Source organism: Salmo salar, chromosome ssa23 (genome assembly GCF_905237065.1).
Source record: "Salmo salar chromosome ssa23, Ssal_v3.1, whole genome shotgun sequence".
NCBI lineage: Eukaryota > Metazoa > Chordata > Actinopteri > Salmoniformes > Salmonidae > Salmo > Salmo salar.
Genome location: NC_059464.1, coordinates 3096793 through 3240971, shown reverse-complemented (window position 1 = coordinate 3240971; position 144179 = coordinate 3096793). Strand labels below are relative to the sequence as shown.

General features: G+C 43.3%; 6 protein-coding genes across 16 annotated transcripts in view; all 6 read left to right on the top strand.

Annotated features, from left to right (window-relative positions):
* LOC106583946 (serine/threonine-protein kinase TAO2) overlaps positions 1–642 on the top strand; it is a 45790-nt gene extending 45148 nt beyond the window's left edge. For all 3 annotated transcript variants that reach the window (XM_014168650.2, XM_014168648.2, XM_014168649.2), the window contains exon 20: positions 1–642. This exon is cut by the window's left edge and continues 2942 nt beyond it. The gene's annotated coding sequence lies outside the window, so the exon portion shown is untranslated.
* Positions 643–28426: 27784 nt separating this feature from the next.
* Positions 28427–38902, top strand: LOC106583945 (myc-associated zinc finger protein). The gene is made up of 7 exons (XM_014168647.2): positions 28427–29490; positions 30027–30177; positions 33991–34355; positions 34519–34787; positions 36547–36610; positions 37262–37433; positions 37629–38902. Exons 1-7 carry the CDS (start codon positions 29458–29460, stop codon positions 37958–37960), a joined length of 1386 nt encoding a protein of 461 aa, XP_014024122.1. The 5' UTR covers positions 28427–29457; the 3' UTR covers positions 37961–38902.
* Positions 38903–39113: 211 nt separating this feature from the next.
* LOC106583944 (serine/threonine-protein kinase NLK2) lies at positions 39114–56461 on the top strand. The gene is made up of 11 exons (XM_014168646.2): positions 39114–40678; positions 40861–40990; positions 41505–41560; positions 41875–41981; positions 42261–42346; positions 43602–43811; positions 49376–49477; positions 52927–53013; positions 53198–53396; positions 53545–53638; positions 53754–56461. Exons 1-11 carry the CDS (start codon positions 40368–40370, stop codon positions 53800–53802), a joined length of 1431 nt encoding a protein of 476 aa, XP_014024121.1. The 5' UTR covers positions 39114–40367; the 3' UTR covers positions 53803–56461.
* A 708-nt stretch (positions 56462–57169) lies between these two features.
* On the top strand, positions 57170–74444 carry LOC106583943 (ceramide synthase). Of its 4 annotated transcripts, XM_014168642.2 has the most exons (8): positions 57205–57443; positions 57729–57874; positions 59518–60166; positions 60397–60480; positions 64020–64245; positions 64623–64718; positions 65090–65199; positions 70365–74444. In XM_014168642.2, exons 3-8 carry the CDS (start codon positions 59892–59894, stop codon positions 70639–70641), a joined length of 1068 nt encoding a protein of 355 aa, XP_014024117.1. In that variant the 5' UTR covers positions 57205–57443; positions 57729–57874; positions 59518–59891; the 3' UTR covers positions 70642–74444. The 4 variants fall into 4 exon arrangements, with proteins under 4 accessions (XP_014024119.1, XP_014024117.1, XP_014024118.1 ...); XM_014168644.2 differs by lacking the exon at positions 57729–57874 and having other exon boundaries at positions 57170–57443; XM_014168643.2 differs by having other exon boundaries at positions 57206–57967.
* Positions 74445–81729: 7285 nt separating this feature from the next.
* Positions 81730–112607, top strand: LOC100380384 (major vault protein). Of its 4 annotated transcripts, none has more exons than XM_045705880.1 (17): positions 81730–81748; positions 85963–86132; positions 88181–88376; positions 92395–92518; positions 93323–93454; positions 93607–93701; positions 94841–95077; positions 95269–95394; positions 95615–95824; positions 99671–99906; positions 100145–100342; positions 100486–100630; positions 100832–101043; positions 101775–101891; positions 110899–111025; positions 111239–111427; positions 111796–112607. In XM_045705880.1, the coding sequence occupies exons 2-17, from the start codon at positions 85963–85965 to the stop codon at positions 111916–111918; spliced, it is 2637 nt and encodes an 878-aa protein (XP_045561836.1). In that variant the 5' UTR covers positions 81730–81748; the 3' UTR covers positions 111919–112607.
* Positions 112608–113592: 985 nt separating this feature from the next.
* Positions 113593–130258, top strand: LOC106583942 (trafficking regulator of GLUT4 1). Of its 3 annotated transcripts, none has more exons than XM_014168639.2 (5): positions 113593–113795; positions 120719–120970; positions 123303–123589; positions 124119–124251; positions 125173–130258. In XM_014168639.2, exons 2-5 carry the CDS (start codon positions 120802–120804, stop codon positions 125187–125189), a joined length of 606 nt encoding a protein of 201 aa, XP_014024114.1. In that variant the 5' UTR covers positions 113593–113795; positions 120719–120801; the 3' UTR covers positions 125190–130258. The 3 variants fall into 3 exon arrangements, with proteins under 3 accessions (XP_014024114.1, XP_014024113.1, XP_014024115.1); XM_014168638.2 differs by having other exon boundaries at positions 113593–113905; XM_014168640.2 differs by having other exon boundaries at positions 113602–113639.
* The last annotated feature ends 13921 nt before the right edge of the window (positions 130259–144179 follow it).

Below are 144179 nucleotides of genomic sequence, written 5' to 3'. Positions count from 1 at the left end.
CTGGCTCCTAAACTCACACTGCCAACTCTGAACAGCACCAACATTACAACAACATGGTGGGGTGGGAAACATTGGTTCTCCAGTGGTGCATTTCTAACCTCCAAGTTACCTCGACACGTCTGGGGTCGTTTACTTCAGTTTACACGTTGTTCACGACGGAACATGCTGGATTCGTTTTCAGAGGCTGTGATTTTTAGACTAGGGCATGGAGACAGAGCTGATGGGACAGAGAATGTGTGATGTCGCTGTCCATATGTAGTGCTGATGTACGCTTAGGGGTGGGTCTCAATAGTCAAAAGTAGTTCATTTTCCTTGTTTCATCCCCTTTACCGGCATATAGAAAACACAGCACAGGTGAAAGGACTTTGATGGAAATTCACTTTAACCTGTCCTTTCACATCATTGCAAACGGAGAAATGAGGGGGGGACTCGTAAGACTATTGAGATACAACTCAGTTGGTGGGGCAGGGATGAGCGAGAATCTGATAGAAAGAGGAGTGGATGTGTGTGGTGGGATATAGAACTGTTGTACAGAGAGGCCAAGTTACGTTCAGGTTCAATGCAAAGTGGAGCGGAGGTCTGCTACAGAATTTGTTGTACAGAAACACAAGTCATTTTGAAAAATAAAAAAAAGGAAAAGTGGCTTATTGATGCTGTCTTCATTTGTACCTACTTGGTTGGATTGTGTGTCAGTTCAAAGGAATGCCCAAAAACTACATTAGTTGGTGTAACTAACCATGAAAGATGTAAGGTAAAGATTACATTTTGTGCATCCTTTTAAAAGGAAATTCACTTGGGGAAAACCACTCCAGGGCCCTTAGGGGTGCTGATCTAGAATCAAGTCCTCCCTGTCCATGTAATCTTATTTGTTATGATCTTTGAGGTGTAACTGATCCTAGATCAGCACTCCTATAAGATATTTGAGAGTTGATAGTGGAGTTTGTTTGCTGGGATTGACGTTTGTACTCATTTGTGTGCCTTTGCATGCTAGGCTAATTACACTAAACAAAAATACAAACACAACATGTAAAGTGTTGGTTTCATGAGCTGAAATAAAAAACATCCCAGAAATGTTCCAGATGCCCAAAAAGCTTATTTCTCTCATTTTATGCACAAATTTGTTTACACCCCTATTAGTGAGCATTTCTCCTTTGCCAAGATAATCCAGCCACCTGACAGGTGTGACATGTCAAGAAGCTGATTAAACATTGATCACTACACAGGTGCACCTTGTGCTGTGGACAATAAAAGGCCACTTTAAAATGTGCAGTTTTGCCACAACACAATGCCACAGATGTCTCAAGTTGAGGGAGCGTGCAATTGGCATGCTGACTGCAGGAATGTCCACCAGAGCTGTTGCCAAAGAATTGAATGTTAATTTCTCTACCATAAACTGCCTCCAACGTCGTTTTACGGAATTTGGAAGTACGTCCAACCGGCCTCAACCATGCCAGCCCAGGACCTCCACATCCGGCTTGTTCACCTGTGGGATCATCTGAGGGTGAGCGCTGAGGAATATTTGTGTCTATAATAAAGCACTTTTATGGGGAAAAACTCATTCTGATTGGCTGGGCCTGAGTCCCCAGTGATGGACCTGGCTGCCAAGTGGGTGGGATTATGCCCATCCATGGCTGCACCCCTTCCCCACTTGTGAAATCCATAGATTCGGGCCTAATAAATGTATTTAAATTGACTGATTTCCTTATATGAACTGTAACTCAGTAAAATCTTTGAAATTGATGCATTTATAATTTTGTTCAGTATATTTGTTAGCATGGCCTGCTAAATGTTTGTAGCCCACCGCTAATGATAATGCTATGGCTACACATGGGCTGTTAAGTCTGATGCCATTGTCTCACATTAGTCCTTATTGTGCAGATAGTTCATATTTTACTGGTATAATTGTATGCAACGGTGACAGTGCCTTTCCCACATGGTAGTCATATCCAGACCCAGTGCTTTATCCTGACCTTCTAGCACACCCGACATGGCTAACGCTAGCTTCAGGTTCTACCTGGGCCTGCTTACTATTCAGCCATCCATGTGTATTGAAATGTGATTCAGGCACTGCAATATTATCCATGTTTAGCTTTATGGCATGTTTATCTTCATAGTGTGCAATTGAGAACATTTTTACTGTATTTAGCTTAACTTATGACGCAGTAGTGTGCAATTATGTATTGGCTTAATTTCCTTGTAAGCCTTCTGTGTATAACTTTGCATGGTTAATTCTACTTCCATTTCTCTTACCTCCTAGAAACCGCACACCCTGTTTTAAAGTAACCAAAGTGAACCGGAGTGTTTAGTGGTGCCTGGAGACATTTTTTTACCAGGAAAAAAATTATAATAATAAAAATAAAAACTATTCTACAGTGCATTCGGAAAGTATTTAGACCTCTTGACTTTTTCCACATTTTGTTATGTCACTGTCACATCCTTATTCTAAAATGGATTAAATAAAAATGTCCCTCATCAATCTACCCACAATACCCAGTAGCGACCCGTCATTCAGGGCAGGTGGGGCATGGGGTGTGTTTTGAACCCCACATTTTTAGTAAAAAATTATGCAGTACCAGGTAAAAGTAGTAGTAACCAAAAAAGTGTTAAACAAATCGAAATATATTTTATATTTATGCTGCCTTGATGACAGCTTTGCACACTTGGCATTCTCTCAACCAGCTTCACCTGGAATGCCTTTCCAACAGTCTTGAAGGAGTTCCCACATGTGCTGGGCACTCGTTGGCTGCTTTTCCTTCACTCTGCGATCCAACTCATCCCAGAGCATCTCAATTCAGTTGAAGTTGGGTGATTGTGGAAGCCAGGTCATTTGATGCAGCACTCTCCTCCTTGGTCAAATAGCCCTTACATAGCCTGGAGGTGTGTTGGGTCATTGTCCTGTTGAAAAACAAATGAGTCCCACTAAGCGCAAACCAGATGGGATGGTGTACGCTGAAGAATGCTGTGGTAGCCATGCAGGTTAAGTGTGCCTTGAATTCTAAATAAATAATTGACAGTGTCACCAGCAAAGCACCATCACACCTCATCCATGCTTCATGGTGGGAACTACATATGCGGAGATAATCCGTTTACCTACTCTGCGTCTCACAAAGATACAGCGGTTGGAAGCAAAAATCTCAAATTTGGACTCATCAGACTAAAGGGCAGATTTCCACTGGTCTAATGTCCATTGCTCATGTTTCTTGGCCCAAGAAAGTCTCCTTCTTATTGGTGTCCTTTAGTAGTTGTTTCTTTGCAGCAATTTGACCATGAAGGCCTGATTCACGCAGTCTCCTCTGAACAGTTGATGTTGAGATGTGTGAACTTATCCTCTGCAGCAGAGGCAACTCTGGATCTTTCAATCCTGTGGCTGTCCTCATGAGAGCCAGATTCATAATAGCACTTGATGGTTTTTGCGACTGCACTTGAAGAAACATTCAAAGTTCTTGAAATGTTCTGGATTGACTGACCATGTCTTAAAGTAATGGACTGTCATTTCTTTTTGCTTATTTGAGCTGTTCTTGCCATAATATGGACTTAGCCCTATTTGGTAAAATACCATCTCTGTACACCCCTCTACCTTGTCACAACACAACTGATTGTCTCAAACGCATTAAGAAGGAAAGAAATTTCACATTAACTTTTAACAAGGCACACCTGTTAATTGAAATGCATTCCAGGTGACTACCTCATGAAGCTGGTTGAGAGAATGCCAACAGTGTGCAGCGCTGTCAAGGCAAAGGGTGGCTACTTTGAAGAATCTCAAATATAAAATGGATTTTAACACAATTTTGGTTAATAAATGTTTGCACATTTATAAAGAAACAAAAACAGAAATACCTTATTCATACTCTTTGCTATGAGACTGAAACTGAGCTCAGGTGCATCCTGTTTCCATTGATCGTCCTTGAGATGTTTCTACAAATTGATTGGAGTCCACCTGTGGTCAATTGATTGGACATGATTTGGAAAGGCACAAATATGTAAGGTCCCACAATTGACAGTGCATGTCAGAGCAAAAAATCAAGCCATGAGGTTGAAGGAATTGTCCGTAGAGCTTCAAGACAGGATTGTGTCGAGGCACAGATCTGGGGAAGGGTTCCAAAACATTTCTGCAGCATTGAAGGTCCCCAAGAACACACTGGCCTCCATCATTCTTAAATGGAGAAATCAATGGAGAAGGCCCTTGGTCAGGGAGTTGACCAAGAACCCGATGGTCATTCTGACAGAGCTCCAGATTTCCTCTGTGGAGATGGAAGAACCTTCCAGAAGGACAACCATCTCTGTAGCACTCCACCAATCAGGCCTTTATGGTAGATTGACCAGACGGAAGCCACTCCTCAGTAAAAGGCACATGACAGCCTTCTTGGAGTTTGCCAAAAGGCACCAAAAAGACTGACCATAACAAACAAGATTGAACTATTTGGCCTGAATGCCAAGTGTCACATCTGGAGGAAACCTGGCACCATCCCTACTGAAGAATGTTGGTGGCAGCATCATGCTGTGGAGACAGGGACTGGGAGACTAGTCAGGATCTAGGGAAAAATGAATGTAGCAAAGTACAGAGAGGTACGTGATGAAAACCTGCTCCAGAGTGCTCAGGACCTCAGACTGGGGGCGAAGGTTCACCTTCCAACAGGACAACGACCCTAAGCACACAGCCAAGACAACACATGGGTGGCTTCGGGACAAGTCTCTGAATGTCCTTGAGTGGCCCAGCCAGAGCCCAGACTTGAACCCAATTGAACATCTCTGGAGATACCTGAAAATAGCTGTGCAGCGACGCTCCCCATCCAACCTGACAGAGCTTGAGAGGATCTGCAGAGAAGAATGGGTGAAACTCCCCTAATACAGCTTATAGTGTCATGCCCAACAAGACTCGAGGCTGTAATCTCTGCCAAAGGTGCTAAAACAAAGTGCTGAGTAAAGGGTCTGAATACTTATGTAAATGTGAGATTTCAATTTCTTTTACATTATTTTGTGAAAAAAAAAAAAAACGAAACCTGTTTTTGCTTTGTCTGTATGGGGTATTTTGTGTAAATTAATAGTGGGGGGAAAACAATTTAATCCATTTTAGAATAAAGCTGTAATGTAACAAATTGTGGAAAAAGTCGAGTGGGCTGAATACTTTCCCAATACACCGTTTTTTTCCAAGATGGCGTAGCAGTCGGACGTGTGTTTTGTCTTGTCCCGTGTAAATATTGTTTCTTTGTATATGTGTGTGTATATGTATGTATGTGTGTGTGTGTGTGTGTGTGTATATATATATATATATATCACTTTCAATCTACAGACTGAATATACTCTCCTGCAACCCGCCTCACCCAATGTGGTACGGATCTGCTATTTTTATACTTTAGAACCGGAACCCCCATCAGAAGCCAGCCGGCTAACTAGCTACGAGCTAGTAGTCAGTTAGCCACTGCTAGTGGTCTTCACCGTTAACTCAGACACCAGCAAGCCTCAGCTCAGTCAATACCTGCCAGTCTGCACAGCGTGATATCAACCCAGAACATATCGGACTGCTTTTTCTCTTCCACATCTCCGGATTCCTACCGCAAGCTCTAAACCTTTACACAGGATCATCGCAGCTAGCTAGCTAGCTGCAATCCGAGTGGCTACTCCTGGCTAATGTCTCCCGAAGCGAGCACCAGTTAGCCTTGAGCTAGCCTCGAGCTAGGCCCATCTCCCGGCTAGCCGAAGAGGTCCACCAGCCAATTATTCGGCTACAATACCTCTTTTGCCAATTGGCCTGGACCCTTTACTGCCGACACGGAGACCCACCGATCCATCACGACTGGTCTGCCGACGTAATCGTCCGAGGTGGTTTCAACAGGCTCTTCCGATGTGACGCGCCCAGAAACCTGCTCCTTTTCTCTCTGTTCTGAATGCACTCGACGACCAGTTCTTATAGCCTTTAGCCGTACCCTTAGCCTAGTCCTCCTCTGCTCCTCTGGTGATGTAGAGACTAACCCAGGCCCTGCAGCCCCCAGCACCACTCCCATTCCTCAGGCGCTCTCATTTGTTGACTTCTGTAACCGTAAAAACCTTGGTTTCATGCATGTTAACATTAGAATCCTCCTCCCTAAGTTTGTTTTTTTATTCACTGCTTTAGCACACTCCACCAACCCAGATGTCCTAGCCTTGTCTGAATCCTGGCTTAGGAAGGCCACCAAAAATCCTGAAATTTCCACCCCCAACTACAACATTTTCCGACAAGATAGAACTGCCAAAGAGGGCGGAATTGCAATCTACTGCAGAGATAGCCTGCAGAGTTCTGTCATACCATCCAGGTCTGTGCCCAAACAATTCGAGCTTCTACTGTTTAAAATCCACCTTTCCAGAAACAAGTCTCTCACCGTTGCCGCTGGTTATAGACCCCCCTTGGCCCCCAGCTGTGCCCTGGACACCATATGTGAATTGATTGCCCCCTTCTGTCTTCAGAGTTCGTACTGTTAGGTGACCTAAACTGGGACATGCTTAACACCCTGGCCGTCCTACAATCTAAGCTAGATGCCCTCAATCTCACACAAATTATCAAGGAACCTACCAGGTACAACCCTAAATCCATAACCATGGGCACCCTCTTAGATATCATCCTGACCAACTTGCCCTCTAAATACACCTCTGCTGTCTTCAACCAGGATCTCAGCGATCACTGCCTCATTGCCTGCGTCCGTAATGGGTCTGCGGTCAAAAGACCACCCCTCATCACTGTCAAATGCTCCCTAAAACACTTCAGCGAGCAGGCATTTCTAATCGACTTGGCCCGGGTATCCTGGAAGGATATTGACCTCATCCCGTCAGTAGAGGATGCCTGGTTGCTCTTTAAAAGGGCTTTCCTCACCGTCTTAAATAAGCATGCCCCATTCAAAAAATGTAGAACTAAGAACAGATCTAGCCCTTGGTTCACCCCAGACTTGACTGCCCTTGACCAGCACAAAACATCCTGTGGCGTTCTGCATTAGCATCGAATAGCCCCCACGATATGCAACTTTTCAGGGAAGTCAGGAACCAATATACAAAGTCAGTTAGGAAAGCTAAGGCTAGCTTTTTCAAACAGAAATTTACATCCTGTAGCACTAATTCCCAAAAGTTTTGGGACACTGTAAAGTCCATGGAAAATAAGAGCACCTACTCCCAGCTGCCCACTGCACTGACGCTAGGAAACACAGTCACCACCGATAAATCAACGATAATCGAGAATTTCAATAAGCATTTATCTATGGCTGGCCATGCTTCCACCTGGCTACCCCTTCCCCGGCCAACAACTCTCTCTCAACTTTCCAAGAGCTGCAAAATCTGGATCCCTACAAATCAGCTGGGCTAGACAATCTGAACCCTCTCTTTCTAAAATGATCTGCCGAAATTGTTGCAACCCCTATTACTAGCCTGTTCAACCTCTCTTTTCGTATCGTCTGAGATCCCCAAAGATTGGAAAGCTGCCACTGTCATCCCCCTCTTCAAAGGGGGAGACACTCTAGACCCAAACTGTTATAGACCTATATCCATCCTGCCCTGCCTTTCTAAAATATTTGAATGCCAAGTTAACAGATCACCGACCATTTCGAATCTCACCGTACCTTCTCCACTGTGCAAGCTAGTTTCCGAGCTGGTCATGGGTGCACCTCAGCCACGCTCAAGGTCCTAAACGATATCATAACCGCCATCAATAAAAGACAGTACTGTGCAGCTGTTTTCATCGACCTGGCAAAGGCTTTCAACTTGGTCAATCACCGCATTCTTATCTGCAGACTCAATAGCCTTGGTTTCTCAAATGACTTCTCAGATAGAGTTCCTTATGTCAAATCGGAGGGCCTGTTGTCAGGACCTCTGGCAGTCTCTATGGGGGTGCCACAGGGTTCAATTCTCAGGCCGACTCTTTTCTCTGAAATATCAATGATGTCACTCTTGCTGCTGGTGATTCTCTGATCCACCTCTACGCAGATGACACCATTATGTATACATCTGGCCCTTCTTTGGACACAGTGCTAACAAACCTCCAAACGAGCTTCAACGCCATACCACACTCCTTCCGTGGCCTCCAACTGCTTTTAAATGCTAGTAAAACTAAATGCATGCTCTTCAACCAATTGCTGCCCGCCCGACTAGCATCACTACTCTGGACGGTTCTGACTTAGAATATGTGGACAACTACAAATACCTAGGTGTCTGGTTAGACTGTAAACTCCCAGACTCACATTAAGCATCTCCAATCCAAAATTATATCTAGAATCGGCTTCCTATTTTGCAACAAAGCCTCCTTCACTCATGCTGCCAAACATACCCTCATAAAACTGACTATCCTACCGATCCTTGACTTCGGCGATGTCATTTACAAAATAGACTACATCCAGTTTGGGGGCTATCACAGAGCCATCTGTTTTGTCACCAAGCCCCATATACTACCCACCACTGCAATCTGTATGCTCTCTTTGGCTGGCCTTCGCTTCGTATTCGGCGCCAAACCCACAGAGCAGGTAATCTATAAGTCTTTGCTAGGTAAAGCCCCGCCTTATCTCAGCTCACTGGTCACCATAGCAACACCCACCAGCAGGTATATTTCACTGGTCATCCCCAAAGCCAACACTTCCTTTGGCTGCCTTTCCTTCCAGTTCTCTGCTGCCAATGACTGGAACGAATTGGAAAAAATCACTGAAGCTGGAGACTTATCTCCCTCCCTAACTTTAAGCATTAGCTGTAAGAGCAGCTTACCGATCACTGCACGTGTACACAGCCCATCTGTAAATAGCACACCCAACTACCTCATCCCCATATTGTTATTTATCTTCTTGATCTTTTGCATCCCAGTATCTCTACTTGCACATTATCATCTGCACATCTATCACTCCAGTGTTAATGCTAAATTGTAATTAATTCGCCTCTATGGCCAATTTATTGCCTTACCTTCTGACTCTTCTACATTTGCACACACTGTACATAGATTTTGTCGCACTGCTTTGCTTTATCTTGGCCAGGTCGCAGTTGTAAATGAGAACTTGTTCTCAACTGGCCTACCTGGTTAAATAAAGGTGAAATAAAATAAGTTGTTCTAAGTCCATAACTATGCTTAAACCACATCAGGAGACCACTTTTGAGGTCTGGGAAAAATCTAATACATTTTGTGCAAGTACTATTGCTTGACTAGAGATGTTTCTGTAGCACATGAGATGGAGTTTACAAAATAAATGGCCACTGGATTGACACCAATAATCATGATAATCAGTACTTTGTAGCTAGTTAACATTTAATAGAGAACGTTTTTTTATTTTCATCTACCAGAAGACTTATCATTATCCTCGCTATATTTTTTCTGTCCCTTAATTGTTTGAAACCTGGACGTTTTACTTCATATTATGAGGCATATCTTACCTTGCTTTAAAGTAGCCTATAACCAAAATCCCACTTTAGAAACGTGGAGGCAATTATTTTTATAAAGACTTATTCATATGCCTTCTCCTGCTCAATTTGTCTTTCAACTTTATTTAATTGTTTTAGCAGCCAAAGACATTATCCTAATCATATTAACAACCGAAGAATTTGTTGCATCTTTCAATCCTCCCTATTTCTAACAAATATTTCCTTATCTGTCCATGAAACCACTTGCCTGTGCGTTGCGCATTTTAGAACTATGTTTTCCGGCAAATTGCATTTTGGAACATTCACGGGTAACACGGAACCCTAACTGGCTGCGTGCGTGCGCCATCGTGCATACATTTATTTTGTCTCCCCCACACCAAACGCGATCACGACACGCAGGTTAAAATATCAAAACAAACTCTGAACCAATTACATTAATTTGGGGACAGGTCGGAAAGTATTAAACATTTATGGCAATTTAGCTAGCTAGCTTGCACTTGCTAGCTAATTCATCCTATTTAGCTGGCTTACTGTTGCTAGCTAATTTGTCCTGGGATGTAAACATTGAGTTGTTATTTTACCTGAAATGCACAAGGTCCTCCACTCCGACAATTAATCCACACATAAAACCGAATCGTTTCTAGTCATCTCTCCTCCTCCTAGGCTTTTTCTTCTCTTGACTTTATATTGCGATCGGCAAATTTCATAAATTAGGTGTTTTACCACCACTGACCTCGTTCGTCTTTCAGTCACCCACGTGGGTATAACCAATGAGGAGATGGCACGTGGGCACCTGCTTCTATAAACCAATGAGCAGATGGGAGAGGCAGGACTTGCAGCGCGATCTGCGTCACAAATAGAACTGACTTCTATTTTAGCCCTTGGCAACGCAGACGCTCGTTGGCCCGCGGGCAATAATTTAATAATATAGATTTCTACATTTATTTAGCAAAGCGGTGTAGTCAGGCTGTAAGCCTACAGCCATGTGTACATTGCTGCGCCTAAATTGTGAAGAAATGATCATTTATATACACTTGAAAATAAACATTCCGATCTGTTCCAGCCCTATTAATTGATATGGCATATACCTCCACTACAGTACCTCCACTACACCACTGGGAGTGTGTTTTGGTGACAATAAAACCCCTTTGCCTTGACATCCTTTGGCTTTGTTCTTGCCGGACATCCCTGTGGTCCTTCACACATCCCCGAGTCAGCATAGTGTTTAGCAGAGGTCATCCAGATCCTTTTCAGGTTTTATAACTAGTACAGTAATTGATTTCAGGCACAGGTGTACAGGCCACTGACAGACCAGGTCGTATTCTAGGCCAAGGGGATATGGCCACACATTGTAGAGATTTACAATAATTATTAAATAGCCAAGAGTGGTAATTTTCTTACTTATTTTGACTGAGAACATGGTCATTGCCAGGTGTTATTTGCAGTGCAAAGTGAGTTTGCAGTCATTTACCGTATGTACATGGATCATTCATACAGTAACAGCAAGTAGGACACTCATGCATGCATACGATGTGCCCTCATAAGCCAGATATTGCTTGATTTCTTTTCCCCTGTCCTTGATGATGGAGACCGAAAATAAACCCCAAATGGCACCTTATTCCCTGTTTAGTGCACTACTTTTGACCAAGGTCTATAGGGCTCTGGTCAAATGTAGTTCACTACACAGGGGAATAGGGTGCCATTTGGGACGACACGAATGACAATTGAAGGGGAGGTTCCTAGTTGTGCGTCTCATCAGAAGTCTGACGTCGCACAGTATTATCAGAAAAGAAATCAGTCAGAAGGGTAGCTAAAACTAGAAGAGTAGAATAAGACAAATATTGCCATTTGTCGAAAATATGTTAAACTCTATCGAAAACCCTTGAAGACCACTGCAATGGCCGAGGAAAACAGCTTCCTTTTCGTTCTGAATTTGTCAGTGAGTTTCGGTTGACATGGATGGTTCAAATCCAATGAAAACTGGCTAAAATGTACTAGAGTACGATAGCAAATTAGCAGCGTGTAAACAGCCTAGTCAATAGTATAATTGTGTTTGTTTGATTTTAGCCAGTTTTGCCATCATGAATTGGGTATTATGTTCACAATACAAGTAGCTAGAGATTAACTAGTACTGTAGTGAGGGAGCTAGTACCAGCCACCTGTATCATCATCTAAACTATGTAATGGTTGTATTGTGTGCCAGACCAGGGTTGGTTAAATATTATTTGAATTAATTTCAAATACTTTATTTGAGCTTGACTGGAAAAATGGAACCAAAAATTGGAAAAGTAAACATCTCGCTCCTGTGCCACGCCAGGCAAACAAATGCTAAAACACTATTTAAAGTCTATAATTTAATCCCAAATCGGATGGGGGCCTCTACATATCCGTCCTGTCAGTGTGTTAATAACATTTAGACTACGTTTCTCAAAATGCTGCAAAGCTGAGGCTACAAAGAAAAAGGTTCACACAGTCGAGGAGATTGAATAATTCTTTGTTGATTCTGTGGAAATATGCAATGCACCAAAAAATTGAATGATTGTGCCATTGACTGTGAATGAAACTATAATACCATTCAAGCTTGATACTGGAGCACAGGTAAACCTGTTGCGGATGACTACAAAACACTGAAAGTGAAGAGCAAATCACCCAGTGAAAATGAAGGTTAGTGGTTATACTCTGGAGAAAGTACCAGTCAAAGGAAGCTGCATAGTAACTTTACAGCACAAAGGAAAACAGTTCAAAGCACAGCTGCTGATCGTCGAAAAGAGTGTACAGCCTATTCTAGTGATCAATGCATGTGAAAAGCTCAATTTGGTGAAAAGAGTGTATGTAGTGACATCACAGACTGAAAATGACCAAGAATCACTACTGGCTGAGTATGAGGATGTGTTTGAGGGTCTTGGATGTTTACCAGGAGAACACAAAATATGTACTGATGACAAAATTACCCCAGTTGTGCATGCATGCAGAAAAGTTAAATTTGCACTGAGGAAAAAGCTCAAAGAGGAACTTGGAAGCATAGAAAAGATGGACGTCATCACAAAAATGGATGAACCTAGACTGGGTAAGCTCACTGGTTATTGTGATGAAAAAGAACGGCGATCTCAGGATATGTCTAGACCCGAGAGATCTCAACAAAGCAATCAAGAGAGAGCATTTCAAGTCTATGCACATTCAACACACCTGAAGGCAGGTACAGATTTCTTCGTCTACCATATGGGATTCTCTCGGCACCAGAGGTCTACCACAAGACAATCCACATGATCTTCAAGCACATTCCAGGAGTGGAGACCATGATAGATGACATCATCGGCTGGGGGTCCACAAAGGAGAACACGACGCGAGAGTGAGACAAGTGCTGGATCTGACAAGGAAAGTCAACCTAAAACTAAACAAGGAGTTTGGTGTGAAAACACTTACCTTCGTGGGAGACGTACTTTCAGAGGATGGAGTCAAACCAGACCCAAGGAAAACATCAGCCATCAACAACATGGAGCGCCCGAAGAACAAGGACGACGTGAGAGGTTTCATGTGCGTGATCACCTACCTTGCAAAGTTCATACCTCAACTGCCAGCACAGTCAGTTCCACTCAGATGTCTTCTGGAATAGAAAAATGAATGGGAATGGTCCCATGAACAGGAGAACTGCTTCAAAAACCTAAAGAAGACAATCACAGAAGAGCCAGTGCTCAGGTTATATGATCCAGAGAAAAGCACAAGGATTTCTGCAGACATGTCAAAGTTTGGTCTGGGAGCAGTTCTTCTGCAACAGCATGACAACACATGGCAACCCGTCGCTTATGCGTCCAGAGCCTTGACAGGTGCAGAGACAAGGTATGCACAAATAGAGAAAGAACTACTGGCGAGCACATACGCTTGCGAAAGGTTTCACCAATACGTTTACGGACGAGACTTCGAAGTAGAAACCGACCACATGATTGGTGTCAATCATGTCTAAGTCACTGAATGATTGTCCAATGAGAATCCAGAGAGTGTTGATCAGACTGAAAAAGTATGATGTGAAGATGCTCTATACCCCGGGAAAGTTCATGTTCGCCGCCGACACTCTTTCTCGAGCAGTCGACAAGAGAGCTTCGACACTCAGAAAAACACAGATTCAGGCCTACGTCGACATGATCGTAGCATTACTTCCTGTGTCTTCTGAGAGAATGGAGCAGATCAAAAGAGACCACAGCTGACCGAACAATGACAGAGTTGAAAGAAACAACACTGATAGGATGGCCCGCACAGAAAAACAACTGTCCAAGGAGAATACAGGATTACTGGATGTGCAGAGCAGAGCTCACCATTGTAGATGACATAGTGTTCAAAGGCAACAAGATTGTCATTCCCACGACACTACGCAAAGAAATGCTACAGAAAATACACGAGGACCACTTGGGTGAGGAAAAATGCAAACGACGAGCACGAGAAGTAATGTACTGGCCAGGAATGAACCAGGAAATCAGCCAGACCACTGCTTAATGTGAACTGTGTTTGACCTACAGGCCAAAGCAGCAAGCAGCGCTGCTAATGCCACATCCAGTACCCAACAGACCCTACTACAAAGTTGGAGATTACCTTTTTGACTGCAACGGCAAAAGTCACATTGTTGTTACGGACTACTACTCAAACTACCCTGAAGTAGCAACACTGCCAACTACCTCCCAGCAAAGCTGTAATCATCTACCTGAAATCAGTATTTGCAAGACATGGGGTTGGGTCTGAACTGTACTCAGAAAATGGCCCGCAGTTCTCAAGTTCCGAATTTCAATCGTTCGCTAACGACTGGGGATTCCGACACAACACCTCCAGCCCCAACTACGCAAGGTCCAACGGCTTGGCAGAGAGTTCAGTCGAAATAGTCAAAGGTCTGATGAAAAAGGCACACGATGGAAAGGAGGATTTCCTAAAAAATGTGATCTACCGCAGCGCACCGCTGCAGAACGGACTTTAACCTGCACAAATGTTGATGGGACGTCGCATCAGAACCAACCTACACATCCACGAGGACTTGCTAACACCCAGAGGTCCTCACAAAGTCAAACTCGCAAAGGAAAGACAAACAAAAACAGCGACACAACAAAAGTCCAAGACACTTAACTGAACTGAAACCTGGAGATCATGTACGACTCCGAGACATCACTACAGGTACCTGGATGCAGCAAGGGTGTGTGCAGAGAGAAGTTGCACCGCGATCCTATGAGATCCAAACGGAGCATGGATCACAACTGAGACGAAACAGAGTGGATCTAAGGCTTCAGCCATTCTGTCAAGGGACTGAGGATCATCAGGAGGATACTGCTGAAGCGTCAAATGCCTTTAGCAATGGAAAATTCAGTCAGAACACCCTGACTGACAACGAACGCTGTCCAACTGTTTCAGGAAGCACTTCAGCAGAACGACCAAAAAGGACTGTCAGAGCCCCTGAAAGGTTTATTGAGAATTGCTAAAAAAAATAAAAATATTAAAAGGGGCACCTGGACTGAATGTTTTGTTTATGTGAAAATAAATAGAGCCACAATAGAGTATTGTTGGACAGACTATATTTAGTTGGGGGAAAAAAGAATACATTAGAATATGTTTATTGCCTCTTAATAAGTGATGAGAGCAATATAAAAAAATTGGGGGAAAGAAATGTGTGTTATTGAAAATTGCGTGTTATGCAGGTTGAGTAAACAAATGTGACGTGTAGTTACATAGAAAAGTAGTTTTATTTTAAAGGAAGGAAGATGTGTTATGCGTTAATAACATTTAGACTACGTTACCCAGCAGGCTATGCGGGGGGGGCAGGTGGTTGAAGAATTCCTTGCATGGCTAAACAAGGAGTTTTCTAGCTGAAGTATATGTTCATTAAAAAAAGTACTTAAACTTATGCCCCGGTTTGTCATTATACAAGGAACAAACATAAGAGTCAGGTCTAGGGCTTCTGATGTGTGGCTTCTTATGACTCACTCTGAGTTCTGATGCTGCTTTGAAGATAACTCGAAGCATTAGCAACGTCGTCATTGTCCTCCACGATGAAATCTGGGAGGGGACTGTATCGGTTCCGTGCGTACATTTTTACGTCACACGCGATATCTGACCCCACTGGCCTGATTTTGACAACTTTGGTGAATGAGGCGGCACACAATAGAGATCCGGCATTTACAAAATTGGCCAGATGGTGGCGCTATAACAAGCAATTTGAAAACGCAAACTATGAAAGGTCACGCCCTTAAAGTCATGAAATTCGGTACATAGGTCCCTCACAAGGAACAAATTTGCCTCAGGGAGCCATAAGGTCAGTCAAGATGGATTTTCTGCCATTTGGGATTTTGTGAAAAACTCTTAAACGCTACTCCTCCGGCACCGAATGACCAATCTGTACGAAACTTGATAGATGGCATCTAATAACTAAGGTCTCTCATTTTTCCAGACTATTGACCAAATCACTTGGGTGTGGTCTGGCACATAAATATAAGCTTATAAATCATTTAAGGATATTTGTATTGTAACAAGGTTTGGTACACGTTGAAAACACTGTCAAGACTCCATATATGTAAGAAAAATCATATTGACCACAAGGTGGTGCTATAACAGGAACATGTTTATCTGTTTGACTCAGAGTGATACAATTTGGAAGACATTCTCAGGTATATGTCTAGCTAACCCACGCGATATCTGATATCACTGGCCCAATTTTGAAAGAACTTGGGTGAATGATGTCTTGACACAGAGATTCGCCATTTACTAAATTAAACATTGGCCCAAGGGGCCTATAGTAATCAACTTTACGTACGTTAGTCACATGGAAGAGGTGACTCTTTCGGTCAAAAACAATACTTGGAACATTTTTGAGTTGCTTGTAAATGTTTATTTAGTCGTTTGCGGGTACTATTTAATAAAGCTGCCAGTTGAGGACTTGTGAGGCATCTGTTTCTCAAACTAGACAATATAATGTACTTGTCCTCTTGCTCAGTTGTGCACCGGGGCCTCCCACTCTTTCTATTCTGGTTAGAGCCAGTTTGCGCTGTTCTGTGAAGGGAGTAGTACACAAAGTTGTATGAGATCTTCAGTTTCTTGCCAATTTCTCGCATTAAATAGCCTTTATTTCTTAGAACAAGAATAGACTGATGAGTTTCAGAAGGCTTTTTGGTTTCTGGCCATTTTGAGCCTGTAATCGAACCCACAAATGCTGACGCTCCAGATACTCAACTAGTCTAAAGGCGGACATTTTTATTGCTTCTTTAATCAATCAGCACAACAGTTTTCAGCTGTGCTAACATAATTGCAAAAGGGTTTTCCAATGATAAATTAGCCTTTTAAAATTATTAACTTGGATTAGCTAACACAACGTGCCATTGGAACACATCACTCCTGGTTGCTGATAATGGGCCTCTGTACGCCTATGTAGATATTCCAGCTACGACAGTCATTTACAACATTAACAATGTCTACACTGTATTTATGATCAATTTGATATTATTTTAATAGACAAAAGAAGGTATTTTAAAAAACAAGGACATTTCTAAGTGACCCCAAACTTTTGAATGATAGTGTATATAAATAAAACAGAAATACCTTATTTATATAACTTTTCAGACTCTTTGCTCTGAGATTCAAAATTTACCTCAGGTGCATCCTGTTTCCATTGATCATCCTTGATGTTTCTACAACTTGATTGAAGTCCACCTATGGTAAATTGAATTGATTGAACATGATTTGCAAAGGCACACACCTGTCTATATAAGATCCCACAGTTGAAAGTGCATGTCAGAGCAAGAACCAAGCCATGAGGTCGAAGGAATTGGCCGTAGAGCTCCGAGACAGGATTGTGTCGAGGCAAAGATCTTGGGAACCCAAAAAGTTCTGCTGCATTGAAGGACCCCAAGAACCAAATAGCCTCCATCATTCTTAAATGGAAGAAGTTTGGAACCACCAAGACTCTTCCTAGAGCTGGCCGCCCGGCCAAACTGAGCAATCGGGGGAGAAGGGCCTTGGTTAGGGAGGTGACCAAGAACCCAATGGTTACTTTGACAGAGCGCCAGAGTTCCTCTGTAGAAATGGGAGAACCTTCCTGAAGGACAACCATCTCTGCAGCACTCCACCAATCAGGCCTTTATGGTAGAGTGGCCAGACAGAAGCCCCTCAGTAAAAAGCACAAGACAGCCTGCTTGGAGTTTGACAAAAGGCACCTTAAAGACTCAAGACCATGAGAAACAAGATTCTCTGGTCTGATGAAACCAAGATTGAACTCTTTGGCCTGAATGCCAAGCGTCACGTATGGAGGAAACCTGGCACCATCCCTACCGTGAAGCATGGTGGTGGCAGCATCATGCTGTGTGGATGTTTTTCAGTGACAGGGACTGGGAGACTAGTCAGGGTTGAGGGAAAGATGAATGGAGCAAAGTACAGAGAGATCCTTGATGAAAACCTGCTCCAGAGCGCTTAGGACCTCAGACTGGGCCGAAGGTTCACCTTCCAACAGGACAACAACCCTAAGCACACAGCCAAGACAATGCAGGAGAGCTTTCGGGACAAGTCTCTGAATGTCCTTGAATGGCCCAGCCAGAACCACGACTTGAGCCCAATTGAACATCTCTGGAGAGACCTGAAAATAGCTGTGCAGCAACGCTCCTCATCCAACCTGACAGAGTTTGAGAGGATCTGCAGAGAAGAATGGGAGAAACTCCCCAAATGCAGGTGTGCCAAGCTTGTAGCTTCATACCCAAGAAGACTCTAGGCTGTAATCGCTGCTAATTGTGCTTCAACAAAGTACTGAGTAAAGGGTCTGAATACTTACGTAAATGTGATCTTTCTGTTTTTTATTTTGAATACACTTGCAAACTTTTCTAAAAACCAGTTTTTGCTTTGTTATTGTGTGTAGATTAATGAGGGGGAAAATAAAGCTGTAACAAAATGTGGAAAAAGTCAAGGAGTCTGAATACTTTCCGAATGCACTTTAAGCTGTCTCCAACATCATTTTTGAGAATTTGGTAGTACATCCAACCAGCCTCGCAACCACAGACCACATGTAACCACGCCGGCCCAGGACCTCCACCACCACCTTATTGGCTGGGCTTGGCTCCCCAGTGTGTAGGCCTGGCTGCCAAGTGGGTGGGCCTATGCCCTCTAAGGCCCACCCATGGCTGGACCCCTGCCCAGTCATGTGAAATCCATACATTAGGGCCTAATAGATTTATTTAAATTGACTGATATCCTTATATGAACTGTAACTCAGTAAAATCTTTGAAATTGTTGCATGTTGCATTTATTTTGTTCAGTAGATCGAACATCGGAAACTTTAAAGTAGCCAAGGAGTGTTGAATATAAAATGCCATTTCAAGTTTGGTCCCTATTCAGTTTGAAATGTCAAGCAGGCAATTTTTTTTACTAAACTAAATGAACTTCACCGAAATGTTGGTATCCAGCAGTGGAGGCTACTGAGGGGAGGAATGTTCATAATAATGGCTGGAATGTAATGGTATCAAACCCAAATAAAAAAAAATTGTGGGGGGAGGGGTTCATGGGTTTATCATTCCATTCACTCCATTCCTGCAATTACACTCCGTTTCAGCCATTATTATGAGCCTTCCTCCCCTCAGCAGCCTCCACTGGTATCCAGTTTAGTATATTGATCACTTCAACTAGGCTGGATGTGTTTATTCATAAAGTATTATCACAAGTTATACCAATAATTCCAGTAAATGCATTATAATTGTGTAATATAGCTTTATAATTTCATCTTTGGTCTCTGTCTAGACATGGCTACCTGCAGCAGTCTGCTGTCTGAAGAGCAGTTCCAGTGCTCTATCTATCTGGACTTGTTTACTGAGCCAGCCACCACAACTTCTGCAAGACCTGCATCAGAAAGTACTGGGATAGCAATTGCATGTGCCAGTGTCCACTGTGTAAAATTACTTTTGATAGGAGACCAGATCTGTGTTGATACTTTATTTCAGGAAATCAATTTAAGGGAAAGCTACCAGCAGCCCAGGCCAGCACCCTACTAAGCCTGGAGAAGTGGCCTGTGACGTCTGCACTGGGACGAAGCGCAAGGCACTACTTTCTTTCCTGGTGTGTCTAACCGCTTTCTGTGAGACTCACCTGCAGCCTCAGCCCCAGCCCTGAAGAGACACATGCTGATCGACCCCATGGAGAGCCTGGACGACAGGATGTGTAAGAAGCATGACAGACTCCTGGAGATGTTCTGAAGGCATATGTGAGTCAGTTCTGCACTGAGACACACTACAAGGATCAACACACCGTCTCTCTAGGAAAAGTATGGAGAAAGGAAGGCTTAGCTGGAAGCACAGGTGCAGAAGATGATCCAGGAGCGACAGCTGAAGGTTGAGGAGCTCAAACACTCTGTAGAGCTCAGCAACAGTGTCACGTCCTGACCATAGAAAGCTTTTATTTTTCTATGGTAGAGTAGGTCAGGGCGTGACGGGGTTTTGTCTAGTTTATTTATGTCTATGTTGGTTCTAGTTTCTTTTTTCTATGTTGGGGTTTTTGTCTCGTTTATGTATTTCTATGTGGGGTTCTAGTTTCTGTATTTCTATGTTGTTTTTTTGGATCTCCAATTAGAGGCAGCTGGTTATCGTTGTCTCTAATTGGGGATCATATTTAAGTTGTTTTTCCCACTAGGTTTTGTGGGAGATTATTTTGAGTTAGTGTATGTTGCACCTATTCGTCACGGTTTGTTGTTTTGTTTATTAGTATGTCTTGCATAGTTTCACAGTTAAAATAAAATGTGGAACGATACACACGCTGCCCCTTGGTCTTCATCGTACGACAAACGTGAAAGAATCTTCCACCACAAAAAGACCAAGCAGCGTGCGTTTACGGGGAAGATGAGTTGGACATGGCAGGAAATCCTGGATGGAGCAGGACCCTGGACAAGGCCCGGGAAGAATCGCCGTCCGAAGGAGGAGTTGGAGGCAGTGAGATTGGGTAGACACTGGTAGATTGGCAGAGTCAGGGTGGAGACCTGAGCCAACTCCCAGTGCTTATCGTGGGGAGCATGTGACCAGTCGGGCACCGTGTTATGCGGTGATGCGCACTGTATCTCCAGTGCGCATTCACAGCCCGGTGCGCTCGTTGCCAGCGCCCCGCATTTGCCGGGCTAGAGTGAGCATTCAGCCAGGAAGGGTGGTGCCAGCTCAGCGCTCCTGGTCTCCAGTACGCCTCCTCGGTCCAGGATATCCTGCGCCGGCTCCACGCACTGTGTCGCCAATGCGCATTTACAGCCCAGTGCGTCCTGTGCCAGCGCCCCGCATTTGCCGGGCGAAAGTAAGCATCCAGCCAGGACGGGTTGAGACCTCCGGTGCGCCTACAGGGCCCAGTATATCCTGTACCTGCCCCACGCACCCGGCCTCCAATGAGTCTATCCAGTCTGGTATGCCCTATGCCTGCTCATTGCACTTGCCCTGAGGTGCGTGTCACCAGTCTGACGCCACCTGTGCCAGCCCCACGCACTAGGCCTTCAGTGCGCCTGCCCAGTCCAGTGTGTCCTGTTCCTGCTCTCTGTACTTGCCCTGAGGTGCGTGTTACCAGTCTGGCGCCACCTGTGCCAGCCCCACGCATCAGGCCTCCAGTGCGCCTTCCCAGTCCGGAGCTTCCGGCGACAGTTCCCTGTCCGGAGCTTCCGGCGACAGTTCCCTGTCCGGAGCTTCCGGCGACAGTTCCCTGTCCGGAGCTTCCGGCGACAGTTCCCTGTCCGGAGCTTCCGGCGACAGTTCCCTGTCCGGAGCTTCCGGCGACAGTTCCCTGTCCGGAGCCTCCGGCGACGGCCCACTGTCCGGAGCCTCCTGAGATGGCCCACTGTCCGGTGACACGAAAGCGATCAGCTGGCGGAGCGGGGGCTACGCCCCGAAACGGAGCCGCCTCCTATGTTGGCGGATAAGCAGGATGTAAGGGTTCTTCGTCCCGCACCAGAACCACCTCCGATGCAGGAGGATCCGCGGGATGTGAAGGTTCTTCGTCCTGCACCAGAGCCGCCACAGACATTAGACACCCACCCTAACCCTCCCTGTTTTTTTTTGTTGTTTAAGGTTGTGCGTTCGGAGTCCGCACCTTTGGGGGGGTACTGTCACGTCCTGACCATAGAAAGCTATTATTTTTCTATGGTAGAGTAGGTCAGGGCGTGACAGGGGGTTTTGTCTAGTTTATTTATGTCTGTTGGTTCTAGTTTCTTTTTTCTATGTTGGGTTTTTATCTCGTTTATGTATTTCTATGTGGGGGTTCTAGTTTCTGTATTTCTATGTTGTTGTTTTGGGATGATCTCCAATTAGAGGCAGCTGGTCATCGTTGTCTCTAATTGGGGATCATATTTAAGTTGTTGTTTTTCCCACTAGGTTTTGTGGGAGATTATTTTGAGTTAGTGTATGTTGCACCTCTTCGTCACGGTTTGTTGTTTTGTTTATTAGTTTATTTGTATGTATTGTATAGTTTCACAGTTAAAATGTGGAACGATACACACGCTGTGCCTTGGTCCCATTCTTCAGACAAGCGTGATAAACAGAGACACAGAAATATAATGGTGCTGGAGAGGATTGCTGCCATTTTATTGGCTCTTAACCAACCGTGCTATTTTGTTCGTTTTTTTGCATTTTGTAACTTAGTTTGCACATAATGTTGCTGGTACCGTCTCTTATGACCGAAAAGAGCTTCTGGACATCAGAACAGCGATTAATCACCTTGAATTGGACTAAGAATTTTTCTGTAATGAGTCGGACGAGAGGGATTTATTCCAGACACCCGAACAGGCCCTCATACCCGTCATTCGCAGGAGAAAGAGACCGCGATTTCGCGGAAGGAGATCGGGGTGCCTTGTGAGGATCAGGCGACAAGTGGCTAATCTGCCTTTGCTATCCGTACTATTAGCCAACGTGCAATCACTGGAAAATAAATTGGACGAAATAAAAGCACGTATATCCTACCAACGGGACATTTAAAACTGTAATATCTTATGTTTCACCGAGTCGCGGCTGAACGACGACATGAATAACACAGCTGGCGGGTTACACACTCTACCGGAAGGATAGAACCGCAGCCTCTGGTAAGACGAGGGGTGGCGGTCTATGTATATTTGTAAACAACAGCTGGTGCACGATATCTAAGGAAGTCTCAAGGTTTTGCTCGCCTGAAATAGTCTCATGATAAGCTGTAGACCACACTATCTACCTAGAGAATGTTCATATGTATTTTTCGTAGCTGTCTACATACCACAACAGACTGATGCTGGCACTAAGACCGCACTCAATGAGCTGTATACCGCCATAAGAAAACAGGAAAACGCTCATCCAGAGGTGGCGCTCCTAGTGGCCGGGGACTTTAATGCAGGGAAACTTTAATCCGTTTGACCTCATTTCTATCAGCATGTTAAATGTACAACCAAAGGGAAAAAAACTCTAGGTCACCTTTACTACTCACGCAGAGACGCGTACAAAGCTCTCCTCTGCCTTCCATTTGGCAAATCTGACCATAATTCTATCCTCCTGATTCCTGCTTACAAGCTAAAATTAAAGCAGGAAACACCAGTGATTCAGTCAATACAAAAGTGGTCAGATAATGCTAAACTACAGGTCTGTTTTGCTAGCACAGACTGGAATATGTTCCGGGATTCTTCCGATGGCATTGAGGAGTACACCATATCAGTCACTGCTTCATCAATAAGTGCATCGATGACGTCGTCCCCACAGTGACTGTACGTACATACACCAACCAGAAGCCATGGATTACAGGCAACATCCGCACTGAGCGAAAGGGTAGAGCTGCCGCTTTCAAGGAGGGGGACTCTAACCCGGAAGCTTATAAGAAATCCCACTATGCCCTCCGACAAACCATCAAACAAGCAAAGCGTCAATACAGGCATGAGATCAAATCGTACCACACCGGCTCCGAAGCTCGTTGGATGTGGTAGGGCTTGCAAACTATTAGACTACAAAGGGAAGCACAGCCGAGAGCTGCCCAGTGACACGAGCCTACCAGACGAGCCAAATAACTTCTATGCTCACTTTGAGGCAAGTAACACTGAAACGTGCATGAGAGCATCAGCTGTTCCGGACGACTGTGTGATCACGCTCGCCGCAGCCAATGTGAGTAAGACCTTTAAACAGGTCAACATTCACAAGGCCGCAGAGCCCGACGGATTACCAGGACGGGTACTCTGAGCATATGCTGACCAACTGGCAAGTGTCTTCACTGACATTTTCAACCTTTCCCTGTCGCAGTCTGTAATACCAACATGTTTCAAGCAGAGTCCCTGTGCCCAAGAACACTAAGGTAACCTGCCTAAATGACTACTGACCCGTAGCACTCACATCTGTAGCCATGAAGTGCTTTGAAAGGCTGGTCATTGCTCACATCAACACCATTATCCCAGAAACCCTAGACCCACTCCAATTTGCATACCGCCCCAACAGATCCACAGATGATGCAATCTCTATTGCTCTCCACACTGCCCTGTCACACCTGGACAAAGGGAACACCTATGTCAGAATGCTATTCATTGACTACAGCTCAGCGTTCAACACCATAGTGCCCTCAAAGCTCATCACTAAGCTAAGGACCCTGGGACTAAACACCTCCCTCTGCAACTGGATCCTGGACTTCTTGATGGGCCAGGCACGACTCCAACACCATCATTGTTTGCCGATGACACAACAGTCGTAGGCCTGATCAACGACAAGACAGCCTATAGGGAGGTCGTCAGAGACCTGAACGTGTGGTGCAAGGACAACAACCTCTCCCTCAACGTGATCAAGACAAAGGAGATGATTGTGGACTACAGGAAAAGGAGGACCGAGCACGCCCCCATTCTCATCGATGGGCTGTAGTGGAGCAGGTTGAGAGCTTCAAGTTCCTTGGCGTCCACATCACCAACAAACTAACATGATCCACCAAGACAGTCGTGAAGAGGGCATGACAAAACCTATCCCCCCTCAGGAGACTGAAAAGATTTGGCATGGGTCCTCGGATCCTCAAAAGGTTTTACAGCTGCACCATTGAGAGCATCCTGACGGGTTGCATCACTACCTGGTATGGCAAATGCTCGGCCTCCGACCGCAAGGCATTAGAGGGTAGTGCGTACAGCCCAGTACATCACCGGGGCCAAGCTTCCTGCCATCCAGGACCTCTATACCAGGCGGTGTCAGAGGAAGGCCCTAAAAATTGGCAAAGACTCCAGACACCCTAGTCATAGACTGTTCTCTCTGCTACCGCGTGGCAAGCAGTACTGGAGCGCCAAGTCTAGGCCCAAGAGGCTTCTAAACAGCTTCGACCCCCAAGCCATAAGACTCCTGAACATCTAATCAAATGGCTACCCAGACTTTTTGCATTGCCCCCCCCCCCCCCCTTTTCTATGCTGCTGCTACTCGCTGTTATCTATGCATAGTCACTTTTATAACTCTACCTACATGTCCATACTATGTCGACTAACTGTTGCCCCTGCACATTGACTCTGTACCGGTACCCCCAGTATATAGCCTCGCTATTGTTATTTTCTTACTTTTTTAACGTTTTTTCTTAAAACTGCATTGTTGATTAAGGGCTTGTAAGGTATACACCTGTTGTATTTGGCACGTGATAAATCAAATTTGATTTGACATAGCAGATGGCGTGCAGGTCTTAACTGCTCTCAGGTACTACATTTATAAACAAGAAGAAGAAAAGTGCAGAGAGGTGGAGTAGAGCGGGTATCGAAGAGCTGGAGCAGGAAATCACTGAGCTACAGAGGAGATGCACTGAGCTGGAACAGTTCACACTGGGGACCACCTCCTACAGAACTTGCCATCTCTGCGCCCCCCCCACTCACCCAGGTCCAGGACTGGTCTGAGATCACCTGACAGGTGTGGCATATCAAGAAGCTGGTTAAACAGCATGATCATTACACAGGTGCACCAGATATCTCAAATTTTGAGGGAGCGTGAAATTGGCATGCCAAATGCAGGAATGTCTACCAGAGCTGTTGCCAGAGAAATGCAATGTTAATTTCTCTCTCCAATGTTGTTTTAGAGAATTTGGCAGTACGTCCAATCGGCCTCACAACCGCAGAACACATGTATGGCGTTGTGTACAGAGTGCCCCATAGTGGCGGTGGGGTTATGGTATGGACAGGTTTAAACTATGGAAAAAGAACACAATTACAAGTTGATTGCACAGAGATACCGTGACGAGATCCTGAGACCCATTGTCGTACCATCCATCCACCGCCATCAGTTCATGTTTCAGCATGATAATGCACGGCCCCATGTCGCAAGGATCTGTACACAATTCCTGGAAGCTGAAATCGTCCCAGTTCTTTCACGGCCTGCATTCTCACCAGATATGTTATCAATTGAGCATGTTTGGGATGCTCTGGGTTGACGTGCACGACAGCATGTTCCAGTTCCCGCCAATATCCAGCAAATTCGCACAGCAGAACACCCTCAATTCTGTGGGGCATGGACTCTACAAAGTAACGAAAGCGTTCCACAGGGATGCTGGTCCATGTTGACTCCAATGCTTCCCACTGTTGTGTCAAGTTGGCTGGATGTCCTTTGGATGGTGGACCCTTCTTGATACACACTGGAAACTGTTGAGTGTGAAAAACCTAGCAGCGTTGCAGGTTTTGACACAAACCGGTGCACCTGGCACCTACTACCATACCCTGTTCAAAGGAACTTAAATATTTTCTCTTGCCCATTATTGTACACTCAGTGTACAAATCACAGAACCACCAAGAAATGAAGAGCGACACCAAGGCTGTCTTTTGGGGCTTTTATGTAGCTCTGCAATGATATTATGAAAAGACAGGACAGGAGCACATCGGTCTCCAATGCACAAGTTGTTCTTTCTCACTCAGTGTTTTCAGGGACTGAGAAGAAAGGAGGCTACGAGTAGTACCATAGTGCTAGCAGGTGATGTAAGCACCCAGATTAAATAAAATGCATTCAATGAAATAAAAACAGAAGATGGTATCTTCCAGCTACTGTAGCTGCCTCCTAAACATCAATAGGCAGTACTAGTAGCGCAACAAATGAAAATATAAACCAAAAGTAAAGTTCCTGGAGATGATAGCGATCTGATTCCACTTTCTGTCTGAACTGGGCTTGGGCCACTGACCATTAACCTGGATGTGTTCTGTTCTGCCTTGTGTACTGTTCCAGTAATTTAAAGTTGAATGGAATAACTATTGTAACTCTCCTACAATAGTCAAATTCGCAGCAGCATTCTTTTACAGACAGATTTCTTACTCCTATCTGCATATCTATCTTTGGAGCATTAGCCTACCTCAATGTGGTGCATTCTAGCATTAACAATCTAGTGAAAACAAAAAAAAAATGTTATTTTGATGTACAGTTGAAGTTGGAAGTTTACATACACTTAGGTTGGAGTCATTAAAACTCGTTTTTTCAACCACTCCACAAATTTCTTGTTAACAAACTATAGTTTTGGCAAGTCGGTTAGGACATCTACTGTGTGCATGACACAAGTAATTTTTCCAAAGATTGTTTAGACAGATTATTTCACTTATATATTCACTGTATCACAATTCCAGTGGCTCAGAAGTTTACATACACTAAATTGACTGTGCCTTTAAACAGCTTAGACAATTCAAGAAAAGTATGTCATGGCTTTAGAAGCTTCTGATATGCTAATTGACATCATTTGAGTCAATTGGAGGTGTACCTGTGGATGTATTTCAAGGCCTACCTTCAAACTCAGTGCCTCTTTGCTTGACATCATGGGAAAATCTAATGAAATTAGCCAAGACCTCAGAAAAAAAATTGTAGACCTCTACAAGTCTGGTTCATCCTTGGGAGCAATTTCCAAATTCCTGAAGGTACCACGTTCATCTGTACAAACAATAGTATGCAAGTATAAACACCATGGGACCACGTAGCCGTCATACCGCTCAGGAAGGAGACGCGTTCTCTCTCCCAGAGATGAACGTACTTTGGTGCGAAAAGTCCAAATCAATCCCAGAACAGCAGCAAAGGACCTTGTGAAGATGCTGGAGGAAACAGGCACAAAATTATCTATATCCACAGTAAAATGAGTCCTATAACGACATAACCTGAAAGGCCGCTCAGCAAGGAAGAAGCCACTGCTCCAAAACCGCCATAAAAAAGCCGGACTACGGTTTGCAACTGCACATGGGGACAAAGATTGTACTTTTTGGAGAAATGTCCTCTGGTCTGATGAAACAAAAATAGAACTGTTTGGCCATAATGACCATCGTTATGTTTGGAGGAAAAAGGGGGAGGCTTACAAGCCGAAGAACACCATCCCAACCGTGAAGCACAGGGGTGGCAGCATCATGTTGTGGGGGTGCTTTGCTGCAGGAGGGACTGGTGCACTTCACAAAATAGATGGCATCATGAAGTAGGAAAATGATGTGGATATATTGAAGCAACATCTCAAAACATCAGTCAGGAAGTTAAAGCTTGGTCGCAAATGGGTCTTCCAAATGGTCAATGACCCCAAGCACACTTCCAAAGTTGTGGCAAAATGGCTTAAGGACAACAAAGTCAAGGTATTGGAGTTGCCATCACAAAGCCCTGACCTCAATCCTATAGAACATTTATGGGCAGAACTGAAAAAGTTTGTGTGAGCATGGAGGCCTACAAACCTGACTCAGTTACAACAGCTCTATCAGGAGGAATGGACCAAAATTCACCCAACTTATTTTGGGACACTTGTGGAATGCTACCCGAAACGTTTGACCCAAGTTAAACAATTTAAAGGCAATGCTACCAAATACTAATTGAGTGTATGTAAACTTCTGACCCACTGGGAATTTGATGAAATAAATAAAAGTTGAAATAAATAATTCTCTCTACTATTATTCTGACATTTCACATTCTTAAAATACAGTGGTGATCCTAACTGACCTAAGACAGGGATTTTTTACTAGGATTAAATGTCAGGAATTGTGAAACTGAATTGAAATGTATTTGGTTAAGGTGTATTTAAACTTCCGACTTCAACTGTATATATTCCTATTGTTATGAAGCTGTTGCACCTGCAGCGTGTATATTTACCTTTAAGGTGCGTGTGATCTTGTTTTATTGCTCTCATACGTTTCTCTTGATGTCAGCTAGTTGGGTATTCTCAATATTATCTCACTATAAGGATGTTGTGATATGTAAGTTTGGAGTTGTGCAATTCTATTGCATTACTAGCTGTTAATAAAATATGTATTTCTGTCGGCCGAACTGACGGAGGCAAGAAGGCGGATGCACGGGTCTATTGAAAACAGCGTACGCCACGGAGGAGACGAGAACAGAGAGGAGGGTGCAGAAGCTACACAAAATACTTTCCCTTTAAACAGGGGACACGGCGGCGGGGGATAGATAGAGAGGGGAGAGGGAAGAGATTTTAAAAAAATAAATAAAAGGAAGAAAGACAGCGAGGGTGGGAGGGAGAGAGAAATAGAAAAAAAGAAAGATGTCATCCTCTCGTTTGAAAAGCCGAGGCGAAGCTTGGATTGCGGCCGATCAGGGACTCTCTAGCTAGGGACACGATTTTACGCAACACCGAGGCTTTGGAATCCACCACCGCTTTGGCCTCTCGGAGCTATCGAAATAAATGACTCTTCCTCCACGCATTTACAAACAACTGCGGACTTATTATTACTTTTTATATATTTTTCCTTATTTTCAATAGCCACATTTATGCAGCGATTTGAGAATATACTTTTTCCTTGGGCTATAATATAAATATACAATGTAAATTGCATTGTAAATGCATAATTAAAAAGCATGCATCAACCATTTTGTCGCATTTTAGTCATGTTGCATCCTTTCGTCCCAAACCATATAACAACATTTTAGTCTAACATCATTACTGTAAATAATATTGTCATATAACTGACAGCCTTTCTAAATTGATCATTCATCTTCAATAATAATTTCAGCTATTGAATGCACCGCGATTTAAACTTTCACACATAAATATTCACCTTTGATATTTGAAACTGCAGAGAGGAACTAGGTAGGCTATTACAGCAGGTGGAGTGATTCATCAGTTGGCCCCAGCCTATGGTTGGTTGGCCCCGAGTCTCAGGGGGATACATATTTCTAGTTTTGACACCTGGAATAAAAGTATCTGACATCATCGTGCTTCAAAATGGATTCTTCTTGGAGTAATTTTCTGTTTCAGGTAAGTTTGTGTGTGTGTCAGAGAAAGAAACATACAAATTCTGTTTAGTGTCTCACTCATCAGAGTGCTATGGCTGCAGAAGTGAATGCACTTGGGATCCTGGGATCATACACATGCTTATGTTTGTGATGTCATATAAGTCTTAAACTGACAGCTTGTTAACTGTGCCCCTTACAGATTTGTTGTAGTACTGCTGATGAGGGCAAGAGTAAGAGCTTGTGTGTGTGGTGACTGGGTTCAAAGGTGGTATGATCCCCCATTGATGTTTCAGGTAGCCTAGTGGTTAGAGCATTGAGCTAGTAACCGAAAGGTTGCTGGATCGAATCCCCGAGCCGACAAGGTAAAAATCTGTTGTTCTGCCCCTGAGCAAGGCAGTTAACCCACTGTTCCCTGGGCGTGGAAGATGTGGATGTTGATTCAGAGGGGTTAGGTTAAATGCAGAAGACACATTTCAGTTTTTTGCATTCAGTTGTACAACTGACTAGGTATCCCACTTTCAAGTCCTCAGCAGCTAATTATTGCTCTCATTTCCCCAGACTCCTCTCTCACAGACCCAGTCTGAGACAGCCCTCCAATCAGAGCTGCTTCCGGACATGACTGGCTCTGCCCAGAGCCCCCCTACAGAGCACATAGCCCCTCCCCCATCCACAGTGGACACAGCCGCCCTGAATGAAGAGCCTTTACCTGGTGAGAATGCATGTTTTGTGTCCCAAAAGGCACCCTATTCCTTATATAGTACACTACAAAAGTAGTGCACTGTGTATGGAATAGGGTGGGGGGTGCCATTTGAGACAGCCAGGATCAGGTACAATTTACTCAATTAATCAATTCTACACAGTCTATAATAATATTAGAATAATAATATATGCCACTTATGAGACACTTTTAACCAAAGCGACATACATACATTTTTGTATGCGTGGTCCCAGCGGAAATCGAATCCTGGCATTGCAAGCTACATGCTCTACTGACTGAGCCACAGAGGACCACAATGTTTATTCAATATTATTCCAATTCAATAAACACATATGGAATCCCCAATAAACAACTAGATAGGAGGGGGGTGGAGGGGCAGAGAGAGGTTTTCTTGTTGTCAAGAGTCACAGCTGCTGCAGACTCAGCGGATGCACCTTGACCTTTACATATAAAAAGCTGAAAACACACACACAATCCGATATCTCTTCAGCCCCACCCTGAACCATGGGATTTCTTACCTGAGGAAACAATGTCCTTTTCACACTCCCTGTGTCTGTTGCATATGTTTGTGACAGACAGAGAGGGGTGGAGAAAGAGAGAGAGAGAAGGACTAAAGAGAGAGGTTGTGAGAGATAAAAAGATAAAGAAATGTAATTTAAAAAAAATTATGACTGGATTGTCTACATCTGTGATGGTGAGAGCAGTGCAACAGTGCTAGATTATAGTTTCTGCCCAGCACGCACATAATGTTCTGAGAACCATATATTTTTTGTCCTGTGGTTATTTTGCATGTAACCTTCCTACAGCTTTCTGGGAATAGTGCAGGATAGTTGCTTGGCTTTGGAACATTCTCAGCACGTTTAAGGAACTTGACAATTTTCTTGGTATTTCATTACTTTAACCAGGGGCACAACTTTGGTTTTAGAAGTGGGGGGGCATAACCTGGCGGGGGGTCTGGGGGTCCTCTCCCATATTTTTCGGGGGCATCTAAGGCTAATTTCCTGCATTTTTACACAATCCAATATGACCCATTCATTATTGGTTTTGGGTGTGTTATGCCAAGGCCAGAGTGACAACCCACTGGACGGTCGACCCCCAGGGCCAGGACTGAGCCGTCCAGCAGCTAAAAATTACCTAAATAGGTATCTCCCCTGACGTGGGCATGTTTTCAATACAGTCTCATTTTGTCATACTGTATTCCATGTACGGCATGCAGACCTTATGAAAGTTGCCCAGTATACCATTAATATTGGAATAAATCTAGTAATACATAACTTGACATTTCTGCCATGCATTGTGACATCGTGGATAACCAACCTTCCAGTGAATAGCAACGTGCAGGTGTTTGTACACATGCATATGAACACACTCTCATTCAAATGCTCACATGGACACACACACATGTAAATAGATGATTTAATAAATAGTGCCATACATGCACTCCAACATATTCAGTTGGCTTTGCTGTTGTGATTTTGTTGTCCTTGATTTCTTTAGTTTTTTGCATAGTTATTTTCTGTTTTCCTTTGTCTTTCTCTTTTGTTCATTTTGTTGGTTGTAGATGCATGGGGGGTGTCTTGGGGGTGGGGAGTGTTGTTATTATTATTATTATTATAATTTTTTTTGGGGGGACTGTTGGGGGGGTCTCGGATGGTTGTGGGGCAGCTCTTGGGGAACTGGGGGGGGGATCTTGGAGGGCTGGTGGCCTGGCGGTTGGGAGCTTTGGCCGGTTTCTGATGGATAACTGGTTCGGGTTCCCATTTTTGACCTTGTGGGAGATCTGTCGACGTGCCCTTGAGCAGGGTGTTGACCCTGGTTGCTTCTGTGTGTCGCTCTGGATGGGAGTCTGTTAGATGACTAATGTGATGTAGTTGTTGAGCGGCTTCACTGCATGTTTTAAATATTCAATAAAGAAAAATTGTCATATTTTTATTAATGGCAATGCATTTCTTAAATGCTTAGTTACAATTTCATTTGATAACAGTCTCCAGTATCAACATTTACAAGCAAACAAAAACAGAGAAAGGAGAATCTGTAGACATGCTGAGATAAAATACCATACTCTGCCAGAATTCAGCCAGCCTTCACAAGACCATAACATATGCAAATATGTCCCATTTTGTTTTTTACACATCCAGCAGAGGAAGGACATTTCTGAGTGCATGTTATTCAGTTACACTGGCATCTAGTATGTTCTATGGATGGTCTTAAACTGCAATAATTGATGTCTAAGATTATATGAACATGACTGGGCATTCAAACATATCTGTATCCATTCATCATCATCAATATCTTCTACCAGGTCTTCCTCACATTTTTGTTTTACATGCTTTGTGTAATCAGGAAAAGCCTCTATCAACCCTTGTTACAGTTTGACAAACCTCCAAAGTTGATTTCCAGACTGCCTTAAAATAGTTTCAATCTTTGAAGTATCTGGCTTGTCCAGTGTTTGCTGCACAGAGGGAATAAAGTGTCGTATCTGCTAAAATTCACCTCAGCTGTGTCACAGACTGGTCTTCCCTGGCTGCCTGACCCTGCTGAGACCGGTCACCATCCTAAGATGAGGCATGACAAAGAATTACCTTGGTGTACATTTATACATTGATTCTATTCTTGGATAATATAATGGTTCAATAATTGAAATGACCATTATTCCCAGATCCCAGACTGTAACCTTAATCTTAAAATGCTGTCCTGTAGCTACTGTAGGTCTACCCATCAACTCAAGATGGAACTTTGTATCATTCACTGATGTTGTTAATATACTGCAAAATTCACCTGAGCTCTGTAGACTGGTCTTTCCTGGCGGTCTGACCCTACTGGGACAGCTATCACCATCTGATCCTGCTAAGACATGATGATCATAGTGTTGTGTACTGACGGTGCACCATGACAGTGAAGCCTGTAGAGCTGTTTATCACTGTCATTTTTAAAAGTAGGGAATTAGCTAGGGAAACTGACAAATCAATAACATTACATTACTATACTGACTCTAATAAAAACTCACATTATACAACAACAAAAAACATCAGCATTATCAGTCTTCAATCATTTGGCCGCTGGTTTCATAGTTTGATTCAGGTCTAATGTGAATGAGGCAAAAATAATACCTGTTTTTGGCCAGCTCGCTCTCTGATGGTACATCAACTGGCGAAAGCTAGCTAAGTTCATTTACTTCTGTTGAAATGGGACAAAAAGGCTCCAAAACATTTCATATCAAATTTGTATTTGTCACTTGCGCCGAATACAACAGGTGTAGACCTTACAGTGAAATGCTTACTTACAAGCCCTTAACCAACAATGCAGATTTAAGTAAAATACCTAAAAAAAGAAATAAAAGTAACAAATAATTAAAGAGCAGCAGTAAAATAACAATAGAGAGGCTATATACAGGGGGTACCAGTACATCGTCAATGTGCGGGGGCACCGCGTTAGTCGAGGTAATTGAGGTAATATGTACATGTAGGTAGAGTTATTAATGTGACTATGCATAGATAATAACTGAGAGTAGTAGCAGCATAAAAGAGAGGGGGGGGGCAATGCAAATAGTCTGGGTAGCCATTAGATGTTCAGGAGTCTTATGGCTTGGGGGGTAGAAGCGGTTTAGAACCCTCTTGGACCTAGCCTCTTGGACCTAGAGGAGCCCAATAGCTTACTTATTCAGTATGTGGGGCCCATGTAGGAATCCAACCCACAAACTCTACCCGTAGTTCCCTTTCAGGAGTTACCTTCTCTCACACTTCTGTTTTCCCTCTTTCCCTTTCACTTCTCTCTTTCTCTCTCTCTTTCCCCTCTCTCCTTTAGAGAAGGCCGTCTCCAAGCCTGGCCGGCCGACACACATCTGCAACACATGTAACAAGCAGTTTAAAAACAACTACAACCTCCGGCGCCATCAGTCGGTGCACACTGGCATCAAAATGAAGGACAGAGCAGCCAGAGAGAGGGAGGACGAGAGCAAGGGAAGAGGAGGACGGCAAACAATCCCTCTCTCCCTCCTCCACCTTTCTCTGCCCTCTCATCCTCCTCCCGCAGAATCCCTCCCCCAACCCTCCCCACTTGGAAACCAGGAGGGCCAACCTGTTGCGGTGTCCATCGCCCCAGCTACCATCACCATGGCTGCACCCCAGGTGCTCCAAGCTTCAGTTGTGGTTGCCGGGACAATGGTACAGGTTGGTTGGAGCCTGTTTTGTCATAATTGTTGAAGAATAATTTGTTGCTCCCTTTGCCTTTCTCTCTTTCCTCGTCTGCTTTATTGTGCAATGTAACCAGAGTAGCTACACTGACCCCACAGCCAACACTAGCCAACTGTCCCTTTCTTCTCATCAAACCTAGAACCAGAACCTGGGGCCTCAACCCAACCCCAACCCTAGCCCCAACCAGGTGAGGAAGAACCATGCATGTGAGGCCTGTGGGAAGGCCTTCCGAGACGTGTACCACCTGAACCGCCACCGGCTTTCACACTCGGACGAAAAGCCCTACCACTGCCCCATCTGCCAGCAGCGCTTCAAGAGGAAAGACCGCATGAGCTACCATGTACGCTCACACCAAGGAGGGGTGGAGAAACCTTACGTCTGCCCCCACTGCGCCAAGGGATTCTCACGGTGAGAAGGGGGATGACTGGGGGGGGGTTCAATTGTGAGACAAGTATACACACATGCACATACAGTACCAGTCAAAAGTTTGGACACACCTACTCATTCCAGGGTTTTTCTTTATTTTTACTATTTTCTACATTGTAGAATAATAGTGAAGACATCAAAACTATGAAATAACACATATGGAATCATGTAGTAAGTAAAAAAGTGTTAAACAAATCAAAATATATTTTATATTTGAGATTCTTCAAAGTAGCACCCCTTGCATTGTTGACAGCTTTGCACACTTGGCATTCTCTCAACCAGCTTCATGAGGTAGTCACCTGGAATTCATCTCAATTAACAAGTGTGCCTTGTTAAAAGTTAATTTGTGGAATTTCTTTCCTCACTAATGTGTATGAGCCTGTCAATTGTTTTGTTACAAGGTAGGGGTGTATAACAGAACATGGCCCTATTTGGTAACAGACCAAGTCCATATTATGGCAAGAAATGACAATCCATTATTACTTTGACTGACCTTCATGTCTTAATCTGGAAAATTTCAAGAACTTTGAAAGTTTCTTCAAGTGCAGTCGCAAAAAACATCAAGTGCTATGATGAAACTGGCTCTCATGAAGACCGCCACAGGAAAGGAAGACCCGGAGTTACCTTTGCTGCAGAGGATAGGTTCATTAAAGTTACCAGCCTCGGAAATTGCAGCCCAAATAAATGCTTCACAGAGGTCAAGTAACAGACACATCTCAACATAAACTGTTCAGAGGAGACTGCGTGAATCAGGCTTTCGTGGTCAAATTGCTGCAAAGAAACCACTACTAAAGGACACCAATAAGAAGAAGAGACTTGCTTGGGCCAAGAATCATGAGCAATGGACATTAGACCAGTGGAAATCTGTCCTTTGATCTAATGAGTCCAAATTTGAGATTTAAGGTTCCGACCACGTGTCTTTGTGAGACGCAGAGTAGGTGAACAGGTGATCTCCGCAATGTGTGGTTCCCACCGTGAAGCATGGCGGTGTGATGGTGTGGGGATGCTTTGCTGGTGACACTGTCTGTGATTTATTTGAATTCAAGGCAGACTTAACCAGCATGGCTACCACAGCATTCTGCAGTGATACGTCATCCCATCTGGTTTGTGCTTAGTGGCACTATCATTTGTTTTTCAACAGGACAATGACCCAACACACCTTCAGGCTGTGTAAGGGTTATTTGACTAAGAAGGAGAGTGATGGAGTGCTGCATCAGATGACCTGGCCTCCACAATCACACAACCTCAATGGTTTGGGATGAGTTGGACCGCAGAGTCAAGGAAAAGCAGCCAACAAATGCTCAGCATATGTGGGAACTTCTTCAAGACTGTTGGAAAGGCATTCCAGGTGAAGCTGGTTGAGAGAATGCCAAGAGTGTACAAAGCTGTCATCAAGGCAAAGGGTGGCTATTTTGAAGAATCTAAAATCTAAAATATACATAGATTTGTTGAACACTTTTTTTGGTTACTACATGATTCCATATGTGTTCATAGTTTGATGTCTTCACTATTATTCTACAATGTAGAAAACTGTAAAAATAAAGAAAAACCCTTGAATTAGTAGGTGTGTCCAAACTTTTGACTGGTACTGTATATGTACATGCACATTTTTGTGAAACTAGTCTGGAGTTCTAATAGAATTCAGTTCTAACTGACGTCTGTAGTGCATGGGTAGCACTATCGACGAGAAATTACGATAAGACACACGTGGGGTCTTAATCCCTTCTCCTGTCTGTTCCAGACCTGACCACCTCAACAGTCACGTCAGACAGGTGCACTCCACTGAGAGACCCTTCAAATGCCCGGTAATCCTCTTTTTTATAACTCACTTTAACTCTTTCACTCTCTCTTTTTCTACTCTCTGCATGTATATTTGACCCCCACGATGAATCTCTCTCGGTCCATTTGTCTGTTAGTTAGTAAGTCACACGCGATATCTCAGATGGGTCTTGCCATAAAGATCAGTAATTTACAAAATTACACTGAATGGCCAGATGGTGGCGCTATAACCAGCGATTCAAATGCTAACTTTGAAAGGTCACGCCCCTCAACCCGTTTGACCTAAAGTCATGAAATTCGGTACATAGGTCCCTCCTCACAAGGAAGACATTTTACTCAGGGACCCATAAGGTCCGCCATGATGGATTTTACACTATTTTGGATTTTGTGAAAAACGTAACTCCTGGCACCGAATGACCTATCTGCGCGAAACTGCATAATTCGGGGGAACGACATTTTAACTCTTGCCTTGTTCTTTCTCCCTATTTTCAACCTTGTTTCCTGTCGTATGTCCCTTGCTTCTCTGTATGCACTGTATGAATTATTTTATAGGCAATTTAATGACATTGACCTGCCTAGCTTCTAAAATATAATGGCAAAGAAACATTTCCAAATGTCCAAGATACACCAATGGTTTTGTGTGTGTCTGTGTGCGGGCGGGCGCGCGCGCTACACAGACCTGCACGTCTGCCTTCGCCACGAGGGACCGTCTCCGTGCCCACCTGATTCGCCATGAGGAGAAGGTGCCGTGTCACATCTGTGGCAAGCTCCTCTCTGCCGCCTACATCACCGATCACATGAGGGTCCACAACCAATCACAGCACCATGCCTGCCACCTGTGCAACCGCAGTGAGTGGACTTCCATGTTATTTTTTAAATGTGTGAAAGGAGAGGAAAATACCTGTGTAACGGAGGTGGTTACACAGTTATCCCTCTCTCATTACTCATGTCCTTATCTTTTGTTCGTCATCTTTTGTTCCACACCTTTTCTTATTTCTCAATGCTCTCTCTCCCGCTCTCTTCCTCCCTCTCGTCTCCCTCCAGGCTTCACCACCCTCACCTACCTGCGTGTCCACGCTCAGAAACACCATGGCCAGGAGTGGAAGGAGAGCGGCGGGACACGGGGCATGTTCGGCGGGGCCGGTGCCGGCGGGGTGCTGCTGTGCCAACTGTGTGGGGTGCAGTGCAAGACACCCACCCAGCTCCAGGGCCACATGGGCACCCACACCGTCACCCAGGTCCAGGGCGCCCCCAGCCCCAGCAGTAGCCTCGCGGGGACCGGTACCATGGCTGTGGCCGTGTCTCTGTCAGGCAGCTCAACCGTGGGCCTGCTGGTCACTGACTGCTCCAGCATCGCCCCCCAGCCTCTCAGCTAGCAGCCAGGCCTATTGGAGGGAGGGGGAAGGGGGAGAGAGGATGGAGGTAGAGGGGTTTCGTGGAGACTGCAGTCAGGACAAGTGAGAGAGGACTGGATGTGGCTCCGGGATGAAGTTTCCCCTAAGTACAGATGTAGGATCAGCTTCCCCTCCCCCAATCCTAACCTTAACCATTAGTGGGGAAACTGAAAAACTGACCCAGGATCAGCATATAGGGGCATTTACCCTCCAGTGGATGTCTATGTATGTTATGAAGGCCAAAGTATGCGGCAAACCAGGTCCCCTTTGTATTTGATCCTATTTAAAATGTTGCTGTTGTTTACGCAACAGTCACTTTCTCAACTGCCATTGGTGGACACGAGAGAGGGGAGGAAAGGAGAGACCATGGAATCCCTGTTTTTTTTTCAATTAAATCCTACTGAACGAAATATAAAGTTTTCCGGTGCAATATGCCACTTTTCCATTCACACAGAACACAAACTCCCATAACAATGTTTGGGATTTTAGAAATACATCGCCATTTATTTTCCTTGGAAATATTGATTATACAGTATATGATCACCCAGACGCAGTATGAGCTGTGGTCCTACATTGGCTTTTAGCTTTTTCAAATGAACTGTCTCCAAGAAAGGACTGTTGCCTTTTCATCAGAAATATGTCATCACCATGTAACTTTACCCTATGACTGATAGACAGGTGGCATCAAAATGGGTATTTATTTGTATATTTGGCCACTGAATGCTCGTCTTTCTTTGCTTTCTATGATCTTGTTATTATTCTGGATGCTCTGATTTTTTTATTCTCTCAAAGTTGCATTGGTCTGAAAAGTATTTGTACTTTTGTGACACGTTTTTGTGAGACTGTATTCTTGACTGTTCATCTGTTGGTGTAGAATCTCCTCTGTTAACGTCACTGTATTAAAGCGGTAGTATGTATAACCTATATGCACTTTATCTGTGAACATGTACAGCATCTGATATCAGAGATGCAGTAGAATAGAAAATGAGTATTTCTCTGAATGGAGAAAAATGTAATTATTATTGAACTATTAATATTATTTTTTATCTCTATAAAATGTAGTTATGATAATCTGAATAGTGATTATATGAGCCGTATATCTATTGTCCATGGCATTGTTTACACTAGTGGTCTAACCCTCCCCCACCTTTTCTATCCATCCCCCAACTCACTCACTATCCCACTCTTTCAAACAGCTGATTTCCAAGAAAGAAAGGGATAATTCGGAAGACATGTTTAGCAGATGATATAGAGAAGAGCGATGGAATATATCACATAGCAGCTGGTTTAATCTCTCTTGGCACTTTTCATTTTTAGCATTGGGTATGATATATGGCTAGCTTGTTAGCAATTTAGCTAGCTGACAACCCCGGTTAACGCAGCTAGCGATGCAAAACTGACTTTCGTTGTGTAAAATCAAATAGGATTTCCTCGCGCTGCGAACAACGTTTGCTGGTTTGTTTTTCGTTCATTTTCCTGGAACCGTTTCGTCTACTGAAAGTGCTTTTGCTCAAAGCAAATATATATGTCACGATAGTCTACTAGCTAAATACCGGCTATCTGTAAGGGGCATGGAACAGCTGGTTAGCAATCGGACTGATGCCAGCTAGCTAACGTTCTACGAATCTTAATGTCATTGACCGACATCTGAAGTGGATGAAATGGGCGTTTGCTACCTCTATTTAGCTACCTCTGCAACACAGTGCAACTGGTTAGCTATATAATAAGCTAGTGTAATTACTCAGCTAACTATATGCAAACACAGGTGTGTCTACTTTAAGGTTTAGCTAGCTAGTTCGTTAGTTAACTTCAACCAGACAAAGGTAGCTACAGTAGCTAGCTGAGCCCGGGCAATAAACTAATGTAGCGTGAGCTGGTAGCCAGGTAATGTAACATAGCATTGTTAGCTAAGGGGAGACTTCTTTCTCGTCGTAAAATTAGGCCACAAAATGTATTGACAGTGACAGGCATTGTTTTCCCCAACCAGGCTTGCATTGATTATGTGATCACTGGCCAATTAGATAGCGTTTGTGTCTATATAACGTTAGCTCAGGAACACGCACTGCTAATTATACTTTAGTTTTTTTGTCGTGACCTACCTACCTCACTGAAGCCAATACTGGTGATTCCACGACGAGTCTAATAGCAAGCTTAACAGCACTGCTCCTGTTATTATATAGCTATCAAGATAGCTGCCAACCATATCAGACATTGTTTACATTTTCCGTTGCATGTTCTACAAGCAAGAAACATAGTCACAATCATGCCTGCATAGAACATTGAAGTGAAGCTCTCGGATCATGTATATGTAATGTATGCAACGTTCAAAGTGAGTACAGTATTAGACATGGCTCCCAAATTAATTCTTCTGATAGGGGTTTGAATTAGAATGGCATTCCATGGTACAGGCCGGCAGCAGACAGTATGTGGTAACCTGTTCCCCGGATCTGAGTTAGGCCATAAGTATTTTTGCGTCAACACCTCAACTGGAGCCACTTCCACGGGCCTCAGTGCAACACCGAGTCTAACTGGACCCACTGCCCCAGCGGGGACGCCACGACATCCAACATCTCTTGGGGGAAGCATAGGCGGCGGGGCCGCTGTACCACAGCCTCATAGTAGTCCTGCCAGTGAAGTACCAAGCCCTGCTGAGATGGAGCCTGATCGACCTATCGGTTATGGCGCATTTGGTGTGGTCTGGTAAGTTGTGCCATTTCAAATGAGAATTAAGACTGATTTCCATGTGAGTTTTTGCATGGTGTTTTTCCTTTCCAAAAAAAGGGTGTGTATCTGACAAGGGAATGAGATAGACATACTGTGCACGTGCACTCCCCATTGTTGACCAGTGCTAACAGATGCCCCTCTTCATATTGCTCCTGCAGGTCAGTGACAGACCCTCGTGACGGGCGTAAGGTAGCCCTGAAGAAGATGCCCAATGTCTTCCAGAACCTAGTCTCCTGTAAGAGGGTCTTCAGAGAGCTGAGGATGCTCTGCTTCTTCAAACACGACAATGTAAGAATGGATAGCGATACATCTATACACAGGACTGCACAACACACATAGGCAGCGTCCTAAATGGCACCCTATTTCCTATACACTGGTAAAAAGAAATAGTGGACTTGCTATAGGAAAAAGGTGCCATTTGAGACATTTTCATACAGTATTGCATCCATAACATAAGACATAGCGATGCGTCTTCACACTGCTCATTGATATGTTTTCATACAGAGGCTAGCTTTACAAATATCACTGTGAAGTTAGAGGTTTGTTATAGTTTAGACACTTAAGGACAAGAAGTGCCATAACAAACGTTGGCTGTGAACGGTAGATCACTTGCTGAGTGTTGATGAATGGTGGCGATGTATAATCGTCAGAAAATGAACACGAAATGACGGCCAATGTTCTGTGGTCAAAGGCGATAGGATGGCCACTCACTGCTTTTAACCATTCGTCTGTCTGTTTTGTCCTTTAGATCTCTAATCATTAAAACAACGAGAAGGGTGATGATGATGATGTGTGTTTACAGGTGTTGTCAGCGCTGGACATTCTGCAGCCTCCACAGATGGACTGCTTCGAGGAAATGTATCCTTCACACGCACATTCATGTGCACACACACACTTGCACACATGACTGTTATGTGTCAGCCATTGTTCACTCCTGCACTTCCTCTCTCTATTATCATGTCCTCCTCCTTTCAAAACAGTCTGAATCTACATAGTACAATCTAAATCAAGATAAACCTCAACAGAGATGATACCATTAGTGATAGTCTTGTGTTATGATAGATACATTTAACTTTAATATAGATAGATGTAGTATTACGCTTTCTTCTATGTGGTCCATCCACATCCTATAGGCTTCTGTTTCCTTGACCGTGGGCCATGCCTGACTGTAGCTATGTGATCACTGAGCTGATGCAGAGTGACCTCCACAAAGTCATTGTGTCTCCCCAGCCCCTCACCACCGACCACATCAAGGTGTTCCTCTACCAGATCCTCAGAGGTGAGTGGGACGGCGGAGGAGTAGGGAAAGGGGCAAAGTTGAAGGTTGAAATGGAGTTGGAAGTCAAAGTTAAAGGTTGACTCCTGAGCCCCAAAACAAGCCATTTGTGAGTTTGCCTCCTAGCCTTTCTGGGTTTGCAGGTTTAAAGGAGCCAGCTTGTTTCATGTGATGGAGCCATATTGATGGATTCATGTTGTCATTGACTGCAAACACTGAAGGGGAATTGGCTCGGGGCTGTATTTGAACCGTTATGAGTAACAGCGATTCTCCTCCTCTCAGGGCTGAAGTACCTGCATTCTGCTGGCATCCTGCACAGGGACATCAAACCTGGGAACCTGTTAGTCAACAGTAACTGCCTGCTCAAGGTAACTGTGTGTGTGTACATGTTTGTTTTGGCGTGTGTCCGCATGCATGAATGTGTGAATCTGTGTGAACTTCCTCAAAAGACATGACAAGAAAGCATTATGCTGGCCAAGAAGAAAATAACTTAGTAGAGGTCAATATGGGCTGAAGAATTTCATCTATACACATTTTGACAAACATACACGTATATTATGCTGTAATTACACTCGTCAACCTACACTGATTATACCAAACATTACAAACACCTTCCTAATATTGAGTTGCACCCCCCCCCCCCCCACACCTGTTGCCCCCCAGAACAGCCTCAATTCATTGGGGCATGGAATCTACAAGGTATCGAAAGCGTTCCACAGGGATGCTGGCCCGTGTTGACTCCAGTGCTTCCCACAGTTGTGTCAAGTTGGCTGGATGTCCTTTGGGTGGTCGACCATTCTTGATACACATGGGAAACTGTTGTTAGGTTCTAAATGAACCTATTAAAACTCATGGACGATTAGTAAAGCTTAGACCAAGTTTATTCACCCATTTGGTCATACAGCTGCATAAGACAAAAGCATATTTCCACCAGTGGTAGTATATATACCCTAATTTGGATGGAGTCTCCTCCTTCTCTCTAAACATTACATATTTATTGCTAGACAGGAAGTTAAGTGATACGGGCAATAAACTGTTCCTTCTCCCTTAATGTGACCTGACCTCGACCCCCTTCCTCACTAATCCACCGCTCTCCACCCAGTCTTCCATCCACTCAGTACATTCCAAGCTTAATTGCATCCACCATATACATTCCTCCTACAGATAACCATTAACTTCTAGTGTAGACCCTAGACTATGGCACCCCTCATGTCTCTAGTATAACTGATGATTAACTATATTTCAAGTTTAGAAATCCGAACCCATCACTGTTGAGCGTGAAAAAACCCAGCATCGTTGCAGTTCTTGACACAGTGAAACTGGTGCACCTGGCCCCTACTACCATACTCTGTTCAAAGGCACTTAAATCTTTTGTCTTGCCCATTTTTCAGCCTCTGAATGGCACACATACACAATCCATGTCTCAATTGTCTCAAGGCTTAAAAATGCCCTCCATCTACACTGATTGAAGTGGATTTAACAAGTGACATCAAAAGGGTAGCTTTCACCTGGTCAGTCTGTCATGGAAAGAGCAGGTGTTCTTAATGTTTTGTATACTCAGTGTTATCATGTAACTCACCTCTTTCTTTCTCCCTCTTCCCTCTCCTTCTCTCTCTCTCTCAGATCTGTGACTTTGGGCTGGCACGTGTGGAGGAGCCGGACCCGTCTCGTCACATGACCCAGGAGGTGGTGACTCAGTACTACCGGGCTCCTGAGGTGCTGATGGGCAGCCGCCATTACGGCTCTGCCATAGATGTCTGGTCGGTGGGCTGCATCTTTGCTGAACTACTGGGTCGACGCATCCTGTTCCAGGCCCAGAGCCCCATACAACAGGTAGAGGGTAGGGCTGTTGCAGTGACCGTATTACCGTCACACCGGCGGTCACAAGTCATGAAGGCAGTCAAATTCCACGGTCACGGTAATTAGGCTCCTCCATGCTCTGATGCTGCTGGTCATTAGTAGCCTACCAAACTTGCTAACTGACTGGTACTCAGCACTCTATCGTCCCTCTAATCACTCTGACATCAATGCAAATGTAATCAAAAATCAAATCAAACATTTCATGAGAGCCCATGAGCTTATGTTGCGAAACATTTCTATAGGCTATGCAATTGCGCAATAAAACAGGGTGTTGGTCTCTATTAAAAAGAGGAGGATCCCATCAGCTTTCTATAGGCTAGGCCTTCTATTTATTTCTCAACTTTCCTAATATGAAGCACATTGCTTATCTTTGCAACGGGAGTATAGCCTGGCTGGCGTGAAAATGAACCACGGGAAAAGCGTCCTCCATTTGCTATTTAAATGCATAGATGACATGTATTTTTCCCCCTGCCCCTGTTTCGATACAGGTGCATGATGACGTTTCATCCTAAATCAAAACAAATTTCACACATACAGTACCAGTCAACAGGTTGCACACACCTACTGTGATAGAACATTTTCATATTCACCTGATTTGTTTGATATTAATAGTTAATGATTAAATACATAACTAATAGTAAGACACTTCTCTCTCTTCATTCTGAGTGAACTGAGAGGAGTCTTTTGAAGCTTGGGCTGGCAACTGATTAAGTGATGTCTAGGTAAAAACCTACAGCTGGCATTCCATAGATAAGATGTGGTGGGTGTAGCAGAGATAAAGAGAGCCTGGAGGAACAGAACAAAACCCTCATTGTCTCATCATCCTGGCATCTGGGAAACTTAGCCTGGAGGGTTAGAACAACAACCATGCAGATGACCACAGGATGAACCCAAAGTAGCTTATGGTGCCCCCACTCTGCATGGGAGGGGTTGGAACCAGCCTGACTAAGCATTGTTTTAGGTCCTATATAAAATCTGTTTTTTTCATTATCAGTTAAGCACTCGGCAACACACTTCAGAGCGTGGGGTCGTTGGTTTCATTACTGCAATAATTAATTGATATTAAATAAAGATGGTTGTTTGGAGAAATTACCAAGTCTATCTCAGTACTGAATTTCCACTACATTTTTGGCGACGAGGATAGGATCGGCAACTTCACCTGTTGATCGCTCCTACTCATTCAAGGTTTTTTAAAAAAAAAACTATTTTCTACATTGTAGAATAATAGTGAAGACATCAACTATGAAATAACACACATTGAATCGTGTAGTAACCAAATAAGTGTTAAACAAATCAAAATAGATTTTCTATTTTAGATTCTTCAATGTAGCCACCCTTTGCCTTGATGACAGCTTTGCATACTCTTGGCATTCTCTCAACCAGCTTCACCTGGAATGCTTTTCCAAAAGTCTTGAAGGAGTTCCCACATGTGCTGAGCACTCGTTGGCTGCTTTTTCTTCACTCTGCGGTCCAACTCATCCCAGAGCATCTCAGTTCAGTTGAAGTTGGGTGATTGTGGAAGCCAGGTCATCTGATGCAGCACTCTCCTCCTTGGTCAAATAGCCCTTACATAGCCTGGAGGTGTGGGTCATTGTCCTGTTGAAAAACAAATGAGTCCCACTAAGCGCAAACCAGATGGGATGGTGTATCGCTGAAGAATGCTGTGGTAGCCATGCTGGTTAAGTGTGCCTTGAATTCTAAATAAATCATTGACAGTGTCACCAGCAAAGCACCATCACACCTCCATGCTTCATGGTGGGAACTACATAAGCGGAGATAATCCGTTCACCTACTCTGCGTCTCACAAAGACACGGCGGTTGGAAGCAAAAATCGCAAATTTGGACTCATCAGACCAAAGGACAGATTTCCACCGGTCTAATGTCCATTGCTCGTGTTTCTTGGCCCAAGCAAGTCTCTTTTTCTTATTGGTGTCCTTTAGTAGTGGTTTCTTTGCAGCAATTTGACCATGAAGGCCTGATTCAAGCAGTCTCCTCTGAACAGTTGATGTTGAGATGTCTGTTACTTGAACTGTGAAGCATTTATTTGTGCTGCAATCTGTGGTTCAGTTAACTCTAATGAACTTATCCTCTGCCGCAGAGCTAACTCTGGGTCTTCCTTTCCTGTGACGGTCCACATGAGAGCCAGTTTCATCATAGCGCTTGACGGTATTTGCGACTGCACTTGAAGAAACGTTCAAAGTTCTTGACATTTTCCAGATTGACTGACCTTCATGTCTTAAAGTAATGACTACTGTACCTCCATGAAGCTGGTTGAGTGAATGCCAAGAGTGTGCAAAGCTGTCATCTAGGCAAAGGGTGGCTACTTTGAAGAATCTTATACATCTAAATATATTTAGATTTGTTAAACACTTTTTTGGTTACTACATGATTCCATATGTGTTATTTCATAGTTTTGATGTCTTCACTATTATTCTACAATGTAGAAAATAGTAAAAATAAAGAAAAACCCTGGAATGAGTAGGTGTTCTACCTTTTGACTGTTACTGTATATTATTTAGTATATGTAAAGACAATATTTAATGAAGAATAGTCTGATGGGTGACAATATTAGCCTATCACTTGTGAATTATATATTATCACTGATGCCCCGCGTAAGGCAAGAAATAATGCCTTTTTTTTTTAGGTTTTTACGAATGATAGTTGCACACCTCATGTAGCCTAGCCCATAGGCCTTTATGTTTTGAGGTTTGCATCACAACTAAAGTGGCAAAATATCTTCTTACAAGGGGTGAAGAGCCTAACTGGCATACATGAAAGCATTACATGCATAATTGCATTTGCGGTCACTTGATAATGGTGTTCAAATCAAATGTATTTGTCACATACACGTGTTTAGCAGATGTTACTGCGGGTCTAGCTTGTGCTTCTAGTTCCAACAGTGCAGCAATAACTAACAAGTAATATCTAACAATTTCACAACAAATACCTAATACACACAAATCTAAGTAAAGGAATGGAATTAAGAATGTATAAATATATGGATGAGCAATTGTAACAGTGTAGGTTCCGTCCCTCTCTTCGCCCCAACCTGGGCTCGAACCAGGGACCCTTGCACACATCAACAACTGACACCCCACGAAGCATCGTTACCCATCGCGCCACAAAAGCCGCGGCCCTTGCAACGCAAGGGGCAACCCTACTTCAAGTCTCAGAGCGAGTGACGTCACCGATTGAAACGCTATTAGCGCGCACCACCGCTAACTAACTAGCCATTTCACATCGGTTACACTCACCCCCCCCTTTGACCTCCTCCTTTTCCGCAGCAACCAATGATCCGGGTCAACAGCATCAATGTAACAGTGTAGGTTCCGTCCCTCTCTTCGCCCCAACCTGGGCTCGAACCAGGGACCCTTGCACACATCAACAACTGACACCCCACGAAGCATCGTTACCCATCGCGCCACAAAAGCCGCGGCCCTTGCAACGCAAGGGGCAACCCTACTTCAAGTCTCAGAGCGAGTGACGTCACCGATTGAACCGCTATTAGCGCGCACCACCGCTAACTAACTAGCCATTTCACATCGGTTACACTCACCCCCCCTTTGACCTCCTCCTTTTCCGCAGCAACCAATGATCCGGGTCAACAGCATCAATGTAACAGTGTAGGTTCCGTCCCTCTCTTCGCCCCAACCTGGGCTCGAACCAGGGACCCTTGCACACATCAACAACTGACACCCCACGAAGCATCGTTACCCATCGCGCCACAAAAGCCGCGGCCCTTGCAACGCAAGGGGCAACCCTACTTCAAGTCTCAGAGCGAGTGACGTCACCGATTGAAACGCTATTAGCGCGAACCACCGCTAACTAACTAGCCATTTCACATCGGTTACACTATGTCAGAGCGGCATAGACTAAGATACAGTAGATAGTATAGAATACAGTATATACATATGAGTTGAGTAATGCAAGATATGTAAACATTATTAAAATGACTAGTGTTCCATTTTTTTGAAGTGGCCAATGATTTAAATTCTGTGTATGTTGGCAGCAGCCTATCTGTGCTAGTGATGGCTATTTAACAGTCTGATGGCCTTGAGATAGAAGCTGTTTTTTAGTCTCTAGTTTTCCCGCTAATGGAACATTCACTCTTATAACCTACTGCCGTGTGCGTATTGCTGCGCTTATAATGTGAAGAAATAACCAAATAGTTTATCAACATTTTAAGCTAAACACTCTGATCTGTTGCGTCAGCCACATTGCGTACATTTTTGGGGGGGGAATATGTATTTCTCACATAGAATAAGATATTTTGCTGTTCATAAGGCCTACTCATCTTGTTTGCTGACTAAGTAAATGTGGACAGTTCTTCCAATATTTTCAATATGCACCTCGGAATTGGATAAGAACTTGCGCAGTTGCGTCCCCAATGTGTCTGTCTTCACTTGTAGCCTGTGATGGAGAGCCATGTGAGTGAGAGTTGCTTCGGAGCAAGCAGCACTCAGGGAAAAGGGCACAACGCAGCACTCTGGGCCAAGGGCACATCGGCCACTGGCCAGCAAAAGGCATGGATTTTTTTAGGGTGCATTACGGCCACACAAAGGGGATGCCGCTATGAAATTCGAGGCATTATTAAGTGCTTGTAAAATTGTGAATGAGAGACTGATGAAGTGTTTATAGCCTGCGCAAAAAAAAGTAGAGCTCATGCCTTTCAAGTTACTTTTTAAAAATCACCATTAGTCGCATCATGCAGCCTTATAATGTATTAAAAATCAAAATATATAGCCCAACGTTTGTAGAACAACTAAAGTTACATTAATAACTACAAATGAAACTTATAGGAGCCCCTGTTTCTTTGTTAACCGCTCAACACAGAATAGCCGCATGTGCACACTCCCTCAAATCTTTTGGAGAAAATATCCTTTCTATTTTATTCAGCTTTGTTCAATTGTATTCTTCATAATATAAAATAATGCCATGAAATTCTGAGTAAATCTTGTCTGCTAAATTAACTAGTGTAGCCCACAGCCATTTGGCAAAGCCAGATCAGGACCTAACATAAGGACAACTCAGAGTATGTTATTCTGTTCTCCTGAAATAGACTACATTTTCTTCATATCATGCTTCTTTAGACCTGTCTAAAATAAATAATTGATTTATTGTCAAGGTGTAGGCTATATTACATGGATTTATTAAACTTTTTGAAATGTGGATGTTCCAAAGGTCTGCATCAGTGGCTTGTAGGCTGTGTGTGGAAGCCAGGAGATGCTAAATGTGTTTGTTAATTAACGGTCAATTACCGTGAGACCGACAGTTATTTGCTTGACAATCACCTACTGACGAAATTGTGTGCCCACCACAGCTCTCGTAGAGGGGTGGGAGGCACAGAACCCTATTCAACAGGTTGGGAGGGAGGAAATAGGGAAAGCCATCTGAAGGTGTAATCTGTCTGGGCAATAATTGTAACTTTTGTCTATCAATTATTAATCAAATGCATAATTTTTTTGTTGTTGGTTTGTTGTCAAATTAAATCTCCTCACTCTCTATATTCTCTCTCTCTCTCTCCCTCTACCCCTCAGTTGGATCTGATCACTGATCTGCTGGGTACCCCTCCTCTCTCTGCCATGGCATCTGCCTGTGAGGGGGCCAGAGCTCACATCCTGAGAGGACCTCACAAACCGGTACTTCCTCCTCACTGAACCTATGAACTACTCACTGACTGATCAGAACTTCCTTTGTATTACTATGAGACACATGTGGTCAAATATTGTCCCCCTTGCACTATACAAACGGAAATACCTTACTTCCAACTAGGGTTGTTACGGTAACGGTTTTACCACCACACCTGCGTCCCGAGTCATGACCGCAATCAAATTCCATGTGACCGTTTAGTCACGGTAACTAGGCTTCTCCAAAACTGCGCTCTGATGCCGCTGATGGTCATTAGTATCCCACCAAACTTGCTAACTGCCAGTCACTAATGACCTGGTACTTATTGCCCCTCTAATCACTCTGACATCAATGCAAATGCAATCGAAAATCAAATTGAACACATCATGAGAGCCCATGAACACTTCTATATGCTATGCATTTGTGTGAGAAAATAAGAGTTTTGAAGGTCTCTATTAAAAACGAGGAGGGAGGATCCCATCCGATTTCTCTAGGCTAGGTCTACTATTTATTTCTCAACTTTCTTAATATTAAGCACATTGCTTCACTTTTACAACAGGAGCAGCCTGGCTGGTATGAAAATGAACCGCAGGAAAAGTGTCCTCAATTTGCTATTTGTGTATATGATGACATGTATTATTGATTTTTTTCCCTGCTCATTTCTTAAAATTAAGCACATAAATCCGCTTTACAAGCAGTGTAGCCTACCAGGCATACATAGACAGCGCGTGAGTTAAGTTTGGGGAAGATCATTTTCCCCATAAAAAATGCGCCTTTATAATAAAAACATTACATGCATAATCGCATTTGCTGACTTATGTAAGAGCCTACTTACTATTCGTAGTGTGATGAATAGGTTGGATAGTCATAATATAACTCAATCAGTGTTAGCAAAAAAGAACGTTCAATGCGTGGCTGAGTGCGTCTAACCTAGAGTAGGTCTAGTTTACCAGCTTTATCAGATATGTTTCTTCTTTCGTTGCCTTTTTTCCCCGCGGTTGTATTTTTAAATTGCGATATGCCTGGCTTGGTCTCCCCACTTTTCACAGTCCGTCGCAACTCAACAATGAATCTGCCCATATTGCGCAAGCTGTCTTTCCTTCCGACTGTAGGCAATGCGATTTAAAACAATCCACAACTTATTTTTTTTTAAAGAAGCTAATGATCTTCCGTGGCTAAATCATGCTTTAGTATTCTATTTTGAATTATTTTATTTATTTCTCCTATATAATTAATTTTGGCAATTTAATTCAATTTACTTTCGGGAAAGCTTCCCCTAGCCTAATGGACACGCCGTATATGCTTGCATATTAAAAAACGTAACCGCCGTTTGCTATTCGAGTGCAGGCTACGTATTACTTTTTTTTTTGTGGGCTGTTCTAAATCAAAAATAATTCCGCACATACACTATATATGCAAAAGTATGTGGACACCCTTTCAAATTAGTGAATTTGGCTATTTCAGCCACCTGTTGCTGATAGGTGTATAAAATCAAGCACACAGCCATGCAATCTCCATAGTTAAACATTGGCAATAGAATGGCCTTACTGAAGTGTTGAGTGACTTTCAACGTGGCACCTTCAGGATGCCACCTTGCCATCTAGTCAGTTCGTAAAATGTCTGCCCTACCAGAGCTGCCTCAGTCAACTGTAAATGCTGTTATTGTAAAGTGGAAATGTCTAGGAGCAACAACGGCTCAGCCGCGAAGTGGTTGGCTACACAAGCTCACAGAACTGGACTGCCTAGTGCTGAAGCGTGTAAAAATCATTTGTCCTCGGTTGCAACACTCACTACCAAGTTCCAAACTCTGGAAGCAACGTCAGCACAAGAACTGTTCTTCGGGAGCTTAATGAAATGGGTTTCCATGGCCAAGCAGCCGCACACAAGCCTAAAATCACCAATGCCAAGCGTCGGCTGGAGTGACTGCCATTGGACTCTGGAACAGTGGAAATGCGTACTCTGGAGTGATGAATCACGCTTCACCATCTGGCAGTCGGACGGACGAATCTAACGCTACAGCATACAATGACATTCTTGAAGATTCTGTGCTTCCAACTTTGTGGCAACAGTTTAGGAGAAGGCCCTTTCCTGTTTCAGCATGACAATGCCCCCATGCACAAAGCGAGGTCCATACAGAAATGGTTTGTCGAGATCAGTGTGGAAGAACTTCAACCCCATCGAACACCTTTGGGATGAATTGGAACGCCGACTGCGAGCCAGGCCTAATCATCCAACATCCGTGCCCGACCTCACTAATGCTCTTGTGGCTGAATGGAAGCAAGTCCCACCAGCAATGTTCCAACATCTAGTGGAAAGCCATCCCAGAAGAGTTGAGGCTGTTAGAGCAGCAAAGGGGGGACCAACTCAATATTAATGCCCCTGGTTTTGGAATGAGATGTTCGACGAACAGGTGTCCACATACTTTTGGTCTTGTAGTGTATATTGTATATTGCCATATGTAAAGACCAGATTTAAATGAAGAATAGTTTGATGGGTCAGAATATTATCAAGTGCTTGTCAAATTGTGAATGAGAGAATGCAGCCTGCAAGGAGAAGAGCTCATGTCTTTCATGTGACTTTTTTAAGTCATTTGTCTCATCATGCAGCCTTAAGCTATATGTTTAGATTTTTAATGCATTCTAAGTTTGTATCACAACTAAAGTTGCAAAAAGAACTACAAATGAAACATATAGGAGCCCCTGTTTCTTTGTTAACCGCTCAACACTGAATAGCTTACATGTTTCACTTCCTCTGAAATCGTTTGGTGGAAAATATGCTTTCTATTTTATTCAGCTATGTTCAATTGTATTCTTCATACTATAAAAGAATGCCACGGAATTCTAAGCAAATCCTGTCTGCTAAATTAACTAGTGTAGTTCACAGCCATATGGCATAGCCAGATCAGGACCTAACATAAGGACAACTCAGAATATGCTATTCTGTTTTTCTGAAATAGCCTACATTTTCTTCATCATGTTTCTTTAGACCTGTCTAAAATAAATAATGGATTTATTGGGATGGTGTATGCTATATAAAATTAATTTCTTATAGTTTTTATACTTGGATTGTAGGCTATGCATAGAAAATTGACACTATTTTGGCACCCTTGCACGATTCTCTCTTTCTTAAAAAATTTTTTTTGGGGGGTATTAAACACAAACACACGTTTGGCATTTCCTGCCAAACGTGTTTGTGTTAAGGTTAATACCCCCCCCCCCCCCAAAAATATATATTTTTGAAGAAATAGAGAATCGTGCAAGGGTGCCAAAATATTACTGCTCATGGCCCTGTTTCCCAAAAGCATCTTGGAAGACTAAGTTAATTGGTGAACTTAGCCTTAAGATGCTTTTGTGAAACTGGGCCCAGATATTATCTAATCTATACCCCACCCACAATCCTTATTTAAAACCAGGTGCAGCAGTTCATGATGTAAAATCTCTCCCCCTCCCTTCCCCCTCAGCCGTCGCTGTCTGTGTTATATATGCTGTCGGACGGGGCGACCCACGAGGCCGTGCACCTGTTGTGTCGTATGCTGGTGTTTGATCCGGTGAGTACAGACAGAAGTCTATTGTCACACAATTGGCTACCTCTCTGATAGGGAAGTTTTAACTTTAAGCAACAAAAGCTGAAAATGTAGCTAGCAACCTCCTGAGAAGGAAAAGCTAGCTACAGTAAGGGAGAAAATACAAGATTAGAGAGGGACCAACTTTCTTTCCATGTGTGTGACTCAGGCCAAACGGATCTCGGGCAGCGACGCCCTCTCCCACCCCTACCTGGACGAGGGCCGTCTGCGCTACCACACGTGCATGTGTCAGTGCTGCTACTCGGTGCCCAGTGGGCGTGTGTACACGCGGGACTTTGAACCGCCCGCCGACCGCAACTTCAGCCACAGCTACGATAACAGCCTGCTCTCTGTCTGGCAGGGCAAAGGTAGGAGCTATCTGGTGCTCTTCCCTCTACTCCTCTTTCTCTTCAATTCTCTTCTCTTTGACTTTTTTCCAACCCAGCTTGTTATTGAAATTGATGGCCTGTTGCGATCTCGTTCTCGCAATCTCTCCTCTCTCTCTCGCTCTATCAGAGCTCATCCATCGCTTCATAACAGAGCACCAGCAGGGGAAACGAGTGCCGCTGTGCATCAACCCCCAGAGTGCCGCCTTCAAGACCTTCATCAGGTGAGGAACACCAAGGGAGGGATGAACACAACTAATATACATACAGCTTAAAATACTATTTTGCCATGCACTATCTACATCTCTCTTTCTTTGTTTATCTTTCTCGATCTCGCAGGTCTACTGCGTGGCATTCCTCCAAAGTCTCCAGGAAGGAGGAGAGATGAAGGGGAGTATCGTTCATGTTCAAGAACAATCATGGGAAATTCAGTTTGATAAAAAAGAACAAGACTTGCTTTGGTCAATATAATAGAGATAGGTTTGGGTTTCTCTGGATGGAGGGGAGGTGTGAATGAAACAGTACGCCAGCCTCTCAGAGAGAAGAACAGTGTCAGAGGAAATGCTCATTTTTTACTAAAGAGTACATTTCCCTTCAATGAAAACTACAGTTCCCAACTATGAAAACGACTATTGACACTGGTGAAGACTTGACTACACCAACGCTATAGGCATTTCCCCAATGCTGAAAACTAAAATGTGCTGCTGAATTTTAAAAAAGGAATAAAGAGGAAGAGTGGTAGAAGAGGGAAATTGGAAACATTTATTACTAGAAGAGTTGAAGTTGGTTGTGTTGTGCTCCAAATGTGGTTGAAGGTAGAGACAAAGGAATAACTGTTTAATTAATTTATGTTGAATAATTGTTCTGCTCTGTTAATTTTGAAGTCATTCCAGCCTCGTGCAATATGATAAAGTGTCTAAGCAACGTGCTCCTGGCGACACCATACTCTCTTACCTGTGCTCTCAGTGACTTAGTCATGTTAATGTTACATTGATGACCCTACCTTTATCATCGATTCCATAAAATTTGGTTTGATAGTTTCACTGGACCCATTCTCAATATCTTCGGTAAACTGGTTTTAGATCTGCGCTACAATGCAACCTCTGGCCTTGAGGTTCACTCCGTGCTACTTGTGAATCTTCCCTCCCAATCTGCCCTCGTCCATAAGATCAAACCATTTCCTAGACAACAAATTGACCGCATTCTTTGATTGGGTGGGGCCACGGCTTCTGAGGCAGATGGAGCCTCGCTCATGTTTTTAAAATCATATTATTTTATATTTTAATTTGTGTTTTTTTTAATTTTTTTAGCTTCTCTGTGAGTGGCGGTTCGAGCTAAAGCACGTGTTGTCCCCATGTACTGAGTAGTCAGCCCTTTCAGTATGTGTGTGTGTGTGTGTGCGCGAACTCACGTGTGTCTGTGTGTAGAGTTTAAGGGAAAGTGCAGTTTTCGGCTTCAATGATTTCATTACCTCAAAAAATGTTGGAGTCAAAAAGGGAACCCAGAGAGAGTCTACTGGGTAAAGTGTACATAGACCCAACTCAACTACTACGCACTGTAACGTGATGTCATTCCTTTGTACTAAATCACTGTCCTCCTTAACCTCTGTCGCTCCCTCTTGGAGAGAGGGATGGAGGATGAGGGACAGATGACAGGAAGAACAGCTTGTTGAAATGTATTGGTGAAATGCTGCTGTATTTTGTTTTTCCTTTATTGGTTTTTGGTTCATTTCCAGTTGAGTTCACGGCTCAGGTGTTCCATTGCAAAGACTGTGGACCCGACCACGCAAATACACACAGATATTATTCACCAATAACAGTGTGCCTCAACTCTTTTTTTTCTCCACAAAGAGGAACTGCAAAGCTCTGTGCGCTGAAGCTCTGACTGGAGCTAGTACTAACTAAAATAAGGCTCCTGAAGACGCTGTACTGTGCTAGTTGGCATTGCCATCATGGCAGTGGTCAGGCCCTTGTCCCGCCACCTGATGGTGCTATTGTGTGCTAAGTGTAGGCTAAGGGGTTGACGGGGGATTGCCAGAATGTTTCACTTAAACCTGCATGTCTGTATTTATGATATATAAAAATAAAAAAAAAGGAGGAGGCTTTTGGATTTGAATGCAGTGCAATGGGAGTTGTCGCCATGGACAAGCCTTCCTTGTGGTGATGTTAATTAATTAGATTTTAGGAAATATGATTCATATTTTTATGTTTTGTGATGTGATCCATTTAAAAAGTTATTTTTTGGTTTCACAACTTTGCTATTGTCTTTAGTAGAGAGCACAAGCAGGCTGAGTTTTAGAAGAGCTCACCAGGGTCCGTCTCTTTCCCTCACACACTCCTTTCTTCTCTCTATCCCCCTCACACTGTCGTCTCGTCTCTGTTCGCCTTTTATAGCAGGGTCATATTCATTAGGCACCAAAAAAATAAAACTGACTAAAACTGGGAGGGACTATTTGAACTTGTCCAATAAGAAACTTGTTGCAAAATGTTTTCCTACAGTGTGCACTAAGGAGTATGACCCAGCTAAAGCAATGGTTAAAGCAATGTATCAGAGAGAAGCACCGTTAGGGATTTTCTTTCAGATGTCCAGTTCTCTTCAGATCAGATCTATGATCCATCCCAAATGACACCCTATTCCCTTTGTAGTGCACTACTAATGAGGGTCTGGTCAAAAGTAGTGCACTATATAGGGAATAGGGTGCCATTTGGGATGCATCTACTGAAGGAAAAAGAAGCAGGTCTATATCCTTTGTTCATGAGCTCAATAGGCACTGGAGAGAAGACTACACCTGGGAATGTAGATGTTAGAAATGTTTCTGATGATAAGAAAAAAAGTGATACTTGTGTTTTTTGATTATTCTGAATATGAAACCGATGTTGAATACTGCTGTTTTGAAAATGTTAAAATTCTGTTGGTTGGTTTTTTTTTTTTGTCATGATGTTTAGGAAACGTTTTGGACTTGTGCTCCCAACAAATACTTGAATTTCTTAAAAAAAAACGACAAGAGTAAAGTAGTGAATGAATAAATGCATAGTCACTGGATAATATTCCTGTGTGGTGTCTGTCCGCTTATCAATGGGGAGGGGGTTAAATTGTACTGTATCAGGTTGTTGACTTAAGGGCTGCTGCCTCAAATTACAAGTTATTTTTGCCCCATACAATGTTTTTATTTTTTGGTTGTATACTTTTTCTTGTGTTCAGAAAGTTATATGTTCTCTTTCTATATGGCAATTTTCCAACATGTCTGATAACTCTGGTTATTATGCCTATTGCATTATATCCTATATATGATACTGAGATATAATCAGTTTATACATTTGACAAGTGTCTATCTTTCAGTAAAGTGTTACCCAATTTATCACACATTATTGTACAGGTTATCAGGTTGACCTGCAGAGGTTGTGCACATTAGATTGCTTTTATATGTTCTATCCAGGTGCTAAACATAATTTCCAAGATCAGAAATGTTTAGAGAGCTGTAGGCCTATAGACCTAATTAACCACTGTAGACTGGGTAGTTTAGCGGACCCCACTGTTTCTGGAACTTTTACAGTTTTATCTGACTTTCTCAAAATAGTCAAATGAATAATTCAACCAACGGTTTGTCAGCTTGCAGTTTGATGTCTTGTAAAACCTAAGGAGTTTTTCCTAGCCAGCTTTATCTGAAAATAACTTCGGGTAGGCTATTAAAGACCTTTGCCCTTGAAAATAAAATAAAATACTTTATCCAGGGACAGCAGTAGGCTATCACAGCACGGCTAGTCCTAGGAGTCATAGCCTATGGGGCGACCTCAAAGCCTACCATACCCGGGAGCAAGGGGGAGGAGATAGAGGTGACAGCGAGCTGGTTATGTATCCGGCTTAATGGCTACACTTTATCCACAGCGGGACTGTATCATGCATACACTAGGATTTTTTTTCCTAGACTGTTTGCTGAAATTAGTTCTACGACAACGGATCCAGTGCGACAGGTCATAAAATAATATGCAGCTGAAGACTTCACAGTGAATGTATCGGGCAAGCAATAAGGTCGGTTGATATGGCATAACTGTTCAGATATCAGTAGGCTAGTGCGGCGGCCAAACGCGAGAAGAGCTGTGCCCTCGCAATATAAATCAAAACACTCGAGAGAGCCATCGACTTCAAAAGCATTTTGCCGCTCAGAAATACAATTATTGAAGCAACGATCCGAAGGCAGCACGTCGGGGAGGGAGTCATATTCTGATTCGGACCAATACAGAAAGCACACGCCAGAAGCGGGGAGGACACACACATCAATTTGTCTTGCTTGACGCACGTTCTGATTTCTTGCAGATATCCAGAACACGGAATAAGGCAACAAAACACAATAATAATGTGGAACAATTCTCGACGTGTAGGCTACAACCAGGACCCAACACACTGATTTCCCCTTGATCCGACCGACCGGGCCGCAGAACGGGACGCCTCACCACCCGAATGTAAATTTAGCTTATCCATCCCTTTTCTTTTTTACTCTCCCTTTTATTACCTCAACACCCAAGTCTTCTTCGTTCTCACCATCCTGCTCCGAGGTTAGGCAAGAAACTCAATATGTCTGTAATAAATGTTGTGTCTGTCGCAAACAGTCACGCTTTAGTTTATACAGGCCTGAATAATCTGTCACCCTTAGCAAGCATGCATTGTCTGTAAAAACTGAAAATAGGCTATCCCTTGCATGTGTTCATACTAGGCAAACCGCGTGCCCACAACCTTCAATCACTCTTGTGCATGAAACGACTCCAGGTAAAAAAAAATGTATTGAATGCAAATATAAGCGAGCTCGCAGTCACACACAAATAGTTACATTGATTTGTCCAGTTTGTAGTCTACACTGGACTACAGTAGGCAACATATGACAAAGGTTAGCCTATGCAGATTTGGAGCCGTTCCAAAGACCGGCACAAGCCATTTTCAAAATAATGTGTTGTTGAGTTGACTTAATGGGTCGTGATAACTGCTATTTAGTGCAACACAGACTTGTCCCCGTTTTAATTTTTTAATAGAGGAGGACCGTGTTACTTACTCGCATTGCGTATTTTGATAATTGAGTCTGAGACACGTTGTTGCACGGGCTTGCCAGCTAGGTTTTGAGTGAAGTGAGCCTGTATATAACAACGTCAAGATATGCTTGGCATCATAGGGGACGGGGTTATGGAGGGGGACTATTTTTGTTTTCTTTTTTATTCCACCCTGTAAATTGTTGGTCGCCTACAGTTAGGAGGTGTAGCCTATGTACTGCTGTGCTGACCAAAAAAATTCAGCTAGCCAAGATAAATCTGCAAGTATTTATATTATGTCCAGATAGGCCTTTAGCCCGTCAATCAAAACCGTTTGTTGGTTGTTGGATGAACCTGTTGTTATATTGTGATGGTGCATCACCTAACCCCTATTGTCCAACATAGACTAGGATGAAACAATGGGCCCCGCCCCAACAACATCCTCCTCCACCCCACCCCTCATCAATTCTCATCTGTACTGTAGGTACTCCCCTTTGTCAACTGTCACCCCATCTCCCTCTCTCTCTCTCTCTCTCTAATTCCCTCTCTCCCAGCTGTACTCTGTCTAAATCTCCTGCTTTTCTAATCCTTTTCTAAATCTATTTTGGTTTCAGCCACCTTTCCCTCTCCACCTATTCATCCTGTCTCTCCAGTCCCACTGAGTACATGCATTTACCTAGAGAGCAATGACAGTGGAAAACCTAAATTGATTCATTCCCCACCGGAGTCATGTAGCACAACTGGTACAGCCAGCGATACATGACACCTACAGTGTAGTCAATGGATTTGTCAGCATTTGTGAGATTAGAGTGTAGTGTAGGGCTGTCTACACACTTGAGTGGATACGATTTTGATCATGTTTTAAAGGCTGCATGATGACACTGAATAAATGTGACATTCGTAGAAACTATATGCTGACAGTTGAACAGTTTTATGTGCATATAACTCATTTATTGTACATTTACTGAACTCTTAATCAAAGTGTGTGAAATAGATGTAATTAATATTTTTTTCTCTTTGCCCCCCCCCCCCCATCTTCTGTTTGTTCTCTCTCTGTCTCTCTGTCTGTCTTTGTGTGTGTGTAGACCCAGAAGCCACCAGGCCTCTGCTGGTTATGAGCAGGGGGTTGGGAGGGAGGTGTGGGGAGTTAACAAACATACCACCCACAGCTTTATCGTAGCCTTCTCTTTCCTGATGCATCTATTTTATTAACATTAACCGTAACCACTAGCAAGTCCATTTTCATTCCCCAAATATCCCCAAAACTAGCCTACTAATAACAAATACAGCATTTTACTACATACTGCATTAGCAAAACACTAGCATAACATTACTACTAGCATAACATAACTAGGATAACACTACTAGAATTCTGTACTAGTGTTCTATTGACAGTACTTACACGCTGCCACTCATTCTAACGATATAGCTATCAATACCTTCAAACATCTAGCAGCAAATGATAATTGGAAACTGCTACCATAGCTTTGAGAGTACCCTGCATAGATCAGTCATTCAACCTTTCCCACTTGTCAAGTGGTTTGAGGGCAGTGGTGAGGTACCTGTTGAGACACACACACACACACACACACCCACACACTCAGGGACCATGCTGAGCATCCTGGCTGCTGGCTCCATCTTCTTCCCGGGCCTGTTCCTGCTGTCTAAGAGATGCCTGAAACACAACCCAGGCCTGGCCTTGAGCGAGGGAGAGGCCACCATTGTGTCTGCCAGGTACACACACACACTTACAAGTCAGATACACATACACACAAGTCAGATGAGTCAATGTGAGGACTATGCAGACCTATCATACCTTATCTTATGCTATTCTGCTTTGCTTGACATTTTATACTATTCTGCTATGGTTTACATTGTTGAATGTCAATACTTTTTTTCTATGGAGTTATGGGTATAAATATGTACATTGAAACCCCACTCTCTGCCCTCTCTCTCCCCACTAGGCTGGTGTCATCCATCCAAGCCATCATGGCTTCCTCAGCTGGCTACATCATCGCATCCTCCTGTGAGGACATCGTCGAGGATCAGTAATTACAAAATAATGATAATGCAGTAGTAGTTGCTGTAAAGTTGTGTGTGTGTATGTATGTTTGCAGGCACCTGCACAGATGTGCTCTGTACAGGAAGAGCCTATGCCTCTTTGCCCTTCCAGTCTCTAAAGTGCCCTTTTGTTTTGGGTATACAGTTTTTGTCATTGTTGTTCTGAACCAATTGCCCGCAAGTCGTTGTTAAATATGTGTAATTTAATTAGCCATTAAGATGTTGCCATCAATTGCTTTTATGTAACTAAATAATCAGTCATTGCTCAACGAGTCATTAACCGCAGTTACAAATATTTTTTTGTTTGAGCACATGCCCCCCAAAAAGTCTGTGCATGGCCCTGTGTGTGTGTGTGACTGTGTGCGTCGAAGAGGTGTGTCTAAAATATTTTGGTCCTTAACTACACAGCAAATTTTCCAGTGTTAAATCAACACTACCTAGGTTTCCATCCAATTGGCGACAGATTTTCATGCAAATATTCTAAAATCTGCATAAAGAAAATCTGCATATTTTCCCACCAGCGGTGGGTTCCCACTAAATGACCTTGTTGCAGATAAAAGTCATTGTGTGATGACGTAGTGCACACAATGTGCTTTTTCACTTAAGTTTTCATGTACCAAATAAAAGTCTAAAGTTCAATGTTTTTCCATCGTATTTTAAACTCTGCGGATAGTTTTGTCACAAACTACTCTGGTCTTGGCATGTGCGCTCTAGCCAACAGCTTGCAGATACAGTGTGGGTAGGCTAGTCTACATGATGAGATTATTATTGATAATAAATGTAATAAATATTTTTATTTGTCAAATGGTGTTGTGTCACCAGAATAAGACCCACAATATTTATTGGAAAGCAGCATCAAAATCACCATGCACTTTCACCACCCTGTGAAGTTAATCATAATTTACTTAATCTGAAGCTTAATTAACTGCATGTTTTCCCGAGTCATAGTGGGAGGACCGCACACCATATCATCTCGTGACTCCAAGTTTACTTTGATATGATGGTTATTATATAAATATTTGCGCATAAAGGCATTTCCACCACACTTTCTCAAATAATTAATTTTACCAACACAAAAAAATCACACCATGTCCAACGAACAAATTATCTGTTGGCATTTATAAAATTGTACCTAAACTACCTATTTCCATCACAGCTATCTTGATTTTTTTTATTTTATACGGTATGACTTTACTTGCCAAAAACAACTCATTGAAAGCCACACCCCCACTAAGCCACTCCTCCAATATAATTTCCCAGTGTGTCTTGCTTTTTCGAGTAAATTGTGGAGTTTACCACCCATGACTGTATTTGTTGGTGACAGAGACATGGTTGTTGAATTTGTTCATTTTTAGTCCTGTGGACCACCAAATGAGTTCCTACTGTAGACAAATGTTATCATTAAAATTAAGCTCTTTAGGGCAATACATTTAATATATCATAAAGCCTTAGTTTGATGGCCAAGTTTTACCCTACCACGGTGGTGTTAGAAACCTCCTGGTTTACAGGCCACATCAGGCCTGCAAGTCACATTCTGCTGACTTGCAAAGTGATGTATGATTCCTATTGGAATTCAGCCAGTTAGGACATCCACCAGTTGGAATTTTTATTCACCCGCATCTGCATTCAGAATGACTGTTAGGGTTAGTAACATTGTGAGGAGACTACCTAAAGCAGGGGTTCCCAAACTTTATTGGTCCGTGACCCCATTTTGATATAAAAAATGTTTCGTAACCCCACCATGTAAAAAAGTGCCGTAATCAACAAACAATGTTTTTACTTTTTTAATTGGAGCTATGACGGCTTGTCAAACATTGTTTTAGACTGATTTGTAATACTATTTCAGTCAGAAGTATGGTTTGAAATACATCAGAAAGGATTTGGGAAGTTCAGGATTTAGGAAAACATCAGGCAATAATTGTGTATGATTTTTTGTGTAGAAAAGAACCATAATTGATCATGTTATTTTTTTTTCTTCACCAGTCTGATTTATTGCCTGGTCCTGTCCACTCTGTTCTGAGGGAAACAGAAGACAGGTGTGTTTCTGAAAGTCTTATATTTTCAGGGGTCATAATATTTTGTGGCTTCTAATGTTTAAAAGTTAGAGCAACATTTTTTGGAAGAAAACGGAAACTTACACCCGCATTTAGTGGCTACCGGAGGTCACTCGCGTAACCCCGGTTCTATGAACCAAGCGCAATTTTTTTCCCCAGAGTTTCTTTCGCGACCAAAACCATTTTGAACTGGAACAACCATTTCAGTAAATGGTGCAATAAATCTGATTGGATTAGTTTAGAATTTATCTTTGTGTAGCATGAGATTAATCAGTCAATGTACATGCAAAAATACAGATATTAAAAACAATCCTAAAAAGGTTTACCTGGTAGTAGAGCATGCTGGGAAATCTGATAATGGTGGGGGTGGTTTTGATGGGAATGTTTTACTCTCCACAGAGTAAAACTGACACAATCACACTCACACTCAACACTTGTTATTAACCCCCACATTGGGGTTATTTTACACCACTAAGTGTTAATTTCAATCTTACAGAGTTAATTTAACTCCTGAATCAACACTAGAAATGTGACATTGAAAAATCAACACAAGTTAACACTGGCCAATTTGCTGTGTATGTTTAACTTTCGATCCAAATAAAGTATTCAAGTGTGTGTGCGTAATAATCTGTCATTCTCTCCCTGCTCACCTTGTCCCTGTTAACCTAATTAGTATTTCAACCCAATTAACCTCTATTTGTCCCAAAGCCAGCAGCACTATTTTAGTATCTGTAATGCAGTCACACAGAAGCCATAAACCTAGACTGCAGCATGCTCCTATGGATCTGTAGGAGTAGCTACTCAAACATGTCTCCACTGGTTTTACAACTGCAACTTTGTTAACAGTGGACTACATAAAACTAAAATGCACACTGAAAGTGGAAGGTTTGTTTTGGGTTGGAGGAGGAGAGGAAGAAAGGAAGATACTTTAGACTAGTGAGATGCTGTGAGTCAGACACTGTTGTCTTAAGATAACTCGCAATGTGACACAGCTGCACCTCTTCCCCCTCCCTCTCCTCTTCCCCCTCGTCTCTCCATCAATTAGGAGGCGGGGGAGAAAAAGGGAGAGGAAAAATGGAGAGGGGGAGAGATACTGCCAGCCACCGACTCCCTCCCTCCCCCTTGGCCTCATTTGCCAGTCAAAGTCGGGAGGCGCTCGTGCCGGCCCATTTGAATACCAAATCATGAACCTGTCCAAATCACGCACGTGCCCCAGAGCAGTGCATCCTGGCCAGTCACTTAACCCCCTGACGTCTAGGCTAGAGCCTCACATACAGGATGCATCGCACTGAAATAGGCAATAGCGTATTTATATGGTAGTCACATAGGCAGCTACAGTGTACATGTAGGTACACATTGTTACATAGAACTTAAACTATTACACCTCTTTCTCTCTCTCGCTCTCTCCTTTCTCACTTTCTGTCTCTCACCCCCACACCCTCTCTTCCCCCCCTTGCGCCACACCTCTCCAGACACTGGCTTACCAGTACCTACATCCTGTTTGCGGTGCCCTACTTTGTGTACGACATCTACGCCATGTTCCTGTGCTACTGGCACAAGCTGCAGGTTAAAGGGCATGAGGAAGAGGGCGGCAGGCCAAAGCCAATGGGCTCGGCAGTGGCCAGCTACCTGCGCAGAGAGTTCCTCATGGTGCTGCACCACGTCGTCATGGTGACCATCTGCTTCCCCGTCTCCGTGGTAACTATTGCTGTAACTATGGTGGCTCTAGTGGACTCTTTTATTAGTCTACCGTGCCACGGTCTGTCTTATGTCTAAAGGGGGGGGAAAGCTCATGATAAATGATGCACATGTACACACACACTAACCCTTGGCTTCTGATCCCTAAAATTGTCCCTAACGGGCTGCCATCTGCAGACTAGACATTCCTGCTCCAATCCCCATCTGCCTCCTGTTGCTACTGGCAGCCAATGTTAACATCCCTTCTATGGACATGTGTTTTTACGGGGAGATAAGGTGTGCGTGTTTGTGAGCTTTTTTTTCAATGATCTGTCTAAATACTTTATCAGCCATATCATGGCCCTCCATCTCATCTCTCTCTACTCTCTCTCTCTCAGTTCTGGAGGCAGGGAAAGGGGGATTACTTCCAGGGTGTCATGTTCATGGCTGAACTCAGCACTCCGTCCGTCTGCCTGGGAAAAATCCTCATCCAGGTAATACTCCTCTCCTCCTCTCTTTTAACCCCTCTTCTCCCTCTTTCTTTTGTCCTTTTGCTGTCTCGTTCTCAATCTTTCTCTCCCTCTCTCCTTCCCTCGCTCTTTCTTTCTCTTTCCTCCTGCTTTCTCTCTCTACACCTCTTCTTCCTTCTACCTTTCTTCCTCAGTCTCTTACTCTCCTTGCAGCAGTCTAAGAACTTGAGTCTTTCTGATTCTGAAGTGCTCACTTACTAGCTTTCATGTTAACATTCTTGTCTCCTGTGATTTTGGGTTAACATTTACCCAAGTTCTCTTTCTCGGTCCTTCACCCTGCTCTCGTTTTCCCCTCCCTTGCTGCTGCCCTCTCTATCTCTCTTTGTCCCCCTCAGTTCAAGAAGCAGCACACTCTTCTTCATAAAGTGAATGGCGCTCTCATGCTGGTCACTTTCTTCATCTGTCGAGTTCTGCTCTTCCCCTACCTCTACTACGCCTACAGCAGGTAACATACTGAACACTGTCTGTCTGTCTGTCTGTCTGTCTGTCTGTCTGTCTGTCTGTCGTCTGTCTGTCTCTCTTTCTGCTGTCTGTCTCTGTCTGTCTGCCTGCCTGCCAGCTTGCCTCTCTGTCTGTCTGTCTCTCTTTCTGCCTGTTTGTCTCTCTCTGTCTAGCTGTGTCTTTCTGTCTGTGTGCTTGTCTGTCTGTCCCCAACTTCATCCATGCATTTTTTTTTTATATCACGTTCTTAAGATCTACGATGGTAGGTTACAAGTTTAAGTTTGCAGGCTTCTGGCCTAGCTACTAAGCTAGCAGATAGAATATTGCTTATTTATGAATGATATTATCTCATTGTTTGATTGAAAAATATCTTGCTTGTATGAAGCTATCTAGCTACTCAGCACCATGTCACCATTTTTTTTGTTATCTAGTTCTATCAACCCTGATTTCACATGTGGAAAATCACACGTGAAATTATGTAAAAACACGTGTTTTTGGAACATGAGTCGTTATGTTTCACACAGTGCTTTTAACATGGAGTATGTCAAGTTTGTAAGTTGAAAACACTGAGTGTACAAAACATTAGGAACACCTTCCTAATATTAAGTTGTCCCCCCCTTTTGTCCTCAGAACAGACTAAATTTGTTGGGGCATGGACTCTGCATGGTGTCAAAAGCGTTCCACAGGGATGCTGGTCCATGTTGACTCCAATGCTTCCCACAGTTGTCAAGTTGGCTGGATGTCCTTTGGATGGTGGACCATTCTTGATACACGGAAAATTTTTATGCGTGACAAATCCAGCAGCATTGCAGTTCTTGACACACTCAAACCGGTGTGCTTGGTACCTAATATCATACCCCGTTCAAAGGCACTTAAATCTTTTTTCGTGCCCATTCACCCTCTGAATGGCACACACACACACAGTGGCGTCGGACGGACTGGTTGTGGCGGCGTCGGACGGGCCAGTTCTATGTCTCAATTGTCTCAAGGCTTAAAAATCCTTCTTTAACCGGTCTCCTCCTCTTCATCTACAGTAAGTGAAGTGGATTTAACAAGTGACATAAGAGCAGGTGTCCCTACTGTTTTGTACACCCGGTGTACAGGACTACGTTGTGTATGTTTATTGATACAGTAATTATTATTCAACGTGTCCTAACCTGGGATTTGAACTCACAACCTCTTGGTTCACGACATTCCGATCTTTCTGCTACGTCATTATGTCGGTGTCAATAACTGATTTCACCTGTATTTCTACACTTTGGACATTAAAGTGAATCTCAGCTTTGTTAAAAATACACTTAAGAAAAACTATTATATTTATCATTGTTATTCAGGAATGACATTAAAACTAAATAATATTTCCCACCAACATTAGACAACTATACAGAAAAACCTCCAATTACTGATATAAGTAAATTAAATCAATGATGAGAGAATAGCCAGATTAAATGATAACTAAAATAGCAGTGCAGATGGCACTCTAGCTAAGTGCAGAGATGTTGGCATGAAGGATCGGGAGACAGACGCAGGAATGCGTAATAGTTTTTTTTATTAATCACAAATTACAGCGCAACAGGAACGCAGTGCAGGTCGATCAGGACCCGATGCAGCTGCCGAAGTTGTCGTCGTCGGATGGGCCTGTTGCCGCTGCCGAAGTTGCGGCAGACGGACCAGTAGCGTCGGACGGACTGGTTGTGGGGCGTCGGACGGGGCAGTTGCAGCTGCCGAATTTCTGGTGGCGCCAGACGGACCAGTCGCAGCGTCGTCGGACGGGCCATTCCCACTGTCTCCCTTAATGGTAGATTATTCTGTCACGTTGGTATAAAGAGATTCGGGAGACAGGCACAGGATTGCGTAATAAGGGTTTATATTAAGCCCAAATTACGGGGTGCCATGTAAAGGCACAGGGACGAAGACCAAACAAACACGTAACAAAACACAGGGTAGAAACCCAAAACAAAAGAGTGAGGAGTACTTAGAATAAAGTGCACAATGATTAACACATGGGACGAGACCCGTAATCATCTGCGCAATCCACAAGGGCACGAAAGCCCAAAACACACAGCACAGGGACTCACACTCACCAACGGACATTGTAACAATAATTGACTGCCCAATTGAACCAAAGGGCACATATATACAAATACAATCAGTGGGAATAGGGGCCAGGTGTGCGCAATGAAAGTTCCGGAGGGATCCGTGACAGATGTACTTTATTATAGGTAATTAATGGGTAGGGAAGTGCAGACTGGCGCAGCAGATAAATCAGTGTACCTCAAATCCAGAGGTTGTGAGTTTAAATCCTAGGTGGGGTCATATTTTAGCAGAACAGTGTACCACTTACTTTAAAACCACTAGGGCTGTCCCCGACTAAAAAAAATCTTGGTCGACCAAGAGTTGTCTGTTCTTTCGACCAATCGATTGGTCTAAATTTTAAATCTTGTGTTCTTCCATATATAGATGCATTCTGTGTTTTAATCAAGTCAACTATTTTCACTGAGCTTGTCTGATGCTTTAAGCACACTGTTTGAGTCATTTTGTTATTAATTATTTAGAGGGAGTCCGACCAGCAATTGATTTGATTTTGCCGGGCTTAGACTTGCTGTGCTGTGTTTAAAAAATAAAATAGACAGCGAGTGACTGTGACTAGCACCCGTTGTCTCTCTCCTCCCTGCTGCAGAGACCACCACAGTGTATATCATGCTGTCCGTGTTGCTGAAGCTGCAACATAATTACAGCCATTTCTGACTGAAAGGTTCATTTACCGAATTCCATAATTTGTTTAGGAAAAACATTCCCTATTACCTCAAACCTTGCTCTCTTACCTGACACATGTATGCATGTGACCAACAGAGCCTGACCTATAGCATACCATAATCACATCAATAAATTGGTTATAACAAACTCCAAACATGTAACCGCAAAATGGATGCAGAGGACCTGACAAATAAGCTCGAAAGGGGAGAATGTTTAGGCTATTGGTTGCTCATAAGGTAAAGGGGAAGTCAGATGTGTGGAATAAATGTGACTAGATGTGGAGAAATACTGGAGATCAAGAACAATAAGGTAAGGAGCAAGCGCTGCGTGCATATTATGCGTGCCAAACAGGTGCTGTTAGATTACAATATTCTTTTTTTGACTCTTTGGAACAATGTAAAGAAGACTAAATACATTATAAGCGTACCAGAGAGATTTTTGTTAATCCTTTACAGCAAATACTAAAAACAGTCACATTCATTCATGAATGCAATTTCTGAAATGGAATGGTTTATTTATTGTTTAAGCTAATTATTCAAGGCTTGCTTTATTTTATTTTAAATCTAAAATGCATTTCAAATCATGAATGACTCATGCTCTGTGATGACATGAATGAATGCATGAATGAATGAATGAATGAATGAATGATACAGTAGCCTAGATAAGTTTTGAAATATAGGCCTAAGTAAGTTACGGTATGAAGACTAAACAGGATGCGCTCTTTGGCATACAGCTCAATGGGGGTTATTCAAGGCTGCTATACTAAGCATACCAATAGTAATGACAAAACAGCCGAATTTGTGAATTTATCGCGTGAGGTTTCGTGCTCACGGAATCAGTAGGCTATTAAACACTCAAACAGGCAACAGAAGTAGGATCTGTCTTATTTCTGTAGATGTATATTGATGACTTGGTAAGGCACATTTAACAGTTAGGCTATTGATTATAGACTTAATTAAGTTGGGGTTTCCTCACTTTTCTTAGACAATTAAGGCAAGGTCTGTTTTCTGCTACTGCTTCCACCGCATTGTTCTCAACGGGGTGGCATGTAGCCTAGTGATTAGAGTGTTGGACTAGTAACCGAAAGGTTGCAAGATCGAATCCCTGAGCTGACAAGGTAAAAATCTGTCGTTCTGCCCCTGAACAAGACAGTTAACCCACTGTTCCTTGGACATCATTGAAAATAAGAATTAGTTCTTAACTGACTTGCCTAGTTAAATATAGGTGAAATAAAATAAATAAATAAAAAATTGTTCTCAACACCAATATGCTGGTAAACTTGGCTATTATGCACATATCAACGTGGTCTAGGAAAAGAGGCCAATTCAACAGCGCACTGTGTTTCAGAACCGCGGGCAGCGACCACTATCCAATGCGGGAGGAAGCACATTTGTTATAAAATAATCTCATTTTTATTAGAGTTGCACCATTGTTCTTATGTAATATAACCATATACAATTTCAGTAGCACATGTCAGAGTGATGGACTCGTAGGCCTCCACAATGGATTAGTCCACTCAGACAGGCGCGAATCAGACAGGTGTCTTGTACACCATGATATATAAATCTTTTTTTTTTTGCTACTGCTTGACTAAAGAGATCTCGGTAGACCAACAGCCTATCGACCAAACAATCGATCAGTCGACTAAATGGGGTCAGCCCTAAAAACCACCATTCCATTTCATTACTTTACTTATAATAGTTTGATGGTTTGGGACAATCTGGGACCATCACGTGATGTCCTGACAACTGGTAAAACAAATGCCTTATAAACACCTTAACATGGTCCTTTACGGAAAAACAACTTGAATTTCACATGATCTTATGTAAAGTTAATGTGACAACATGTAAAGGAACGTGATAACATGAAACATATTTTACAACATGTGAGCACACGTGAAAACATGATCTTGTGAAATAAATGTGAAACATGGGGATACAAATATGAAACTATGCACATGACAACATGTCAGCACATGTGAAATCATGATCTCATGTGAAGTGTTCCAAAAACATATTTGCAAATGATTTCACATGTGAATTAATCCAAAAACACGTTTTCACATGTTGTCACGTGTAGTTTCATGTTATCACATGTTGCTTCACATGTTATCACATCAATTTAACATAAAAGGATGTGATCACAATGTGAAATTCTTGTTTTTTTCCATAAGGGAAGCATTCTTCCTTGATTATTGTATTAAATCAGATTGTTCAGTTTAAAGTCATTAGCCATAAACCAAAATCCTTGACAGTAGCTAGCTTGTGACAAGGTGTCTTATTTTAGAACTTGTTCAAATGAACAAGTTTGCGCTAAGTAAGTTTAAAAAATCTGGGTAAGCTTGTTAGCTAGCAACATTAAGCAAACATTAACCCTAATTTCCCCCCTACACCTCACCTCCTCGTGTTGCAGGTATGCCTCCATCCCCCTCTACACAGTGCCCCTTGTGGCTCCCTGGCAGTGCAACGTGGGGGCCTTCTGCCTCATGGCCCCACAGGTCTACTGGTTCACCCTCATCTGCAGGGGCGCCTTCCGCCTCTTCACCGGGGCCTCGCGCTCCCGGCCCCCGGCCACCCTCAACAAGCCTGATGGGGGCTGCTGCCCCGGCCAGGGAGCCCCTTTACCTCCCCCGGCCAACGGCTACAGTCCCGTCCCCCACCAGACAGACAGAGAGACCGACACACACTGAGAAAGAGGGAGGGAGAGATGGAGAGGAAGAAGGATCACTGTGGGGACGGGGACAGCCAGACCAGGCTGGGAAGACAGGTCTGTCAAGGGAATCTATTGTACTGTATTGCAATGACACTATAACCTAGGAGAGAGAAGAGAGGGAGAGAGAAATTGTTTCTCATCCTCTCTCCCTCCCTCTAGTGCCCCTTCAGAGTTACATGGACCTCTGGAAGAAGAGAGAGAGAGACTGAAAGAGGAGAGGGTAAAGAAAGAAAGAAATGGATAAGGGAGAGAGATAGAAGCATAGACAGGAGAAAGACTTGTGAAATGGCAAGTATTTAAATATTACGTGTCTGTACACACTGATTTCAAACTGAATGGGGGGAAAATGAATGAATTGAAAGCAAAAGGATGATAGGGTGAGAGAACACATTGAAGATCAATAGTGATAGAGGGATGCAGAGTTAAAAGGACAGATAAAAAGTATTCTTCTCTTGAAAGAGAAATGCAACTGCTGTTCTAGATTAGGGAAGGATACAAAATGAATATATAACGTATAGAAATATGTAGTAAATGATTATTTGGTGACCAGTTGATTTTGGTGACTGCAAAAAGGGGGATGAAGACAATACCAGTATTTCAACTTGAGATCCTTGTACTGTGTTATTTGTAATTCATAATGATCCACTCTGGATCGATTGAGTGAGTCTTGTCTTGGGAAAGGACAGAGGAACACGCACCGGCGCCTCTGGTATTGCTTCGTTCTGCCTTCTCTCCACTCTGAAATTCTCTCCCTCTCTCACTTTTCTCCTGTTAGAAAACTAATGTGGGAGGACAGGAAGGGGGTTTACCGCAAAATGTGACAAGTTTATAATAGTAGATGAGTAAATGTCATTTTAGGTTTTTCTCATTCAAAGCATTTATTTATTTATTAATGTTGATATTTTTTTATGTATTGTGACTTCTTAGTATTGGTAGACATTTTTATTCCTCTTGTACTCACTCCCCACTTCAATCAAAAGAGGAGAGAAAGAGAGATGGAATGTTGGAGAGATTAATAGAGGGAGAGAGGGGGGGGGGTAGTAGACTCAAATGGGACAATGATGCAGCTGTGCTGTCCCAGTCACCCACCCAAGTTGAGTAATGCTGGCAGGCAGTCTTCAGTACACGACTGGGTAGGTCTGTGCAGCTTACCAGATCTTTACGATGCCTGGAGAGCTGTTTAATGTCTCAGAAACCCCATCAACATGGTATAATGATCAGGAACACTGCCATCGTCACCGTGGTTCTGTAATGTTAGGGAAGGCTGTTGTGGAATTAGGTCTCCTGCAGGCTAAACAGGGTAACCACATTTTAGAATCTACAGGCGCTCTACAGGCGCTCTACAGGCGCTCTACAGGCGCTCTACAGGCGCTCTACAGGCGCTCTACAGGCGCTCTACAGTCTGCTGATGTAAGGGATTCCTAGATGACCTAATGCAGGATTATGAAGGTTTTAGACAGAGTAAGTTGTTGCAGTGTGTTCAACCGTATGGGGGGAATTTGACATAGATTGCACTGGCAACTGTGGTACTCTTTATTCATTGAGGGATTTGTGCGATAGGGCCGAAGAAGAAACATATTGACAATGCACTGAGAGAAGGGACTGATGAGGTTGGATTGGGTGGTTGTGGTGGGGAAGTAATTTTCACATTTTTCAACCACTATTTAGTTGTAGTTTTTTGTGTGTTTGTTTTACTTGTGATTTTAATTATGTTTTGGTGTCGTTTACTCATGTTGACACAGTGTGCAATGGCACTAATGTAGCTATCTACTGTATCTAAGGTTGCGTCATAAATGCCATTTGGGACGAAGCCTAAGTCAAGAGGGTTGAAATGTGGTCCTTGAAACTCAATCCCAAGGTGAGCGGACCTTGAACACTTGACCACTGCCTTGGGTTGTAACTTGGAGCCTTGGGTTGTGACTCTACTAGCCTGGTCTCAGATCTCTCCCGGTTCATAGAAGAAAAGTGAACACAGAGGGACTACTGTATAATATGCTGGACTATACTTACTGCATCAGGCTGTTTTCTGCTGAATAGCTGCATGATGGGAATGAGAGAATGGCTTTTTGACAATTGGCCGATATTAACCTGGGAACACTGTAACACTTAACTTAGAGTTACTATTTACAATGGTCAGTTATGGTACTATTTAAAATGGCTTATTGAGGACTTGTTAATCGCCGCACCCAGAACCAAATCAGCTGCTCGATTTTAACATTTTGAAATGTTTTGTTATGATAGATATTTATTTTTTCATTCTTGCTTTATAACTGATTTAAAGGCACTGATTAAAGGTACATTGATTGGGAAATTGTATGATCAACATTATTTTCCATGCCAAAAAGTAGACCTAAGCGTCCGACAAGGGATATCAACTGTAGAGTTGATCGTACAAATCAAATGTCATTCCCAAAAAATGAATTATGTTCACAAATGTCAGTTCAAATCCAAATTGTATTTGTCACATGCGCCCAATACAACAGGTGTAGATCTTACAGTGAAATGCTTACTTACAAGCCCTTAAATAACAATGCAGTTTTAAGAATAATACCTAAAGAAAAATAAGAAATAAAAGTAACATCATTAAAGAGCAGCAGTAAAATAACAATAGCGAGGCTATATACAGGGGGTACCTGTACAGTATCAATGTGCGGGGGCACCCTTTAGTCGAGGTAATTGAGGTAATATATACATCTTGGTAGATGTAAGATTAAGGGGGTCTATTCAATCTGCATCACGGAAGTTCAGCTTTTCAGCGTTATTGAAATTTAAAGGCAATGTTCCCGCTTTATCAGAGACTGCATTGACGGTAAACGCTGCATATTTCGACTCAATCGGAAATTGCCTATACATTTCTATAGCGGAATCTGTAACGCTTCAGCTTTACAGATTGAATAGAGCCCTATGATTATTTTTATGCGTATTCAACACCAGAGCAATTTTTTTCTGTTCCTCATCTGACAAAGAGGTCACTGAAACTGCCACAAAATATAAATTTGCACTCGATTACAAAGTTTAGTTCGAGAAGATACTCTTTGAGTGAGTGAGATAGGTGTTGGAGTTAAGACAAGTTGGTGATGATTTAAGCCAAAAATGTGATATCTTCTTCTAGTGTTTACTTTTGCAACTGACCCCCTCTAGTCCATTATAAATTATGCCTTCATGTTAAACCCAATGAGCAAAAAAATATGTCTTTTGACCAATTTTGCTCACTAGGTAGTGTTACCTCCCAAAAGAAAACATTATCCATTTTACCAGTTCCTACAGTTCGGTATGTCCTGTCATGGAAAGTATTACAAACAAATCGACTGCATCTTCCATATTGTTTGTTTGTTTTATACATTTATTTTAATGTGTCTCTGTTATTTATTGAAATGGTTTGAATGTACATACGAATACATATATAAATTATATATTTCCTGTACATATGGGCTTGTGTTCTGTCTGTTGACTGCTGCCTGACTAACCGTGGGCTCTGTATCTGAAATGGCACCCTGTTCCCTACATAGTGCACTACTTTTGACCAGGGTATGGTTAAAGTAGTACACTACAGTATATAGGGAACACTGGGGTGCCGTTTCGGACGCAGACCTGTTCTGTTTGCTGACATACTCTGCTCTCGTCTTCTGCTCTGACTACCAACATGACATCATGATTCTAACGTTCTAGCACCACTGCACTGCTTTTCAAAATAAGCACCAAGAACTTTGAGTGAAGTTTTCCTTTACATGCAACAGATTGACCAATAAAATCCTCCCCATTGTTTGTGCATAAAGAAGATTCCTGGTTGAGTCTATTTATTTCATTCAAGAATCACTATACTTTGAACAATGATGTCACTTTAAATGGTATGCATTGATCAATTCTCTCAAGACTGCTGTTGGATATCCTTCTTACAGTCCTTGGCCCACATTCATAGAGTATGAGTGCTGATCTAGGATCAGGCCCCCCATGTCCATGGAATCGTATTCATTATGATCTAAAAAGCTAAACTGATCAGAGATCAGCACTGTTTCTCTGAGACGCTTTATGAGTATGTACCCAGGCCTCTGCAATTCTGTTTCTGAAGGGTCAAAGTAGGACTACTGCTGGTTGTGAAATACTGCCAATCCTGTCTGAAATGCATGTCATGTCTGTACCTCAATTTAGAAAATAATGATTTCATTTTTAAACTTGACTGGGATTCTATAAATGAAAAACATATACTGTATTATATTTATAATATATATCTTTCTTAGTTGACATAGACTAATTCCTTTTAGCTATGATAACACATTAGTTTGTAGAGAATTGTGTACGGTGCCAATAGAAAGTCTACACCCCCTTGAACTTCTTTCACATTTTGCTGACTTAAAATCCAATCTAAAAAGGATTCAATTAGATTTTCTTCTACAAATCTACACAACCTACACATTTTCAAAGGGAAAGAAAGTTATAGACATTTTCCAAATTAAGAAAAAATATATAATTGGATAAGTCTCCATCCCCCTGAGTTAATACTTGGTGGAAGCACCTTTGGCAGCCATTACAGCTGTGAATCATTTTCATTAAGATTTGACCAACTTTGCACAACTCTTAGGGCATTATATATCAATAGTTTTTGTCAAATTTGCTCAGGCTCAGTAAATTTGGTTGGGGATCATTGATGGATAGTGATATTTAAACCTCGCTGATTTTTTTAAGCAGGACTGAGACTAGACCACTCAGGAACACTTAACACCTCTTGGAAAGCATTTCTCGTGTGTCTTTGGCATTGCATTTTGTGTAATTGTCTCGCTGAAAAATAAACCTCTATCCCAGGGTTAGGTTTTCAGAAGACTGAGGGAGTTTTCCTCTAACGTTTTACCTGGGCTTTGCTCCTTTCATATTTATTTTGATCCTGACAGTTGTAAGTAACAGCAAACTTTCCAGGACATAGATATATCTTATATGGGCAGAAACTTAAATTCTTGTTAATATAACGGCACTGTCCACTTTACAGTAAAATAAATGCCATGCTATTGTTTGAGGAGAGTGCACAACAACAAAAAACTTATCACAGAAACTGGTTTGATACATTCACCTCTGAACGTAAATAATGTACTTACATTCAGTAATCTTGCTCTGATTTGTCATCCTGAGAGTCCCAGAGATAAAATGTAGCATAGTTTTGTTTGATGAAATCCATTTTTATATTCAAATGTAGGAACTGGGTTCCTACATAATCTAAATTATGCCTAAGCTGTAATATTATATTATGGCTTTCTTTTTGCAGTACTGTTTAAACTAGATGATAGGAACACAGTGGTCAATTTTCAGCAAGTTGCAACCATGAAATACAGTTATAAACAGTTTTCCATAAACAAGGTCTAAATCATGTTTGATGCACTCTAAGTACAGTACTGCAAAGATTACGAAAAAAATGTAATAGAAAACGCAGGTTTTTTTGTTTGTATTATATTTTACCAGATCTAATGTGTTATATTCTCCTACATTAATTTCACATTTCCACAAACTTCAAAGTGTTTCCTTTCAAATGGTATCAATAATATGCATATCCTTGCTTCAGGTCCTGAGCTACAGGCAGATTTGGGTAAGTCATTTTAGGCGAAAATTGAAAAAAAAGGTACGATCCTCAAGTGATAATGCCCTCGAAGCCGGTGTTTGTTGGATATATTGGCACGGGTGTTGTTAGGCCCCAGACGAAGTCGAGGGCCGGCAAACCGTGCCAATATATCCAACAAACACCGGCTTCAAGGGTATTATCACTTTTATACAACAGGTTACCAACATATTCAAATAATGATCGACATATTTTAATTAAAAACGTTATTTTGATTAATGTATTCGTACTATTTCATCCTTCCACAAGATATAGTCCCGACACAAATCTAGGGTTGCTAGAGAAGTGACCCAGTTGTTCGTTCTTTTTATTCTGTATCTATAGACGCGACCCAGTCGTTCATTCTAAATGTTCCATTGCCATACTGACCGTTCTTATCCCTTACTTGCTAGTTATCCAAATAACAGCAAAGTAGCTGAATTTGTTTAAGCTGTTTTCAAGTGACATTTATTTGGATACATCCATAACAATGAGATAATAAGCCACAATTTCGCCTGGAATCGAACATGTGCTCTCTCGTTAGGACACTGTTGTTCAGAGGAGCTAGCCAACAACACAGCTAACACAATAACTTAGAACTGAAGCTGGAAAGCAAAAGTATCCAACTGTCATACTTGAGTAAAAGTAAAAATACCTGAATAGAAAATGACAAAAGTAAAAGTCATTCAGTAAAATTCTACTTGAGTAAGTCTAAAAATATTTGGTTTAAAATATACTTAAGTATCAAAGTAAATGTATAAATCATTTAAAATTCCTTATTTTAAGCAAACCAGATGGCACCATTTTCTTATTACCTTTATAGGCAAGTCAGGTAAGAACAAATTCTTATTTACAATGACGGCCTTACACCTGCCAAACCCAGACGACACTGGGCCAATTTTGGACCGCCCTATGGGACTCCCAATCACAGGAGTCCCATAGCCTAAATTCGAACCATGGTGTCTGTAGCGACGCCTCTAGCACTGAGATGCAGTGCCTTAGACCGTTGCACCACTCGAGAGCCCCAAAGAAAGCCATGGGCACACTCCAAAATTCAGACATAATTTACAAACGAAACATGTGCATTTAGTGAGTCTACCAGATCAGAGGCAGTAGGGATGACCAGGGATGTTCGGTTGATAAGTGTGTGAATTGGACTATTTTCCTGTCCTGCTAAGCATTCAAAATGTAACGAGTACTTTTGGGTGTCAAGGAAAATGTATGGAGTAAAAAGTACAATATTTTCTTAATTAATGTGGTGAAGTAAAAGTAAAAGTAGTCCAACATATGTATAGTAAAGTACAGATACTCCAAAAAACTACTTAAGTGGTACTTTAAAGTATTTTTACGTAAATACTTTACACCACTGCTGGAAAGACTGCAAACTAAACTCAGCAAAAGAAGAAACGTCCTCTCACTGTCAACTGCGTTTATTTTCAGCAAACTTAACGTGTAAATATTTGTATGAACATAACAAGATTCAACAACTGAGACATAAACTGAACAAGTTCCACAGACATGTGACTAACAGAAATAGAATGTGTCCCTGAACAATGGGGGGGGGGGTCAAAATCAAAAGTAACAGTCAGTATTTGGTGTGGCCACCAGCTGCATTAAGTACTGCAGTGCATCTCCTCATGGACTGCACCAGATTTGCCAGTTCTTGTTGTGAGATGTTACCCCACTCTTCACCAAGGCACCTGCAAGTTCCCAGACATTTCTCGGGGAGATGGCCCTAGCCCTCACTCTCCGATCCAACAGGTCCCAGACGTGCTCAATGGGATTGAGATCCGGGCTCTTCATTGGCCATGGCAGAACACTGACATTCCTGTCTTGCAGGAAATCACGCACAGAACGAGCAGTATGGCTGGTGGCATTGTCATGCTGGAGGGTCATGTCAGGATGAGCCTGCAGGAAGGGTACCACATGAGGGAGAAGGATGTCTTCCCTGTAACGCACAGCATTGAGATTGCCTGCAATGACAACAAGCTCAGTTCGATGATGTGACACCGCCCCAGACCATGACAGACCCTCCACCTCCAAATCGATCCAGAATACAGACCTCGGTGTAACGCTCATTCCTTCGACGATAAACGCGAATCCGACCATCACCCCTGCTGAGACAAAACCGCGACACGTCAGTGAAGAGCACTTTTTGCCAGTCCTGTCTGGTCCAGCGATGGTGGGTTTGTGCCCATAGGCGACGTTGTTGCCGGTGATGTTTGGTGAGGACCTGCCTTACAACAGGCTTACAAGCCCTCAGTCCAGCCTCTCTCAGCCTATTGCGGACATTCTGAGCACTGATGGAGGGATTGTGCGTTCCTGGTGTAACTCGGGAAGTTGTTGTTGCCATCCTGTACCTGTCCTGCAGGTGTGATGTTCGGGTATATACTGATCCTGTGCAGGTGTTGTTACACGTGGTCTGCCACTGCGAGGACGATCAGCTGTCCATCCTGTCTCCCTGTAGAGCTGTCTTATGCGTCTCACAGTACGGACATTGCAATTTATTGCCCTGGCCACATCTGCAGTCCTCATGCCTCCTTGTAGCATGCCTAAGGCAAGTTCATGCAGATGAGCAGGGACTCTGGGCATCTTCCTTTTGGTGTTTTTCAGAGTCAGTAGAAAGGCCTCTTTAGGGTCCTAAGTTTTCATAACTGTGACCTTAATTGTCTACCGTCTGTAAGCTGTTAGTGTCTTAACGACCATTCCACAGGTCCATGTTCATTAATTGTTTATGGTTCATTGAACAAGCATGGAAAACAGTGTTTAAACCCTTTACAATGAAGATCTGTGAAGTTATTTGGATTTTTACAAATTATCTTTGAAAGACAGGGTCCTGAAAAAGGGACGTATCTTTTTTTGCTGAGTTTAGCTGCACTTTGTTTTACCTTTTTCCAATTGACATTTGTATATATCCATAAAAAGTATGCCAGTTGATTCATGATTTCGACTGGCTGAGAAACGCTGCCTGCCTCGCTCTCTCTCGTCCCGACCCCTACACATTCATTACTATGGGACAGTTAGAGATCGAATTTGAATATTGAAACAAATTAGTTAGTCTAAAAGAAATGTGAGATAATGTATAGATGCTGTTTATGATGGAGATCAAATTTATAACTTCCCTGCCTGGGCTGATGAGGCAGTCAGATGGAAAATAGTAAATAGGACATTTTAATGTCATAGATTTAGCAGGTGGTAATTTGTGGAATAGACACCATCACACAATTATATACAGTGCTGTGAAAAAGCATTTGCCCCCTTCCTGATTTCTGATTTTTTTTGCACATTTGTCACACTTAAAATGTTTCAGATCAAACAAATGTAAATATTACACAAAGATAACCCAAGTAAACACAAAATGCAGTTAAGTGATGATTTTATTTAAGGGAAAAAAGCTATCCGAACCCTATGTGAAAAAGTAATTGCCCCCTAAACCTAATAACTGGTTGTGGCACCCTCAGCAGCAACAACTGCAATCAAGCGTTTGTGATAACTGGCAATGAGCCTTTCACATTGCTGTGGAGGAATTTGGCCCACTCTTCTTTGCAGAATTGTTTTAATTCAGCCACATTGGAGGGTTTTCGAGCATGAACCACCTTTTTAAGGTCACGCCACACCATCTCAATTGGATTCAAGTCCAGACTGACTAGGCCACTCCAAAACCTTCATTTAATTTTTTTTTTTTTTAAGTCATTCAGAGATGAACTTGCTGGTGTGTTTTGGATCATTGTCCTGCTGCAGAACCCAGGTGTGCTTCAGCTTGAGGTCACGAACTGATGGCCGGACATTCTCCTTCAGGATTTTTTGGTAGAGAGCAGAATTCATGGTTCCATCAATCACAGAAAGTAATCCAGGTCCTGAAGCAGCCCCAGACCATCACACTACCACCACCATATTTGACTGTTGGTATGATGTTCTTTTTCTGAAATGCTGTGTTACTTTTACACCAGATGTAACGGGACGCACACCTTCCAAAAAGTTCAACTTTTGTCTCGCCAGTCCACAGAATATTTTCCCAAAAATCTTGGGGATCATCAAGATGTTTTTTGCCAAAAGTGAGACGAGCCTTTGTTCTTTTTGGTCAGAAGTGGTTTTCGCCTTGGAACTTTGCCATGGATGCCATTTTTGCCCAGTCTCTTTCTTATGGTTGAGTCATGAACATGAACACTGACCTTAACTGAGGCAAGTGAGGCCTGCAGTTCTTTAGATGTTGTTCTTTTGTGACCTCTTGGATGAGTCGTCGCTGCGCTCTTGGGGTAATTTTGGTAGGACGGTCACTCCTTGGAAGGTTCACCACTGTTCCAAATGTTCTCCATTTGTGGATAATGGCTCTCACCGTGGTTCGCTGGAGTCCCAAAGCTTTAGAAATGGCTTTGTAACCCTTTCCAGACTGATCGATGTCAATTACTTTGTTTCTCATCTGTTCCTGAATTTCTTTGGATCACATCATGTCTTGCTTTTTGAGATCTTTTGGCCTACTTCACTTTGTCAGACAGGTTCTATTTAAGTGATTTCTTGATTCAACAGGTCTGGCAGTAATCAGGCCTGGGTGTGGCTAGTGAAATTGAACTCAGCTTTCCAAAAAATGTGATTAACCACAGTAAATTCATGATTTAACAAGGGGGGGCAATTACTTTGTCACATAGGGCCATGAAGGTTCGGATAGCTTTTTCCCTTATAAATACAATTATCACTTAAAAACGGCATTTTGTTTACTTGGGTTATCTTTGTGTAATATTAAAATTTGTTTGATGATCTGAAACATTTAAGTGTGACAAATGTGTAAAAAAATAAGAAATCAGGGATAAATACTTTTACACAGCACTGTATTTGCCATGGCGCCCTAGTAGCAGCCTAAGCAGAGAGCTCCTGTAAATGTGTAGCTACAACTGTAGTTATTTTTTAGGTGTATTCAATTATTGTTTTTTAGGCAGCTCTTTTGTTTTTGATAGCATTTAGATTGTATTACATATATCTGATGTTTATAAGTAACAGATTTGCAGATTGACTGAAAAGTTAAGACGTTTTGAGAAATAGAAAAAAACGAATAGCCTAAATCAAACAAAACAACCCATTTCGACGTTGCAGCAAATTGTTGACTGTGATGCATTTTAAACTGTGAGTGCATGGGTGGCGCGTTATCGGAAATCCCTCACGGATGACGTAAGAAAGAAACAGCGCAGTAGTACCACAGGGTTATGCCGTGTTCATGTGCCAGTCGGAATTTAGAAACTCGGTTATTTCAGATTTGTTAACTGTTTGTAGTAATACACGCGCGCCGCGACATTTCTGAGTTTCCTGGTTCCGACTAGCACTTGAACACAGTATTTATTAAAACATATTTGGCAGTACTGCGTCAATAGGCCCCTAGAGCAAAGGAACTAGACACTACAATGGTCAAGTGTATCTAGTACGTGTATGAATGGGGCGGCAGGTAGCATAGTGGTTACAGCGTTGGGCCAAAAACTGAAAAGTTGCTGGATCGAATCCTCGAGCTGACAAGGTAAAAATCTGTCCACATAACCCACTGTTCGCCGGTAGATCGTCGTTGTAATTATGAATTTGTTCTTAACTAACTTGCCTAGTTAAATAAAGATCAAATAACAGCTGTCGTCCAGTAAACCACGTGACTTGTAATCGTTCTTCCGGGATTGCTTCCGCATGGTTTCCACTAGATAGCCCAGACACAAAGTCAAAATGTCTATATCACAAAAAAAAGAAACATTTTTGGCTTGCCTACGGCATAACCGTATGAACTTGAAGGTCAGTGTTGGGCATACAGTTAGCAGTTTGGTTAAATCACATTTTAATGACGAGAAATTGTAGAAATGGGCGGGGTTTATGACTTTGTGGCTGTGGTAACTAATGACGGCACGCCCACCAACCAACTGAAAACACAGAAGCGTAATAAAAGCAAAATAAAAGAGAAGCGCATTGACCATTTGACTCTGCCAAGCTAGGAGAAGAATCTGCCCAATTATTCAACAAAGGTAAGAAATTCTCATAGCTACCAACTCTAGATTGGTTGGTTGCCATTCTCAAATGCATTGAATAGTGGCAATAAAGTAGACCTAATAAATGTAGATTGCCTTAAAGCTCTGGTAGTGGATAAGTAAACTTCTACTTTAAAAAATGACAACGTTTATTTGTATGACGGTTAGTTGTGAAAAAAGATTGCTCTTTCAACTTAAAAAAATATATATATTTACACCTCAACATGGTCGATGGTTTACATTTACATCTGCCCTCAAGACATTTCAAAAGTTGCTAATAAAACGCCTAGAACGGAACTACTCTTCCTAATGAAAATGCATCATCCTTCCTTGGAGTTGATTGGTGACAGCAATACGAGGAAACACAGGGCCCGGTTTCACAAAAACATCTTAAGGCTATGTTCATCGATAAATTTAGCCTTCAGATGATTTTTGGAAACCGGGCCCGGATCAGTGAGGACTGAATAATGTACTGTTAAAGTATTGGAACCAGCCCTTACTAGAATGTTTTGTGTTCTATTTCCTAATTCTATAAGGGAAACACCCATATCACCTGGTACTGAACTCACTGCAAAACGGATGCACTTTGCCCCCTCATAGAAACTTTATTATGTCCATATCTCCCACACCACTGATAGTAAATGCTATATCCATTTGGTTCCTCCCTCCCTCTAAACTACAAAGATGAACGTTAAGCTCTGTGACTCTTTCTGGAACCTTATATTTTCCACTGTGGTGTTCAATGTAGGACAAGGCAGGCTAACTTTTCTGTGGTCTGGAAGTTGAATGTCTGGCTTAGATTTTACCCAAGTTTAAAAAGAGATTTATTTTGTCGATATGCACACTTACATCTGTATTTCTGCCTCTCAAACACAGGGCATTATCAATGCCAAACATGTTGCTGTGGAGACAGCAAACTTCACATGGCAGATGAGTTTTAGAGCATAAGCGGTAATTGCAATTTATGTCAACTTTTCTAGAATTTGTTTTGTTACAGCCACTTCAACAGAAAGCACTACCTCTTACGCTCAAGAATGCACAAACAAATCTTACCCTCCTTAACTTAACCACACCCCCTACAGTCCAATAACTAGGACACATTTATTTTACCAGTTTTTTTTATTTATTTAACCTTTATTTAACTAGGCAAGTCAGTTAAGAACACATTTATTTACAATTACGGCCTACCCTGGCCAAACCCAGACGATGCTGGGCCAATTGTGTGCTGCCTTATGGGACTCCCAATCACGGCTGGTTGGGATACAGCCTGGAATTGAACCAGGGTCTGTGGTGACACCTCTAGCACTGAGATGCAGTGCCTTAGACTTCTGCGCCACTCAGGAGTACCAAGGTTAGTCTCATTGGGATCAAAAATCCCTTTAACAAGAAAGACCTGGCCAAAATGGCAGCACACAAAGTTTGACACACCGTTCTACAGTATGTGTGCACAAGCTTGCGTATGGGCCTAATCATAGAATTACATATAGAATCCCGATTTGTTCAATAGGATCTCTGTGGGCCTAGTCGTAAAGATTTGTCATTTAACTTTTTTTGAAATGTATTACCTTTTACTGTGACATAAACACAACCAGTCATTATGTTGTCATCTGATTGTCAATCACTTCAATGAGCTCCTTTACTACACGCACACATTCATCCACTCAAAACATATTTCCAACCTCCAAATAGTGGTGAAAGGAAAGAGACATATGTTACACATCAACAAAAAGTGTAATGACATTTAGCCATTGTCATTAGGCCAGAATTTATGCGTCCACCACCACTAACTTTCCTGAACCAACACTTACACTTTACATTTTGTGTTCCATATGTGCTTTTGGTGTCATGGATGGGATTGTTGCTGTAAGAAGGTGTGGGTGACGATGGTTACTGTACTGTACCTTCACACCTAGTACAGTACACAGCGCACACCTTATAACTCAATGTACACGTTATAATACATTAGGTATGTGTACTGTCCCTCTTGCTTGATAGTTCTTGAGTGGGTGGAGGCACTGGAATGTATAGTGAAATAGTATTGGGCGTGCCGGTTTGTGGAAGGTGTGTGCCTGTATGACCGATTTTACATGTTTGGCTCAGATTTGTGTAAATGACAGATGTGTGTACATGGTGGGAGTGTCTGTAGTTTTGTCTTATAAAAATAAACATGTAGTACTTTAGTTTTGTTCTCTCAAGCCCCCCCCCTCCCCTCCTGTGTAACTATTACCTGGTCCAGCCAGTTTGCGTCAGTCGTTATGTAGTGTCATTGTCAGGTGTATTTGCTCTCACCAGTCAGGAGCGCTCCCACATGTCCGAGCATGTCAAAGGACACTGTTTAATGGGAATCTTTTCTCTTTAGTTATAGCATACACTCTAGTATAGTATAAAGAATAGTCCCCTGAATGCAGACAGTGGTGGAAAAAGTACCCAATTGTCATACTTGAGTAAAAATAAAGATCCCTTCATAGAAATTACTCAAGTGAAAGTTACCCAGTAAAATACCACTTGAGTAAAAGTATTTGGTTTTAAATATACTTAAGTATCAAAAGTAAATGTAATTGCTCAAGTATACTTAAGTGTAAATTATTAAAAATTCCGTATATTAAGCAAACCAAATGGCACCATTTTATTTTTTTGTGTAGCCAGGGGCACACTCCAACATTCAGACATAATTTACAAACGAAGCATGTGTGTTTAGTGAGTCCGCCAGATCAGAGGCAGTAGGGATGACCAGGGATGTTCTCTTGATAAGTGTGTGAATTGGACAATGTTCCTCTCATGCTAAGCATTCAAAATGTACTTTTGGGTGACAGGGAAAATGTATGGTGTAAGAAGTACATTATTTTCTTTAGGAATGTAAGTGAAGTAAAAGCATTATAAAAATATAATACAGATACCCCCCCAAAAATGACTTAAGTAGTACTTTTCAAGTATTTTTACTTAAGTACTTTACACCACAGGTGACAGTCAGCACAGGTGACAGTAAGCCTTGTCCTGGTCTGAAAGGCACTTCTCTATTGGACACCTTTTTAGTCCAGAAGTAGGCTTGAAGCCAATTGAATTCTTGGCACATGTTCTTACACAAGTGTTTCAAAATGGCAGAGAGAAGCTGCTTTAGAGGAGAGCTAGATAATGGATTCCTAATGGGGGATCAGCTTTCACCTAGTCAACTCCTTCAGATCAGAACCACTGAAAGAAAAGAGGCAAGAAGGGGGGGAGAAACATTTTACATTTTGGGCATTTAACAGACTCATCCAGAGGGACTTACAGTCAGTGCATTCCACTTACGGTAAGATGGCTAGTCAGAGGAGGAGATTGGGTGGATCTCAATGAGTCAGGAGGTCAGTGGGCAGTCAGTGGGCGTGTTCAACATTGCAGCCGACTTTAAAGGTGGGTCAAAACGGACTGATATACAAATAACCTTGCATCATAATTAACTGCTCAATATTATTTGTAGGTCAGTCCGTCACAATTGACTTATGATACATCACGGTTTTGATGCTCTTGAACATGGCCAGCGTCGCCTTTAGGCAGTAGGGCAGGCCACTTCAGGGGCCTGTTCTGGAGGACATAACATTACAGAACTTTTCAGATAATCATAGATCTCTTCTACATGATACTTGTCTATCTGTCAGATAGAATAGGAAATCGTGTCAGCTCTATTAATTATATTTCGGAACGTTTCACATCACTGAATTAACCCTTTCCACTCCGGCCATTCCAGATGACATCCAAGAATGGCGGGAGCTTAGCCGGGATGAAATTTGAGGGGCTGGTAGATGCGTCAATCATCCGTGTCCCGCCCCACCACTACATCCATGTCCTGGACCAAAACACCAATATCGCCCGTGTGGAGATTGGACCGCTCACCTACATCAGACAGGACAATGAGAGGTGAGGAGTGTGTGTGTTGGTGCGTTTATCTGTCGTTTATCTGATAAGGTCTGCGTGTAATTACCTAATTACAAGTGCGGTTGGTTGTTGGTTTCTTCTAAGCCTACTGACGGCAAACAAGCTGTTATCGCTGGGGTTACAGCGTCACACAATGTTTGACAGCACACTTTGAAAGTTGCCAAATATCACGTTTTTAATGGCATCTTTTACCCAGATTAAATCAGCATGTGCTCCTCTGTGGCTGGTTCAAACATATGATTACTCAATCACACATGCATACACATGAACAGATGCATAGAGGTTGATTACATTGCTAGAGTGGAAGTAGGTGCTGCATTCTAGGTGTTTCTTTAGGTTAGTCAACATATGCCATGTACAAACACGTTTACACTCAGTATGTACAGTGAGGGGGGAAAAGTATTTGATCCCCTGCTGATTTTGTACATTTGCCCACTGACAAAGAAATGATCAGTCTATAATTTTAATGGTAGGTTTATTTCAACAGTGAGAGACAGAATAACCACAAAAAAATCCAGAAAAACGCATGTCAACATTTTTTATAAATTGATTTGCATTTTAATGAGGGAAATAAGTATTTGACCCCCTCTCAATCATAAAGATTTCTGGCTCCCAGGTGTCTTTTATACAGGTAACAAGCTGAGACTAGGAGCACACTCTTAAAGGGAGTGCTCCTAATCTGTTTGTTACCTGTATAAAAGACACCTGTCCACAGAAGCAATCAATCAATCAGATTCCAAACTCTCCACCATGGCCAAGACCAAAGAGCTCTCCAAGGATGTCAGGGACAAGACTGTAGACCTACACAAGGCTGGAATGGGCTACAAGACCATCGCCAAGCAGCTTGGTGAGAAGGTGACAGTTGGTGCGATTATTCGCAAATGGAAGAAACACAAAAGAACTGTCAATCTCCCTCTGCGTGGGGCTCCATGCAAGATCTCACCTCGTGGAGTTGCAGTGATCATGAGAACGGTGAGGAACCAGCCCAGAACTACACGGGAGGATCTTGTCAATGATCAAGGCAGCTGGGACCATAGTCACCAAGAAAACAATTGGTAACACACTACGCCGTGAAGGACTGAAAACCTGCAGCGCCCGCAAGGTCCCCCTGCTAAAGAAAGCACATATACATGCCCGTCTGAAGTTTGCCAATGAACATCTGAATGATTCAGAGGACAACTGGGTGAAAGTGTTGGGGTCAGATGAGACCAAAATGGAGCTCTTTGGCATCAACTCAACTCGCTGTGTTTGGAGGAGGAGGAATGCTGCCTATGACCAAGAACACCATCTCCACCGTCAAACATGGAGTAGAAACATTATGCTTTGGGGGTGTTTTTCTGCTAAGGGGACAGGACAACTTCACCGCATCAAAGGGACGATGGACGGGGCCAAGTACTGTCAAATCTTGGGTGAGAACCTCCTTCCCTCAGCCAGGGCATTGAAAATGGGTTGTGGATGGGTATTCCAGCATGACAATAACCCAAAACACACGGCCAAGGCAACAAAGGAGTGGCTCAAGAAGAAGCACATTAAGGTCCTGGAGTGGCCTAGCCAGTCTCCAGACCTTAAGCCCATAGAAAATCTGTGGAGGGAGCTCAAGGTTTGAGTTGCCAAACGTCAGCCTCGAAACCTTAATGACTTGGAGAAGATCTGCAAAGAGGAGTGGGACAAAATCCCTCCTGAGGTGTATGCAAACCAGGTGGCCAACTACAAGAAACGTCTGACCTCTGTGATTGCCAACAAGGGTTTTGCCACCAAGTCATGTTTTGCAGAGGGGTCAAATAACTTATTTCCCTCATTAAAATGCAAGTCAATTTATAACATTTTTGACATGCGTTTTTCAGGATTTTTTTGTTGTTATTCTGTCTCTCACTGTTCAAATAAACCTACCATTACAATTATAGACTGATCATTTCTTTGTCAATGGGCAAACGTACAAAATCAGCACGGGATCAAATACTTTTTTCCCTCACTGTATCTGTGTAGACTTGTATTTCAGTCAGTAGGTGATTGTATTGTGCCCTCCTCAGAGTGCTGTTCTCCCCCGTGCGAATGACCATGGTCCCTCCTCGCCACTACTGCGTGGTTCTCAACCCCGTTGCTCGCGACGACCAAGGACAGGTGCTCTTTGACCAATCAGGACAGGCCAAGCTTCGCCATGCCGACCTGGAGATCCGACTCACCCAGGACCCCTTCCCCCTCTACCCTGGAGAGGACATCCAGCAGGTACGGTCTGTTTGTTAGATGTCAGCGCTAAAGCCTAGGTGTTAGTAGTGCAGGGAGCTGATGCAAGTCTTCAGGTCTCAGTGCAGAGATTGCTCAGCACACAAGATAATATAACTGTCTGGGACCTGGGTGCTAACCTGGTTCTCCTGCATGCTACAATTGTGTTAGTCTGCGGAGTTAAAGCCTAGGCATTATAAGTTTGGAGAGTTGAAGCAATTCTTTTTACATGGGTGTTAATCTCTTTTTTTTATACACTGCTCAAAAAAATAAAGGGAACACTTAAACAACACAATGTAACTCCAAGTCAATCACACTTCTGTGAAATCAAACTGTCCACTTAGGAAGCAACACTGTGTGGCAAACCTCTTCAAAGTTAGGAGCGTTTGTCACAAATTAAGTGGGAAACTGTCACCAAAGTCAGCCCAGAATGAAAGTTCTTTCGAACATGACAGTACCTGTGTGTTTGTTTCGCTGTCCTGGTCCACCCAGGCCGCAGGTAAGGTCAAGGATAGCAGGGTTCGGTACACAAATCTGGTTCTCGGGTAGGTCCAGGTCTAAACGCCAACAGGTAAGTCCAAAACAGTCCAGCTCGTACACGGTAAATCCAGCCAATGTAGATTGTCTCTATGGTTCATAGATCCTTCCCGCTCTCTTCCTGGTTTTTCTTGACCTTTTATCTGTGGGTCGGCTCCACCTTCTGAGGGTTCCCCTTGCTTCTGGGAATTGTAGTTTTGGCGGTCGCCATTTTGTGATCTGTAGTTCTGATCGGGGTGGCCATTTTAGTGATCAGGCAGAGCCCGTTTATTAGTTCTGCCCTCACATATCTGCCATTTATCACTCGACCCCCTTCTTTGCCACAACTGATTGACAATAAATTTCACATGCTGTTGTGCAAATGGAATAGACAACAGGTGGAAATTATAGGCAATTAGCAAGACACCCCCAATAAAGGAGTGGTTCTGCAGGTGGGGACCACAGACCACTTCTCAGTTCCTATGCTTCCTGGCTGATGTTTTGGTCACTTTTGAATGCTGGCGGTGCTTTCACTCTAGTGGTAGCATGAGACGGAGTCTACAACCCACACAAGTGGCTCAGGTAGTGCAGCTCATCCAGGATGGCACATCAATGCGAGCTGTGGCAAGAAGGTTTGCTGTGTCTGTCAGCGTAGTGTTCAGAGCATGGAGGCGCTACCAGGAGACAGGCCAGTACATCAGGAGACGTGGAGGAGGCCGTAGGAGGGCAACAACCCAGCAGCAGGACCGCTACCTCCGCCTTTGTGGAAGGAGGAGCAGGAGAAGCACTGCCAGAGCCCTGCAAAATGACCTCCAGCAGGCCACAAATGTGCATGTGTCTGCTCAAACGGTCAGAAACAGACTCCATGAGGGTGGTATGAGGGCCCGACGTCCACAGGTGGGGGTTGTGCTTACAGCCCAACACCGTGCAGGACGTTTGGCATTTGCCAGAGAACACCAAGATTGGCAAATTCGCCACTGGCGCCCTGTGCTCTTCACAGATGAAAGCATGTTCACACTGAGCAAGTGACAGACGTGACAGAGTCTGGAGACGCCGTGCAGAACGTTCTGCTGCCTGCAACATCCTCCAGCATGACCGGTTTGGCGGTGGGTCAGTCATGGTGTGGGGTGGCATTTATTTGGGGGGCCGCACAGCCCTCCATGTGCTCGCCAGAGGTAGCCTGACTGCCATTAGGTACCGAGATGAGATCCTCAGACCCCTTGTGAGACCATATGCTGGTGCGGTTGGCCCTGGGTTCCTCCTAATGCAAGACAATGCTGGACCTCATGTGGCTGGAGTGTGTCAGCAGTTCCTGCAAGAGGAAGGCATTGATGCTATGGACTGGCCCGCCCATTCCCCAGACCTGAATCCAATTGAGCACATCTGGGACATCATGTCTCGCTCCATCCACCAACGCCACGTTGCACCACAGACTGTCCAGGAGTTGGCGGATGCTTTAGCACAGGTCTGGGAGGAGATCCCTCACGAGACCATCCGCCACCTCATCAGGAGCATGCCCAGGCGTTGTAGGGAGGTCATACAGGCACGTGGAGGCCACACACACACACTACTGAGCCTCATTTTGACTTGTTTTAAGGACATTACATCAAAGTTGGATCAGCCTGTAGTGTGGTTTTCCACTTTAATTTTCAGTGTGACTCCAAATCCAGACCTCCATGGGTTGATAAATTGGATTTCCATTGATTATTTTTGTGTGATTTTTGTTGTCAGCACATTCAACTATGTAAAGAAAAAAGTATTTAATAAGATAATTTCTTTCATTCAGATCTAGGATGTGTTGTTTAAGTGTTCCCTTTATTTTTTTGAGCAGTATATATACAGTTGAAGTCGGAAGTTTACATACACCTTAGCCGAATACATTTAAACTCAGTTTTTCACAATTCCTGACATTTAATCCTAGTAAAAATTCCCTGTCTTAGGTCAGTTAGGATCACCACTTTCTTTTAAGAATGTGAAATGTCAGAATAATAGTAGAGAATGATTTATTTCAGCTTTCATCACATTCCCAGTGGGTCAGAAGTTTACATACGCTCAATTAGTATTTGGTTGCATTTCCTTTAAATTGTTTAACTTGGGTCAAACATCTCGGGTAGCCTTCCACAAGCTTCCCACAATAAGTTGGGTGAATTTTGGCCCATTCCTCCTGACAGAGCTGGTGTAACTGAGTCAGGTTTGTAGGCCTCCTTGCTAACACACGCTTTTTCAGTTCTGCTCACAAATGTTCTATAGGATTGAGGTCAGGGCTTTGTGATGGCCACTCCAATACCTTGACTTTGTTGTCCTTAAGCCATTTTGCCACAACTTTGTAAGTATGCTTGGGGTCATTGTTCATATGGAAGACCAACCTTTAACTTCCTGACTGATGTCTTGATGTTGCTTCAATATATCCACATCATTTTTGTTCCTCATGCGGCCATCTATTTTGTGAAGTGCACCAGTCCCTCCTGCAGCAAAGCACCCTCACAACATGATGCTGCCACTCCCGTGCTTCACGGTTGGGATGGTGTTCTTTGGCTTGCAAGCCTCCCCCTTTTCCTCCAAATATAACGATGGTCATTATGGCCAAACAGTTCTATTTTTGTTTCGTCAGAACAGAGGTCATTTCTCCAAAAAGTACCATCTTTGTCCCCATGTGCAGTTGCAAACCGTAGTCTTGCTTTATTGTTGCGGTTTTGGAGCAGTTCTTCCTTGCTGAGCGGCCTTTCAGGTTATGTCGATATAGGACTCGTTTTACTGTGGATATAGATACTTTTGTACCTGTTTCCTCCAGCATCTTCACAAGGTCCTTTGCTGTTGTTCTGGAATTGATTTGCACTTTTCGCACCAAAGTACATTAATCTCTAGGAGACAGAACATGTCTCCTTCCTGAACGGTATGACGGCTGCATGGTCCCATGGTGTTTATACTTGCATACTATTGTTTGTACAGATGAGCGTGGTTCCTTCAGGCGTTTGGAAATTGCTCCCAAGGATGAACCAGACTTGTGAAGGTCTACAACTTTTTTTTCTGAGGTCTTGGCTGATTTCTTTTGAATTTCCCATGATGTCAAGCAAAGAGGCACTGAGTTTGTAGGCCTTGAAATACATCCACAGGTACACCTCCAATTGACTCAAATGATGTCAATTAGCGTATCAAAAGCTTCTAAAGCCATGACATAATTTTCTGGATTTTTCCAAGCTGTTTAAAGGCACAGCCAATTGAGTGTATGTAAACTTCTGACCCACTGGAATTGTGATACAGTGAATTATAAGCGAAATAATCTGTCTGTAAACAATTGTTGGAAAAATGACTTGTGTCATGCACAAAGTAGATGTCCTAACCGACTTGCCAAAACTATAGTTTGTTAACAAGAAATTTGTGGAGTGGTTGAAAAACGAGTTTTAATGACTTCAACCTAAGTGTATGAAAACTTCTGACTTCAACTGTGTGTGTGTGTGTGTGTGTGTATATATATATATATATATTGCGTGCTCTCCCCTCCCAGCACGTGACAGCGCTGCAGATCGTCTACCCAGACACCGCCCTGCGCCTTCAGGCTCTGCTGGACTTTGAGGAGGTGGGAGGAGAGAAGAGGGTGGCTGGAGATGAGTGGCTGTTCGAAGGGCCAGGTGAGTTCTCTGGGTACAACTCCTAACACATCCATTACAATTTCCTTCGGTCCTTACAGGGGTCATATTGATGAATGTGTATATTTTTTTACCAAATCTGAGCATTGTTTTAACAAGATAACTAGTGCTCTTTCAATTTGTTTCTAATTTGATTCATCACGTACACAGTTTACAGCAGGTATAAAAGGTGCAGTGAAATACTTTCTTGCAAGCTCCCTCAACAATGCAGTACAAATATCAATAAAAAATAACAAGTAGTAGAAAAAAGTAGTATGCAAAAAACATAGTACATTCCACCCTAGTCATATACTGTTCTCTCTGCTACCTCATGGCAAGTGGTACCTGCGCGCCAAGTCTAGGTCCAAGAAGCTTCTAAACAGCTTTTACCCCCAAGCCATAAGACTCCTGCACATCTAATCAAATAGCTACCCAGACTATTTGCATTGCTGGTGCTACTCTGTTATTATCTATGCATAGTCACATTAATAACGCTACCTACATGTACATATTACCTCGACTAACCGGTGCCCCTGCACATTGACTCTGTACCGGTGCCCTCTGTATATTCTGCTGCTCTTGAATTATTTGTTACTTTTATTTCTTATTCTTTTTTTTTTAGTTATTTTTTTCTTAACTGCATTGTTGGTTAAGGGCATTTCACCTGTTGTATTCGGCACGTGACAAAGACTATTTTATTTGACATTCCAAACAGTATGTAGTACCCGATTTCCAAACACAGCCTGATTGCCTAATAATGCTTCTCTAACCCCCGACCCCTAACCTCTGCCCCCCCCCCCCCCATAGGGACGTACATCCCCAGGAAGGAGGTGGCAGTGCTGGAGACCATCAAGGCCACGGTGATCAAAGAGAACCAGGCCATCCGCCTCCGAGCACGCAAGGAGGGAGTGGACAGGAGCGGAGTCCGCAGGGTCACTGGTGAGACACATATACTGTATTTTATATTTTTATTGTGCATATAATGTATGTACACAAAAGCAGCAGATGTTGTATCACTATCATACACAGATTTGCACACACACACACACACACCTACCTAGCTGAGTGATTCCCTGTGTGTGTTTGTCCAGGTGAGGAGTGGCAGGTGATAAAGGTGGGGGCGTATCTACCAGGAGCTCATGAGGAGGTCCTTGACATCGTCAACGCTTTCATCCTCACTGACAAGGTAACACCGCCCTCCTCTCTCGCCCTCACTTTATCTAGCACTCCCCTTCTCTCCATCCCTTGCTTTACTTATAACCCCCCCTCCTCGCTCCCTCACTTTATCTATCACTCTCCCTCTTTACCAATCACTCCTCATTCCTCCTCTCTTCACCATTTACTCCCCCTCCCTCCTTTCTCTCCCTCTCTTTGACCTATCACTCACCTTCCTTCTCTCGCCTCTCTCTTCACCATTTATTCCCTCTCCCTCCTCTTTCCCCCTCTCTTTACTTTTCCCTCCTCTCTCCCGCCCTTTATTTTTTTTATTCATTCACCATCTCTTGTTCTCCCCCTCAATCCTCTTGATTGGCGGTCTCCAATAGTTTAACTATTGGATTATTTTGCTCTTCACTCGCAGTTGCTTAGTAGCCTATGCCTATTCCTGACCAAAAGCCTGTTATTTGACTGACTGATAATCAATCAATTAATGTGATTTTGTTTCACTGAATTTCCATCTGTATAGGCTATTTGTTTAATTGGTTTCTGGCTGGGCAAACAAGTGGAGGTGGTATATCTCATATATTCGCTGATCCATTTTTTTTTTTTGGTGCAATGTGGCCTAAATCAAGAGTAGACCTATTATTTTGCTTGCGTATTAGCAACTCCAAAAACCCTCGGAGGTTGTGAAATATGAATATGAGACTCACATGTTTTTGAAAATAGGATTGGATGTTATTTTCTATCGGTATCATGATGAAGATAAGATCCTGCACCTAACGAGGTGGAGTGAGGGTAGGAAAGGGATGAAACGTGGATTAAAAAAGAATGCATGTTTCAAAATATAACTTTTATTTTTATTTGATAGCGGTTCCACACATCCCCGTGGGAAAAATATTATTTGTATTTTATTCTGTAATATTCCATTATATTCTTACTATAAAATATGTCTGACTGTGATCGGATAGGTGTGTCTTGTCTGTTTTAATAAACAAAATAACAAACTATTGATTTCATTTGAATGGCGCAGCCAGGGCTGCACTGACCCGTAACATAGGCCTAATTAAACTCCATATGCTCTTCTATTCTTTAGAAAATACATGTTATTAGTCTTATGATGCTTCTTAGGACCTCCCTAAACAAATTCATGTTTTTTTTCACTCTCAGAAAGCACTGCACGTGCGAGCACTACGGCCATTCCGTGACGCCGGGGGGCGGGACCGGCGCACTGGGGAAGAGTGGCTTGTTACCATGGCGGAGCGGGAGGCACACATCCCGTCTGTTGCCGAGGAAGTGGTGGGAGTGGTCAACGTGACCACGCTGAGCAGCCGTCAGTACTGTGTGATCCTGGACCCGGTGGGACCAGACGGTAAACCACAGCTGGGTCAGAAGAGGGTGTGCAAGGTGAGACTGTGAAAGAGAGCGCTGTCTTTCACTCCTTTGTTTGGTAAAATGTTTGTTTAGTCACTCATTGCTGTTTTACACACTGGTGAGGAAGTTCAGTGACTTTGTTTGTTTATTAATTTGCCTTTTGTAGCTTTTAGTCACTTCCCCAATTAGCTTTAATTTAACACTGCTCTCTCTCCTCCTCCCAGGGTGAGCGTTCGTTCTTCCTGCAGCCAGGGGAGCACTTAGAGGAGGGCATCCAGGACGTTTATATTCTCTCTGAGGAGGAGGGCCTGGTGCTGAGGGCCGTAGAGGCCTTCAAAGATACACAGGAGGTGAGGAAAGAGGGGGAGAGGGAATGGTGGAAGAATTTAAATGCAGATGGGAGGGGAAACGAATGCACCTCAGTCAAATACAACAACGATCCTTAACAGGACTGACTGGTTTGGCCGGTACACAATCCATTCAATGTACACTCTCTTTCTCTCTCTCATTTTCCCCCACTCTCCTTCTCTCTCCCCTTCACTCTCTCCCTCCTCCTCTCCTCTCTGCCAGCAGGAGGAGGAAGAGGAAGAGGAGGAGGAGGAGGAGAGGGCCAAGCTCTCCCGGAGGGGTGGAGTCCAACGTCGCCCCGGTGACCGCTGGATGCTACGTGGACCAATCGAGTACGTCCCCCCGGCTGCCGTGGAGGTGATGCTACGGCGACAGGCCATCCCATTGGACGAGAATGAAGGGATCTATGTCCGAGACATCAAGACAGGAAAGGTGAGTTTTTACCCAGCTAAATGTTTGGCATTCATTCCAACTGTTTAAGGTTTGAGATGGGCTGTTAAAACAGAAAAAATGTAAACAAGTGCCTAGCATTGGGATTGAACCCACCATCTTAAGAGCCGTAGCTCACGGTTTAACTAGATGGTAATAGGCGCTCACATTCCTCCTAGTGGACAGTATCTCTCCACGTCTTGGGGACCAGGGGCCTCCATTTATAAACTGTGCTTATGTACAAAATACACCCCGACATGTGGGTGCTCCAGTTTTCACACAAGTTGGCATTTATATTAAAACAATTTTGATGTGAGAATGTGCTCACCTCTCTGCAAACTTTAGACCATGTGTATGCACATCTGCTAGTGGTTGAAATATTGTATTGAAAGCTGGCAAGTAAGTAGGCTATTTAGTGAAAATGGGGGAAATTATGAACATTTAAAAGCAGGAAAGGCATAAACAAGAATTCAGCCATTTGCTGTTAGTGAGAAGAGCAAAAATCTTTTAAACATGTTTTTAATCTAAAATAATTAAGACATAGGAATCTTCCTATTTATTTTATTTTCATAACCATTGCAAAATAAATTCCTCACCTTTTCTGGCTTGTGATGAAGTTCATATTCCTGAAGTAGCCATACAACACATTACCATGTGCATCGCTCACTTAATTGGACCTAGTAAATAGATAATTGGCTTTATCAAGTTTTGCAATCCCATAGGCACTGCAGTTTATAATATACAGTCAAATTGAACAGGTAAACTGTTTATCTTTTGCATTGAAGTAGGCCTACTGTACGCTTCTGTAATTGCTTTTTAAATGTTTTTAATTTTGTAGCCAGCCATAGGCAATGTTTCAGAATTCGTGGGCAGCCCATGTTTAGGTTGGGGAAAAGTCGACGCAAAACATTGTTGAATTCAAACGTTCTGCTGACAGGTCCGCAACCATTTTGACACAGTCCTTTGCCAGATACAGCATGAATTACGCAGGGTGACATTTTTGTAATGAGTCTGGCCCTGGAAGCAGAACTGAGTGGTTTAGCTAGATGGGTCAGCTGCATAGTCAAAATTGACTATATCATTCAAATAGAACAAAAATGTGCTTTTTAGTCTTAATTTAAGGTATTGGGGTTAGCAGTGTGGTTAAGGTTAGAGTTAGGTTTAAAATCAGATTTCATGACTTTGTGGCTTTGCCAACTATTGACCATTCTGCAGAGCTGCTTCCATTACATGAGCCATCTCAATAAATGCCAACCGAAATAAATTACTGCAAAAGATTAAAACATTCTGCCAACACAGTAAATATACCGGTAACTTATGTAAAATATTTGACAGGAGGCCTACGGATAGGCTATTGCTGTGCGATTGGAGCACAGCATCATTGCCTATTAATCTCAGAGCCTATACCATGGCAGGACCTAGAAACATAATTTATTGATAAATGAAATATTGAACAATTCTTCTTTTGCATTTAGCCTACTTAAGTTGTTTCGAATATACTATCAATCTTGCTGAATGCACGGACAGGCAATCGCTATAGACAGCATGCATGTTTAGTTTGAAAAAGTCTCTGCAAAATATCAAAACATTCTGCTCACACCTGCAGAAATGTGATCAAAATTGCCATTGCTCTTTTAGAAACTGCTGTGGCTTAATTCCAATAGTTCCAATGTATACAGAAAATAACAGGTGTTATTTTCAACATCAAAAGGTTGAATGGAGGGTGTTTTCCAGGCAGAGTTTTAATGCTTGTTCACACACAGTTTTACGACCGGTCTGATTTATAAGGAGAAACATGCATATTACCTGCCCCAATGCATAGTGCCAACTGTAAAGTTTGGTGGAGGAGGAATAATGGTCTGGGACTGTTTTTTATGGTTCGGGGTAGGTCCCTTAGTTCCAGTGAAGTGTTTTTATATATTTTGGGTTTTGTTGTTGTATTTTACCCCCTTTCTCCCCAATTTCGACCTTGTCTCATCGCTCCAACTCCCCAACGGGCTTGGGAGGCGAAGGTCGAGTCATAAGTACTCTGAAACATGACCCGCCAAGCTGCGCTTCTTAACACTCACCTGCTTAACCCGGAAGCCAGCCGCACTGGCTTCCGGGTTATAACCGCAAAGCGGCTACGGTCCGCTTGCATATGGGGCTCAGTCAGGACTGTTACTTTTGTAACCGAATGAGAACATTTTAACTGATTTTTAATGTTGGAAAACTATGATGCAAATGCAGAATGGTGTTAAATGCCTCTAAACAGCTTGGGGAGAAATTATTTCACAGATTTAGTCATGTAATATTAGGCCTACTGATTATTTCTCAGAATCTTCTTGTGAACTACTCATTGCGAGCCACCGGACATGCAGTTTTCTGCGAAGGTGAAATATTTTCTAGGCTGATGGAAGGCTACGTAGTCAGTGGGAGAATCTCAATTGCATCCTCTCTCCTTCTCAAAACCGATTGGGTGAGAAAGCCAGATGTCCAGCAAAGCCTAAATCAGACATGCCCGTGCTCACCATGGTTCGTACAGGCAAAGTGAAATGGTGCACACCTCTCAAAAGATATGTAACAACAAACACCCTGAGTGCATCGGACATGAAACAATGATACAAATGTAGTGGCACAACAAAATGGATACTGTGGCTGACCAGGGGGTTTGGTCAAGACGTTTACACAGATCAGACACGGACAGTGTATTATTAGCTCGGTTTCGAGGGTGTTTATTTAAATAATAAATCAAAAAGAAAACGATAGGTCTCCCCATGAGACCCTCTCCGGGATACCATCTTCTGGGCTCCAGGTCTTGCTGTATCCTGTCGGGGTCAAAACTGCAAAACTGTAACTCCTGTTACCTCTATAACCGTCCCCAACTATACAGGAGTCCTTTCTTCCCCACTCTCTCCCTGTGTGCTGCCCTTCTGGCAGCTTTATTGGCCTTGCACAGCTGGTGAGCAGGCAGCCCTTGATTACTCCCAATCAGCCCCAATTAGTCCTGGCCGGATCACCCTTCGAGACCTGGCACATCCAGCAGATGGAGCCATCGCCTCGTGATGTATACTCCATCTGTTACCAGGCCTCGACGAGTCTCCCCCTGGTGGCTGACCTGCTGTACGCCACAATGCATTTATTCATTTGAAACGCCAGTGGTGCAACTAGTGCTTTCTAACTGCACTGAACCAACACAGTGGCATGCGGGAGGGAAGCAAAAAACTTTCCAGTGGGCTAAACATTCATCTTGAGGCGACGGGGGAGGGTGTGCAAAATGCAATATGTAGAAATCGCTCCACCGTTTCCTGGTTGCTAAAATTCTAATAGTTTGCCTAATTTTTGTTTGTGACAAAATAAGCATTATTGTACCATCTAAACCACTGAAATATAGCGTAGAAGTAGTGCACATGGAACAGATCTACTTCTTCTCAGAGCTGTCATTCTCAATGAAAGCAAGTCTATCTGTAACTCTCACTTCTATGTGAATTTGGTCGGGTCGCCCAAAAAGTTACATATTGCAGCTTTAATTATTATATAACATCGACATATGTATTTTAATATAGACTAGCTCAAAACATTACTAGTCATTGAAAATGACATTCCCAATTGATACTTTTATGGTAAAAAACAAAGCGGGATTGCACCTGCTCCATTGCTCAGGTGCCTATGATATAGTGCACTATTGACCAGGGCCCACAGGACTCTGGTCAAAACTAGTGCACCGTGTACTGTAGGGGGGCCATTTGGGACGTACACTAAAACACCTGATTCGAATGATCCAGGGAATCCAGTCACCTGTTATTTATCAGCCTTAAATCCCCACCCACCTCTCACCATCCCTCTCCCCCATTGGCTGCCTGGCTCTAGGTCCGTGCTGTGATTGGCCACACCTACATGCTGACGCAGGACGAGGAGCTGTGGGCGAAGAATCTGCCTCAGAATGTTGAGACCCTCCTGGCCTCCACAAAGGACCCCCTGGCTGACCGCTCGGACCGCAGCAAGGAAGTGGAGGTGAAGGACCGGGACAAGACCAAGGTGGTGTCCTACAGGGTTCCCCACAACGCTGCCGTGCAGGTCTACGACTACAGGGAGAAGAAGGCCAGGTAAACATGGCTGACAGACAGACGAATGTGGAGGCACTGGCCCTGTCCAGAAACAACCCATATACTAGCACAGGGCTGCATTCCAAATGGCACCCTATTCCCTATATAGTGCACTACTTTTGACCAGAGCAACATTGGGCCCCTAGTGTTAACTTTTCCCTTTCGCCCTCCCTCTCTCTTCCCACCCCCCTCTCCTGTCTTGTCCTCCCTCCCTCCTTTTCTCCCTCCCCTCTCTCAGGGTGGTGTTTGGGCCAGAGATGGTAATGTTGGGTCCTGATGAGCAGTTCACCGTGCTGTCCCTGTCAGGGGACAAGCCCAAGAGGGCCAACGTCATCAAGGCCGTGTGTCTGCTGCTGGGGCCGGACTTCTTCACTGACATCATCACCATAGAGACGGCCGACCACGCACGCCTGCAGCTGCAGCTCAGCTACAACTGGTAGGGTTTGTGGGTGGGGGACGACGACGACGTGTGTGTTTGAGGATCCTCTGCGATTTGGTGTCCTTAGTCTAGTCTGTAGGCCAGCTGATGTATTTAATATCTCTACCTCCCCTCTCTCTCGCTCTCTCTTTCTCTCTCAGGCACTTTGACCTGAAGTCTCCTGCGGACCCGTCCCAGGCTGCGGCTCTGTTCTCGGTGCCTGACTTTGTGGGGGATGCCTGTAAAGCCATCGCCTCCCGCGTCAGAGGAGCCGTCGCCTCAGTGCAGTTTGACGACTTTCACAAGGTCCGTCCACACTTCAATCATCTAAATCTGCGCTTTTCTGGCTTTTTAATACACTTTTTTAAATTCTACATGGCCTCCAGCCCTTAGCTATCGTAGTTAGGTAGGCCTATACACCGCTTAGGAAAACAGATGCCAATTGATTCAAAGACAAGAATAACACACCATGCTTTAACGTCTTCTTTAACCCCCTCAACTCTACAGAACTCCAACCGGATCATCTGCTCCTCTGTGTTTGGCTTTGATGACAAGCTGACTGTGCGTCCCAGCCTGCGCTTCCACCAGAACAGTCTGGTCATCAGCAGTGTGGACATCCAGTCAGTGGAGCCGGTAGACCAGAGGACCAGAGACGCCCTGCAGAAGAGTGTCCAGCTGGCCATCGAGATCACCACCAACTCCCAGGAGGCTGCCGCACGGTAGGACACATGACACGCACGCACACCAGGGGAGAACGAATGCCACCTCTGAAGCCATCGATGTTCAAGGTCAACTGTGGTACTGCAGGCCAAAGCATAAAACAGGATCCCCCATTCTAGTGAATGGAAAAATGTCAATCTTTGTGAATTTGTTTTTAATCATTTGAAGACAAACATGGTACCAATAATTGCTTCTAATACCACAGATATAAATCTCATTACAGAAGAAGTTAAAATAATAATTTATTTGCTAATGGCAGCCTGCAGTACCACTGTCTGCCTTCAATTTGAGTTATTTAATGAGATTGGGCAGCACTGAGCTATCCTGCAACTCACTTCCTGGAGTAACTCAAGCTGCACGTGAGACACCATTTTAAGACTTAATTTGGCTTCAATGCGCTATTGAGTCTTCACATAGGAATGAATGGTGTCACGTGATCGATAGCTTTGTCCATTCATATATATATATATATGCACACTTACAGGAGCAATTAGGGCTAAGTGCCTTGCCCAAGGGCACATTGACAGATTTTTCACCTAGTTCGGCTCGGGGATTCGAACTTGCAACCTTTCAGTTACTGGCCCAACACTCTCAATTACTAGGCTATCTGCCACCAGACAGACACACACAGGGTTGTTTTTGCCTGTTTGGTAAGCGTTACCTTCTCTCCCCCGTTCCTCTCTCTTCTTCTCCCTCTCTTTGTATTTCTCTCTCCCTTCCCTCCCTGCAGCCATGAGGCAGAGCGTCTCGAGCAGGAGGCGCGTGGTCGTCTGGAGAGGCAGAGGATCACAGACCAGGCGGAGGCAGAGAGGACCAGGAAAGAGCTGTTGGAGCTGGAGGCCCTCAGGTGACCACTGATGCTGTGCTGTTAAAACTAATGCACGTTAGCATCGCTTTTGGGAAATATAATGGCAGGGCTATCACTAGCATAACGCTAACACATTAGCTTTGCCAATGGAAAAAAGTTATGGCAAGGAGCTAGAATTGGCATGGCTAGCGTTAGCATTATGCTGTTCTTAGTAGTGTGAATGCGAAGCTGTACCGAGTAACATTTAGATCAGAGATCCTAACAATGTAGCTATGCTATTGTGAGTTGTGTGAATGCGGAGGTTATATCTGTGGTGAAGTTTTCCCTAGGTACAGATCTAGGATCAGATTTTCCCTCCCCCAGCTTAATGTGTTTTGTCCAAATATTGGTGGATTCAACTAATAAAAGAATGGACAACCTGACCGGAGGTCCAGTACCTGAAGAACATTTTGCCGTTTACCCAGGTTCAGCTCGATGAGTTGAAACAGGAGAACGGCAAGATGACAGCAATCTGTAAGTCATTGAGAGAGGACATCAGTTCTGTGTGTGAATCCATGATAACAATGACTGATAAGGGAGGGACAATCAAGGTAGAATAACATGGTTCGGGGCGGAATTGACGAATCTCCACATGAGACCTGGACGGAGTCTGAGGACAAAGTGAGGGAAATGATCTCTGAGAAATTGAAGATCGACCACAGGAAGATTAGAGTGGAGCGCGGCCACAGGACTGGACAACCCACCACCGGCCCAGGTGACCGTCCCAGGCCGATAGTGGTCAAGTTCCTAAGGTTCAAGGACAAGGTAGCTGTTCTGGAAAGAGCCAAGAACTTGAGAGGAATGTATATCTTCCTCAACGAGGACTATCCTGAAGCTGTGGGGACATTGCTTACATCTGTTATGACAGGCTCATTGTCCACCCTCCCTCCCAGAAGCCTGGAAAGGATGAGAGAGCCAAGGCTATGGGTTCATAGCTTCAACCCCGTAGCACTCACACCAATTGCTTAATGGACTTCTGAATGTATATTTTTTTTCCTCTTGCCTTGTTTGCTCTTTTCCATATTATGTCTTATCTCTGATAAGCTACCCGGGAAAGGGCTGAAAATAGCCCATATTAATATGTAGCCTTAGAAATAAGGTTCATGAAATCAATAACATTCAGATTAGCCATTTCTGAGACTCGCATAGATAATTCATTTGATGATACAGCAATAGCAATATAAGGATATAACATCTATATAAGAAACAAATGCTTATGGGGGAGATGTTGCTGTATATATTCAGAGCCATATCCCTGTAATGCTTAGAGAATATATTGTAGCAGGCTCAAGGGTTTCCATGTCACTAAGTTCAATAACAAAACATGCACAAGTAGCACAACTAGAATGCAAATGGAGAGTTTATTAGGGAGTTTTGCACACTGGGGAAAAGGGGGAAATTCACCAACTATTTCACAGTCCACAATCCGTTCTCGTTGTCCGTTCCGTTCTCCAGGGGTAATCCTAAAACTCAGGTCCTCAGCCAATCCGGTACATGGATTACAGTCCAGGTCACAACGGGTAATCACACAGACATTGCTCTCTCTTCTCACACTCTGCATAACACACACTTCACTCTCCGTTCTCTGCCCCTTTTGTGCGGGCCGCTCCCTCTTTTATCCCCCAGTACTCCCTGGCTTAATGATCCGCAGCCTCGCCTCGTTGGGGCATGAAGTCCATATAAGGCTTGGGGGTGGAGCCAGCGGGCTGCAGGATATCCCCCTTCAATAACCACTCCCCTCACCTCTCCCTGCCGTCTGAGCGGGAGGGAGGGGTGGTCCAGCTCCCTAGAGCAGTGGTTCTCAATCCTGGTCCTGGGGACGCAAAGGGGTGCACGTTTTTGTTTTTGCCCTAGCACCACACAGCTGATTCAAATGAAGGCTTTGATGAAGGCTTTGATGATTTGAATCCGGTGTGTAGTGCTAGGGAAAAAACAAAAAATGTGCACCCATTTTGGGTGCCCAGGACCAGGATTTCGAACCACCACCCTAGAGCATCCCTCCTGGAGAGGGCATTGGAATTTCCATGGGTTGCACCTGATATGTGGACGACAGAGAAAGCAAAGGACTGTAAGGATAGGAACCAGCGGGTGACCCGGGCGTTACTGTCCTTATTCCGTGACATCCAAACCAGTGGTGCATGGTCCGTTACGAGGGTGAAGTGCCGTCCCAATAAGTAATACTTCAGCGTCTCGAGCGCCCACTTGATCGCTAGACATTCTTTCTCCACAGTGGAATATCTTTGTTCCCGTGACAACAGCTTCCGGCTAATGTACACGACTGGGTGTTCCTCACCTTCTTGTAGCTGTGATAGGACGGCACCCACCCCTGTTTCGGACACATTGGTCTGTACCACCAGTGGTTTGGAGAAGTCAGGGGTCACCAGCACGGGTCCAGAACACAGTGCTCTCTTTAGGTCTTGGAAGGCTCCTCTGTCCACGTCATCTGGGCGGGCAGACAGCTCCTGGTCAGATCTCAGGGGGCTGGCTAAGGAGGCAAAGTGGGGAATAAATCTCTGGTAGTAACTCGTCAACCCCACAAACGTGTGTACCTGCTTCTTGGTGAGGGGGCGGGGCCATCCCGAAACGCCTCCACTTTCTTCACCTTGGGGTTTGACACATCCCCTCCCGATCGTGTACCCCAGGTACTCAGCCTCCCGCAGGCCGAGCCAACATTTCTTTGGGTTCGCTGTTAGCCCCGCCTCCCGTAAGGCCTGCAGTACCGCACGCCCCTGGTTTAGATGTGTCTCCCACTCGCTCCCATGGATCACAATATCGTCGATGTAGGCCACCGCGTACTCACGATGGGGACGGAGAATCCGGTCCATCAACCTCTGGAAGTTGGCCGGGGCCCCGTGCAGCCCAAAGCGCAGCTTCTTGTAGTGTAACAGCTGTTTTCTCCCGTGCCTCGGTAGCTAAGGGCGCATGCCAATAACCCTTTGTCAGGTCGAGCGCGCTGATAAATCGGGCGGTCCCTAGCCGTTCTATTAATTCATCAGTTCAGGGTATGCGTCAAACTTCAAGATTTCATTTACCTTTCTAAAATCATAACAGAAGCGAATGGTGCCGTCTGGTTTCGGCACCAACACTATGGGACTGCACCACTCACTCTTCGATTATATCAGCTTTCAACACTGTTTTTAACTCAGTCCTGACAGCCACTCTCCTTGCTTCCGGTATGCGGTAGGGTCTCAACTTCACCTTTTTCCTGGGATCGGTGATGTTATGCTGTACCAGATCGGTGTGTCCTGGTTCACTGGAGAACACTTCCTGGTTCCGGCCGACCAACTCCCTCAGCTCCTGCTTCTGTGCTTCGTTCAGCTGCTCCCCCAGTGATACCTCCGCCGGCTTGGTCTCTGTGGTAGCCTTCTTCGGGGAAATAGAGTAGAGTACATCACTTGTGTTCCATTTCTTTAGCAAATTCACATGGTAAATCTGGGTCAGATGCTTACGTCCCGGCTGTCTGACCCTATAGTTAACTTCACCCAATTCCTCAAGGACTTCGTATGGCCCATTCCATCGGGCCAAAAACGTACATTCTGAGGTGGGGACCAACACACATGGGAGAGAGCGTAGAAATTGATCTATGACCACTTTCTCAATGGGCGTCAGTGGTTCAGTAGTTGGGCTGGCCAGGAGTTGGCTAATTAGATCATGCATTTACGATCGGGGTGGACGCTGTAGGATCATACGCCCAATCATGGAACCTTTGTGCCCTGCTAATCAGGGTGTAACCATACCAGCGCAGGATTTACTTTTTCAGCCCCTCGTAATGCGTCGACTGGTCAGCCGTCAGATCCTGATAGCTCTTCTGTGCCGCGCCATTTCTCATGGGGCCTTTTCTCCCTAGCCGCCGTCCTCTCAAGGCTTGGAGGTAGGCCTCGATGTCGTCAGCCTCTGTCAACTTCAGTATAAACCTACTGGGTTTGGAACGAGAGACTGCTGCGCCTGCCGTATGCCGGTCTGGGCGGCTGGCAGCTGGCTGAGTTCAGATCTCAGGAGAGCGGTCTGCTGACGCTGTTCCTCCAGCAGCTCCCAATGCATAGCCTGCTGTGCTATGTTCACCTCCACCAGCTGTTTCACCAATGCTTCCATTGTGCTCCGTGTCTGTTTTAGTTATTGAGCTTGGTTTGGTGTGCCCGCATTCTCCACCATATGGAGCAGGCTCAAGGGTGTGGGGTTTCCACGTCACCAAGTTCAATAACAAAACACACACAAGTAGCATAATTAGAATGCAAATGGGGAGTTTTGCACACTGGGGGAAAGGGGGGAATTCACCAACTATTTCACAGTCCACAATCTGTTCTCGTTGTCTGTTCCATTCTCCAGGGGTACTCCTAAAACTCAGGTCCTCAGGCAATCCGGTTTGGTACACGGAGGGGAGGGGGGGGGTGTAAATCTCTCTTCTCACACTCTCCATAACGCATACTTCCCTCTCCATAAAACACACACTTCACTCTCCATAACACACGCACACGCTTCACTCTCCGTAACACACGCTTCATACTCCGTAACACACCCAAACGCTCCACTCTCCGTAACACACCCACACGCTCCACTCTCCGTAACACACCCACACGCTCCACTCTCCGTAACACGCCCACACGCTCCACTCTCTGTAACACGCCCACACGCTCCACTCTCCGTAACACACCCACATGCTCCACTCTCCGTTCTCTGCCCCTTTGTGCAGGCTGCTCCCTCTTTTATCCCCCAGTACTCCCTGGCTTAATGATCCGCTCGTTGGGGCAAGAAGTCCATATAAGGCTCTGGGGTGGAGCCAGCAGGCTGCAAGATATCTCCCTTCAATAACCACTCCCCTCACCTCTTCCTGCCGTCTGCCACTATCTATATACAGTATATATACTGCTCAAAAAAATTAAGGGAACACTAAAATAACACATCCTAGATCTGAATGAATGAAATAATCTTATTAAATACTTTTTTCTTTACATAGTTGAATGTGCTGACAACAAAATCACACACAAATAATCAATGGAAATCCAATTTATCAACCCATGGAGGTCTGGATTTGGAGTCACACTCAAAATTAAAGTGGAAAACCACACTACAGGCTGATCCAACTTTGATGTAATGTCCTTAAAACAAGTCAATATGAGGCTCAGTAGTGTGTGTGGCCTCCACGTGCCTGTATGACCTCCCTACAACGCCTGGGCATGCTCCTGATGAGGTGGCGGATGGTCTCCTGAGGGATCTCCTCCCAGACCTGGACTAAAGCATCCGCCAACTCCTGGACAGTCTGTGGTGCAACGTGGCGTTGGTGGATGGAGCGAGACATGATGTCCCAGATGTGCTCAATTGGATTCAGCTCTGGGGAACGGGCAGGCCAGTCCATAGCATCAATGCCTTCCTCTTGCAGGAACTGCTGACACACTCCAGCCACATGAGGTCTAGCATTGTCTTGCATTAGGAGGAACCCAGGGCCAACCGCACCAGCATATGGTCTCGCAAGGGGTCTGAGGATCTTATCTCGGTACCTAATGGCAGTCAGGCTACCTCTAGCGAGCACATGGAGGGCTGTGCGGCCCCCCAAAAATGCCACCCCACACCATGACTGACCCACTGCCAAACCGGTCATGCTGGAGGATGTTGCAGGCAGCAGAACGTTCTCCACGGCGTCTCCAGACTCTGTCACGTCTGTCACATGTGCTCAGTGTGAACCTGCTTTCATCTGTGAAGAGCACAGGGCGCCAGTGGCGAATTTGCCAATCTTGGTGTTCTCTGGCAAATGCCAAACGTCCTGCACGGTGTTGGGCTGTAAGCACAACCCCCACCTGTGGAGGTCGAGCCCTCATACCACCCTCATGGAGTCTGTTTCTGACCGTTTGAGCAGACACATTGCACATTTGTGGCCTGCTGGAGGTCATTTTGCAGGGCTCTGGCAGTGCTCCTCCTGCTCCTCCTTGCACAAAGGCGGAGGTAGCGGTCCTGCTGCTGGGTTGTTGCCCTCCTAAGGCCTCCTCCACGTCTCCTGATGTACTGGCCTGTCTCCTGGTAGTGCCTGCATGCTCTGGACACTACGCTGACAGACACAGCAAACCTTCTTGCCACAGCTCGCATTGATGTGCCATTCTGGATGAGCTGCACTACCTGAGCCACTTGTGTGGGTTGTAGACTCCGTCTCATGCTACCACTAGAGTGAAAGCACCGCCAGCATTCAAAAGTGACCAAAACATCAGCCAGGAAGCATAGGAACTGAGAAGTGGTCTGTGATCACCACCTGCAGAACCACTCCTTTATTGGGGGTGTCTTGCTAATTGCCTATAATTTCCACCTGTTGTCTATTCCATTTGCACAACAGCATGTGAAATGTATTGTCAATCAGTGTTGCTTCCTAAGTGGACAGTTTGATTTCACAGAAGTGTGATTGACTTGGAGTTACATTGTGTTGTTTAAGTGTTCCCTTTATTTTTTTGAGCAGTGTGTGTGTATGTATATATATATATATATATATATATATATATATAACACACACAGTTGAAGTCGGAAGTTTAAATACATTTAAACTCAGTTTTTCACAATTCCTGACAATTAATCCTAGTATAAAGTAGATGTCCTAACTGACTTGCCAAAACTATAGTTTAACAAGAAATTTGTGGAGTGGTTAAAAACGAGTTTTAATGACTCCAACCTAAATGTATGTAAACTTCCGACTTGAAGTGTGTGTGTCTGTGTGCGTAATTTAACTAGGCAAGTCAATTAAGAACAAATTCTTATTTATAATGACGGCCTTAACTTATGTCAAGTGTTATTGAAGTGTTGTGGTTGCAGGTTCACTTGGCACATCTAAAGCCTTTTCTTTTGGGGTGTTGCTATAGGCCACCAAGTGCTAACAGTCAGTATCTAAATAATGTGTGAAATGCTTGAACGTGTATGTGTTGTAAACAGAGAGGTCTACTTTCTTGGTGACCTGAATATTGACTGGTTTTTGTCAAGCTGTCTGCTCAATAGGAAGCGTCTCACTGTAACCAGTGCCTGTAATCTGGTTCAGGTTATTAATCAACCTACCAGGGTGTTTACAAACACTACAGGAACAAGATTATCCACATGTATCGATCACATTTTTTACTAATACTGTAGAACTTTGTTCTAAGGATGTATACCCATTAAATGCAGTGATCACAATATAGTGGCTATATCCAGGAAAGCCAAAGTTCTAACAGCTGGGCCTAAAATAGTGTATAAGAGATCATACAAAAGATTTTGCTGTGACTCTTATGTGGATGATGTTAAAAATATTTGTTGTCTGATTGTGATTAATGAGGAGCATCCGGACACTGCACTTGATGAATTTATGAAATTGCTTCTTACAATTATTGATAAACATGCACATGTTAAGAAACTGACTGTTACAACTTTTAAGGATCCATGGATTGATGAGGAATTGGAAAAACGGTATGGTTGAAAAATATGTGGCTAATAAGTCTGGCTGCACATCTGACTTACTGCAAATTGAGAAATGATGTGACTAAACTCAACAAAAAGAAGAATAAACTGTATTATGAAGCTAAGATCAATGATATAAAGAATGATGGAAAAAAACTTGAGTACTTTAAATAACGTTATGGGCAGAAAGACAAATTCAACTCCATCTTTTATCGAATTCATCACGATACCATTTGATGTTGCTAATTTAATGATTACTTTATTGGCAAAGTGGGCACACTTAGGTAGGAAATTCCAACAATGAACAGTGAGCCATCGTATTCATGCATAAAAAAACCTAATGAAAGAAAAGCATTGCAAGTTTGAATTTTGTAAAGTTAGTGTTGGAGAGGTGGAAAACATTATTGTTATCGATGGTATTGACAACTTAGATGGAAAGCTACTGAGGATGGTAGGGAGTGGCTATAGAGTCAGCTATCTGTCATATCTTTAATCTGAGTTTAGAGGAATGTCTTTGTCCTCAGGGCTGGAGGTAAGCCAAAGTAATTCTGCTACCCAGAGTGGTAAAGCGACCTTTACTGGTTCTAACAGCAGACCTATAAGCTTGCTGCCTGCACTTAGCAAACTGTTTGACCAAATGCAATGCTGTTTCTCTATAAACAAATTAACAACAGACTTTCAGGATGCTTATAGAGAAGGGCACTCAACATGTACTGCACTGACACAAATGACTGATTGGTTGAAAGAAATTGATAATAAGAAGATTGTGGGAGCTGTACTGTTAGATTTAAGTGTAGCCTTTGATATTATTTACCATAAACTGTTAAACTTGTGTTATGGCTTTTTAATCCATATCATGGATTCAGAGCTATAGAGGGTTTTCTTTAATGGATGCTTCTCTAATGTGAAACATGTAAAGTGTTGTGTACCGCAGGGCATCTCTCTAGGCCCTCTACTCTTTTCCATTTTTACCAATGACCTGGCATTAAACAAAGCATATGTGTCCTTGTATGCTGATGATTCAACCATATACGCATCAGCAACCACAGCTAATGAAGCCACTGAAACCCTTAACAAAGAGTTGCAGTCTGTTTTGGAATGGGTGGCCATCTCTAAAACTAAGAGCATTGTATTTGGTACAAATCATTCCCTAAGTTCTAGACTTCGGCTGAATCTGGTAATGAATGGTGTGGCTGTTGAACAAGTTGAGACTAAATTACTTGGCGTTACCTTAGATTGTAAACGGTCATGGTCAAAACATAGATTCAGTGGTTATATCGAGCCATTTTTGCATGGAACTCCGTTCCATCTCATATTGCTCAAGTGAAAAGCAAACCTGGTTTAAAAAAAACTGAAAGCAACACTTCACAGCACAACGCCTCTCACCTATTTGACCTAGATAGTTTGTGTGTATTGATATGTAGGCTACGTGTGCCTTTTGTAATACTTTTTTTAATGTAGTTCTGTCCTTGAGCTGTTGTCTATTAATGTTCTATATTATGTAATGTTTTGTGTGGACCTCAGAAAGAGTAGCTGCTGCTTTTGCAACAGCTAATGGTGATCCTGACAAAATACCAAATCTAAAGGTGTCGTTGTGTTACAGTGCGGCGGTGGAGAGTACAGGGGCAGCCAAGGCAGAGGCCCAGTCCAGAGCAGAGGCAGCCCGTATCCTGGGAGAGGCGGCAGTCAACGAGGCTAAACTGAAGGCTGAGGCACAGAAGATTGAGGCTGTACGTATCCTCTCACTATGCTGTGTGTGCTTCGTGTGTATGGTCGAAAGTGTTGTACATTGTGTAATTCTGAAAGGTACACAACCAGTAGTTCACGTGTGTGTGTGTGTGTGTGTGTGGTCTGTGTTTGATACATGTTTGAAGGTGTTCTACATTGTGTAATGCTGAAAGGTTCACATACTATGTGTAGCTGACCTGTAAGTCTGTGTGCAGGAGGGCGAGCTGGACCGTCTGTCCAAGGCGAGGGAGCAGGAGCTAAACTATAAGTCAGCAATGGATCGTTTGGAAGTGGAGAAACAGCAGAAGCTGGCTGAGATAGAGAGCAACCGCTTTAAAAAGCTGGTGGACAGTATCGGCGCTGACACCCTGCAGGAGATGGCCAGAGCCGGCCCCGAGCTACAGGTACATAACTCCTTACATACCATAATACTTGTGCTACACCAATACATTTGTCTGAATTAAAATGGCACCTGGAGAATCCTTAAGCTCTTGTTCAGGTCAGAATCATTCTGTAATGTTTTACTTTACTGTAACGTTTCACTGAGCATGTCTGCCTTTCTCCCACCCAATCTCAATTTAATTAAATTAGCTATATTGGCGTGACAAGACATAAAACACAGTTTAGGATATTGGAACTGGAACACAGGATCTTATTCAATCAGTTATAACGTAAAGGAGAAATGATCATATTAAATTAATAATCTCTCTGTTTCTGTCCCTCACTCCCCTCTTTTCCCCACTCCCTCCCTTTCTCCCCCACCCTCTCCCAGGTCAAGCTGCTCCAGTCTCTGGGTTTGAAGTCAACCCTGATCACAGACGGCTCTTCTCCCATCAACCTCTTCAGCACGGCCAATGGCCTTCTGGGAGCTCTTTCTCAGAGCCAGGGCCAGTGAGAGGGGGAAGAGAAAAGGAGGAGAACGTTGACAATAAGAGAATAATGTCCAGTCTGATAATATCCCCTACAGATGTAGGATTTCTGGTTGTTTTTTGTCTGATGTAGTAACTGACAATTAGGGATATGATATGTATGACTGTACGGTTGCGATTATTCTGATGTGTGCGCACATAGATGTGTATCTGACTAAAGACGTCCAAGTGAACGTTCCCCTTGGTTTACATGGCTTTTTTGCTCATCTGTTTGGTGCCGTCGATGCCCTATAAAGTGCTGTCCACTCCATGTGTTGCATATCTATACTAACCATAATCCTGGATAGTAAGGAATCTTTCCTTGTTCTGCTTTTGAGGTTTATGCAAATGTCTTTAATTCATTTGTTGATCCACTTATAGATATGGGTATCATAAGGTGAATGCACCTATTTGTAAGTCGCTCTGGATAAGAGCGTCTGCTAAATGACGTAAATTTATCAAAGAAATTAAAGCATGGCTTTTCCCCGTAACCTTAAATGTCAAGGCTTCAGTTTGTATCCATGGTCTGTCTGTACACACACACACACTGGATAAAGTGTCTCAATCCATTTGAACAAACCATATTTTTGCAATAACCATCATGTATCGAAATCTTCATCTACCTCTTATGTCTGTAGCTCATGCAGTAGTGACTAATAAAAACAACATTAAGCTACATGCTCTGGCCTGACTTATTACACAATCTTCTATTGGCTTCTCAGCCAAATGGCAGCCATGCCACTTGGTTTGCTATAAAGCTGAGGGATGGCCAGAGCTTGAGAAATGTATCAAATCTCAAATAGTATCATATCAATGTATATCATAAATTGAAATTACCATTGGAGAGCATTAAATATTACTGATTGCACCTTTAAATCAATGAATTGATACTGATTATATTTTTATTAGAAGACCACTGGATATTTTAGCACAGATTTTTACTCCATTTGGTCTATTCCCAACCATCCCAATGCATATTTGGCCATGTAAAATACTAGAACAAAATATGGTTTAGTTGCAGGTAGCTGATAACGTGATCAAATGTTTTGTTTGTCCAAAGAGCAACAAGACCCACTATAACTTGGCCTACATAGGTCATTTGTGTAATTTTACTACATTTTTTATGTTTGTGTTGGGTGCGTGTGTGTGGACCGAAATTGTACACAGGACGTCGCTAGAGTGCAACACTTCGTTAAAGTATCCCTCATGGCTCGGCCTGACTGGTACTTTATAACTCCACTTCAGGTGCGATGAGCAAAGTTGGGCCAGAAATGACTAAATAATAGCCAAGCATGCACTGTATTTTCAATTGCTGGTGAATACTGTCAACAATATTGACCACATGATGGTTGGTTCACATGACCCCTAGGAATAAACATAGACTTATATAAAACAGTCAGTGAACCAGCGACAAAGGAATGCTTGAGGCAGTATGCCTAGCTAAATTGGTATGTGGACGGCACAAGTTGCGCGTTTGTCTACTATTGCCCCATCAGCAAAATAGACCCTGAGAGAGAAAAAAGTAAGGGTAAGCGGGGTGAGAGAGAAAAGCGAGCGAAAGCATCCTATTGCATGTGCTGCGTCGACTTCTCCCTCTCTCCCCTCCTTTCTACCCGCCTCCGGGCATAGGAGTTTCCTGTCTCCCCCTCCCTCTCCTCAATCTTGCAGCGCCGTTGAACAAAAGAGAAAGAGAGCGAGAGATGATGAGGTAGCAACATAGCAAGCACAAGAGCGCAATTTGACATCCCCCGGCGTGGTCTGTAGCCTAATTTGACCGTTACCGTTTACCATAGCCTGTATCAAAAGAAAAAGACAATTCGACGAATTCTGGGTGGAGATTTTAATCGTAGCCTACTGAACTTGTGTAATATTTTCTCTTTTTTATTACACGTTGCATTTACAGTAACATTTGGAATTGTGATCAAGAAAAGCAAAATGTTAAGGATAATGTTTCATGTCACTCAATAAGATCAGGTAGGCCTAGGCGGATAGCATGCGGTTTCTATGTGATTTAGTTCATATTTTGCTATCTGTGGTGTACAGTAGCCAATCTGTAGTGCACAGTATGCACTGCATGTGTGGTTTGAAGTGGGTGTGTCATCATTGTGTGTGTGTGCATGCAGACAATGGCGCGCGCGCATGTGTCTGTGTGTGAGAGAGAGAATGCACCAGTAATTTCTTCGTTCAGTATTTTACTCATGTACATGAGAGAAAGACCAAGCGAGGGCAGGGAGAGGGTGCATGTGTGTTTATCTCTCTCTCTGTGTGTGTATGTGTGTGTGTGTGTGTGTGTGTAAGGCAGCCATGCATGTATGTCTGTAGGCATCTTTATTATGCATTCAGTGGTTTTCCAAACAGACCTATGTTAGTCTGCATAAGTCATGTAGCATTGTAATACATAATTTATCATCTTTACATAGAATTTGCTGGAATTTACAGTGTTCCTGATTTTATTGTTGAATTACATGTGCAATTCACCGCAAGTCCTTCTCCATATTCCACTCCCTCCCTCTCTCTCGCGCGCGCGCACACACACACGCAGGTCTAGGTGTGCCAAGATCACCTTTTCCTTGATGTGCTCATCCCCCTTTCCTCCCCTCCCTTCTCTCCTCCATCCCCTCTTCATTCTAACCACATCTCCTCTACTATGTCAGTCTCACTCCCTGCATGAATTGCAGATCAGTATATTTAAATGTCATCATAATGTACAACATTTCTTATAATACCCATTACATTTCCCATAGAAGTTCCTATTTTCACAACATTCATCTTTGTAAAGCGGGTTGGGTGGTACTTAGATTAGATTTTATGACTCAACAACTCCTTTTAGCGAGGCTGAACCCTTTTTAGAAATTACATGTACATCCTTAATTACTTTTTCAGCCAAACTGCAAACCAGCCATTTGGTTTTTCGATAAAGCTGAGGGATGGAGCTGGAGAAATGTAACCGCTCTCAGATTCATAGATGGAGCTATGTTGAGCCCAAATGGATACACACAGTATACTCTAACAACCAGTGGCGGTTCTAGCTTGTATGGCTTCCTGGGAAAAAAAAACCCCACTTCACCCCCCCCCCCCAAAAAAGCGCTATTCTGCACTAACTGTAATTTTTATCCAGACATTTGGAACAACGCAAATAAATAATTATAACATTTAAAACTATAAAAATATATACAAAAATAAGAGTCAAATATCAAAATAAGTAACCAAAGACAAATAGAAACAAAATTGTGTTGATTTGGCACTCGAGCATCAATATATTACCCATCCCCCAACACTGAGTCAAGACTAAACCAATTCACCTTGGTGGTGTGCAGACTGGTTTTATATTATTACATTTGACATTTACATTTTAGTCATTTAGCAGATGCTCTTATCCAGAGCGACTTACAGTAGTGAATACATACATTTAATACATGTTTTTCTCCGTACTGGTCCCCCGTGGGAATCGAACCCACAACCCGGGCGTTGCAAACACCATGCTCTACCAACTGAGCCACACGGTTATTCTCAACGATTTCGCACAAACCAGAAAAAAATGTAACCATATATCTCTGAAACTATATATTCGCAGTATTATGAATGAATTGTGGTTTATTTGATATAATTTCGTAGTATGACTGATTTTACTAATTGCATTAGTACTCTACAAAGTTAGAGGTGGGCTATTTGATAGATTCGCCTGCCTTGGGCTTCCAGTGGGGAGACCTGAGGTCAACCTACCCCCGCCCCATCTCGTATTTCTGAGTGGGAGACATTCCCAGGCAGTAGCCTGCCTAGCTCATAAACTAGAATCAGGGCGCCCACTCCGACAAGGTTAATTGATCCACACGGTGACATGATATCATTGACGTAACGTGCAAACGAGCGATAGAAAACCGGCAAGATGACGCCCTGGGCGGCTGCCCATGTGGCCTGTACCTAAATCTGCCACTGCTAACAACCCTGTACATGGAATTAAAGTATTTACAAGACAATGAATATTCAGATATCAAGGTGTAGAAGTTCGGCCGGGAGTCAGTCAAATGTACCTTTTCGTCAAGCGCATTGCACTTAACTTTTAAAGGTAATTGACGCTAGATAGCTGCATTCCCCTTGTATTGGGCTTGCGAGATCAAGTGCTCCTAATATGTGTTGTTTCAATTAAATAGCCTGTAGGCTACATGCATGGGCGGATAAGCCCGGGCAGTTGTCTTTTCAAGGAAATTAACTTCCGAAGTATGACAGGCTATAGTTTAGGCTCCTACTTTGTCTAAATATTAAGTATTGGTAACACATTTATTTGTCCCTGCCTGCTAAAAGTTATGCAAAACGTGGTTCAAGTGAAGTGTAAGTGTCCAGTCTCCTATTCTATTAAACCCCAACTCTGGCTCTCTTTCAAACTACATCTAGCTTATTGGCTGATATAGCCCAATAATACTGGTAGCCTAAGCCTAATATAATGGACCGACGTCACGTAGTGCCGAGCAATTAACCGACATTTCTTTTTTTCTCAGATTATTAAACAACTGACCAACGTCGGTTCAATTACATAGTTCCTTTTTTTGTGAGCTCAACGCGCCGTTTCTCTAGAGAGAAATCCTATCAAGCACGAGAGATATCAAATCAAAAACGCTGCAAGAAATTTCGTTTTCAATTGGCAAATATTAAACCTAGTTCAGCGCCGAAAATGTGGTAATTAACTACAATGACCAGAATCCATTGCGCATATTCTTCCTGACAGACCGCATGGGAGAGGAATGTAGTCAACACAGCAATGAGAGGGATAGAGAAAGTTAGTTAAACTACCCGATTGATTGAACTACTAAAATAGTGATTTTATCAGCTCTGCAGCATGGGCAGATGTGCAACCAAATGAGCACGGGGAACTTGGCTCGTTGGGGAGCACAGAGACAATGTTACACCATGCGCAAATATAGTTTGTCCCCCCCCACCAAACGCGATCACTACACACAGGTTGAAATATCAAAACAAACTCTGAACCAATTATATTAATTTGGGGAGAGGTCGAAAGCATTAAATATGTATGGCAATTTAGCTAGCTAGCTTGCAGTTGCTAGCTAATTTGCCCTGGGATTTAAACATGGCTATTTTACCTGAAATGCACAAGGTCCTCGACTCCGACAATTAGTCAAACAGTCAACCGAATCGTTTGTAGTCATCTCTCCTTCCAGGCTTTTTCTTCTTTGGACTTTCATAATAAGGTGTATTACCACAATCGATGGCACGTGGGTATATGCTTCTAAAAGCCAATGAGGAGATGGGAGAGGCAGGACTTGCATCATGTTCGGCGTCACAAAAAGAAGCAACTTCTATTTTAGCACCTGATAACGCAGACACTCGTTGGCGCGTGCGAGCATAAACACAACATGCAACAATTTCAACAATTTTACTGAGTTACAATTCATAGAAGGAAATCAGTCAATTTAAATAAATTCATTTGGCCCTTCTCTATGGATTTCGCATGACTGGGCAGGTGGCGCAGCCATGGATGGGTCTGGGAGGGCATAGGCCCACCCACTTGGGACCCAGGCCCAGCCAATCAGAATGACTTTTTCCCCACAAAGGGGCTTTATTACAGACAGAAATACTCCTCAGTTTCATCTGCTGTCCGGGTGGCTGGTCTCAGACAATCCCATAGATAAAGAAGCCGGATGTGGAGGTCCTGGGCTGGCGTGGTTACACGTGGTCTACGGTTGTGAGGCCGGTTGGATACGGCTTATGGTAGAGAAAGGAACCTTCAATTCTCTGGCAACAGCTCTGGTGGACATTCCTGCAGTCAGCATGCAATTTCCCACTCCCTCAAAACTTGAGACACCTGTGGCATTGTGTTGTGTGACAAAACTGCACATTTTAGAGTGTCCACAGCACAAGGTGCACCTGTGTAATGATCATGCTGTTTAATCAGCTTCTTGATATGCCACACCTGTCAGGTGGATAGATTATCTTGACAAAGAATAAATGCTCACTAATAGGGATGTTAACAAATTTGTGCACAAAATATGAGAGAAATAAGCTTTTTGTGCATGTGGAATTTTTCTGGGATCTTTTTTTTCAGCTCATGAAACACGGGACCAACGCTTTACATTTATATTTTTGTTTGATCGATTGACTATGACTTTTCAAATCACCCAGCAATGCTATCTAAAGAGTTAGCTCCAAGTAAATGTTGCAATTCTTCAGCCATTCCTGAACCTGGGACCAAAAACTGAAACAAGTGATCCAATGATTCTGTCTCTATGGCGGATTTAATGAATCCCAGCCTTTGTTTGTTCGATATGGACTAATCCTTATTACGTCTAATCCTCACTCTAACTCTTATTCAAAACGATAAGAGGTTTGACAGAATTGTCTTATGTCAGATTTGGTCAGTCAAGTGACTGTGATATATGGTTGTCTAACTTAGCTAACTTAGGTTGTGTAGCTTGTGTAAGGGAATAGGGCTACGTAGGTGTGATGTAACCTGTCAGAAGACTTTGGTCGCATTCCAGGCCGACTACATTGCAGAAGTTGCGTTTCACCAACCAATGCCTGCGTGCCACATCATCAACTGGACATTCAGACATTAGATTGTTCTATTATATGACGTGATTAGCAGATATTTAAAACGCCTATCAAGGCGTTGTGTAGTCAGCCTGGAAACAAAGGCTGAGAGAGGTATGCAGATAGGAGGGGTGTGGCATAAATGTTAGAGGGGTGGGGCTTGGTGGGTGTGGCTTATCTTAAGGAGGAGTCAGATACTTCATGACATCCTACAAGGGAACTGCTATTTTTACATTTCCTGTCATGGTCAACAGTTAGATATTGTGGCATTATAACCAGGGGTTTGAACCACAGATCGGATTTTCTTCTTCTTCTTCTTCTTCTTATTTTTTTCGACCGGTCTGTGTTGGCAGGGGCAAAGCACCTTTTGGGGTTGTAGTCTGCCATTTATAGCTGGCAGGCACAAACTGGAATATGTTTCTAAGTGACAGAGTGAGGGCTTTGCATAGGCAGCTTGTTGAGATTTTTGTGGGACTGGAAAAAAATCCCGGAGCTTAATAGAACGTTATTAACCGTTTACCATGCATTTAAAATAATGGTTCTGTTTCGGAACAGTATAGATCACTTTCGTTTTTGGTTTGGGTTTTGTTCCTCAAATAATTTCCTTATTTTTCGGTTTTCTTTCTTTTCACTGAACCGGTTCCAACCCTCGATTATAACACAGACTAGTTATAAGAGAAGTGCCTTTTCCTCTGCCATTTACTCTGTATAACAATGCGGGTCTTCAGTCATAGCCTACTCCTTACTGTGTTATTGCTTTATTGTATTGCATAGTTGTAACAAACATGTTCTCTTCAAAAAATGTCCTCTCTTTGAAGACATCTATCATATTCCCAGAGGCTGTCATACCTATGTGGAAAGATATTCTCATCAGTCAGTCAGTTGGTTGCTACCGGCAACAGTGTATTATTAACAGAGCAAGTACAATGTTTATTGGCCGTATGGATATACTGGTTACATCCCAAATGGTACCCTATTCCCTGCAGTATATGCCTTCAGAAAGTATTCATACCCTTTGACTTATTACACATTTTGTTGTGTAACAGCCTGAATTCAAAATGGATTAAATAAAACATTTTCTCATCCATCTACACACAATAACCAATAATGACAAAGTGAAAACATGTTTTTAGAAATCTTTGCCAATTTAAGTATTCACACCCCAGAGTCAATACTTTGTAGAAGCACCTTTAGCAGCGATTACAGCTGTGAGTCTGTCTGGGTAAGTCTCTAAGAGCTTTCCACACCTGGATTTTGCTGCATTTGCCCATAATATTTTTCTGAATTCTTCAAGCTCTGGTTGTTCATCATTGCTAGACCACCATTTTCAGGACTTGCCATAGATTTTCAAGTATATTTAAGTCAAAACTGTAACTCAGCCACTCAGGAACATTCACTGTCTTCTTGGTAAGCAACTCATGTGTATATTTGCCTTGTGTTTTAAGTTATTGTCCTGCTGACATGTGAATCTCCCAGTGTCTGGTGGAAAGCATACTGAACAGGTTTTCCTCTAGGATTTTGCCTGTGCTTAGCTCCATTCCGTAATTTTTTTTTATCCTGAAAACTCCCCAGTCCTTAACAATTACAAGCATACCCATAACATGATGCAGCCACCACTGTGCTTGAAAATATGGAGAGTGGTACTCAGCAATGTGTTATAAGGACGGATTTGCCCCAAACATAACACTTTGTCGTCAGTACAAAAAGTGAATTGCTTTGCCAAATTTTTGTAGTATTACTTTAGTGTCTTGTTGCAAACAGGATGCATTTTTTGAGTATTTGTATTCTTTACAGGCTTCTGACTTTTCACACTGTCAATTAGGTTAGTATTGTGGAGTAACTACAATGTTGATGCAGCCTCAGTTTTCCGTTATCACAGGCAATAAACTCCTTAACTGTTTAAGTCACCATTGGCATCATGGAGAAATCCCTGAGCAGTTTCCTTCCTATATGGTCCCTGGATGTTGCTGACCCGCCCCTCAGATGGTTAGCTGACTACGGTTTGGTAAAATGTCAAGTTTAATCTAAGCAGTGCCCCAATGAAGAAAGCCATAGCTTCCTGGCTGGTTCCTGGTATACCTGTATAAAATGTTTATAAACAATAGACTATAGTATACCGTATGGTTGATCAGAACATTGCAGGAGCTGTAAGACTTCCATGCTAACAAACTGGTAATTCGATAACACCACAATGCAAGTAACTGTAAAATGTATTATGTTCCCTATTTCCCCCGTTCATTTCAGTTGAAGAAGATCAAAAGTCCAATCAAGACCAATCATCAAAAAGGCCCAAACTACCAGTGAAACAACATTGTCCGCATTCCGCCATGGCTTCCAACACCAGTGCTGCCCCCAGTGGAGCGGAGGGAGAACAGCAGCCGGAGCAGACCATCACCTCCCAGCCAACCAGCGCTGAGCACCAAGAGACAGCCCCTGACTCCAGCCAATCGGAATCCAAAGACCACTTGGCAGTAATCAGCGAGAAGATGGAGACCAGTAAATAAATATTCGACAACCTCCCCCATATCGTCCTCCCCTCCCACCCTCTCCATCTCAACCCTAACCATCCCAACTTACAATTAACACCCCTCTCAACACTTTGAGCTCATCTCTGTTGTTGTGATCTACGACTCTACGAATGTTTGTGTTCTAGAGCTGTCCCCTCACTTCCCCTTCTCATTTCCCTGAGTGTCTGGCCCTGTCTGTCCAGGAATCACTTAAGACAGATGCATGATTTACAGATAGCTAGCTGCCTTCTCTTCTCTTCAGCACCCTTTATTTTTTCAATGACTCAATCCCCACCTTCCTTCTCTAGTCTTTCAATTACACACTCTCCCAGACTAAAAGTCAATTTAGGTTATTGGCTTGACCAGACAATACGTCAATCCCTTGTGCCCTTAAAAAAAAAGAAAGTGCAGTAACTGCAATCAACTGTGGTACTTTGGATGCAGTATTTGCAATTATACTGCACTCTGACTGCAATATTTTTTTGTAAGGGGTTTCAGAGCCATTTGAGAATTGTAGAAATATATTGATTAATTACTGTTGTTGTCAGGTTGTGCAGCATAATTCAACAAGTGTGTCAATAACAGGATACCTTCAGATTAAAAATCAACATGCTCTAGAACAGTTTTGAACTAATTAATTTCTTCCAGAGTGAAGGAGAAGCAAGAAAGAGAGCTCTAGATTACACCTATCTATACATCAATGGCGGTCAGTGTCATCATGAGCATGGCCTTATTTCTATTACATTCTATTGTCATTCATATTCCATTCACCCAGTTCAATGTAACAGCAATAGGTTTAGGCTACTACATGATACTCAAATTTTTCCTATACCCATCATGAGGTTGCTACAACCTAGCCTATGAATGAAAGTTTACAATGTAGGTGCACACAGGTTGCGAGAAACATTTGAGGAGACAGACAGTATCACATGGACAGACATTGACACATTCAATACCGCCTTGCACACTCTTGCCTGCATCTAGCTGATATAGGGTGTAATCATTAGTCCAACAGTTGCAAACCAGAGTATGTTTATCCCCATTTTGTTTAGTTTAAGAAACGTTCTTCAACAGAATGTGCAGAATGAATAATCAAATCAAATCAAATTTATTTATATAGCCCTTCTTACATCAGCTGATATCTCAAAAGTGCTGTACAGAAACCCAGCCTAAAACCCCAAACAGCAAGCAATGCCGGTGTAGAAGCACGGTGGCTAGGAAAAACTCCCTAGAAAGGCCAAAACCTAGGAAGAAACCTAGAGAGGAACCAGGCTATGAGGGGTGGCCAGTCCTCTTCTGGCTGTGCCGGGTGGAGATTATAACAGCACATGGCCTAGATGTTGAAATGTTCATAAATGACCAGCATGGTCAAATAATAATAATCATAGTAGTTGTCGAGGGTGCAACAAGTCAGTAACACAAGAGTAAGTGTCAGTTGGCTTTTTCATAGCCGATCTTTGAGAGTATCTCTACCGCTCCTGCTGTCTCTAGAGAGTTGAAAACAGCAGGTCTGGGACAGGTAGCACGTCCGGTGAATAGGTCAGGGTTCCAGCAGGTCTGGGACAGCAGGTCTGGGACAGGTAGCACGTCCGGTGAACAAGTCAGGGTTCCATAGCTGCGGGCAGAACAGTTGGAACTGGAGCAGCAGCACGGCCAGGTGAACTGGGGACAGCAAGAATGCACCCCTGATCACGTGTAAACACAGTTCACTTTCATCACAGCCACGGATTATTCCTTCTCGCATCTATTCGCTCTGCTCTGACCTTTTCCCTTCACTTATGTACTTCAATGCACAACACATCAGCTGTATGTGACCAGGCGAAAAAACCTTTCCAAGCCAAACCATACTATAAACGCTACACACAGCCTACATCATTGTCACCATATTAGCTAAAGTAACATCATAGTCAACATAGCTAATATAAGTAACGCGTTAGTAAACCATCTACAATTATGCAGTAGCGTTACAGTGTACAGTCAGTAGTAAAATGAAAGCAATCAATCCAGCGAGATTTAAGTGACAAGTAGATTTTGCACCACTCAAAACACAGGAAATAGATGGCTGAAAAAGACAGATCCTCAGGTGAGCGGGGCATGCGCGTTACTAATGGCGGCTTCTTGGCACTGTTGCTAGTTATCTGACCGTTCAGAATCATAACAACACACACCTTCCAGCCAACCCATCTAGAAATGTTGAATCATGTCAGGATTCCCAATTTTGGTGATGAAACAGTGAGGACATTCTCTCGTTCCTTCTTCCTCCCTCCTTTTCACCCTCCTTCCCTCTCCTTGCCTCCCTCCCTCTACCCACCCTACTACAGGTAATGGAATGTGTGCTGCCAACTCCTCGCCCACATCTTCCATCTCGTCCCCAAAGCGACTGCAACACGCCAAACCAACCAATGGCCGGGCGCGGAAAGGAAGCCGCTCTGGGTCCCTGCTGGGTCATGGGGCAGGGTCTCCCAGACCTTCCATCAGCCGTCAGCCCAGCACCGTGACAGAGGAGGACGACGGCAAACCCCCTAGAGACTACCTAATACTGGCCATCCTGTCCTGCTTCTGCCCCTTGTGGCCGATCAACATCGTGGCTCTCGTCTTCTCTGTTATGGCGAGTGGAACTTTTAAGTATTTGACATGTGGTTTGTGCGTGTTGTCTGTGAAGGAATGTGTGTGTGTGATATCTAAGAAACACCACAAAGAAAAAGAGCTAAAAGCAGTGGGAGGCCGCGGTGTGTTAGTGATCACCTGCTGGGAAATGAACAGAAAATGATGGCCAATGTTCTGGTCAGAAGAGATGGGACTGCCACCCACTGCTTTTAACCTTTTGTCTTCACAGTGTGTTTTGCCTGTGTGTCTGTCTCTCCGTCTGTCTGTCCGCCTACCTGCCTGCATGGGTCTATTTGTGTATGTATGTTGAAGCAGGGGTATGTGAATGAATTACTGTGTTTACATGTTGTGTCTGTGTTCCTCATGCAGTTGTCCCTTTATATACACCAACTAGGGTCCCAAAGATTTTCTGCTTATTCCCTCCTGATTCCAGGAATCTTCCAACCAGGATTTCTGGACAACATGGGAATTTAGGGAAACTTAACCAGCATTTTGTAACCTAATCAATAACATTTCACCCTATTCTCCAGTCGAGGAACAGCCTGCAGCTGGGGAACGTAGACGGGGCACGGCGTCTAGGCCGGAACGCAATGGTGCTGTCCATCGTTTCGCTAGTTGGCGGGGTCATCATCATCATCGCAGCCATCGTCTTAAACTGGGGAAGTGAGTGGCCAAAGTGGCTGAGTTCTCAAGTTCTTGTTGTGGTGCCGTTTTGTGTCTGTCGTTATGTGCAGCTTTTGTCTGTTTGTGTGTGTTCTATCTTGCTTTTGGTCATGTTTGTGCTTGATTTTTGGGGTTGGTTAGGTTTGTGCCCGTTGTTGTACCTTTGTTTAGTTTTTTTCCCCCCATCTTGGCCCGGGATTCAATCTGATTGTGTCAACAACTCTCCGTTTAAAGGTAATTTCCTGTTGTGTCGACATATGCCGAGTTTACCGTTAATGCGATCGATGGATCATTGCCTTTAAAAGCTGCATTGTCTACAAACGTGATCGGATTCAATCCCAGATTTTTTTTTTTGTGCAGGTTGAAATTTATTGGGAGGAATCTTGTCCCGGAGGCAGAGCTGAGCGGTTTCCGCTAGATGGGCCAGCCGCATGGGCCAGCCGCAAAGTCAAAATTGGCTGTATCGTAAAAAAGCTATGAAAAAAATGTAAGGTTAGTCTTAGGCATGAGGTTAAGTTTAGGGCAGTGCCAGCTTACAGAACGGTAACACAGGGCACGTGCCCCTGGGCCCCCGACCTCCAAGGAGACCCCAATCAAATTATTCTTATTCTTATTTCATTTGGGGTTTGGGGGCCCAAAAGATAATTTGGAGGGGTGGGGCGCCCCTGGAGGTCGGTGCCAGGGTGTGGGTTTAAAATCTGAGTTTATGACTTTGTGGCTTGGCCAGCTAGTGACCACCCTGCAGAGCAGCCTCCAGGACAAGATTCATCCCAATAAATGCCAACCTGCGTTTGATGTGTCTGGTTCTTAATTTGCGTCCATCTGTGGCTGGTTTGAGTTAGACCGTTTTCAGTGTTTGTACTATATAACATTATTGATGACATCTTTGCAAACACCCTTGTGCTTTCTGTTTATTATTAGGTATAATAAAATCCTGAGGGTCACCATGGAAACCAGGAGCAAGATCGCATGACAGCACACCAACAACCATACCAACCAGACTTTTCCCCTTTCCTACGATCAAAACACTATTCTACAAAAGTCGCCTGCAACCTACAGCATACCCCTTTGACCCCTTTTTCGCTGCACGATCATGTATGGCCGTCACCTCTACCTCCTACACATCGGACCCCAATGCTGCCACCTGTGGTGTAGTGCAGGGTAAACGTACGTAAACGTCGTTTACACACATTTTGCTCCAGTGTTTATCCACCTTTTGCAGACAAATGCATTGAAAGTATAGGGGGCGTTACTTTATTGACCATCAACGGTGATCAGGAGTCACAGTACCCACCTATTTTTTTTGACCACTCGTCACTGGCTGCCACCATCACTCAGAAGGTCGAAGGCGTCATGTAGAACAACACTGAGGTAGGATAGACGGTGACAAACCGACTGGTTCCTCTGAATGAGAGAGATGCGTCTAACGAGTCTAACTCTCGTCAACGATGCCATGATCTCCTGCAATGGTTGCCTGAGTCTCAGAATGTATTTAAAGTCTCTGCATGATTTTCCGGGACCAGGCTGCTCCTCCCAGGCTGTTCCAATGTGGCAAACCATGAAGTGTCTCTATTGTCGCCGGAAAGGACATCTGCTTTTCTCTGTAATGTTATTATTTCCTTCCGCTGTATCATTCATCTCCAGTCAGTCCACACCTCTGTAACACAACCAAGGGATCCTTTTAACTGTGACGCCAAAACCAGCCCACCCTATAGGATAATGTTAATGATGGCAAAGGAAGAGTTAGGGAGGGAGGTGACAGGGATTGGAATTGATCTTTGATCAATGTGATGATGTTGATGGGGAGGCTTTTTAGTTCTGAATTTGTTCCAGATGGTTATTTTCTGTGAAGGGAGGGAGGAGTTAGAGACAGATGGGACCATCTGTACTTTAATTTAGGGACAAACCTGGGGTCTCCATCTCTTTGCTTCATCGTCTTCGTTTACAAATAACTGGAATCTGGGGATGAGCCACTCTGGGTTTGGGATTGAGGCTGGGCTGGTAATTCATATGCGCTCTCAAACACACTATCGTACACCCTCCCCCTGCGCACATGCACACACACACACGGACACACACACACCCATACACATAGAGTGTTAGAATGACTGATTCTCATTGGCTGAGAGAAAGAGGGAGATAAAGAACAGGAGAGGAGAGGAGAGGAGAAGAGGGAGAGGGGATTGGGGATAGCTGCATGGGCTGCGGTCCTTTGTTTGGCACAGATGGAGGCAAATGTGTGTGTGTGTGTGTGTGTGTGTGTGTGTGTGTGTGTGTGTGTGTGTGTGAGAGAGAGAGAGAGAGAGAGAGAGAGAGAGAGAGGGAGAGAGATGGTGTGGTGCTTGTTACTAATGCTGGATAAAAAGTCTGAGCATACTAGACTGGAAAAACGAACTGAGCAGAGCTGGTTATAGAATAAACACAAAAGACAGGCGGTAATTTTAATTTTGTTGCTTACTCTTCATTTCCCCCTCTTCTGTCCATTATCTATCATTTATTGGTAACGTTATTTATTAATTTGACCTTTTATTTTAACAGGGTGTCCTATTGAGACCATGGTCTCTTTTGCAAGGGAGCCATGCATCTTACAATTTAAACAACAACAATGTTATGACAGTCTGCTTGCCAGTATTTACACAACTCTAAACAGTCTACCATCTCTGGTCAGTTTGAATCCATTCCTCTCCCTTCAGTATTGCAAATGTATTGCCCACTTTACCTCTCACCTCTCTAATATGTAGTCATTATCTTTGATGGTTAAAATTGTTAATATTCTATGCAAATGCCTCGCTGGGGTATTTGGTCAGTTGTTACTCCTTCTCCACCGTGGTCAGTATCAGCTCCTATGTGCTTAGTGTTTGCCCTTGTCTGGTTGTTATTCACAAAGCAGAATGACCTCTTCTCCCTCTGGGAGTCAGTCAGTGTGTCACTGTGTGCCAAAGCCTGGAATGTGAGCCAAGCCATGTACAGTAGGGGCAAGGCAGTCTTTGGCTTGACTCCGGCTAAGCGCTCTGTGTGTGTGTGTGTGTGTGTGTGTGTGTGTGTGTGTGTGTGTGTGTGTGTGTGTGTGTGTGTGTGTGTGTGTGTGTGTGTGTGTGTGTGTGTGTGTGTGTGTGTGTGTGTGAGAGAGAGAGAGCGAAATAGTGTGAGAGAGAAATGCAGTGTAACACTTACTGTGCGCGTGTGTGTGTGTGTGTGTGTGTGTGTGTGTGTGTGTGTGTGTGTGTGTGTGTGTGTGTGTGTGTGTGTGTGTGTGTGTGTGTGTGTGTGTGTGTGTGTGTGATAGTCTTTAAGAGTGTGCATGTGTGTCTGCCCCTGGATGCTGTTTTTAGGGAGAAGCAGGTGAGTCAGTCCCCTCCCACTCAGTTTAAAGGTGTCATATTCTACTTGGCACCCACACTCCCTTCACTTCCCGAGCCCAGTCCCCTGTGCATGTTTACAGTATCGTTTACAGTGTGTTTATACTTAAGAGTTTTTAATGGAGGATGGGTTAACTCTAATGCTTTTACACCAAGGACATCTTTATGTAGCTGAGAGGCTCGTTGACGTGTGCAGCGCTTTGTAAATAAATAATATGCATATTTATTTGCCATGATGACACATGATATTCACGTCCAAAGGTTACTTTTTCACTTAGATTTGTTTGAGTAGTCCAGAATAATCAATGCGAATTTGTTATTTTGAGACTGCTCCACCCGACCGTTTTGAAGCACTTCCTCCGAGCCACCCTTGAAGGCTAGACTAGCTACCATAGAAAGGCAACAAAAAGGTTGAAAACCAAATAAGGTTTCCCATTGGGAATGACAAGTGGGGATGTTCCACTCTGACAGTGCCAGGGTTTGAGGTTTGGAGGGTTAGTGAGGGGGTGTGTCCCAATAATATTGCCTTTCTACTGAAGTGTACACTCGTTCACTACTTCCCAAAAATCTAAAAGCATTGGATTAGTGGAGGCATGCAGGGTGGGAAATAACGTTTTTGGTCCACCAGCCACAGAAAACACACACACACACACACACACACACACACACACACACACACACACACACACACACACACACACACACACACACACACACACACACACACACACACACACACACACACACACACACACACACACACACACACACACACACACACACAAAGTCTTGTACAGCTAACCTTGTGGGGACACACAATTCAGTCCCATTCAAAATCATATTTTCCCTAACCCTAACCTGTACTCTTACCCTAACCCTAAAACTAACCCTAGCTCCTAACCCTAACCTTAACACTAAACCCCCTAGAAATAGCATTTGACCTCATTGGGACTAACAAAATGCCCCCCAGTTTTTGTTTGTTTACTATTCTTGTGGGGACTTCTGGTCCCCACAAGAATAGATAAACACACACACACAAACACACAATTTCTAAATATTTTTTTTACATGTGTGCTTTGTTGAACAAAAACCAAACTGCTCCCAAATGCTCTGTGTGATCACCCACCAATGTGGCTGGTAAGAATAGACATTCTTCCAGCCAATGCCAAAATCTACCAGCATTTGGCTGGTTTTTATTTCCTACCCTGAAGGCATTGGCTAGAGGCAGTTTCTACAGTATTTATTGTACCAGTTATTTATTTTCAAATCAGTGAAGGGAAGTTAACAAGTGCACACTTTGGGAGGAAGGAGAGATAATTAGGACATTGTCGAAGTCTCCTGTAACCCCATTCACGCCAAAGTGTAGCATGTCTGTTTGTACTAACCACATATGCAAAAATGTTTTCAGCTGAAAGTGAATACTGATGTTTGGCTTCTTTTATTTCCATTTCTCAATGGTTGTGCACAACTATGGATATTTAACCTGCTTGCACTATATTGTAGATGTATGTATTTATTTATTTATATACCTGATTATGCCTTTGGTTTGATATTGACTGTTATTGAGCTATTAGTGCTATTATTTGTATTATTACATTATTATCATCACTAGTATTACTATTGTCATTATTATGGTTACTATTTCTATTTTCATTGTTATTTCTACTAGCGTTGTTGTTCTCTTTATGACATTACAATAGAACAGCAGAAAACAATATTCTATAATGGCCTTCACTGTTATTCAACTGATTGATTGTGAGCTTCCTTCACAAGAAAACTGCTCTAAAAAAAGCATGTTTACAGTTATAGTTACACAATTCATATGCTTCGAAGGTAGATACCTTGTGTGATTACAACGATCATGACCAACCAGTTCATGAGATAATTTATACACAAACGTAAATGTCTTTCAAGCCACCAGCTGAGTAATCTCCACCTTTTCTTCATGTCTTTTTAGTCATTTCATATCTCTCAGGCCTTTCTTTCTCCTACTAATTCATTAAAAACAAAATTATTCCCAACCAATTAATGTTCTTCTTCACCTTCTATTTTCTATAGTTTATTATGATATTGTTATATACTATTTAGCAGACGCTTTTATCCAAAGCGACGTACAGTCATGCGTGCATACATTTTTATATAGGGTTGGTCCACGGGAATTGAACCCACATTCCTGGCATTGCAAGCATCATGCTCTACCAACTGAGCCATTCAGGATCACTATACAATTATCTATTTGCTCCCGTTTCCTGTTTGTTATGCGCTATTTCCTGTCCAATATAATCTATATCCTGTTTGATATGTTATCTCTTTGGAGGAGGGATCTTGGGTGACTCCCAAATGGGACCCTACTCCCAGGGCTTTGGTCAAAAGTAGTGCACTATATAGGGAATATGGTGCCATTTGGGAGGTATCCACAGACTGCAGTACCGGTGGTTCCAGACCATCGGCCCACTTAGTTAATCAGTGTTGTTCTTCTTATTGTCGTTGGTTACGGATCTATACTATAATCCTGAATCAGACATCTGCGCCGACTTGCCTGACTGTGCATGCCTTAATTGACTGCTTTATAAACATACAGTATGAGAATGTATGTACACTACTATGTTAATCCAAGATATTGATAAAGAACTCTGTATTGATCTTGATCCTATTCTGTATTTGTATTATTAATGATGAAGTTTGAAAGGAACCTTGTAAATCAATCAATCAATCAAATGTATTTATAAAGCCCTTTTTACATCAGCCGATGTCACAAAGTGCTATAGAGAAACCCAGCCTAAAACCCTAAACAGCAAGCAATGCAGATGTAGAAGCATGGTGGCTAGGAAAAACTCCCTAGAAAGGAAGGAAACTAGGAAGAAACCTACAGAGAAACCAGGCTCTGAGGGGTGGCCAGTCCTCTTCTGGCTGTGCCGGGTGGAGATTATAACAGTACATAGCCAAGATGTTCAAACATTCATAGATGACCAGCAGGTTCAAATAATAATAAATGACAGTGGTTGTAGAGTAAATGTCAGTTGGTTTTCATAGCCAATCATTCAGAGTTAGAGACAGCAGGTGCCGCAGAGAGAGAGAGTCGAAAACAGCAGGTCTGGGACAGCAGGTCTGGGACAGGTAGCACGTCTGGTGAACAGGTCAGGGTTCCATAGCCACAGGCAGAACAGTTGAAACTGGAGCAGCAGCACGACCAGGTGGACTGGGGACAGGTAGTCCTGAGGCCTCCAAGAGAAGAGGAAAAAGAAAGAGAGAGAGAGAGAATTAGAGGGAGCATACTTAAATTCACACAGGACAAGACAGGAGAAATACTCCAGATATAACAGACTGACCCTAGCCCCCGACACAGACTATTGCAGCATAATTAATGGAGGCTGAGACAGGAGGGGTCGGGAGACACTGGCCCCGTCCGACAATACCCCCAGACAGGGCCAACCAGGCAGGATATAACCCCACCCACTTTGCCAAAGCAAAGCCCCCACACCACTAGAGGGATATCTTCAACCACCAACTTACTACCCTGAGACAAGGCCGAGTATAGACCACGACGATCTCCCCCATGGCACGAACCTGAGGGGGGCACCAACCCAGACAGGAAGATCACATCAGAGACTCAATCCACTCAAGTGACGCACCCCTCCTAGGGACTGCATGGAAGAGCACCAGTAATCCAGTGGCTCAGCCCCCGTAATAGGGTTAGAGGCAGAGAATCCCAGTGGAGAGAGAGGAACTGGCCAGGCAGAGACAGCAAGGGTGGTTTGTTGCTCCAGTGCCTTTCTGTTCACCTTCACACCTTGGGGCGGCAGGTAGCCTAGTAGTTAGAGCGTTGGACTAGTAACCGCAAGGTTGCAAGATCGAATCGCTGCGCTGACGAGGTAAAAATCTGTAGTTCTGCCCCTGAACAAGGCAGTTAACCCACTGTTTTTAGGCTGTCATTGAAAATAAGAATTTGTTCTTAACTGACTTGCCTAATTAAATAAACAAATAAAAAACACCCCTGGGCCAGACTACACTCAAACATAGGACCTACTGAAGAGATGAGTGTTCAATAAAGACTTAACACTTCTTTGGGGTAGGTGGGACATTAGCGTCCTACCTGGCCAACAGCTGGTGAAATTGCAGAGTGGGGAATTCAAATTAAAATACTATAAACATTAAACTTTCATGAAATCACAAGTGCAATACATCAAAATACAGCTTAACTTGTTGTTAATCCAGCCAAGGTGTCAGATTTCAAAAAGGCTTTACGGCGAAAGCAAACCATGCGATTATCTGAGGACAGCGTCCAGCACACAAATGCATAACAAACCATTTTCAATCAGGGAGTTACGACACGAAAGTCAGAAATAGCGATATAATATATGCCTTACCTTTGAAGATCTTCTTCTGTTGGCACTCCAAAATGTCCCAGTTACATTACAAATTATCCTTTTGTTCGATAAATTCCTTCTTTATATCCATAAAAACTCAGTTTAGTTGGCGCGCTTCAGTCAATAATCCACTCGGTTTCCTTCGTTCAAAATGCATAAAAAATGTATCCCAAACGTTACCAATAAACTTATCCAAACAAGTCAATCAACGTTTATAATCAATCCTTAGGTACCCTAATACGAAAATAAACAATAAAATTTAAGACGGGGAATCGTTATTGTCTTTACCAGAGATAAAGAACGTGCTCTCTCGGCCATGCGCTTCGAAACACTACAGCCAAAATGGGAGTCACTTACAAAAACTACAAGTTGTCCCTCATTTTTACAAAAAACAGCCTGAAACTCTTTCTAAAGACTGCTGACATCTAGTGGAAGCCCAAGGAACTGCAATCGGGGACGATTTCGCCCTATTATAAAAGTGCCAGGCATTGAAATCAGTGGCGTGCTGAATTCGTTTTTTGTTTTGTTGATGGTTTGTCCTCTGGGTTTCGCCTGCCATTTCAGTTCTGTTATACTCACAGACATTATTTTAACAGTTTTAGAAACTTTAGAGTGTTTACTATCCACATCTACCAATTATATGCAAATCCTCACTTCTGGGCCTGAGTAGCAGGCAGTTTACTTTGGGCACGCTTTTCATCCAGACGTCAAAATAACACCCCCTATCCCAAAGAGGTTAAAGGTTGAGACCAAGTCTGCATCTCTCACATGGATAGGCAGACCATTGCATAAAAATGTAGCTCTATAGGAGAAAGCTCTGCCTCCAGCTGTTTGCTTAGAAATTCTAGGGACAATAAGAAGGCCTGCATCTTGTGACCATAGGTATGACGTGTAGGTATGCACGGCAGGACCAAATCGGAAAGACCGATAGGAGCAAGCCCATGTAATGCTTTGTAGGTTAGCAGTAAAACCTTGAAATAAGCCATAGCCTTAACAGGAGGCCAGTGTAGAGGGGCTAGCACTGGAGTAATATGATCACATTTTTGGGTTCTAGCCAAGATTCTAGCAGCCGTGTTTAGTACTAACTGAAGTGTATTTAGTGCTTTATCCGGGTAGCTGGAAAGTATAGCATTGCAGTAGTCTAATCTAGAAGTGACAAAAGCATAGATGCATTTGTCTGCATCATTTTTGGACAAAGTTTCAGATTTTTGTTACGTAGATGGAAAAAAGCTGTCCTTGAAACAGTCTTAACATGTTCGTCAAAAGAGAGGTCAGGGTCCAGAGTAACGCCGAGGTCCTTTACAGTTTTATTTGAGACAACTATACAACCATCAAGATTAATTTTCAGATCCAACAGAAGATCTCTTTGTTTCTTGGGACCTAGAACTAGCATCTCTGTTTTGTCTGAGTTTAAAAGTAAAACATTTGCCGCCATCCACTTCCTTATGTCTGTCTGAAACACAGGCTTCCAGGGAGGGCAATTTTGGGGCTTCACCATGTTTCATCGAAATGTATAGCTGCCTATCGTCCGCATAGCAGTGAAAGTTAACATTATGTTTCCGAATGACATCACCAAGAGGTAAAATATATTGTGAAAACAATAGAGGTCCTAAAACGGAACCTTGAGGAACACCAAAATTTACAGTTGATTTGTCAAAGGACAAGCCATCCACAGAGACAAACTGATATCTTTCCGACAGATAAGATCTAAACCAGGCCAGAACTTATCCGTGTAGATCAATTTGGGTTTCCAATCTCTCCAAAAGAATGTGGTGATCGATGGTATCAAAAGCAGCACTAAGATCTAGGAGCACGAGAACAGATGCAGAGCCTTGGTCTGACGCCATTAAAGGTAATTTACCACCTTCACGAGTGCAGTCTCAGTGCTATGATGGGGTCTAAAACCAGACTGAAGTGTTTCGTATACATTGTTTGTCTTCAGGAAGGCAGTGAGTTGCTGCGCAACAGCTTTTTCAATTTTTTTGGAGAGGAATGGAGATTTGATTTAGGCCGATAGTTTTTTATATTTTCTGGGTCAAGGTTTGTCTTTTTCAAGAGAGGCTTTATTACTGCCACTTTTAGTGAGTTTGGTACACGTCCGGTGGATAGGGAGCCGTTTATTATGTTCAACATAGGAGGGCCAAGCACAGGAAGTAGCTCTTTCAGTAGTTTAGTCGTTTAGTAGTTTAGTAGTTCAGTAGTTTAGTTAAAGGCCATGACTATTTCCATCAATGTGTCAAGAGATATAGTATTAAAAAACTTGAGTGTCTCCCTTGATCCTAGGTCCTGGCAGTGTTGTGCAAACTCAGGACAACTGAGCTTTGGAGAAATACACAGATTTAAAGAGGAGTGCGTAATTTGCTTTCTAATGATCATGATCTTTTTGTCAAAGAAGTTCATGAATTTATCACTGCTGAAGTGAAAGCCATCTTCTCTTGGGGAATGCTGCTTTTTAGTTAGCTTTGCGACAGTATAAAAAATAAATTATCCTCAATTAAATTGGAAAAATAGGATGATCAAGCAGCAGTGAGGGCTCTTCGATAATGTACGGTACTGTCTTTCTAAGCTAATCGGAAGACTTCCAGTTTGGTGTAGCGCCATTTCCGTTCCAATTTTCTGGAAGCTTGCTTCAGGGCTTGGGTATTTTCTGTATACCAGGGAGCTCATTCCTTATGACAAATATTTTTTTGTTTTTAGAGGTGTGACTGCATCTAGGGTATTACGCAAGGTTAAATTAAGTTCCTCAGTTAGGTGGTTAACCAATTGTTGTATGCTGACGTCCTTGGGTAGGTGGAGGGAGTCTAGAAGGGCATCTAGGAATCTTTGGGTTGTCCGAGAATTTTTTGCACGGCTTTTGATGATCCTTGGTTGGGGTCTGAGCAGATTATTTGTTGCGATTGCAAACGTAATAAAATGATGGTCCGATAGTTCAGGATTATGAGGAAAAACATTAAGATCCACAATATTTATTCCACGGGACAAAACTAGGTCCCGAGTATGACTGTGGCAGTGAGTAGGTCCGGAGACATATTGGACAAAACCCGCTGAGTCGATGATGGCTCCGAAAGCCTTTTGGAGTGGGTCTGTGGACTTTTCCATATGAATATTAAAGTCATCAACAATTAGAATATTATCTGCCATGACCACAAGATCCGATAGGAATTCAGGGAACGCTGTATGTGGCCCAGAAGGCCTGTAAACAGTACAGTGGGGGGGGAAAGTATTTGATCCCCTGCTGATTTTGTACGTTTGCCCACTGATAAAGAAAGGATCAGTCTATAATTTTAATGGTAGGTTTATTTGAACAGTGAGAGATAGAATAACAACAAAAATATCAAGAAAAACGCATGTCAAAAATGTTATAAATTGATTTGCATTTTAATGAGGGAAATAAGTATTTGACCCCCTCTCAATCAGAAAGATTTCTGGCTCCCAGGTGTCTTTTATACAGGTAACGAGCTGAGATTAGGAGCACACTCTTAAAGGGAGTGCTCCTAACCGCAGCTTGTTACCTGTAAAAAAGACACCTGTCCACAGAAGCAATCAATCAATCAGATTCCAAACTCTCCACCATGGCCAAGACCAAAGAGCTCTCCAAGGATGTCAGGGACAAGACTGTAGACCTACACAAAGCTGGAATGGGCTACAAGACCATCGCCAAGCAGCTTGGTGAGAAGGTGACAACAGTTGGTGCGATTATTCGCAAATGGAAGAAACACAAAAGAACTGTCAATATCCCTCGGCCTGGGGCCCCATGCAAGATCTCACCTCGTGGGGTTGCAATGATCATGAGAACGGTGAGGAATAAGCCCAGAACTACACGGGAGGATCTTGAGGCAGCTGGGACCATAGTCACCAAGAAAACAATTGGTAACACACTACGCCGTGAAGGACTGAAATCCTGCAGCGCCCACAAGGTCCCCCTGCTCAAATCTGAAGTTTGCCAATGAACATCTGAATAATTCAGAGGACAACTGGGTGAAAGTGTTGTGGTCAGATGAGACCAAAATGGAGCTCTTTGGCATCAACTCAACTCGCCGTGTTTGGAGGAGGAGGAATGCTGCCTATGACCCCAAGAACACCATCTCCACCGTCAAACATGGAGGTGGAAACATTATGCTTTGGGGGTGTTTTTCTGCTAAGGGGACAGGACAACTTCACCGCATCATTGGACGGGGCCATGTACTGTCAAATCTTGCGTGAGAACCTCCTTCCCTCAGCCAGGGCATTGAAAATGGGTCGTGGATTGGTATTCCAGCATGACAATGACCCAAAACATACGGCCAAGGCAACAAAGGAGTGGCTCAAGAAAAAGCACATTAAGGTCCTGGAGTGGCCTAGCCAGTCTCCAGACCTTAATCCCATAGAAAATCTGTGGAGGGAGCTCAAGGTTTGAGTTGCCAAACGTCAGCCTCGAAACCTTAATGATTTGGAGAAGATCTGCAAAAGGAGTGGGACAAAATCCCTCCTGAGATGTGTGCAAAGCTGGTGGCCAACTACAAGAAACGTCTGATCTCTGTGATTGCCAACAAGGGTTTTGCCACCAAGTACTAAGTCGTGTTTTGCAGAGGGGTCAAATACTTATTTCCCTCATCAAAATGGAAATCATTTTAAAACATTTTTGACATGTGTTTTTCTGGATTTTTTTGTTGTTATTCTGTCTCTCACTGTACAAATAAACCTACCATTAAAATTATAGATTGATCATTTCTTTGTAAGTGGGCAAACGTACAAAATCAGCAGGGGATCAAATACTTTTTTCCCCCACTGTAGCTATAGCAACTGATTGAGTAGGCTGCATAGATTTCATGTTGCTGTCATTTACGATACCAAATTTCAATTTACAAAAAAATGACTGCGTTTTCGTCTTTTGACCACAATTTTATTACGTCCCTGCGCAGGGGATATGGTCACTAGTGTAACCAGGAGGAGAGGCCTCATTTAACACAGTAAATTCAACTGGCTTAAGCCATATTTCAGTCAGGCCAATCACATCAAGATTATGATCAGTGATTAGTTAATTGACTATAACTACCTTGGAAGTGAGGGATCTAACATTAAGTAGCCCTATTTTGAGATGTGAGATATCACAATCCCTTTCAATAATGACAGGAATGGAGGTCTTTATTCCAGTGAGATTGCTAAGGCGTACACCGCCTTGTTTAGTTTTGCCCAACCTAGATCGAGGCACAGACATGGTCTCAATGGGGATAGCTGAGCTGACTACACTGACTGTGCTAGTGGCAGACTCCCCTAAGCTTAGCAGGCTGGCTAAAAGCCTGCTGCCTGGCCTGCACCCACTCATTGTGGAGCTAGAGGAGTTAGAGCCCTGTCTATGTTCATAGATAAGATGAGAGCACCCCTCCAGCTAGGATGGAGTCCGTCACTCCTCAGCAGGCCAGGCTTGGTTCTGTTTGTGGGTGAGTCCCAGAAAGACGGCCAATTATCAACAAATTCTATCTTTTGGAAGGGGCAGAAAACAGTTTTCAACCAGCGATTGAGTTGTGAGACTCTGCTGTTAGAGCTCATCACTCCCCTTAACTGGGAGGGGGCCAGAGACAATTACTCGATGCCGACACATCTTTCTAGCTGATTTACACGCTGAGGCTATGTTGCGCTTGGTGACCTCCGACTGTTTCATCCTAACATCGTTGGTGCCGACGTGGATAATAATATTCCTATACTCGCCAGTTTTAGCCTTAGCCAGCACAATCTTTAGATTAGCCTTAATGTCGGTTGCCCTGCCCCCTGGTTAACAGTGTATGATCGCTGGATGATTCTTTTTAAGTCTAATACTGCGGGTGATGGAGTCGCCAATGACTAGGGTTTTGAATTTGTCAGAGCTAATGGTGGGAGGCTTCGGCGTCTCAGACCCCGTAACGGGTGGAGGAGAGACCAGAGAAGGCACGGCCTCTGACTCCGACTCGGTGCTTAATGGGGAGAACCAGTTGAAAGTTTCTGTTGGCTGAATGAGCGACACCGGTTGAGCATTCCTACAGCATTTCCTTCCAGAATTCATGAGAAAATTGTCCGGCTGCGGGGACTGTGCGAGGGGATTTATACTACCATCTGTACTTATTTGTGGCACAGATGCTGTTTCATCCTTTCCTACACTTAAATTACCCTTGCCTAACGATAGCCGTGCTGCAAACCCAGCTTCAGACGAAATCCTCACCATAAGGCACACTCCACTGGCTTCCAGTTGAAGCTCGCATCTGCTACAAGACCATGGTGCTTGCCTACGGAGCTGTGAGGGGAACGGCACCTCCGTACCTTCAGGCTCTGATCAGTCCTTACACCCAAACAAGGGCACTGCGTTCATCCACCTCTGGCCTGCTGGCCCCCCTACCTCTGCGGAAGCACAGTTCCCGCTCAGCCCAGTCAAAACTGCTCACTGCTCTGGCACCCCAATGGTGGAACAAGCTCCCTCACGACGCCAGGACAGTGGAGTCAATCACCACCTTCCGGAGACACCTGAAACCCCACCTCTTTAAGGAATACCTAGGATAGGATAAAGTAATCCTTCTAACCCCCCCCCCCCAAAAAAAAGATATAGATGTACTATTGTAAAGTGGTTGTTCCACTAGATATCATAAGGTGAATGCACCAATTTGTAAGTCGCTCTGGATAAGAGCGTCTGCTAAATGGCTTAAATGTAAATAAGGCGATCGTTCTCCTGTATATTATGAGTACAGCGACTGCAATTAGAAGGCATAATGTTAATGTTACTACTTAGCTTCAGTTGGTGGAGGTCCTGTAGAACCATTTCCAGATAAAACGTCTGGGGTGAAATAGTTGAATGAAAAACGTTGAGCGAAGGAAAAAAATAAAAATATAACACGGCAATTAAAAAGTAAAAACCGTAAAGTTGGCAGGTAGCAAAGTAACGCTAGCAACAAAACGCAAAGCAGCATGTAAACAACAATAAACCCTAGTTGAGTACGAGCTCTGTTTCACATGGTACATTGCTACACTGAACATAAATGTAAATGCAACAATTTCTAAGATTTTACAGTTCAAATAAGGAAATCAGTCAATTTAAATCAATTCATTAGGCCGTAATCTATTGACTTCACATGACTTCGTCACAGATACCTTAAAAAAGGCAGGTCATAGATCATAAAACCTGTCATGCAGTGCAACACATCTCCTTCACATAGAGTTGACCTTGCAACACGGGGCCGTGTTTATCCTGCTGAAACATGAGGTTATGGCAGCGGATGAATGGCACGACAGTGGGCCTCAGGATCTCGTCCCAGTATCTCTGTGAATTCAAATGATCATCGATAAAACACAATTGTGTTTGCTGTCTGTAGCTTATGCCTGCCCATACCATAACCCCACCGCCACCATGGGGCATTCTGTTTACAACGTTGACAGCTGCAAACTGCTCACCCACACGACGCCATACACGCTGTCTGCCATCTGCCCGGTATAGTTGAAACTGGGATACATCTGTGAAGAGCACACTTCTCCTGCGTGCCAGTGGCAATCGAAGGTGAGCATTTGCCCACTGAAGTTGGTTACGATGCAGTCAGGTAAAAACCCTGGTGAGGACAACGAGCACGCAGATAAGTTTCCCTGATACGGTTTCTGACAGTTTGTGCAGAAATTCTTTGGTTGTGCAAACCCACAGTTTCATCAGCTGTCCGGGTGGCTGGTCTCAGACAATCCCCAGGTGAAGAAACCGGATGTGGAGGTCTGGGCTGGCGTGGTTACACATGGTCTGCGGTTGTGAGGCCGGTTGGACGTACTGCCAAATTCTCTAAAATGACATTGGAGGCGGATTATGGTAGAGAAAGGAACATTCAATTCTTTGGCAACAGCTCTGGTGGACATTCCTGCAGTCAGCATGCCAATTGCACGCTCCCTCAAAACTTGAGACATCTGTAGCATTGTCTTGTGTGACAAAACAGCACAGTTTAGAGTGGCCTTTTATTGTTCCCAGCACAAGGTGCACCTGTGTAATGATCATGCTGTTTAATCAGCTTCTTCATATGCCACACCTGTCAGGTGCATGGATTATCTTGGCAAAGGCAAAATGCTCACTAACTGGTAAACAAATTTGTGCACAGAATTTGAGAGAAATAAGCTTTTTGTGTTTATAGAATATTTCTGGGACCTTTTATTTCATCTCATGAAACATGGGACCAACACTTTACATGTTGCGTTTATATTTATGTTCAGTAATACATCTCGCTACATGTTAGTCCTGAACTGCGTTAGACTCGCTCTCCTTCCATCGTTTTCCCTACCTCAAGAATGTGCTTGAGATAGGGTATCTCTCTTGTCTTGTGTGTGTGAATTTCTGTTATGTGTTTCTAGGATGTTGCGGTTGTCAAGGCAACGGTTGGCAGGGAGGGAGAGCAACCGGAGAAGTGGGGATAGAGCAGGGTGGGAGTGAGGTCTGACTTCTCAGTCTTACTAAAATTTACATTTTAAATCCATATGAATTATTAAAAGCTTCTGCCACTGTGGCTGGAAAAAAGGAGAGAGAAAAAATGATAGGGTGAAAGAGAGGGGGCTTCAGAGAACGAGGGATAGGGTGGATAGAGAAAGAGCGGTGTAAGGAGGAGAGAGAAAAAGGAAGGGAGAGAGGGGTAGAGGGGGGAGCACGACAGGTAGGTCGAGGATGGCTACTGGAGATGGCAGTAGAAAGGAAGAAAAGGTGATGGAAGTAAACAAAAATAAATGGGTTAGCTACAAATCGCTGACAAGTGGAAAAAACATGGCATTATCAGACAGATAATGAGAAAGATAGACTTGTTCTGTTTGTAAGGAGTGGTGGGGGTGGGGAGGCAGAGAGCAGAGTGGGAGTACAGATGGCGAGAGAGAGAAAGAGGGAGATAAAAAAACACGTAGAACGACACAAAAGCAGAAAAGGAAGGAACTAGAGAGACAGATAGAGGTAAAGATAAAGGTAGACATATCGAGCAAGGGAGAGAAAGAAGAAAAAATCTTCCAGACTATCATAATGCAGTTGAATGCAGAGAGGAAAGGGGGAGAGGGAGGGGACTGAATCAAAGGTAAAAAGGAGAGCTGTAGAGTGAGAGAACGAGAGAAACAAAACGACAAATAGTGTACTGTGTGTGCTGTGCTTTTGATGTTCTGAACCAAGAGCCACAAAACACACACACACACACAGACACACAGACACACACACAGACACACAAACACACACAGACACACACACACACACACACACACACACAGACACACACAGACACACAGACACACACACACACACAGACACACAGACACACACACACACACACACACACACACACACACACACACACACACGTCTTAGTAGAGTTCAAAGGAGGGTGTGTGTATGTAGGGCAAACGATCCGAGCAGCAATAAGAAGGGATTGGTGTGTCTACAGACTTAACTCTGTGAGAAGATACACTCTGACTTGCCGGTTTTAGCAGACTGGGAGAAAGAATGCAGTGTGCTGCAGAGGACAGGGGAAAGGAAGGGAGAAGAGATCTCTCGGGAGAGGACTTAAAGTGAGGGAGGGAATGACACTGACTGCTACACTCCATATTCTGTAATATGGTATTTTTTTCCATTGAATATCAACGCTTTATCGAAATCCTCCCCCCTTGAATGTAACACAGACCATCCCTGTACAGCAGACCCGGGCTTCCATCCCACGTCAACAACACTGTGCTCCAGAGGCTAGCGTGCTAACTTCACAATGTACATTGTCAAATGTTAAATGGTCCAAATCAAAATTACTCCAGCTAAATAACTATTTCAAAATGTTTCTGAAATGGCTGATTCAAAGCATCTTTCAGTTCAGGCTGATGATGCAGTATGTAGCCCTTTAACCTACTAGCAGAATCAGTATTAAATTAATTGCAGATAGTGGCCTTCCAGATAGTCAGATATTTCTTATTTTAAGTGTGTTTGATTTGTACAGCAGCTTGTCGTGGATGAAGGGGGTCAATTCAATTCGATTCCATTCAATTCAAAACACTTGATTTATCCAACAGGGGCCAATAATGTTGGCAGTAGTGTAGATATGTAAAACCCACATAACATTAACATACGCCATGATCACAGCAACAACAACACCACCAATATGATATGGAAAGGGGCAGACCTGCAGTGGCGTGACCCGTTCAGCTCTGATGACCATCATATCTACAACCTTTCTATACAGAGTGTCAATTCTCTTCGTCACCCAGGACACATTGCTGTGCAAGTGAAATGCACTTCTGAGAGGGCGCCATAGATCCGGAAATCCACTATCAGTAATATGACTCCTGGTGTGGTATCGTTTTTTACTACCCAACATTTTTTTCAGACATTTTCTACTGATCACGATCCTTACATTAGCATGCTTGTGCAATATTGCTTACAAATGCAATGAAAAGACAATAAACATTTAGCATCTTTCTTATTTCACAGTTTCCTACTTGGTGGGGGGGAACTAAACAGTCACGACAGTCAAAAACCTTAAACTCAGCCCAAAATCATATTATTCAATAGTTCTCAACTCTACAGCTAAACATTTAATAACTCACCTGCAAACATTCTAACTCAACCTTTAACCATAAGATTTATTCTGTACAAGATGCAGTAATATATTTTATACCCCTTTTCCAACAATAAGAGAAAGAAACAGAGAGGAAGTGAGAGAGACTATGGGATTATCTCAATTGCCTACTCCTCAACGTCTTCTCTCCTTGTCTCCTTCTCAAAACCAATTGGATGAGAAAGCAAAAGGTCCCGCCCCTCTGACCTTCTCCTCCAATGGGGTTTGAGAAGGAGAGAGGACGTGAGGAGTATGTCATTGAGATCTTCCAAGAGAGAAGGAGAGAAATAGAGGGAGAGAGTGACAGAGAGAGAAGTCGAGAGAGAGGGAGAGAGATAAAAGAGAGCAAAGGAGACATTTAGAGAGGGTTACAGTTAACCTTCAGGGATTTCATTTTCTTCTCTGACTGAATTATCTCATCGTTAAATCTGACTGAATGATCTAATCAATAAATCAGATTCAGGGACTGCAGCCTCTCCCACACAATCTGCATCTCCTCTCCTGCATGGAGGACGGCAGTGGGCAGTCCAGTCCAAGAGGGTCACGCACCTCTTCGTCTCCCGATAAAGCCACAGCCTGCAATGACCAGGGGGAGAAGTTGCAGAGGAGTAGAGAGTTGATGTTGATATAGCCCCCTCCTACATGGCAAAGATAAAGAGTTATACTTGAAGAAAAGAAAAATCTGCACTCACTGAAATATTCTTTACGTTTAAATGTCTTATATTTTAGCAGCAGTGATCAAAACAAACGGATGCGTTTCTTTCTTCCAGTATATGCCTTTTGAACCCAGCACCCAAATCATTTTTTAGACTACAAAACATTTGAGCTGAGCACACCAATTTCTCTTTCAAAGATAAAGAGAACCCATCTTTAATCACTTTGACCTGTAATTCAATTGAGTTTCATTAAATATGCATACTACACTTGTGTAATGAGTAACCTTGCTTGAGACCTGAAGACTCGCCTTACTTACAAGCCCTTAACCAACAAGGCAGTTTTAAGAAAATAGAGTTAGTTAAATATTCACTAAATAAACTAAAGTAAAAAATGTAAACAAAAGTAACACAATAACAATAACGAGGCTATATACAGGGGGTACTGGTACCGAGTCAATGTGCAGGGGTAGAGGTTAGTCAAGGTAATTTGTACATGTAGGTAGGGTAGGGGTAAATGTAGGTAGGGGTAAAGTGGCTATGCATAGATAATAAACACCGAGTAGCAGCAGTGTAAAAACAAAGGTGGGGGAGGGGGGGGTCAATGCAAATAGTCCAGGTGGCAATTTGATTAATTGTTCAGCAGTCTTTTGGCTTAGGGGTAGAAGCTGTTTGGACCTGGACTTGGCGCTCCGGTACCATTTGCCGTGCGGTAGCAGAGAGAACAGTCTATGACTTGGTTGACTGGAGTCTTTGACAATTTTTTGCGCCTTCCTCTGACACCGCTTAGTATATAGGTTCTGGATGGCAGGAAGCTTAGCCCCAGTGATGTACTGGGCAGTACGCACTACCCTCTGGTCCCTTACGGCCGGATGCCGAGCAGTTGCCATACCAGGCGGTGATGCAACCGGTCAGGATGCTCTTGATGGTGCAGCTGTAGAACTTTTTGAGGATCTGGGGACCCATGCCAAATCTTTTCAGTCTTCTGAGGGGGAAAAGGTGTTG

Coding starts and splice junctions, on each gene's coding strand:
- LOC106583942 (XM_014168639.2), top strand. CDS start 120,802: ATGGCTTCCAACACCAGTGCTGCCCCCAGTGGAGCGGAGGGAGAACAG. Junction 120,971..123,302: donor CAGCGAGAAGATGGAGACCA/GTAAATAAATAT, acceptor ACCCTACTACAG/GTAATGGAATGTGTGCTGCC. Junction 123,590..124,118: donor CTCTCGTCTTCTCTGTTATG/GCGAGTGGAACT, acceptor CCTATTCTCCAG/TCGAGGAACAGCCTGCAGCT.
- LOC106583944 (XM_014168646.2), top strand. CDS start 40,368: ATGGCATTCCATGGTACAGGCCGGCAGCAGACAGTATGTGGTAACCTG. Junction 40,991..41,504: donor GCTTCTTCAAACACGACAAT/GTAAGAATGGAT, acceptor GTGTGTTTACAG/GTGTTGTCAGCGCTGGACAT. Junction 43,812..49,375: donor CCCAGAGCCCCATACAACAG/GTAGAGGGTAGG, acceptor TCTACCCCTCAG/TTGGATCTGATCACTGATCT.
- LOC100380384 (XM_045705880.1), top strand. CDS start 85,963: ATGACATCCAAGAATGGCGGGAGCTTAGCCGGGATGAAATTTGAGGGG. Junction 88,377..92,394: donor CTGGAGAGGACATCCAGCAG/GTACGGTCTGTT, acceptor CTCCCCTCCCAG/CACGTGACAGCGCTGCAGAT. Junction 100,343..100,485: donor CTGCAGCTCAGCTACAACTG/GTAGGGTTTGTG, acceptor TTTCTCTCTCAG/GCACTTTGACCTGAAGTCTC.
- LOC106583943 (XM_014168644.2), top strand. CDS start 59,892: ATGATAATTGGAAACTGCTACCATAGCTTTGAGAGTACCCTGCATAGA. Junction 64,246..64,622: donor TCTGCTTCCCCGTCTCCGTG/GTAACTATTGCT, acceptor TCTCTCTCTCAG/TTCTGGAGGCAGGGAAAGGG. Junction 65,200..70,364: donor CTCTACTACGCCTACAGCAG/GTAACATACTGA, acceptor CTCGTGTTGCAG/GTATGCCTCCATCCCCCTCT.
- LOC106583945 (XM_014168647.2), top strand. CDS start 29,458: ATGGATTCTTCTTGGAGTAATTTTCTGTTTCAG. Junction 29,491..30,026: donor GGAGTAATTTTCTGTTTCAG/GTAAGTTTGTGT, acceptor TCATTTCCCCAG/ACTCCTCTCTCACAGACCCA. Junction 34,788..36,546: donor TGCGCCAAGGGATTCTCACG/GTGAGAAGGGGG, acceptor TGTCTGTTCCAG/ACCTGACCACCTCAACAGTC.